This window comes from Megalops cyprinoides, chromosome 11 (assembly GCF_013368585.1).
Source record: "Megalops cyprinoides isolate fMegCyp1 chromosome 11, fMegCyp1.pri, whole genome shotgun sequence".
Classification (NCBI taxonomy): domain Eukaryota; kingdom Metazoa; phylum Chordata; class Actinopteri; order Elopiformes; family Megalopidae; genus Megalops; species Megalops cyprinoides.
In genome coordinates, this window is record NC_050593.1 from 11,133,584 (window position 1) to 11,271,446 (window position 137,863).

At 49.2% G+C, this 137,863-nt stretch overlaps 7 protein-coding genes and 26 non-coding genes across 39 annotated transcripts in view; 30 read left to right on the forward strand and 3 right to left on the reverse strand.

Moving 5' to 3' along the window:
• The first annotated feature begins 1,319 nt into the window (after positions 1–1,319).
• Positions 1,320–32,078, forward strand: LOC118785442 (disintegrin and metalloproteinase domain-containing protein 23-like). Of its 4 annotated transcripts, XR_005005292.1 has the most exons (27): positions 1,320–1,646; positions 2,639–2,856; positions 4,142–4,218; positions 9,883–9,946; positions 13,370–13,452; positions 14,837–14,900; positions 15,588–15,660; positions 16,172–16,236; positions 16,907–16,972; positions 17,786–17,854; positions 18,237–18,403; positions 18,799–18,883; positions 18,985–19,072; positions 19,369–19,420; positions 19,984–20,083; positions 20,157–20,228; positions 20,357–20,443; positions 20,543–20,623; positions 20,763–20,813; positions 20,916–20,979; positions 22,367–22,472; positions 23,227–23,346; positions 23,884–24,052; positions 24,194–24,305; positions 27,148–27,238; positions 28,912–29,089; positions 30,057–32,078. XR_005005292.1 is itself a non-coding variant. In XM_036540069.1 (26 exons), exons 1-26 carry the CDS (start codon positions 1,568–1,570, stop codon positions 30,100–30,102), a joined length of 2,349 nt encoding a protein of 782 aa, XP_036395962.1. In that variant the 5' UTR covers positions 1,320–1,567; the 3' UTR covers positions 30,103–32,078. The 4 variants fall into 4 exon arrangements, 3 of the variants coding, with proteins under 3 accessions (XP_036395962.1, XP_036395963.1, XP_036395964.1); XM_036540069.1 differs by lacking the exon at positions 28,912–29,089; XM_036540070.1 differs by lacking the exon at positions 30,057–32,078 and having other exon boundaries at positions 28,912–29,302.
• Positions 32,079–32,838: 760 nt separating this feature from the next.
• dytn (dystrotelin) lies at positions 32,839–55,062 on the reverse strand. Its single transcript, XM_036540782.1, has 14 exons — positions 54,997–55,062; positions 54,572–54,646; positions 53,984–54,185; positions 53,301–53,386; positions 38,653–38,753; positions 38,042–38,113; positions 37,760–37,923; positions 37,495–37,606; positions 36,122–36,255; positions 35,437–35,614; positions 35,213–35,286; positions 34,474–34,633; positions 33,803–34,298; positions 32,839–33,068 (listed from the first exon to the last, which is right to left on the reverse strand). The coding sequence occupies exons 1-14, from the start codon at positions 55,022–55,024 to the stop codon at positions 32,839–32,841; spliced, it is 2,112 nt and encodes a 703-aa protein (XP_036396675.1). The 5' UTR covers positions 55,025–55,062.
• On the forward strand, positions 39,476–39,549 carry trnat-agu. Its single transcript has one exon. It is a non-coding gene; the product is annotated as a tRNA-Thr (tRNA).
• On the forward strand, positions 40,164–40,236 carry trnak-cuu. The gene has a single exon. It is a non-coding gene; the product is annotated as a tRNA-Lys (tRNA).
• trnat-agu lies at positions 40,540–40,613 on the forward strand. Its single transcript has one exon. It is a non-coding gene; the product is annotated as a tRNA-Thr (tRNA).
• Positions 41,229–41,301, forward strand: trnak-cuu. The gene has a single exon. It is a non-coding gene; the product is annotated as a tRNA-Lys (tRNA).
• Positions 41,605–41,678, forward strand: trnat-agu. Its single transcript has one exon. It is a non-coding gene; the product is annotated as a tRNA-Thr (tRNA).
• trnak-cuu lies at positions 42,294–42,366 on the forward strand. The gene has a single exon. It is a non-coding gene; the product is annotated as a tRNA-Lys (tRNA).
• On the forward strand, positions 42,670–42,743 carry trnat-agu. Its single transcript has one exon. It is a non-coding gene; the product is annotated as a tRNA-Thr (tRNA).
• trnak-cuu lies at positions 43,360–43,432 on the forward strand. The gene has a single exon. It is a non-coding gene; the product is annotated as a tRNA-Lys (tRNA).
• On the forward strand, positions 43,736–43,809 carry trnat-agu. Its single transcript has one exon. It is a non-coding gene; the product is annotated as a tRNA-Thr (tRNA).
• On the forward strand, positions 44,430–44,502 carry trnak-cuu. The gene has a single exon. It is a non-coding gene; the product is annotated as a tRNA-Lys (tRNA).
• On the forward strand, positions 44,806–44,879 carry trnat-agu. Its single transcript has one exon. It is a non-coding gene; the product is annotated as a tRNA-Thr (tRNA).
• Positions 45,498–45,570, forward strand: trnak-cuu. The gene has a single exon. It is a non-coding gene; the product is annotated as a tRNA-Lys (tRNA).
• On the forward strand, positions 45,874–45,947 carry trnat-agu. The gene has a single exon. It is a non-coding gene; the product is annotated as a tRNA-Thr (tRNA).
• Positions 46,563–46,635, forward strand: trnak-cuu. Its single transcript has one exon. It is a non-coding gene; the product is annotated as a tRNA-Lys (tRNA).
• trnat-agu lies at positions 46,939–47,013 on the forward strand. The gene has a single exon. It is a non-coding gene; the product is annotated as a tRNA-Thr (tRNA).
• trnak-cuu lies at positions 47,634–47,706 on the forward strand. The gene has a single exon. It is a non-coding gene; the product is annotated as a tRNA-Lys (tRNA).
• trnat-agu lies at positions 48,010–48,083 on the forward strand. Its single transcript has one exon. It is a non-coding gene; the product is annotated as a tRNA-Thr (tRNA).
• Positions 48,701–48,773, forward strand: trnak-cuu. Its single transcript has one exon. It is a non-coding gene; the product is annotated as a tRNA-Lys (tRNA).
• trnat-agu lies at positions 49,077–49,150 on the forward strand. The gene has a single exon. It is a non-coding gene; the product is annotated as a tRNA-Thr (tRNA).
• On the forward strand, positions 49,767–49,839 carry trnak-cuu. Its single transcript has one exon. It is a non-coding gene; the product is annotated as a tRNA-Lys (tRNA).
• trnat-agu lies at positions 50,143–50,216 on the forward strand. Its single transcript has one exon. It is a non-coding gene; the product is annotated as a tRNA-Thr (tRNA).
• On the forward strand, positions 50,833–50,905 carry trnak-cuu. The gene has a single exon. It is a non-coding gene; the product is annotated as a tRNA-Lys (tRNA).
• On the forward strand, positions 51,209–51,283 carry trnat-agu. Its single transcript has one exon. It is a non-coding gene; the product is annotated as a tRNA-Thr (tRNA).
• On the forward strand, positions 51,899–51,971 carry trnak-cuu. The gene has a single exon. It is a non-coding gene; the product is annotated as a tRNA-Lys (tRNA).
• trnat-agu lies at positions 52,275–52,348 on the forward strand. The gene has a single exon. It is a non-coding gene; the product is annotated as a tRNA-Thr (tRNA).
• Positions 52,963–53,035, forward strand: trnak-cuu. Its single transcript has one exon. It is a non-coding gene; the product is annotated as a tRNA-Lys (tRNA).
• Positions 55,063–57,427: 2,365 nt separating the features above from the next.
• Positions 57,428–60,882, forward strand: casp20 (caspase 20, apoptosis-related cysteine peptidase). Its single transcript, XM_036540785.1, has 5 exons — positions 57,428–57,710; positions 58,297–58,331; positions 58,520–58,634; positions 59,172–59,640; positions 60,636–60,882. Exons 1-5 carry the CDS (start codon positions 57,428–57,430, stop codon positions 60,802–60,804), a joined length of 1,071 nt encoding a protein of 356 aa, XP_036396678.1. The 3' UTR covers positions 60,805–60,882.
• A 721-nt stretch (positions 60,883–61,603) lies between these two features.
• casp8 (caspase 8, apoptosis-related cysteine peptidase) lies at positions 61,604–69,581 on the reverse strand. 2 transcript variants are annotated; one of them, XM_036540961.1, is made up of 10 exons: positions 69,462–69,581; positions 68,143–68,465; positions 67,737–67,836; positions 65,175–65,313; positions 64,995–65,083; positions 64,764–64,815; positions 64,484–64,563; positions 64,079–64,202; positions 62,788–63,289; positions 61,604–62,240 (listed from the first exon to the last, which is right to left on the reverse strand). In XM_036540961.1, the coding sequence occupies exons 2-10, from the start codon at positions 68,445–68,447 to the stop codon at positions 62,111–62,113; spliced, it is 1,521 nt and encodes a 506-aa protein (XP_036396854.1). In that variant the 5' UTR covers positions 68,448–68,465; positions 69,462–69,581; the 3' UTR covers positions 61,604–62,110. The 2 variants fall into 2 exon arrangements, with proteins under 2 accessions (XP_036396854.1, XP_036396853.1); XM_036540960.1 differs by having other exon boundaries at positions 64,995–65,086.
• A 3,880-nt stretch (positions 69,582–73,461) lies between these two features.
• On the reverse strand, positions 73,462–85,765 carry LOC118786042 (trafficking kinesin-binding protein 2-like). Of its 2 annotated transcripts, XM_036541065.1 has the most exons (15): positions 85,604–85,765; positions 82,566–82,625; positions 81,951–82,027; positions 81,657–81,773; positions 81,106–81,315; positions 80,652–80,730; positions 80,048–80,178; positions 79,880–79,954; positions 79,123–79,260; positions 78,495–78,565; positions 77,467–77,652; positions 77,018–77,334; positions 75,582–76,031; positions 74,781–74,880; positions 73,462–74,332 (listed from the first exon to the last, which is right to left on the reverse strand). In XM_036541065.1, the coding sequence occupies exons 1-15, from the start codon at positions 85,632–85,634 to the stop codon at positions 73,570–73,572; spliced, it is 2,805 nt and encodes a 934-aa protein (XP_036396958.1). In that variant the 5' UTR covers positions 85,635–85,765; the 3' UTR covers positions 73,462–73,569. The 2 variants fall into 2 exon arrangements, with proteins under 2 accessions (XP_036396958.1, XP_036396959.1); XM_036541066.1 differs by lacking the exon at positions 82,566–82,625.
• Positions 85,766–92,371: 6,606 nt separating this feature from the next.
• stradb (STE20 related adaptor beta) lies at positions 92,372–104,403 on the forward strand. 2 transcript variants are annotated; one of them, XM_036541031.1, is made up of 13 exons: positions 92,372–92,558; positions 93,668–93,765; positions 93,966–94,038; positions 94,573–94,653; positions 95,332–95,434; positions 99,880–100,001; positions 100,188–100,296; positions 101,584–101,707; positions 101,796–101,967; positions 102,079–102,183; positions 102,532–102,779; positions 103,348–103,390; positions 103,541–104,403. In XM_036541031.1, the coding sequence occupies exons 3-13, from the start codon at positions 94,027–94,029 to the stop codon at positions 103,697–103,699; spliced, it is 1,278 nt and encodes a 425-aa protein (XP_036396924.1). In that variant the 5' UTR covers positions 92,372–92,558; positions 93,668–93,765; positions 93,966–94,026; the 3' UTR covers positions 103,700–104,403. The 2 variants fall into 2 exon arrangements, with proteins under 2 accessions (XP_036396924.1, XP_036396925.1); XM_036541032.1 differs by lacking the exon at positions 93,668–93,765.
• A 3,370-nt stretch (positions 104,404–107,773) lies between these two features.
• Positions 107,774–137,863, forward strand: part of nbeal1 (neurobeachin-like 1) — a 56,917-nt gene continuing 26,827 nt past the window's right edge. The window contains exons 1-23 of the mRNA XM_036541408.1: positions 107,774–108,114; positions 109,506–110,016; positions 119,249–119,340; positions 120,729–120,890; positions 121,068–121,149; positions 121,261–121,388; positions 121,729–121,811; positions 124,633–124,718; positions 125,501–125,828; positions 125,937–126,043; positions 126,695–126,778; positions 128,315–128,398; positions 128,616–128,714; positions 129,723–130,294; positions 130,915–131,047; positions 131,215–131,334; positions 133,304–133,610; positions 133,914–133,999; positions 134,182–134,271; positions 134,719–134,890; positions 135,776–135,909; positions 136,818–136,977; positions 137,523–137,625. Of these exons, the coding sequence (XP_036397301.1) occupies positions 109,966–110,016; positions 119,249–119,340; positions 120,729–120,890; positions 121,068–121,149; positions 121,261–121,388; positions 121,729–121,811; positions 124,633–124,718; positions 125,501–125,828; positions 125,937–126,043; positions 126,695–126,778; positions 128,315–128,398; positions 128,616–128,714; positions 129,723–130,294; positions 130,915–131,047; positions 131,215–131,334; positions 133,304–133,610; positions 133,914–133,999; positions 134,182–134,271; positions 134,719–134,890; positions 135,776–135,909; positions 136,818–136,977; positions 137,523–137,625 (3,263 nt within the window). The 5' untranslated portion in view covers positions 107,774–108,114; positions 109,506–109,965. The remainder of the gene's footprint in view (positions 108,115–109,505; positions 110,017–119,248; positions 119,341–120,728; positions 120,891–121,067; positions 121,150–121,260; positions 121,389–121,728; positions 121,812–124,632; positions 124,719–125,500; positions 125,829–125,936; positions 126,044–126,694; positions 126,779–128,314; positions 128,399–128,615; positions 128,715–129,722; positions 130,295–130,914; positions 131,048–131,214; positions 131,335–133,303; positions 133,611–133,913; positions 134,000–134,181; positions 134,272–134,718; positions 134,891–135,775; positions 135,910–136,817; positions 136,978–137,522; positions 137,626–137,863) is intronic.

The following is a 137,863-nucleotide window of genomic DNA, read 5'->3' on the forward strand; positions in this document are numbered from 1 at the left end:
TATGGTGAGTTATGGGTGACGGTTAGCAGATTTGGCCACAAACACAGGAAGATAAAAATCCAATGTCTTGGCATAGAGTGAGACCATCTTTACCCCAGTGCGATATTTTCATTCCATTGTTTAACTGGTAGGTGCCCTTATCCAGGTTAACCTTCTTAGCTCATATTAATACATGTCATCTAGATATAACTATATATATTTCCTAAAACAATGCAGATTAAGAACCATACTCAAAAGGTAAAATTGCAGTTTGCCACCTGAGATACTGTATTTACTTGTCACATTCACTACTTGTCACATTCACTACTAGGCCTGTCTCCCAACTGAAAACATTTTTTTCTCAAAAACCTTTTGCAGGGTTATATTCCCAAAGGTTATATTATTATTGTCATGTAGCAGATGCTAAATGTACTTGTGCAATAATTCTTGGTAGCAATAAATAAATTAATAAAATGCAATGACCTTGGTAGCAATAAGATTGTAGATTTCAACTGTTTACCCTTTTAATATGCTTAACCATAAAAATTTGAAAACAAAATTTGAATTACTTGGTAGCTGACATTTTTTAATAAAAATGTTTTTTTTTTTTTCCGATCACACAGTTCTTGCCCCTCAGGTCTATAATAACTATATCTTTAAATATTTTGGTCTATGAATAAACCCATATATATATGAACAGAACATGCATCCAGAGCGGTGCACATTAAAATAATTTGGAATTGATTTCTATGAACCGGCAGAATGAAACACTTCAACAAACTTAAGTTGTTCCTCCGGTTATTTACTCTGCGCTTATCAGTGTATAGTATCTTAAGAGCACAAGTGCAATTCTAGAAATTAAATTAAATTAAATACCCCCCGTACAGCTGAGACGTCAACTAATCAACATACAGGAGAGTTATTATCAGAGTTATTACGATTACTAAAGTTATTATGAGAGTTATTACTCTTTGTGTTCCACAAAGTTTTAGGGGAACTCTCTCTCCCCAGTGGTGTTGAGAAAGGGGGTCTTATGTAGTGGAAGCAACTGATAGTGTAACAACACCAGGTCACATACATAAAGACGGGTATTCCAGCGTTGCTGCGATACCGGGAGGATGGTGCAGACGGAGGGACCTGTGGTGTGTGCAGGGCGGGGACGTCCCTACGTGATCTCACGCTCAGCAGAGAGCGAGACTCCAGCGCTGCATGACCCGAGCCCGAGGGTGCGCGCCTGTGCGTACGAGTGTGTGTGAACGCGTGGGGAAAGGAGGGAGAGGGAGAGGGAGTGGGAGAGGGAGGGAAGGGTGGGTTGGGGGGGGGGGGGGGGGGGTAATGTAGCAAAGCGAGCAGCACAGCACTTGCGCGGTTGCAGCATCAGCAGGAGGAGCTGGCTCGTCGATCTCGACTGGCTGGCCACCGCCTTCCATCCATCCCCTACCTCCGCCCGCTGGTGCAGGAGTCCCCCTCGCCTCGCGCAGGATACATGCAGAATCCCACATCAACGGCGTCTCTCCAGCAATGGGCCTCTTCACCGCGCTGACGTGTTGATATTAACCTTTTTTTATATAACCTTTAAATATGAATCATGCATCTGATATTTCTTCCAAATCTGCTCGCGAGTATCCTTGTATCCTGGCTCCATCCATTCGGTTTAGCGTCAACGGGTACGTGTCACATTAAATTGGTTGTTCTTATTAACACGGGGAAAACCCCCCGTCTTGATTTATATTGCGGAATCGGGTTATTTGTTACTCAGAGAAATTCTTAGATGTCGCGCTCTTTTTTCGGATTGTGTGTCCCCCCTTGCACTATTTCTGGATAAAAATGCCCGTCTCCAACTGATAATGTACAATGCAGAGGTTCTGTAACAGCAGGTGACAAGGATAGAAACGAGCGCTCCAGCGTGTTTTGTTATTGCAGTGACTAATTCCACAAAGTTGGAGGCGCCAAGCGTTAAAACCTGAAAGCGTTTACCTTTTCTCAAAATGTCGGTGGATCAGGGGGGACATCAAAGCGCGTGTATTGACATGTAATTAGCCAGCAGCACGTTATGGAAGTGCATTGATGGAGCACAGAGCTTACCTAAAACGAGCCGATGAATACTGTATAGTCCTGCAGGTGCTGTCAAGCATCCAGGTCTGAGTCTAGTTGCTTAATGATTCACGATATAGATTTCTGGTGTGTATATATATAAAGTAGTGGGTTCAATGTATTTCACTGGGCTTTGTTTAGCTTCCCAGAGCTAAGTTGAGAGAAGATCAGCCTGCTGTCAATGTCATTTCTTTCCCGGTGTCCCCCCTGACTGACACAGTAGGCTGTCACTGATAGATTTGCTCAGTCATAGCCTGCAGTGTGTTGCTGTGTATTTCCTGCGGGTTCTTTTAAATATGTTTGTGCTGGAACCGGGCTGCCACGCCGTCCCCGATGTACGTCCTGTTCTCTACGCGATTCCCATGTGTGTCCCGCCGTTATTACAGGGACGCGCGGGGCAGTGCGTACGGCGGGTGCTGGCAGAGAAGGGCTGCAGTTTGCTGGCACGATGAGATTCATTTAGGCCCGGCCGCGATGGAGGGATGGTGTCTGAGAAGGAGAAGCGGGTTGTGAACTGATGGTGTGTGCTTGTGTGTGTGTGTGGCGGGGGGGGTGTTTGCTGTAGTTTCCTCGGCAGTAGAGAATGAGGCTGTGAGGGACGCTGTGTTGACGGCGCTGCGGTTGGAGGCAGCTGCAGCGCCGGGCGGAGAGAACGGGACTCAGCATGAAGCCGAGCAGGAGATCACCTACCCCTCCCGCCTCATCTACTACCTGAACGAGGATTCGGAGAGCACCTACCACGACCTGGACACCCGGACGTGGAACCAGGTCACTGAGAACCAGGTGAGTCAGCTTTCCTTACTCCTTGTGCTGGTGTTGGCTGTCGGTGATGGCTGAGCTTGTTGGGGAGGGGGAACCTGTGAGTTTGTGTGGGTGTGTGTGTGTGTGTGTGTGTATGTGTGTGTGTATTGGCAAAAGGATGTGGTGGGCAAGAGGGGTGCTCAGGGGGAAGCCGGGAGAGGGAGACTCAGCTGTGTGGTGGGAACCGCATCCTGCTCTCTCCCTCTCCCTCCCTCCCTCTCTCTCTCTCTCCCTCTCTCCTTTCCCTCCCTCTCGCTCCCTCTCTCCCCCCTCACTGTCCCTCTCCCCTCTCTCCTGCTTCTGAGAGTGGTGCATTATGCTTTGCTGAGGTGAGTATATGTGGCCCAACAGAAGCACCCCCCCCCCTCCCCCTCCACCTCCCCCTACACCCCGCCCCGCCCTCCCCTAATGGCATTTGCTGCTTTGCCTCTTTTGGTCCTCCACCAGACACCCACACCCCATCTCTTATGTTTCGAAGCCTAGACCCTTCTGCCTCTTTCCTAGAGAGTCTTTACTGAAACCAGGGTTCAGGTGTGGGAATGTGGAACTTCATCCTTTAGAAGAGGGAGCACGACGTGTTCACCCGACTGCTCCCTGAAACTTTATCGACCATAGATCCTCAATTTAAAAAAAGATGGAACAGCGGAGTAATTGGGGGCTGTGTGTGTGTGTGTGTGTGTGTGTGTGTGTGTGTGTGTGTGTGTGTGCGCGTGTGTGTTTGGAGTGAAAGTGGTCCGTTACGTACCTGCACTGGGCGAGGGACAGGCCGTGCCATACGTTGCTCTGAGCAGGAGGGGCAGGCTAATCACAGCGCACGCTGTTCAGATAGCAGGTGACCCCTAGAGTCACCCACATGTCACCATGTGCTCTCGTTTCCAAGCTCACAGTGAGACATCAGTCTGAAGAGGCAGGGAAGTCATTTCTGCTGTGATTGTGTACGGAAGATAAAATAGTAACTTTCAAATGCACTGATTCTGTGGAGAGGAAAGTTTGTGACAGTGTACCATTGTTGTATAAAACCAAAAAATAAAAACAAAAACAAAAAATACTCATTCCAATGCGTTATGGATGAAGGCTTCTTTAAAATATCTGCACATATACAAAAAACCTGTTTGATGTCTTATGGAATTCGTACATACTGTTTCAGCGTAATACCAGCACATAGTCTTCCCAAGATTGAGGCTGCTGTTGAAATCACAATTGTTTCCAATTTTTTTTTTTTTTTTTTCGCCTGCCCACCCTCTGAAGTCTCTTTTCTCCCATGCAGCTGGTCCACTTGGCCCAAGCCAGCTTCCAGCTCGAAGCCTTTGGCTCCAGATTCATTCTGGACCTGACGTTAAACAAGTAAGTACTGTTTGCGCTCTGTGTCACGGCCCTGCTGTCAAAGGCACATTGTAACAGACTGAAGTCCCGTTCGGGGATGCGTCAGAAGGGAGACAGACATGACAGGGATTATGTGAGTCCCAGTTATCTTTCCAAAGAAATGCAAATAGAAACAGATGCCAAATGGATGTGACACTGGTAACAATGTCGTCTTTGACAGAGGATGTCAAAGGGTTCTGTGTTAACGTCAAAACAAGCTCACTTGCATGAGCGCTGGCGTCTCCAACACAATATTGTGCTCTTTAAAGTTCCCAAGATCAAATACCATGTGGAACACAAGCTGCACAATTAAGAACAGATGACGGCACCCTGCTTGTGATAGATAACTGTTGAAATATTTAATATCCAACTGTGTAAGGCAGGGGTGTCCAAACCTCTCCTGGAGGGCCACTTGTCCTGCATGTTTTAGATCTCTCCCTGCTCCAACACAGCTGATTCAAATGATCAATTCGTTACGAACTCCTGAAGCTACTGAATAACAAACTGATCATTTGAATCAGCTGTGTTGGAGCAGGGAGAGATCTAAAACATGCAGGGCAGGGGGCCCTCCAGGAGAGGTTTGGACACCCCTGGTGTAAGGGCTCCCGAGTAACTGTGTTGGCCAGGTTCGAGTCTGAGATGTGTACTTCACCGACAGTTGCTGGGATTCAGTGGGACATAATTGGCGTCATTCTGCTGAGATAGGTTGGGTTTCCCTGGCCAGGGTCCTCTCATCCCTCCCCTGTTGGCACATCGTGTTGAGCACCTATGGGTCACTCAGATGACACCAGACATGTGTCTCCCCTCTGTTTGTCGCTCACTCTCCTGCTGCATTGTGGGACTTGTAGTATGAAACATTCATAGGTGCCGTGTCACTGTATCAGAGGAATGCATTCGCTGCTCCCCGGCGCCACTGCACCAGTGCAGGAGTTGTTGTGGTGTTATGAGCACAATATGCAGTTGGCCATCCCAAAAAAATGGGGAAAATCATAAAAATAATAATATCCAGCTCTATAAATGGACAACATGTGAGCTGTGTATGTCACTCTCTAATAGAGTGTCTGCTAAACAAATGTAATAATAATAACAATAATAAGTGTGGCTGTCATGGTGAAGTGGGTGTTCTGGGTGATGCCGTCTTGAGTAAATTAGGCCCTCTGGGTGTTGTTGAGTAGGTTGGTGTAGGTGTTCCCTCAGATAACAGACGGTAGTGACTGAGCAGGGCTGTGGTGAGTAGCCAGTCAATCTTGTGTTTTCACTACGGTCTTCCCAGAAGACCGACGGCTCTTCGCTGAAGTCCCCGCCACGGGCGCGTTTGCAGGGGCGGCCATTGTAGTCAGCAGCATGCTTCAGAAGTGATGAGAGGCTGACCGTTGCGCCCAAACACTGTGCGCATTGTGAAATCCATAAATGTGCAAACCGTGAATGTGAATGAACAGAGGGTGAAAAGAGAGAGGATTGAAAGGCCCCCGGACCCCTCGTTGCCCGACTCCCACGGTGGCCGCAGCACTGCTGTAAACGAGAGCATTGTGCATGTTTGCGACATGAGCGTGTGTGTGTGAGCGCTGGGGGACAGGCTGGGGAGAGGCACAGCTCGCAGGAGGGAGGGGGAGGTGGATGCTCCCTTTTTTTTGGGGGGGGGGGGGGGGGGGAATGTTGTTGTGGTTGTGTGTGAGGGCAAAAGAAGGGGAATGTAGCCGGGTTCCCCTTGTACGAAGAGAGAGGTTGAATGTCGATCTCCGTCCCCCCCCCCCCGTCAGCGTGCTCCGGCTGGTGACGACATTACACAGGGACACTTGAAGCTTTAATCACAGTCATTCTCACTAGAGCCCCAATTCTTCGTCTTAATCACACTGCAATCAAACGCTTCTGCAGCTGGAAGACAATGGGAGCAGCACCTGGACACCATGGGAGACACACTGGACATGCATTCACACACACACGTGTGGAGACAAAAAGACTCTCCGGTCTGATTAGGCGATAATACAGCAACGCCTCTTTATTGCAAGCAGCTTTGAGACAAGTACAGAGCTCACACAGCACTAGTTGTGTAAATGTAGTTGTCTAAATTAAACAAAAAACAGCAGTATATGTATATATACTTAGTAAACACCCTCAGGGTTAGACGTGAACAACGATTCACCTGCCAAAGGGTAACAGAGAGCGAGAATTCTTTAATGAGGGAAAGCAGACGACAAAATGTTTTTCCTCATTCTTTTACCGCTGCATCTTTGGGTCACATGGAGCGGAACCCACCCTTTCTTTCCTGTAACTTTTCACGGAGCTCGGTAATTTTCGCATTCTGCCCTTCCAGCAGTTTTACTGCTTAGCAAAACACAGAGGTTAAGTACAGTTCAACTATCTTCCGCTTCCACACCCGCACGCCACATACACCCGTGCGCACACGCACGCACGTACATTCAAGAGCACACACACGCGCGCGCAGGTGCAGGCTTGCATAAACACACACGCAGACGAGAATGTAGAATGTAAGTGCAGTAGGCCTGCCATTGCTTATAGGTGTATACATGTAGGATAAATACCATTTTTCTTGTCTGAAGGGTCTTCGGAGATCAGAGAGGAATCAAGACCTCTCCAGTGTCATGACCTCCCCTTCCTCAGAGCCTAGACCCTCTTGCCTCTCTCGTAGACCTTACTGAGCTGTGTTTTCCGAAGCCGGGGGGTGTTTGGCTGCGGAATGTGGAACTTCACCCTTTAAATGAGGAATCACCTAGTGTTTACCTCACTGCTCCCTGAAACTGTGTCTATCACAGATCCTCAACTCAGAGAAAAGAGGAACAGAGGAGTATTGGTGGTTTGTGTGTGTGGTGTGTGTGTGTGTGTGTGTGTGTTGCTTCTGCCCACTTCAATGTCATAGCTGTGACATTGACAGCGGTGCACTATGTATAGCTCCTCCTGCCCGCTGCACCTGTGGTAGTGGAGCCTGTTTAATCCTGGTACAGTGTCCCCTTCTCGGGTTCTCCACGGTGTGGCTCTGCATTTAGCACGAGTCTCAGTCCTGTGGTCCCGAGTCTTGGTGCATCTCCGGTGCCTCCCTGTGAGTATCAGGGGTCTCGGTGCTGCGTGGAGCGGTGCTTTTCATCTCCGCGTGTGCAGGTAGATGCCCTAAGCCTGTGCCAGCGGAGGGATTTTGTGTCGATTTGGGCTGGTTCCAGACCTGAGGCGCTCCTGCAGTCCCTGCTGACGCGGTGACTGCCCTTCATCACAGATCCACTGCACCACCCCACCTGCCCTCTGTACCGCCCGACACACACCACACTGCACCACCCGCCCAACACACACCACACTGCACCACCCCACCAGCACTCTGTACCGCCCAACACACACCACACTGCACCACCCCACCCACCAAACACACACCACACTGCACCACCCCACCTGCACTCTGTACCGCCCAACACACACCACACTGCACCAACCCGCCCACCCAACACACACCACACTGCACCACCCCACCTGCACTCTGTACCACCCAACACACACCACACTGCACCACCCGCCCAACACACACCACACTGCACCACCCGCCCAACACACACCACACTGCACCACCCGCCCTCAGTATCGCCTGACACACACCACACTGCACCACCTCACCCATCCAACACACACCACACTGCACCACCCCACCTGCCCTCAGTATCGCCCAACACACACCACACTGCACCACCTGCCCTCAGTATCGCCCAACACACACCACACTGCACCACCCGCCCTCAGTATCGCCCAACACACACCACACTGCACCACCCACCCAACACACACCACACTGCACCACCCGCCCGCCCAACACACACCACACTGCACCACCCGCCCACCCAACACACACCACACTGCACCACCCCACCCACCCAACACATACCACACTGCACCACCCGCCCAACACACACCACACTGCACCACCCGCCCAACACACACCACACTGCACCACCCGCCCACCAAACACACACCACACTGCACCACCCGCCCACCAAACACACACCACACTGCACCACCCGCCCAACACACACCACACTGCACCACCCGCCCAACACACACCACACTGCACCACCTGCCCTCTGTACCACCCTACACGCACTACACTGTGTGTCCCACTCTCTCCCCTCTTGGCCTCCTAACCCACACACACGCTGTACTTTCACACTGCTGGTGTGCTGCTCCACACTCACATACTTCCACCACATGCACCGCAGTACTGTCCAGCCTATGTACTGTCTTATTTTACTGTCTTACTGGCTGTTACCTTCACATGTACACACACACACGCACACACACGCACACATACACACAGACAAACACAAACACACACACATACGCACTCCAGTGCCCTACCTTCCTCCCCACCTCCACCCACCTCCCATCCCACACACACACACACACACACACACACACTGCACTGCCACACTCTCCCTCCTTGCCTCATCCATCAGCCTAAAAATAGCCCCTCACTCAGGAAGGTCTAAGACACACTGCACCACTGCTCCCCGTCCTGTTCGCTCTGAACACTCCCGGCTCAACGCCGTTCCCTGGCCTCTCGCACTAACGCGCAGCCTCACAGACGCGCGGGGCCTCTCCGCCTGTTAGCCGATTCAGTCGGTCGAGTCGGTCCTGGACGTGAAGTCCCGCACATAGGGAGGCTGCTGTGAATTACATGCGCAAGGTTACGCCGGAAAACTTTGCCGTAGAGGCAGAAAGAGGCATCTCCAGGACTCAGCTTTCAGCTTAGCAGGGAGAGCATGCTGAGTGGTGCGGGGAAGGGGGGGGGGGGGGGGCTGCTGAGTCAGACAGGGAGGACATTGGAGGGCAGCTTGGAGGACAGCATCACAGAAAGGGAAGCAGGTGTTCAGTGTGTGCTGGTCTGCGTTCTTATCATAAGAGCCACAACAACAAAAACACACCAACTGGAGACAGGCGCGAATCCAGCATGTGAAAACCAACAGGATTCTGGACACTTACAGCTCTCAGGGACCATGTGCTTAAAATTGATGGGTAACAGTCAACAACTGACTAATGAATGCATGTTACAGTAAGTTTAATTAAACTCTATTAATTAAACTGAATTTAATTAAGAAACATTCTGAAAGTCAGGATTACCTGCAGTGCTGGGTATTCATTGCTTGTCCCTCATGCTGTGACATGTGGCCACATACTGAGCTGTTACTGGGGCTGTGGGCCCCTTTCCTGGCATTGCTGAAATTTTTTCAGCGTCTGTCATCTTTCTTCCCTCTCTCTCTCTCTTTCTCTCTCTCTTTGTTTCCTTATTTCTAATTCCTTTTCTCTCTCCTGTTTTTGAGATCTTCTATTAACAACTACCCCCTCCCTGCAACACACACACACCTGAATCAGAGTTGCGGTGATAGGGTCACAGCATTGCAGGGTGTTCGTAGGGCTGTGCTTTTGTGGAGGTGTTGCCCAAACGATGAGGGAGGTTTTACACCACTATCTGAGTGTTCAGTAAGATTTGCTGGTCTCTACAACATACACACACACACACACACACACATACACGCACACACTCACGTACACACAAACACTCCCCTGTCAGATGAGAGATCAGGTCAGCTGCCAATCTGAATGGCAGAATACCTATATTACTGTTTGTTTCTTTGTCTGTCTGTGTTCCAGTGACTTGCTGTCCTCCGATTATGTGGAGATTCACTATGAGAAGGGCAAGCCTGTTCTGTCAAAGGTAAGACCTCCATCTGTTCTCCACGGGAAGGATGGGCCTTCACTCATAAGAAGAAACCCGGCCGTCTGTTTCTTTGGCTGGATTCAGTGAAAAAGGAGATGGAAGGTGGAGCCCAGAGGCAGGATATTTGTGTTGTGGTCGGTTGTTTAAGTGAGGAAGATATTGCATTGTGGTCCTAATGCCTGTGTATTTACACTATACCTACAGAGACACAGTGTTACTGCATATCTACATTGTGACTACTGTTTGCATACACATTGTGTTACAAAGTGGAATGAAACAAGCCACAAATAGATTTAACAACAGAGAAAGTGCTATGTAACTACGTGTATGCACACAGTAATTATAGTGTACCTAAGAGGATACCGCGTAAATGCACATGTGTTCACGCCACTTAATGTAAAGTGGAAGTGTACCCTTTGCTGAAGAGTACCTCAAGTCTCCTCAGGCCGATGTTATTTTGAGCTCATTTGAGCTCACGCATTGAGCTTATTTCCCGTTAGAGATATAATGAGTACATATGCCAAGATTGTTTTTGCATTGTGCTTGTTCCGCCTCATACTTTGATCATCATATTTTTGAGAAGAGGTCAAGGATACTCAGGGTGGGCTGATAGTTATGCCAGGGCTAATGGCCATAGGATGGTCACCTGACTGAGCAAAGAGCTGGCCTATTGGTTGGTTTTAATGGGCTGAACACAAGCTCAGTCTGTGACCATCACTCTCCAAATGTGACTCACCCGCATCGTTTCAAAATTTCCATATATTTGTCAGTCTCTATAGTTACATTCAAAACTTACTCTTACAGCACATTACAATAATAACACATTTGCACTATTGTTTAGCTGTCTATAAAACAAAGACTTTCAGGCTTGAATCGCAAAGCCCAAGAGACACAGGAAGGGGGGAGAGAGCAGAAGAGAGAGTGACAGCGAGGTAGAAGTGAACTGGTGCAGAGAGGAGAGAGGGATGGAGACAGAGAGGAAGAGAGAGAGAGGGAGAAGAGCCGGAGAAGAGAGAGGGGTCGGAGGAAGAGCCGAGCCTCTCACTGCAGTTTCTCAGTCAGGAAAGGGGGCGGGGAGCGGCGCGGAGCTGTTGACTCAGCAGACCTGCGCTCCTCTGGCAGCCACCTCCTGGGACGTAGTCACATAACAGGGGGAGAGCCGCTCCTCTGCCAGCCTCCTCCCGGGACGCGCGGTCACGTGACGGGGGAGAGCTTCTCCTCTGCAGCAGTGCAGTGTGGGAAGGTGCGAGTGACAGAGAGAGAGAGAGAGAGAGAGAGTGTCCTCCACTCATCCTGAGTGTGATACTCTCTGAGGGAGGGAGTGTAGAGAAAGCCTCAGTGTCTCGCGCATTCACACACACACACACAGACACGCACACACTCACACGTTCACACACCATATACACACACACAGACTCACATACAGCATAATAAATAGAATACAATGTGCTCCCAATTTCCCAAAGCTTGTACAGTGCGATTACAGTTTATGAAAGTTTATGACCACCATCCCTGCGTCCAAATGTCTACTCTTGATGCTGTGAATGCAGGCTGTCTAGAAACCCAAGTATGGTTCTAAAATTCCAGAAGATTTTTCCCTTTCCATATTGCAAGGGAAAATATTCAGTATGATGTTGATGAATACATGGCTTGAAAAACATCAAAGAATGGATGTTGAGTGAGCAGTTGTGATGAGCCGACGTGGTCTGGTATGAGAATCTTTGATCCGACTTTCTTGTGTGGACTTGAATTGTCTAGAATGTTTACAGCATGATTGCCGTATATCATTTCTTTGTATGATAAACGCTGTCGTAAATCAATAAAATGTTTTTTGCGGGTCGGTGAAGAATTCCTTCTGCTTTGGTGTTTTGTGGTCAGCTGAAACTTTTAGTCAAGTGAAGATGAATGCAGGTCTTTTTATGCTCTACTTAGAAGTTACAGCACTGTGGCATCATGCATCAGCATACAGAAAGCATAAAAACAGACTGTGCACTGAGGGCTGGCCATGTCTTGCTGATGCTTATTTTGGCTTTATTGTGCCTTTGTGAAATGATGGAGTTTTGAAGAACGTGTTACATATTGTTGCTGGTTTTTGATATTTTGAAGGCATTTGACCGTTTTGTAAATGTCAGTCAAATTTTGCAAAACGTGAGCCAATTCTGTTTTGAGAGAAAGTGAGTACTCTTTTAAGAAATGCTTGTAAGCAATTGAGAAAGACTCTCAAAAAAGGTAAACATACAACGGGCAGTAACCACAGGATACATGCAGAGGGCCTGCTTCCCACAGAACGCCTGGGCCACTGACAACAGAGGAATATACAGCGAGTGCAGTAATCACACCACACACAGAGTCCGATTAGCACAGTAAAAGGAGCTCAGCAGAAAACACCAAACAATCCAGCCATCGGCACAAGGCAACGTTGCATGTTGATGAACACAATAATGGCCATGCAGCAAATATAATATACACAGATGTAACTGCAAACGCAGTGGAATCATGCGCCACAGTGCGGAACACCTGTGTCCTGCAGGTGTCTGGTGCATCAGTTCAGGGCCTGTGAAATAGAGCTGGCTAAGCACTTGAATTGCAATACCAAAAAACATAATGTGAAACACTTGTCAATAAGGCAATGGTGGGTAGGTGCACTACATTTAGATGTTTAAAGATAAGTTGGAAACACTTTACATTATTGTTACATTAGGTAACATGACCTATTGGGTTTTCATTCACACCTACTAACCGACTAACAGTAACTAAGTTTATTAAGCATTGACTCATAGTACTTCATCATGAAGTCATTCTCTTTGTGCACCTAAAGTAGCAGCCATCCACTCTTTTAAGTGTAATTAATGTCTAATTCACACCAATGCATAATTAATGTACAATGAGAGCTTCTAATACATAATAATGGTGTAAAACATCGATGTAACTTTGGAGAATTTGGTACCAAGAGAACAATACTTGTGTGTATGCATGTGTTAACTGCTAAGTTTACAGAAGCCCTTTCTATGCCCTGTAAACATACCAATTAATCATTTATTTACTCTAATACGCTAGTTTGTGCTAACTGATGTAGCCTTCATGTAAAGTGTAACTAACGGGTTTTTAGCCTCTGGTCCTTCAAGCTCACGCGTTTCTCATAGTGACCGTTTTTGTTTGCTGTGCTTTAAACACGTGGGAATGATTGTGTTCTGAGCCATGAGAGTGCCATTACCATTAATCATCTGGGTTCGTTGGTCACAGGCTCTCATTTCTACTGTCCTGAGTTGGCACTTTTCCTGCTTCGAACTCTTACTTTCGTGAACACCCAGCGAGTGTGCTGGAGCAGTTTGTGGCTGTGGCGAGCTGATAGGGTGACATTTTTAAAGGTCAGGCTGCATGAAACGGTGAGGTTTAGTGTGTGTCTGTGTGTGTCTGCAGGGCGGGGAGCACTGTTATTACCATGGCCAAGTGAGGGGGAATGAGGACTCCCATGTCGCCCTGTCCACCTGCAACGGACTGCAGTAAGTGCTGCTTCCACATCTGTGTGTGTGTGTGTGTGTGTGTGCGTGTGTGTGTGTGTGTGTGTGTGTGTGTGTGTGTGTGCGCGTGTGTGCACATGTGTATATCTGTGTGTGACTGTGTGTGTGTGTGAGTGCATTTTCTTGTGTGTGCGTGTGCGTGTGCGTGTGCGTGTGTGTGTGTGTGTGTGTGTGTGTGTGTGTGTGTGTGTGTCTGTGGACACGTATGTCTGTGTGTGACTGAGTTTGTGCGCATGTATGTGCGTGTGTGTGTGTGCGTGTATGTGTGTGTGTGTGTGTGTGTATGCACATTTATGTGCGTGTTTGCATGTACTTGTGTGTGTGCGCGTGCGTGTGTGTGTGTGTGTATGCGCATTTATGTGCGTGTTTGCATGTACTTGTGTGTGTGCGCGTGTGTGTGTGTGTGTGTATGCGCATTTATGTGCGTGTTTGCATGTACTTGTGTGTGTTTGTGTGTGTGTGTGTGCGTGTGTGTGTGTGTGTGCAGGATTGTTAGGCCAGAGTGGCGGATCTGTACAAGGTCAAAGTCTTGTGCATGGGGCTGTCACTGGAGTTGTGCTGAGTTGCTGCGTTAGTGCGGCTCCCCTGGGTGTGTGGCTTTAACCTCATCGCTCCGGGTGACAGTTTGAAGCAGCGGTTCCAGGGTGGAGTGCATCCAGGAAAGCAGAGCCATTTCCTCACCACATCCCAGAAATCAGCACTGGGGGCAGGACAGTAATAGCACTATGTCTCATCTATAATATGTTCCACAGTAACCACAGTAACCACTGCATTAAAAGAAACATTGCAACACAGCGCTCACAGACAGGCTCAGTACACAAGCCACAATAAGATACATCATTAGTGTACTATATCTCTGAAAATCTATGACAGTTACCTGTGTGTTTGTGATCTGTGTGTTTGTCTTTTAGCTGTTTGTACCTTTTCAACTTTGTAATGTTAATTACACTATTCTGCATTCTACACCAGTGGACAGTGACCTAAGTGACATCATGATTGAAGTTTTACCTTTAGTGGGTGCAGGCCCACCCAGTTTTACTTGTATTGAGTTTTGATGAGTGTGTTCCTTTTGCTGTATGGTCATGTTCTGTCATTCACATTTGTGTTTTTACAGATTTATTTATTTATTCATAAATACTATTATGCCTAAGCAGTTCAGCTGCCAAGATTCTATGGACTCTGTCTTGTCCTAAAATGCACAATTATATGCTGTAACTACCGTAAGTTACCTGTTTGATCTGCTCCAGTCTGCTCTTAATCCCTGTGCCTGTGTCTCTCTTCCTTCTATCCATCCCCTCTCTCATTCTTTTCTTTTCTCTCTCCCTCTCCTGCTCTACGACTCTCCCTCTCCCCCTCTGCTGCACAGTGGGATGTTTGATGATGGGGTCTATGTGTACCTAATTGAGCCTCTGCAACAGACTCATTCTATAGTAAGTACTGCTTACTGTGGTGCGAGAGGCGTCAGTGCCGACACAGCCGCAAAGATCCGGGACGTGGAGAAACGCTGTCAAGGGTCTCCTTTTAGAGGAAGGTGTTTTACAAGCGAGAGAGTGGAGATGTGTCCCGTTCTGCGCGTATCTAATCTCACTCTGTCAGGCTGACGAGGACAGCGTAGGTCAAAATGTTATTTTTTTCACAGCAAATCTCTGGGGAGCGTTTAAATGGTGGGCAGGTACATTCTTGTTTCTTCTGCTTTATTGGCTTTTGCTAACCTGCACCTGTAACAACCCTAGGATGTGCATATGATGTCCTTCTTTCCTCTATGAGTATGTATTGTAGACCTTTTAATGAGGTAAAATGGGAGGAAAGGAAGAGAAGACACAACAAGACTATTCCCAGCAAGAAAGTGTTATATTTATCCTCAGAGATGTAGGCGTTTGCAAAACTCCCCTCTGTGTTCTCTTATGGGCTGCACGCTTCCAGCTAAATCTTTCTCCCTACAGTAAACATCCTCCCATTCCACAATTTTTGAAAAGGCCCTTTATGCTCTTTTTAAATTGCGGTCCTCTTAAAACGGTCAGACTGATTATTGTTCAAAAACAGTGTTCATCTTTGCTTCTTCTCTGTCACATCTGCTCTCCTGTTGTCTGTACTGACCTCTGACCTTCGACCCCCAGGATGCGGCAGCCCGGCCGCACACCCTGCGGAGGGTGCCCACTCTGCAGTGGATGGACAAGTCGAACAGCCTGGGTAAGCCTTCGCGCGTCTCCCGCCTGGAAGACCCTCCTCATGGCCCTGCTCATTGCCCTCATAGCCTCCTACCCACACACCCTTCTGTCTTCCTTCTCCACAGAGCCAAAGGACACCAGGTGCCTTTGTCTGTCTGCTTAGCAGGCTGCGCTAGCCAGGGCAACTTAGCTGACATGTCTCATCCTCTTGTATGCCTGGATTTTACTGACACAATTCTGACACAAAGTACTGCTGTGCTAGGGGGTTCAACAGCAGTGACCCATCCAAGATTTGAGCTTGCAACTACCTTGTCATGAGTCCTCTCCATGTTCCCTGATGACCAGGCCACATATCTGCAGGTGCTGAGCACTTTAAGGTCAGAGTAAGGTCAGCTGACCATTCCCGAGCAGCACCTGGTGCCTTTGCCTAAGCTCTAAACTAGCCAGACTGAAAAGCCTCACGCTGCCCCTCCGTAACCCGCCCCGCCCCGACCCGAGAGCCATGACCGCGTGTCTCCCTGTGTCTCTGGCAGACGAGGAGCAGACGTCCTCCGAGCTAGCAGACCTGTGGTGGCTAAGGCGCAGGAAAAAGAGAGCTGTGAGTACCGTCCCCTACAGATGTACCATAATGCACTGCGCTGAAAAGGACCCTGCTGGACCCGAGCACCAACGCCTCAGCGTTGCCCTCCACTACTCCCTCCCTCTTTCCCTCTATCGATCTCTCTCCTCAGTCTCCCTTTTCCTCTCTGTACTGTCTCTCTCCTCTCTCCTCACTCACTGCATTGTAGCACTTCTCATCACTTTATTAGATGCACGTTTATACTCTCACTGTGTAAATCAGTCGCTCTGGGCGAGAGCATGTGCAGAGTGACTGAATAAAAATGGCGATGGCTCTCCCTCTCAGCTCTGCTCTCACTTCTCTCTCTCTGCCTTTTTCCTCTTTGTTTTCATTCCCTCGCTTCTTCTTTGTTTCTTGCTCTGTCTTCTCTCTCTCCTTTTTCTCTCGTCACCCTCTCTCCCTTCTCTATCTGTCGTCCTGTCCCTCTCTCTCCCTCTCTTTCTTCCCATCCTTTTGTAGTTTGCGTGCAGTTTCCCTCGAGAGAGTTGAACCATTGAAGTGTTGATAGTCTGTTGTCTGTTGTTTAGTCTGTGTAGCTGTTAGGTCTGTGAGTGTTTGGTTCATTCCTGAGAGGGGAGTGCGGCCTTGCGGTGGCGGGTCGCTGGTTGTTTGTTCTGCTTGCCTGAAGCTGTGCTTGGTCTGACGCCAGATGCCGCGCAACGTGTTTGAGGAGATGAAGTATCTGGAGATCATGATTGTCAGTGACCACAACACGGTGGGTGACCCCGTCCCACATACACTTGCACAGATACATACGCATGCATGTACGCACACACACACACACACACACACACACACACACACACACACACACACACACACACACACACACACACACACACATACATATACACATACATAGATATGCATGCGTGGAAAGGAATTACTCTCACAGAGCTGTGAATAGAGGATTTGTAACTGTATCACTGAGATGTAACAGTCTAGAGGACCATGTGAATCTTAAAGCTTCCACTTTTATTATACAAGGAGGGAGCAGTGACACGGAAAAGGTGAAATTGGGAACTATGGATGGGGCACAGTATATAGGATACCACTCAGCCATAGCCTACAGTTACTGTGGTATGAAATGGAAATTGTAACACAGAAGATCAGCGATGCATGTAGAAAGGGCTTCTCCATCGCAAACAGGGCTCTTTATGGGTCTGAGGAATGTACACCACTGCTCTGTTCGACTGATAAATGAAGCAGCAACTCATATTAGTTCCTTCACGTCAAGTGTCGCAGAACGTCCTTCCGCGTTAATGCTAACTATTGATTGTTGTCATGTATTGCCCGCAGTAGGGTGAAGCAATGCCATGGATTACACAAAAACACCTGATTTTTTGCTCTGTTTTCCAGACATGGTGAAAGCACTGTGCTCTGTGTGTGTGTGTGTGTGTGTGTGTGTGTGTGTGTGTGTGAGATATTCTCCAGCCAAATGATGTGTCTAAGTGGGGCGTGCAGCCTAGCCCAAGCGTGTCTTAGTCGACCCCCATATTCCTCTGCTGTGATTTTCTACAACTTGCAGTACAAGAGACTCAAGTCCAAGCAGCACACCAAGAACCTCGCCAAGTCTGTGGTCAACTTGGTCGATGCCGTGAGTATCCTCCTCTTTCTGCGCTGCCTGTTCCCCTTTTAACCCCTTCAGGCCTGCTTCACCCCACCTTCCCAGCCTCCTTCACTGCAGTCTGTCTGACGGTCTGACTGTCTGTCTGTCTGTGCTGACTGAAGGTGTGCAGAATGCAAGACCAGGCAGTGATATTGAGAAAAAATTTAAAAAGACATCAAACATTTCCATGAGGAAAGAGTTTTTGAGTTTTTGTGTTGCCTGTTTCATTTAATTTGGGTGTTTTCATTACAGTTAACTAGTGAAATGTAGCTGTGTTAATATTTTATGAATATTTGACTTGATCCCATATTTATTTAGCATGATACAAGCCCCTGGTCTGGACACTCATTAGTGTCATCCCTCCAATCAGATATTTAAGGAGCAGCTGCACACACGTGTGGTCCTGGTTGCCATGGAGATATGGACAGAGAAGGATCAGATTCCTGTGAGCGTGAAACCCTTGGACATGCTCAGGGACCTTTCCAAGTACCGGCAACACAGCATCAAGCAGCACGCTGACGCTGTCCACCTCTTCTCGTAGGTACCCCCTCTGCCCCCTCCGCCCAACCACCGATCAGACTACAACCAGGAATAGCCAATCATCAGTCAGAGCCCAGTCATGTATAGTCAGTCACCAGTCAGACTCCAATCAGGTGCAGCCAATCACCAGTCAGACTCCAATCAGATGTAGCCAATCGCCAGTCAGACTCCAATCAGATGCAGCCAATCACCAGTCAGACTCCAATCCATGTAGCCAATGACCAGTCAGACCGCAGTCAGGTGGTCTGTGGTCTGTGACGTTCTCCTACTGCCACTTGTGTCCATCAGTAACCCCAATTTTTTTTAGAAGTAGTTTCTGTCTTCGTATTTTTTTCTGTTTTTCTGAGAAAGATGTGCGAAAGGACTCACGCCGGTGTGTCTCGCCCTTGCAGCAGCGTGATGTTCCACCATCGCAGGAGCAGCGCAGCGTATTTCGGGGGCGTGTGCTCGGTGAGCCGCGGGGTTGGGGTGAACGAGGTGAGCTTCTGTCCCGGCTGCGTGACAAACATTACCAGCGACGGCTCCATTCAGTCTGATCAATCAAACGCTCTGTGGTGGCTTCTCTCTGCCCGCTGCAGTACGGCTCCACCTGGACCATGGGAGCCTCTCTCTCTCAGAGCCTCGCCCAAAACCTGGGGATCCAGTGGGACCCGGCGTCCAAGAGAAGTACGCCTGAAAACGCCCGCATTCGCCTGCCCATGACAATATACTCGCTTGTGCGTGTGGATACACGCCTGTGTGCGCACATGCACACCTCTGCTCACCAGTGCTCCCATCTTTGCACGCTTGTATTCACAGAGGAGAAAAGAAGTGTCTTACTGTTTATTTTCATTATTCTCTTATTACTGGATGTCTCAGCGCAGAGTGTAGCCTTTTTAAAAAGAAGCTGTTGATGTGTAATAGTGAACTGTGAGGATGCTGAGAATGAAGGTGATCCCGGGTAAAACTGTTGTTTCTCACAGAGGAGTGCGGCTGCACCGAATCGTGGGTGGGGTGCATCATGGAGGATACTGGGTAATGTGTTCCCTCTGCTGCCGCACACACATGCAGAATACTCACACAGACACACGCATACACACACACACACACACACACACACACACAAAACCCACACAAAAACAAAAACAAAGTACGAGAGCCCTGCACCGAGGCGACCGACTGTGGTGCCATCTTGTTAATCTGTTAATTCTGAAATCTCTCTGATGTTGCCTGTACTTTCCAACACTAGAACTCCAGCACTGGAATCTAGATTTGGCCTAAACTTCATTACTACACCTAGAACACTTAACTCAAGCAGACCTGAATCACGCTTTCACAGGCCCTTGAGAGCTCAGTTCTTCCAGGAAATCATACTCATTGCAAGGTTCTGTGTCAATGCCCTGTGCTACAGTAATGCTTTGTGTCAGTGCCCTGTGTTACATTAATGCCCTGTGTCAATGCACTGTGCTAATGCTCTGTACTAGTCATCTGTGGCAGTTGCTTGTGCTCCTGTACCTACGCCATGTGTTAATGCCCTGAGTAAACAGGTCCTGCACCATTGCCCTGCATTGATGTCAGGTTGTACTCGACTCTCTCAGAGTGCAGCACCCGCGCAAGTTCTCCAAGTGCAGCATCACCGACTACAAGGAGTTCCTGCTGAAGGGCGGGGGGTCCTGCCTCTTCAACAGGCCGACCAAGGTGAGTCCCGCGCCCGCCACGCTCCCGCCGACCCGGCTGGCCGCGCTCTCACACGCGGGCTCCTGTGTTGCAGCTGTTCGAGGCGACCGAGTGCGGGAACGGCTACGTGGAGGTGGGGGAGGAGTGCGACTGCGGCACCAGAGTGGTGAGACGCCGTGTCACGCCGTCGTCACGGTTACCCCTGCACGAGCGCGTCAGAAACCTAAGAGCTGCGTGTACATGTGTGTGTGTGTGTGTGTGCGTGTGTGTGTGGGTATTGTGTGTGTGTTTCAGGAGTGCTACAAGAACTGCTGTAAGAAGTGCTCTCTGTCCAATGGTGCCCACTGTAGTGATGGGCCCTGTTGCAACAGCACCTGCCTGGTAAGACCTGTGTCATTACGAACACCTGGTTGCTTAAACTACAAACACAAATACAAATTCATCAGTGCAAGTAACCTTGTGGCTCTCGCTTTCTCTCAGTTCTACCCCCGCGGTTACAGTTGCCGCTACGCAGTGAACGACTGCGACATTTCAGAGACCTGCTCAGGTGACTCAGGACAGGTGGGTAATCCGGCAGGTGCACCCCCTCCCATCCCTGCCCCCCTACTTTTTCGAAGAATTGACATTGTCAGTGTCCCAGATATCTGCTGTTCTGTCCTGTAATAAGCTCATACATGTTTTCCAATGATTGTTTCTGCAGTGTCCTCCAAACCTGCACAAGCAGGATGGCTACCCCTGTCAGCTCAACCAGGTGGGCATTGCAGCTGCAGATATATCCCTTACCGGGAGGTCAAAGGTCACTGCACATCCCTCTGACACTCAGTCTTGTTGTTGTCTTTTTTTGCTGTTGCAGGGCCGCTGCTACAATGGGGAATGCAAGACCAGAGAAAACCAGTGTAAATACATCTGGGGCCCAAGTGAGTAGAGCACCATCAGAGCTGCGTAGCTGGAGATGCTAACACTGACCTGGAATGGCGCCCTTGGGACAGCTGACAGTGCTCCTGGGAGACTGTAATCAGCATTTACAGATTACTGTAAATTACTCTAGATTTCTATAGATCACCGTAGATCACTACAGATCATTCTCTATTACTGTAGATTAGATTAGGGCACTTTAGATTACTGTAGATTACTTTAGATTGCTCCAGGTCACTTTAGATTACTCTAGATTACTATAGATTACTTTATTGTGTTCACAAGATGACAGTACAGCTACAGAAAGAGGATATGCAGTTTGTAGCATATTACTGAGGACGTGTCTGATCAATAGTTGGAGTCTTGCTACAACGGCGCTCTGCCATTTTTCTGCCATGAGGAAAAAGTGCGGATGCAGTGAACATTCTCTGGTCTTTAAATCATCTGGATGCGTTATCCTGCTCACTGAGTCCTCTGTGTCAGCCAGTCCTCTTACTGTAAAGACAAGCGTTTCTGTTCCATAGGGCTAGTTTTCTTGTGGGGGGGGGGGGGGGGGGTGTCAATGCTACACAGATACAATGATCTGATCCTCATATGATCTGGATGACTCATCTTGTCCACTGAACCCACCATATCATTCGAGTTGCATTCTGATGAGTTCAGTTAATCTCTGCAGCTGCACAGCACCATATATCCAAAAAAAAAACCAGGCCCACGATAACTGTATGTCTGTTACTCAGACATAACTATACGGGGGTGTGAATATATGGATTTGTAAGACTATTGTATTTATACCTCCTCCACATCTCCTGTGGAGAAGATTGGGAGAGTGCAAGCAAGTGTGACACATATCAGACAAAAAAAAAACATTTTTTGCGCATTGTGCATGTTTCTGTGTTCATTTGTTTTGTTGATACATAAACTGACAAATCTTTGGCACTTGTGATGCCTATTAGTAGTTTGAAACAATGGGATGAAGCCCAGTAAGACAAATAGCTGAAAACTGTGTCAGCAAAATACATGAGTGTTTAAGAAGTTGAAAGGAAACAGTTTGGTTAAAGCAGAACAGTGTCTTGTGTTCGTTGCTTCTAGTTTTTACACTGGCTGCATCACACACTTCTTTAAACACGGACGAACTGTTGTGTAAAAATATAAAAAACTAACAAACTGCAGTCAACTATCATTTTCTGGATCCGATTTGAGATTGAATTATATACATTTGAGTGTCTTATTTCACTTGCAATGGAAAACAAGAAATGTCATGATTTTTTTTTTCAATATTTTTACAAAATACTGGAGTCCGTAGTGGTCAGGAAATATGTTAGCACAGGGACTCATGGGAAAAAAGAGTTAGTCTCAGTGTATCTCCTCTGTCCTGTCTGTGATCAGAGGCCGGAGGCTCTGAGAAGTTCTGCTACGAGAAGCTCAACACGGAGGGGACGGAGAAAGGCAACTGCGGGAGGGACGGAGACAAATGGGTCCAGTGTGGCAAGCAGTGAGTTTCAATTCACCCGTCGCTGCAACGTTAGGGCAACGTTCCCGTAAAGCTGCTGTCCTGCAGTCATTCTGCAGCGTTTATGGCATCTTGCTCCAACATCACTGTGTGTACACAAGCATGTGCACTTCTTTTTGGTTGTCGTCTTTGGAGCCGCCCATGCAAGTTTACACAGCACATACTTTTTTGTTTTTTTTGCTTGATCTCCTTTTTCTCCTAATTTTGGATTCACTAATTGTACACTAGGCTCATCGCTGGGCACCTTGCCACTGTTGTCACCAAGGGACTTTGCAGGCACCTCATAAGCCTATAGAGGGATACACACACATACCCTGAGGCTGGAGGCCTGTGGGCTGCTGGTCATTGTTAGCGGTTGAGACGGCTGGGCTTGAATTGGGGTTGTAGGGCTGGACCTGTGCTCAAAACAAGTGCCTCAGCTGCCTGTGCCACTTTGGAGCCTGGCATACATATTTTAAAAATACTCTAACCCACATATATGGGTTGAGTTCCTTGCTCAAGGCTACAATAGCATTGTCTGCTTGAATGTCAACTTACAACCTTCTGGTTTCAAGCACAGCTCCCAATCCACTGCCCAGCTGAGACACAACTAAGTCACAATGTTAATGTGTGCTAGAGGTAGCTTCTTCATCTGAGCAGCTGTGTCCACCACATAGCAATCTCCCCATGTGTTTCTGTCTCTCCCCCTCTTAATGTCTTTCTCTCTCTCTGTCTTGCTTGCCCTCTCTCTCTGCAGTGACGTGTTTTGTGGATATCTGCTCTGCACCAACATCGGGCGAACCCCTCGCATCGGCCTGATGAAGGGTGACATCACGCCCACCTCCTTCAACCACCAGGGAAAGCTGGTGGACTGCAGGTCAGAGCTACCCCATCGCCTGTCGCCACAACCTCCCTGATCAGGGCAACACACTGCCCTCCCCCAACCTCTCTGATCAGGGCAACACACTGCCCTCCCCCCACCTCCCTGATCAGGGCAACACACTGCCCTCCCCCCACCTCTCTGATCAGGACAATACTGTCCCACAGTGCACACTAGCACAACTGGTGATCAGGGCAGCACACTGCCCCACTAACCTCTCTGATCAGGGCAACAGACAGTAGCAACAGCCCTGGGATGTCACGCCTGTTTGCCTTCACCATCTCTGCTACATTATTTCCTATGTGCCCCCCTCCTCTCTATCCTCCTGTCCCCATCCCTCCCCCTCCCTCTACCCCTGCTATCACTCCTGTTCTCCGCTCCATCTCCCACACCCACTCTCCCCCTCCCTTGCCCTCCCTCTTTACCCTTCCCTCCTTTCCGTATCCCTCTTCCTCTCCCTCTCATCCCCACTATTGCCCTCCTCCTCTCCCCTCCTCTCTCGATCCCCCCCCCCTCCCCCGTCTCCGGCCGCAGTGGTGGGCACGTGCTCCTGGATGACGAGACTGACCTGGGCTACGTAGAGGACGGGACACCGTGTGGGCCGTCCATGATGTGCCTTGACCGCAAGTGTCTGCCCATCCAGTCCCTTAACATGAGTGCCTGCCCCAGTGGCTCCAATGGCCAGGTGTGCTCCGCCCACGGGGTGAGTCACTCCAAGCCTCCCGCCCACTGGGCGTGTCCAAATATGCCCCCACCGACCGGGTGAGTTCAGGTGTGCAGCCCTTCTGTTTACGCCCGGGCCTTACTTCCTTGTGCCTCACTTCCTGCCGTCTCTCCGGGGTAGGTGTGCAATAACGAGGCGACATGTACCTGCGACGCCACCTGGGCGGGGACGGACTGCAGCATGCCCGACCCCCCAAAGGAGCCGGCCCAGACTGAGGACGACGGCCCCAAGGGTTTGTCCGCTTCGTTCTCACCTAGTGCTCAGAGCCGCAGACACAGCTAGGCAGCATCACTGCAGAGGCACACTTCTCTGAGTTACATGCTCACCTTATGGCTTATGGGATTCAGTCATTATAACACTCTACATGTAAGTTTTTGCTCACAGATGAAGCAGCCATACCGCCCTGTTACTTTCCCCTGACTGACGGCATAAGCCAAGTGGAGCTGGACACGGTTGGTACTTGGATGGGAGACCTCCCAGGACATGCTGATGGCTGTCTGGAGGCACAGTCTCCCCTCTGGGCCAAGCAGAAGACCAATTCCCCAGTGCAGTGATAGGGACACTGTGCGGTGTGTCAGACGAGACTTTAAACTGAGATCGTAACTCAGCGCGGTCAGCAAAAACCCCCGTGCGGTTTTTGGGGATTTCATTAGGCTGTCTTGGGCAAATTCCAAATCAAGCTTGTTCAACTGGCTGGGGGTATGTATTTTACTCCATAATTCACTCCCTCTGCACCTCAGCGGATGTGTGGTTAGCACTCTGGCACAGCATAGCTGCCACGCATTAGCCAGGCTGGTGCTACACATTAGTGGAGGCTGAGGGGAGTCACTTTCCTCTTCACTGTAAAGCACTTTGAGTTTATTGAAAGGCCCTATACAAAAAGCAATCCATCGCGCGCAACCTGATCAAGCAAGAACAATCAATAATTGGACCGTGGTCCTGTCAGCTGTAGGCAGCTATAGACGGCAGGATGACCTCCTGGTGTTACCCAGTCTGTGCACTGATGTCTCCGTGAGGCAGCTCTCCATGCTCTAAGGTGTGAAGCTGCGTTTCAGTAACATGACCGCCCAGCCCTGCTTGGCCCCGCCCAAACCCCGCCCAGCCCCACCTAACACCGCCCTCACATCAGCAATTTACGGCATTCACACGTTTACACTGAGCACTAGCACAATTGCTGAATCAAAGATGAGTCCCATCATGTCCTATGCTCATTTGATTATTTGTTCATTTGCAGTGACGATGCAGTGGAGTTGGGTGGGGGGGTTGGGAGGGCATGCCGACAAGGAGTGTTTATTCCTGAGAAGGGCGCTTGTGTGGGCGGGGGTCAAAGGGTTTGGGAGGGACAGTGGGTGGGGGTTGCATGGGGGGGGAGGGAGGGGGGTCAGCAAGAGGAGAACGTGGTTGACAGTCGCTCCAAGGAGACAGACCACCCAACCCCTTGTCACACAGCAGCTGAGGAATTAGTGCTTCTTTTTGCTTGTCAGGTGGTGATAATGTTCTCTGTTGATTGCCCCTTTTCCTTCCTGTGCAGTGAGCATAGCCACTAACAGGCTGATAGGGGCAGTAGCAGGGACTATTCTGGCCCTGGGGGTGATATTTGGAGGCACGGGGTGGGGAATAGAGTAAGCATCTTTCTCCCTTTCACAGATCTTCCTCTCGTAGTGGTGCCTCCATGTCGGGGAGGGGTCACACGACCCAGCCTGAGCCCTGTGTATGTGTGGTTGTGCGTGCGCGTGCGTATGTGGCGTCGTTCCCTGTGGTGACCGTAATCAGTGTCGTTGTGATTGGACGTGTCGGTGTCATGTGATTTTCAATCAATGGCTTTCTTTGTGTTTCCTATTGTCATTATCACATTATTATTGTTATTATCGTTGTTGTTATTATTATTATGATTACTTGTGATGGAAGTATTTAACCCTCTCCTTACTGGGGCATGTGGGGCATGCACACTAAAAAAAAAAACAGAGGGAGTGAGATGGGACACAGGTGACCTCTCCAGGATTCGGAGGGGAGGGGTGGGCTGTGTGGATTGGTCTTCCTGAGAGAGCCTTCTGCTCAGGACCACATCTTCCTCATCCACAGACAGACTGTCTGCTGCTGTCACTGCCCCCTGCTGGAGCTCTATAAAACTGCACTGTAGGTAGTGTAGGGGCAGTAGGGACCACGATTCAGGGAGGTGACCACCAACTCATAAAGAGCCCAGAGTCTTTGTTAATTTTTTGTTTTTTACATTGGCACCCTTTTAACTGATTGCCAAACCCAAGCAAACAGATACGCAAACGGGTGAGGGGACGGTGTCGGGTGTGGGGGGAGCCGAATCTCTCCCTCGCTGATGTGGTTTCCACGGTTGCGCTTCGATGATGCGTGTCGAACGCAGCGACGTGGATGGCCTGCCCTTGTCCAAGGACACCCCAATAAATCAGTCAGCAGGGACAGTTTAAGTGAATCGGTTTACCCAAGGACGCCACCGCCCCCACCCCCAACCAAAGGTATGCAGCGTGGCAGGGCTTTGCCTGCACCCCGCCAATCCTCCTGCTGTTAGGGGATTTAGTTCTTTTTATGAGTGTTCGTTTTATTGTTTCATAACCCCCCACCACCCCACACACAAACCCCCACACTCACCGCATAGCTGCGGGGGGGGTCACAGACTTTTGCGATCTGTTGTAATGTATAAGAACTATATTATATATTCTGCCTACATTATCCCCAAGACTTCAGCGCAACAAGCAGTCTCAGTCACTGCGTGACAGCGGTGCCAATGACGAGTTGCCCTTGACTGCGCAGGACTGCAGTGCAGTGGATAAATTGCCCCATCACCGAGCAGGGCAGCAGTAGCTAGCAGTATCGATTCGGAGGTGGAAGCAAAGGCCATGGCCAGGAGAATAATTGATGGATAATATGGAGGTGTATGCTGCAGCATGCGAGAATACATGAGTCCACTTTCTCTTTAGAGTTGATGTGCTCCCTTGGTGTAGCCGTCTCTTGTTCTACCTTGTGCATAATCTTTCATTGTGAAGAGAACCTGGCTGCTCCAGGCTGGGTTTTCATGTCTCTCTCCCCGTAACCCTCCACAGGTCCTAGTGCCACCAATCTTATAATTGGCTCCATCGCGGGGGCCATCCTGGTGGCAGCCATTGTGCTTGGGGGGACAGGATGGGGCTTTAAGTAAGCAACACGCTGCATGCCTTCTCTCCCGTGATTCTGGCATCTATCCTGCTTATAGACACCAGGTTTTGAGCTTCTGCTACAGAGAACACACTCATATTCCATAATAGAGCCCGCCCGAGAAGGGCAGGAAGCCAGGTGAGGCCACACACCTGAGGGGTTTGGGTTCAGGAGCTGAGCAAGCTGAGAGTTAGGCCGGAGGGGACTGGGGGGAGTGGGGGGGAGTGGAGGAGGAGGAAGAGGTGATTTAGCGAAGTCAGCTTGAGGCGGCTGTAAAAAAAAAAATACAATAATAAACTACCCCTGTGAATCTGTAGCAGAACCTGAAACTCTCCAGGCTGGCCCAGCTCAAAGCTTGAAGTGCATGTGTCCTGAAACGGTTTCTCCATCAGAATGGAAGGCGTTTACGTCCGCGAGCTTAACAGACTAACCGCAAAAGCAGCAGAGAGAGAGCTGGCTGCCTTACGGTGTCAATTAGGCCAAAACTGCTCACGCTTCTGGAATGGGTTTCATGTAGTACGTTTTTAATGAAGTGTGTCAGATACTAAATCAATTGCGAGATTAGGTTTCCCTTAAAACCTAACTATAGACAAACACTCTCCAGATAGAAACCTGCTTCTAAATTGACCTACCAGAATAACTACATTTCACATAATATAATCATACCCATCAGCTGTTTGTTGACACTGTGAACAGTATGTTGTCTATAGAAAAGTATATCTTTGAATCGGTGAGCTAATCACAATAGGGGTGACACACCAATGGCTGGTTGCCTCTAGTTGTGGACTAGGTTTAGACTGGTAGCTTGTGCTGGTGTTAAGATGGAGAGGCAAGGCATTGAACAAGTGAACAAAATGCGAGGACATTGAAATACCTTTCCAAGGTGTTTCAGATGTGGCTGGTAGTTATGGCGTCTCTAGTTTTAGTTTTAGCATGGTTGTTTGTACTGGGATTAAGAATATTAGTAATTATTATTAGTAAGTATTATTAAGACAATTAAGACATTTAGCTCACTGCTAAGTCCAGTGTCATGTTCAAAGTCAGTGTCAGAGGCATGCATGTCACTTGTTTCACCTGGCACAGACACACACCTGAGACACTGCCTTCCATGGTCAGTTGGACGTAGTGCACCTCCATGGGCATTACATTAGCAGAATATGGCCATACATAGTGATAGCCTTGCGTAACTTCAGTTGTTAGGCCAGACAGGATGTGTAGTGACAATAGAGATAATATAGGCACAAATGGCAGAGTGAGCCAGTTACACACCCAGAGATTCTCCTGCAGTCAATCAAATTAGCGTTACTTTCTAGCATTGATCGCGCAGGGGAGATACAGACACGCGAGTCCCCGGCTCAAGTTCTGTCCATGAGAGGAGCTGCCTGAACTTCCTTTGCGTGCCTTTTTTGCTTTTTCCTTTGTGAATGGAAAACGTTTATAAACCTGTACGACCGAAGGGATTATGCGCTCATCGAAGCATGCGGGTCAGCATCAGCATCTTGGTTCTCGCCACCGGTAATCTCTGCATGTTGACTGGACCGAGCTGGGACTCAGTTAGTGATGGGTCAGGGCATCGCACAAAGGCTGGGCTCAACTCTGGAGACACCTGTTGGGTTTGACTGACTTGCCTCCACCGTTACCCTGATCTCTTGTCTCGATCCAACACTTGTTAGAGGGTGAGAGTTTATGCGGAGTGGCGCGAGAAGCCACGCCCAGTTTGTTGGCGTGCGAGCCTTTGTGCCATGGCTGGCCGCCACGCCCACCCGGATGGCCGGGCTCCGCCCCAGCGGGGCGGGGTAGGATCCTCGGAGCCGCCCGCCAGCCGCCATTGCTGCCTGCCTCACAGATCTGGTACAGACACAGTGCGCTGCACTGCATGCCCTCACACACAGCGATAGTGGCGTCTCATCCCCGCCCACTATTGGCACAGATGCATGCCAGACCGCAGAATGCCCCACATCAACCCACACTACGGGGAGGTTGTGCCACGCCCCTGTCGTCGTTGGTGTCGTTGTCGTTCCGTCGTTTGGTGTCGTTCGTGTTGTTGTGCGGTACCCTCTTACCCTGCCCCTTTATTTTTTACTTATTTTACATTAGCTGTATTTGTTTTGTTTTTTCTCCCTGGGGGTGGGGGGGGGGTAATATATTTTTAAGGAATATTTTTTTTGTTGAGGGATACACACGCATACGAATGAAAAAGACTCGCTGCTTGTTCCGCCTCGCGTCCCTGCGTTGGGAGAGCGAGGTTAACAGACTAGCGCTGCTCCTGTCCGAGACCGCCTAGCGCCAGCGAGGGGGCGGTGACAGCAGGGAAGTGGGCGGGGTTAACCTACTTTCAGATGGGCTTTGAAACCAAAGCATTGGTCACAGCGAGGGCTTGCGCTTCTTGGTATCAGCTCACATCCACTAGACTCACTCTATGGTAGATTCACAGGGACTAAAGCTCTCCCTTCTCCCCCTTCCCCTCATTAGTTAATGTCTTACAGTTGGCATTTGAAGCACAGTGAGAGGCAACAAAATAGACTCTGTGCCCTTTTCAAAGCAGCTAAAGTTTGCACTTGCCATACATCAGAAAGCATAGCTCCCATTGAAAAGCACTAACCTCTGACCATGCTTAGGTCCATTAAAGCCCAGGTGAATCTACCAGTAAGCAGAGTTACACTGCACTAACAACGAGAGGTTATCTCCGTGAGAGCCGCTAAGTGGTGCAAGGGGCAGGAGAGGTGTCTAATCTGTGCTCCGTGTGGTTCAGCAACTCGACCTGCACTAACTCCTGCCTCTTCTGTTTCCCTTGTTTCACCTCCCCCGCGATGACAAGAAATGTCAAGAAGCGGAGGTACGATCCCAACGCCAGCGCCATCTAGAGGAAAGGAGGCCGCGAGCATGGGGAGGATTCTCCTTGGGTTCATTAGTAATCCATTGCTGGACTGCACTTATTGCTGCCCTTTTATTGGCGTTAGTTTTACTTGAAGAAAATAAATTTAAAAAGACATAGAAGAAAAATAAACAACTTCCATCTTAGTCATATAGAAATGCAGCCCCTCTCAGTACACCAGCCCCCCCCCACCACCATCACACTCGTCTCCACTGCCCCCCTCCAGTTCAAGAACTCCCTTTTCAGACGTACCAGTACAGGGACTTTTGGGGGGGTGGGGGTCCACAAACCATCCTCTCAAAAAGAGGCATGACTTCCTGCACAGAGCTCAGACTCTGGCAAGGAGAAGCCAGAGGTAGATGGACCCTTTGCATGGCGGACGAAAGCCAAGAATACTAATACGCAAAATGAAAACAAAGCAAAAACAACGGATTGTCAAAACAGAGGAGAAAGCCACATCAAATAAAAAAATAAATAGAAGAATGGGAGGAAGAAGAAAGAACACCAGAGTGATGCCCAGCTAAGTCTCCACCTCTGTGCTTACACCCCTCTGCTGGGAGGTTATTTCAGCAGAGCCATGCCAGGTGCCTGTATCGTCTGGGTCTAGATAGACAGATGCTAAAGAAAAATAAGATCTTAGGATGGTATATAAAGGATGGAAAAGAGTTCTGTTATTGACTATTAAGGTGTCATTTTTACTCATTGACCGAAATTGCTTTTGTTTTACATTTTAGCATGTTGTATAGCGGGTGTTTTTGGCTATGTTAACGACAAAAAAAAGTTTGATCTTGGCCAAATAATCTCTACTAACACAACCATATAACGTGCAACCTGTCTGGGATTCAGCAGATTTACCAGGACTAGCCACCAAAATGTGCTGCGCTCTACGATGAACAGGTAACAGAGACAGGACTTGAGGGGTCAGAGGTCACACTGAGAGGGTGTATGTCATGTCTGGTTCAGAGGTCAGACAAAGGGGTCAAGTTACAGTCTCTGAATTACGTCACGTGGGGGTGTCTGAGCATATCTCAGCAGTGACGCAAAGCCAAAGAATTAAAGATGCAAATGTCTGGGTGTGGTCAAAAAAAACAGCACCCCTCTCCCTGGATTCAGTGCTTCCCTGACTTCAGATGCGCTGACATGGGTCAGGACTCAATAACAGTCTCCACTAACACCCTCTATACTGGCCTGGCCTTGTATAACTCATGAACTCTTACTAGAAAAACAAGCTCGGGCCTTGCTGGTTCACTGCATGAAAACACTATTCCGGGCTTAAAAAATCTGATAAGAGAGTCCCAAAAGCTGCAAAGAATATTTTACAAAAGATAGGTGCATGTCAACAATAAACCATATAACTTTTATTTACTATGCAAAGAAAGGTATTGCACAAGCTTATGGGTTAATAAATGTAACAATAACAATGATAATATTATTACCAATAAGGCAATCTTTTATATGCTTGGCCACTCCTACATCTGTCCTTTCATTTTATCTATTTAAACAGAAATTAAATGGATAACGGAGTTTATGTGTCCAAAGTTAAGAGACAGTGTCGTGTGCGTTACGAGACAAGTGTCGTGTACATCTGTGTGGAAGAGAGCAGGAAATGTGCTTTTTATTCGTGTCGACGAAGCCAGGGCAACTTTTCCCATCTGACATTTCCGACTGGTTAGAGAGACAGGTGGCTTTTTTTTTTCTTATCAGACTCCACTTCACAGAAAAGCTGACAGGTCTGTGTGTTCCATGTGCCGTTGTGTTGAGCCCCATCTCGTGTGCCTCTCCACACCGCTTCACCTTCAGATGGAAGACATTGAATAAAACGACTAAAGTATTTTACTCTGGGACCTCTGCCGTGTCTTTAATGAAGTGCCTTGCGGCTCTGTGTTTCCGGCTAACTTTCTGCTATGCGTTTTGCCGTCTTGACACGGTCACAACTGGTTAGCTGTAGAGCACATGCACCACTGAAACGGTGAGCCCTGCTCTGGTTCAAACTGCAGGGACAGTTCTGTGGTTCCGCTTTGCATCAAATGTCTGTAAAACCTTTCATGCCCCCTGCACCTAAATAGGTGTTACTCTGTATCTACATAGTAACTACTGCATATATAAACATCATGGACATTATATAAATGTAATCAAACAAACAACAAACGGTTCAACAACATAGAGAGTGCTCTGTAACTGTGTGAATGTATGCAGGACTTGCACTGTACCCATACAGTACTAGAGCTCTACTGTAAAGTGGGACCAGTTTTTTTGTCTCTCATCCTAGCTACCCTAGCTATTGTAGGCTATACTGCTCACAAGCTATATTTGTTATCTCAAAATAATTTCATGTGATTTCCTCAACAACATGTTTGGTTTAAGCTTAGATTTAAGCAAAGATTTAAGTTGTGCATGAAATAAGTAAACACTGACACTTTCCCTGGGGTTTCTGTATGCAATGGTTAAATGCATTATGATCACAGTATTGTAGAAGTAACAATCGAATCAGTGATGTTCAGCAAACATTAGCAAAATTGTTTGTTGAAATGATACTCATTTCAAGTCATTTGTGCAAATGTGTGTGTGTGTGTGTGTGTATGTGTGATGGATAGGGACCAAACTACTCCACTGTGTATGCACAGTGCTTCAGGTCCAGACATTTTGGCGTTGAGGGCCCAGCTGACTGCTGTCCATCTGTAGCTGACTGTGTGTGGTTATGTGCGTCAAGCACGGCACAGTGGTTTCAGCGATCAGTCCCCGAACGCCGCTCTACGCGGTCACCGCACGGCTGGCTGGGCAGCGCAGCATGATTGGCCGAGGGCCGCTGGGCACGGCCGTGCGGTTGGTCGGGCACGGCGGGGCGCGGCTGACAGAGGAGGCCGCGAGAGCTGACTGCGCAGACGAGCTGCGCGATGGAGCCTCCCACTGCGTCAGCGGCAGCCAGCAGCTCCTCCCTCGGCACACAGGCAGTCCCTGGGGGGGGGGGGAGAGAGAGATGATGTCACTGCTCACCTGCTGGGCTTCAACACTGTGAATACTCTCATCGGAGTCAGCTGAGTTCAGCCACACCACATGAACTCTTTGCCCTCTGCCCTTTATTCTCAGATCATACCACTCCTGAAATAACGCCAGACTCAACGAACCCCTCTTATCTGGATGTGTACCCCATAAACCCCCCTCTATTCCGACCACACACCTACAGTGCCTGTGCACTGCTGGAGCTAACCTTAGAGTCTCCTCCATCACTTACAATAACAGCGACCCCCACCACCTTTAACCAGTCCTCACCCATGTTATAAACCTAACCATCATCAATAATGGTGCCCTGGTCTGCGTACAATTTGTGAGCCCAGCTTTCAGAACCGAAAATAAAAAAAAAATAGAAAATTCTATTCTTTTTAAAGGTTCCTTTAAGTGATGTTTTAATGCTACACTCACAATATACACTCACAATATGCATATCAATGTAAAGGCTAATTTACAATTGATACAAATCTACAGTACAGAGGTATACAGTTGACAACACACTGGTCAGAACATACACAAAACAAGCAATCACCTATCTGGACAAGCGCAACATCGATATCTGCTTGCTTGTATAAATTCATGTCTATGTGATCCTTTGCTGTGTGAACACACAGACAGACAAACAGACAGACAGACACACACACACACACACACACACACGCACACACACACACACACACCTGTGTGTCTATAGACAGAAAGAGCATTCTTCAGCCGCTGCACCAAGTCAAACAGTTGCTCCTCCTCCTCCTCAAATATTTCCGATTGGTCCAGGTGGCCCTTCCCATGATGGTTCTCCTGTTTTAGCAACCCGCCTTGATGTGGCTCTGCCTCCTTCACCGCCTCATGGGGGCTGTGTTCATGCCCTGACCTGTGCTGGGGTTCAGTAGCCACCAGAGGGCGCTGTCCTGGTACTATGGCTCCACTGTTCGCATTCTCACAGTTCCTGGAGGTCTGTGTTCCCAGCTCCCGGTGCTTTGGTGTTGGTGATGTCACCTCCTCCTGACTCACCCCTCCGGGTGCTGACGCCCTCCGCTCCTCCAGAGGGGATTCCCCCTGCTGGCAGTCATCAACCACTTCCTTCCTCTGAGGCTCTGAGGTTTCGGTGTCACCGGCGTCCCCGTCATTCTCTTTCCCAATCAAAGCTTGCGAAGGTGGGACATCTGACAGAGCATTCTGAGAAAGCGGTGACAGATTAATAAGACAAAAAAAACCTGAATAAACATGCCAAATCATATTATATTACAAGGGCAATTTAAACATTGCCCTTGTAATATAATATAATATAATATAATATAATATAAGGCCTAAGAGCCCATGTGATGGTTGGGTACTGGGTTGATTTCCTTACCTGCACCAGCTCCCGCGCTCGGCCCAGCTCCTCCTGCAGGTTTTCGTTGTGCTGGCTCAGGACCTCAATGGTGGCCTCCAGCTGGCAGCACTTGTTTTCCAGTGACGAATGCTCTGATTGGGCAGCAGCTCTCCACACCTGGAACTGCTTCTCCAGCTGCCTGTGGGTCATGGCATTCACAGGTCAGTGCCACACGTGTCCTGTTTCCATATACGTAGGCGAGTTATTTCCCTACACCAGTCACACCTGGACCGTACATATTACACACATTTACATTTACATTTATTTATTTAGCAGACGCTTTTATCCAAAGCGACTTACAAAAGTGCATACAGTAAGTATAGCGACAGTACGGGGACAGGATGTGTACAGTTCCACAATGAGACAGTTCTCAGCTGAGAGCAAGGTCTGTTTGAGGACACAGTACTATTAGATTTGTACAATTACAGCCTATAGGGCAACTAATATGATACACTTTCAAACGGCGAACTTCAACAACTTCAAACGGCGCAATGAGCGTCAGGGTAAAGGCGGCAACAAGAAACAATTTAAAAAGCACAGCAATTTACGACAGCACTGACACACACAGACACACACGAACACATTCGAGTGCCCTCCTTTCCTGTCTCTGTCCCAAACACAATTAAGCACACACACAGTGACTCACAGTATTTGTCCTTCTTTATCAATCTCAGGAGACAGATCTTTCAGCAGACACACTGGTAGGACCCATACTCACCACTTGTCTCTCTGCAGATCCCTCATGAGCATTTGTGTCTGAGTCAGGTCCTTCTTGAGAAGTGACGTTTTCCTCTGAAGGACAAACAAAAGGAAGGTGAATTATCTCACACTGCGATTTTGATGTATTTAATAAGCACCATCATCTCAGTGCTGCGCAGCTGTGCTCTGTACTGGGCATCTGCTAAGAGAGGCAGCAGGTGTTAAGGCTTCAGTCAGACTAACCTGGGACTGCAGCGTTCTGCCCGTTTGCAAGGCCTTAGACTCCAGCCTCGGCGATGAGGGCGTGGCCTTGGATTCCGATGTGACCTGAGAAGGCGTGGCCTGTGTCTGATGGGGTGTGGTCTGTGTCTGAGGAGGCGTGGCCTGTGACAACAGCATCGGTGCTGGGTCGCCAGAAAGCCTAATAAAAAAAGACAATTTCTGAATGACACTTACAAGGCTTATTTAAAAAAGACTGGTATTGCTATAACCTTTTGTGAAAATGCATTTTTCTTCCGATTTCTCGTTCCAGTCCTAACAACCCACTATGATAACATAACAATTGTCCTGGAACACTAGACACGATCCTCCTTCTCCTCAACAATCTGCGCACTCGTGCAGTAGTACAGGGTGAGGCAAATGTAATCCTCCAATACACCTGCCCTCCAGTGCAGCTATTTTTCACACAAAATGTCCCCCCACTACACTACAGTGAATAGGCACAAGTCCATTGACGTCATCTAAGCAACTCACAGCTGCAGAGTGCTGAGAGCGGTGTGATGCAGAAGACAGCCGAGCTCAAGTTCTCAAGATGGGCTTTAGCTGAGTGTTAGGCCCCCGCCCACTTCTCTGGATGCTGTGCCACTGTGGTGTTACCAAGCCTAGTCACACACCCCAAACACACACACACACACACCCACACACACACCTGTGCAGGGTTCCAGCAGGTAGCTCTGTGCAGAGAGCGCTCCTCCTCTCCGCCTCCCTCCTGGCAAAGCGCCTCCTCAGCAGGTTGTGTCTTGCGCTGTGCGCCAACGATGCCAGCGACTCTCTGAACGATGGCTGGGGAACAGCAACACACGCTGATCTCATTCCTCCCACACAGCACACGGTCCTGTTACCCCCTCACATGCAATACACAAGCGTTAACCCCTCACACACAACACACAGCCCTGTTTCTTCCTCACACGCAATACACAAGCGTTAACCCCTCACACACAACACACAGCCCTGTTTCTTCCTCACACGCTCTACACAAGCGTTAACCCCTCTCACACAACACACAGCCCTGTTTCTTCCTCACATGCAATGCACAACCCTGTTAACCCCTCACACACAACACACAACCCTGTTTCTTCCTCACACGCAATACACAAGCGTTAACCCCTCACACACAACACACAGCCCTGTTTCTTCCTCACACGCTCTACACAAGTGTTAACCCCTCACACACAACACACAGCCCTGTTTCTTCCTCACACGCAGCACACAACCCTGTTACCCCCTCACACGCAATACACAAGCGTTAACCCCTCACACACAACACATAACCCTGTTTCTTCCTCACACAGAACACACAGCCATGTTACTCCCTCACATGCAACACACAACCCTGTTACTCCCTCACACGCAACACACAACCCTGTTACTCCCTCACACGCAATACACAACCCTGTTAACCCCTCACACACAACACACAACCCTGTTTCTTCCTCACACGCAGCACACAACCCTGTTACCCCCTCACACGCAATACACAAGCGTTAACCCCTCACACACAACACATAACCCTGTTACTCCCTCACACACAACACACAACCCTGTTACCCTCACAGACAACACACAACCCTGTTACTCCCTCACACACAACACACAACTCTGTTACCCCCTCATACGCAATACCCACTCCTGTTACCTCCTCACACACAACCCTGTTACCCCTTCACACATAACACCCGTATCAGTTCAGACTGGATTCATGGCCATAATTAGTGGCACCTTTACACTGCCTGATGCAATAACAGCCCTTCTATATTTATTTACAGGCAGCCAGGTATTAGGCTGCTAGTGCTATTGTTCTCCAAAGAGAACAAAGAGAGAATAGACTTTTTTAATGTTGCTTCCAGCAATTTTGGTGTCATGTTAAAATAGTGAGTCCAGTTTACCTAGCTTGGGCAGCCAGGGTCTGCCTGTGTCCATATGTTAGCCTGTGCATACTGACCATCAAAGTCTTCCTAGCATGCAACAGACTGCCTCCAACTCACACCTCTAGTGTGTGAGTACATGCATGTGTGCGCGTACCTGGGTGCAGTGCTCCATCACCGGGTGGGACGGCTTGTGCTTCCTGCTGCGCCTCTGGGTCAGGAAGCACGTCTGACACAGGTGCAGGTTCAGGCACTTGAGGCAGCGATACCTGGAGACAGGAAGGTGCTGTGTTGTTTACTGGAGAGCTTAAACACCACACACACTCACTCCTCAGTTCTTTTTTTTCTTTGTTCACTCACTCCTCATCTCATTGACTCACTCATTCACACACCCACACACACATGCGCACAGACACACTGACCTGAGACCAGTGATGGGGAAGGCCTTGCAGACGTGGCAGCGGACCCGGTGGACCACAGCTTCGCTGGCAGAGATCCTGTAGAGGGTGGACAGCCAGAGCAGCAGCCGTGGCTCCGACTGCAACCAGCTGATGAAGTGCTGCTCTGACACGCCTGCGCTTAGCACCTGGGAGAGCGACACACACCTGTTACCTTTCTCAAACCAGGACACAGGCACCTGTGGGGTGCAGAGAAGTGTGGGTACCCCTGCAGGGGTTTGGTGTGGGTTTAGGGGTGGGACCTACCCCCTGAAAGCAGGTTCTCGCAGCGCTCTCCACCTGGCCAAACACGTGACTCTCCTGGACCACCGCAGGTACCTGTAGAAACACAGGCAGCTGAGTCACACCGCACATCCGGCTATATGCAACCTGTCTACCCTCTAACACCTACCTACCACCTCTCTCTCCGTCATTTACCTGTCCTAGTTACTTGTCTGTGCTCTCTGAGGTAATGGAACACCTACAGTATCTGCTCCCTCTCTCTGTCATTTACCTATCCTATTTACTTGTGTGTGCGCTCATAATTAAAGGAACATCTACCTGCTACCGCAGTGTCTCTCTGTCATCTACCTCTCATGGCTACCTCTCCACTCCTTCAAATGATGGAACACCTACCTGCTACCTCACTCTCTGTCATTTACCTGTCCTAGCTACCAGCCTGTACTCAAGTAATTGAGGAGCGAGGCTTCATGAACCCCAACATGGGTGGAGTGATCAACACAGAATCAATGAATCACAGATTTGAACCAATCACAGTGTGCTGTGGAGAGCCAATGTTCATGCTTGACAGCACTTTGTAGCTCCGCCCATCAACGGGTATATAAAGCCTCTCTGTCCCATCACTAGCTCTCTCTTACCTGGCTCAGGTGATCCAGCAGTGTCCTCAGGCCACTCCGGGTCACAGTGCCGCTCTCCCTGCCCTGCCGTCCGCTGCAGCTTTCAGCCAGGCGGAACAGAGCTGCCACACAGAAAGCATGCATGCAACGGACAAGACAAGATAAGACAGTGTTTTTGTGTGTTCTATGCAGAAATGTGGTTTAAATCTAAAACCTTACTGATCCACAGCAGTAAGAGTCTTCAAAAAGCAGTTTTTAATTTAGAAGTCTCACTCATGCTGATACACTCATACTGTGGTAGCCATGTCACATCAGCCATCAAGGAAGTGTCATGCACCAGTCAGACAAGAAAAAAGGCTTCCATCCTTGGTTGGGCTCAAACGATTAATTTTTTGGTTAACAGCCAAGCACGCTGACGTGGCAAACACACCTTGCGATGGAGGGCTATATCCCAATGTGCTACAGGGTGCATTTGAAGATGAAAATAAGAAAATAAGTTGTTCCACAGACAGATAGGCCAGTGACCTCTGGCAACGACTGCCGTTTTTTCCGCACAAGCGACATTACCTTGCAAGAACACAAGGAACAGAGGCTTGTTTTCAGCTGCCAAAGCTGATTCCTCTCTCAAGCAACCAACTTTGCATTAAAAATGCAAGTTCTCCTCTCTAAGCAGTGTTTGTCAAGTTGGGAAAATCTTGTGAAATTGTCAACGTAGCGAGGAAACACTGACGTTTCCGCAGCGCCCTCTTCATGCTTTGTCAAAATTGCAGGTCCATGTCAAAGCTTTACGCTGCAGTTGCTCACCATCATTCGTGGCCCCAAATGTAAGAGCTCACCAAAACTGGGCGCCGTGGCTTAGTTGGTTAAAGTGCCTGTCTAGTAAACAGGAGATCCTGGGTTCGAATCCCAGCGGTGCCTTTGTGGTTCCTCTGCTTTTCTTTCATCAAAAATCAGCTAGCACCTCATGCTTTCTCCCCTGACTCAAAGGAGAACCATGAAGTCTGCTGAAGACAGCACCATGTGGTGGTAAGGCTTCGCCAGTCCCGAAATGGCCTGAGTTTCTGATACCAGGTGTTGTGTCATACATTCTTGTTTGCAGCAACAAGCGCTTTTTGCTCCGGAGAAGAAATTCTTTCCACCGGTTAAGGCAATGTGGTGATGAACCGGACGTAGTCGGCCAACCCAAAACGGGTTTCCTGAACCCTCACAACAGTTGAATGAGGTGTCCACAGCTTCATTATGTGGAGTCGAGCGTCAATTGTTATCCAGGGCTGTGCGTGACCGGTGGACTTCCCTGCCTTCTGCTAAGCGGAAAAGTCAAGGATACAGAGAAAAGGTTGCTGTTCCTGGGTGGGCTCCAACCACAGACCATTGGCTTAACAGCCAAATGTGCCACAGAGACCTCGCCAGAGAAGACTGCATCCGACTGCACAAAGCAATGTGTTTGCACTTGGCAGCTGACAGTAAGAGGTACCAGAGACAGAGGTCAGTGACCTCTGGCAACAACTGCCGTCTGCTACAGAAACCAAGCAGCCCGGCTAGCTCAGTCGGTAGAGCATGAGACTCTTAATCTCAGGGTCATGGGTTCGAGCCCCACGTTGGGCGCTGCTTTTCCGCACAAGCGACGTTACCTTGCAAGAACACAAGGAACAGAGGCTTGTTTTCAGCTGCCAAAGCTGATTCCTCTCTCAAGCAGCCAACTTTGCATTAAAAATGCAAGTTCTCCTCTCTAAGCAGTGTTTGTCAAGTTGGGAAAATCTTGTGAAATTGTCAACGTAGCGAGGAAACACTGACGTTTCCGCAGCGCCCTCTTCATGCTTTGTCAAAATTGCAGGTCCATGTCAAAGCTTTACGCTGCAGTTGCTCACCATCATTCGTGGCCCCAAATGTAAGAGCTAGCCAAAACAGGGCGCCGTGGCTTAGTTGGTTAAAGTGCCTGTCTAGTAAACAGGAGATCCTGGGTTCGAATCCCAGCGGTGCCTTTGTGGTTCCTCTGCTTTTCTCTCATCAACGATCAGCTAGCACCTCATGCTTTCTCCCCGGACTCAAAGGAGAACCATGAAGTCTGCTGAAGACAGCACCATGTGGTGGTAAGGCTTCGCCAGTCCCGAAATGGTCTGAGTTTCTAATACCAGGTGTTGTGTCAGACTTTCTTGTTTGCAGCAACAAGCGCTTTTTGCTGCGAAGAAGAAATTCTTTCCACCGGTTCAGGCAATGTGGTGATGAACCAGACGTAGTCGGCCAACCCAAAACAGGTTTCCTGAACCCTCACGACAGTTGAATGAGGTGTCCACAGCTTCATTATGTGGAGTCGAGCATCAATTGTTATCCAGGGCTGTGCGTGACCGGTGGACTTCCCTGCCTTCTGCTAAGCGGAAAAGTCAAGGATACAGAGAAAAGGTTGCTGTCCCTGGGTGGGTTCCAACCACAGACCATTAGCTTAACAGCCAATTGCACCACAGAGACCTCGCCAGAGAAGACTGCATCTGACTGCACAAAGCAATGTGTTTGCACTTGGCAGCTGACAGTAAGAGGTACCAGAGACAGAGGTCAGTGACCTCTGGCAACAACTGCCATTCTGCTACAGAAACCAAGCAGCCCGGCTAGCTCAGTCGGTAGAGCATGAGACTCTTAATCTCAGGGTCGTGGGTTCGAGCCCCACGTTGGGCGCTGCTTTTCCGCACAAGCGACATTACCTTGCAAGAACACAAGGAACAGAGGCTTGTTTTCAGCTGCCAAAGCTGATTCCTCTCTCAAGCAACCAACTTTGCATTAAAAATGCAAGTTCTCCTCTCTAAGCAGTGTTTGTCAAGTTGGGAAAATCTTGTGAAATTGTCAACGTAGCGAGGAAACACTGACGTTTCCGCAGCGCCCTCTTCATGCTTTGTCAAAATTGCAGGTCCATGTCAAAGCTTTACGCTGCAGTTGCTCACCATCATTCGTGGCCCCAAATGTAAGAGCTAGCCAAAACAGGGCGCCGTGGCTTAGTTGGTTAAAGTGCCTGTCTAGTAAACAGGAGATCCTGGGTTCGAATCCCAGCGGTGCCTTTGTGGTTCCTCTGCTTTTCTTTCATCAACAATCAGCTAGCACCTCATGCTTTCTCCCCTGACTCAAAGGAGAACCATGAAGTCTGCTGAAGACAGCACCATGTGGTGGTAAGGCTTCGCCAGTCCCGAAATGGCCTGAGTTTCTGATACCAGGTGTTGTGTCAGACATTCTTGTTTGCAGCAACAAGCGCTTTTTGCTGCGGAGAAGAAATTCTTTCCACCGGTTAAGGCAATGTGGTGATGAACCGGACGTAGTCGGCCAACCCAAAACGGGTTTCCTGAACCCTCACAACAGTTGAATGAGGTGTCCACAGCTTCATTATGTGGAGTCGAGCGTCAATTGTTATCCAGGGCTGTGCGTGACCGGTGGACTTCCCTGCCTTCTGCTAAGCGGAAAAGTCAAGGATACAGAGAAAAAGGTTGCTGTCCCTGGGTGGGCTCCAACCACAGACCATTGGCTTAACAGCCAATGTGCCACAGAGACCTCGCCAGAGAAGACTGCATCCTGACTGCACAAAGCAATGTGTTTGCACTTGGCAGCTGACAGTAAGAGGTACCAGAGACAGAGGTCAGTGACCTCTGGCAACAACTGCCGTCTGCTACAGAAACCAAGCAGCCCGGCTAGCTCAGTCGGTAGAGCATGAGACTCTTAATCTCAGGGTCGTGGGTTCGAGCCCCACGTTGGGCGCTGCTTTTCCGCACAAGCGACATTACCTTGCAAGAACACAAGGAACAGAGGCTTGTTTTCAGCTGCCAAAGCTGATTCCTCTCTCAAGCAACTAACTTTGCATTAAAAATGCAAGTTCTCCTCTCTAAGCAGTGTTTGTCAAGTTGGGAAAATCTTGTGAAATTGTCAACGTAGCGAGGAAACACTGACGTTTCCGCAGCGCCCTCTTCATGCTTTGTCAAAATTGCAGGTCCATGTCAAAGCTTTACGCTGCAGTTGCTCACCATCATTTGTGGCCCCAAATGTAAGAGCTAGCCAAAACAGGGCGCCATGGCTTAGTTGGTTAAAGTGCCTGTCTAGTAAACAGGAGATCCTGGGTTCGAATCCCAGCGGTGCCTTTGTGGTTCCTCTGCTTTTCTCTCATCAACGATCAGCTAGCACCTCATGCTTTCTCCCCGGACTCAAAGGAGAACCATGAAGTCTGCTGAAGACAGCACCATGTGGTGGTAAGGCTTCGCCAGTCCCGAAATGGCCCGAGTTTCTGATACCAGGTGTTGTGTCAGACTTTCTTGTTTGCAGCAACAAGCGCTTTTTGCTGCGAAGAAGAAATTCTTTCCACCGGTTCAGGCAATGTGGTGATGAACCAGACGTAGTCGGCCAACCCAAAACAGGTTTCCTGAACCCTCACGACAGTTGAATGAGGTGTCCACAGCTTCATTATGTGGAGTCGAGCGTCAATTGTTATCCAGGGCTGTGCGTGACCGGTGGACTTCCCTGCCTTCTGCTAAGCGGAAAAGTCAAGGATACAGAGAAAAAGGTTGCTGTTCCTGGGTGGGCTCCAACCACAGACCATTGGCTTAACAGCCAAATGTGCCACAGAGACCTCGCCAGAGAAGACTGCATCCGACTGCACAAAGCAATGTGTTTGCACTTGGCAGCTGACAGTAAGAGGTACCAGAGACAGAGGTACAGTGACCTCTGGCAACAACTGCCGTCTGCTACAGAAACCAAGCAGCCCGGCTAGCTCAGTCGGTAGAGCATGAGACTCTTAATCTCAGGGTCGTGGGTTCGAGCCCCACGTTGGGCGCTGCTTTTCCGCACAAGCGACATTACCTTGCAAGAACACAAGGAACAGAGGCTTGTTTTCAGCTGCCAAAGCTGATTCCTCTCTCAAGCAACCAACTTTGCATTAAAAATGCAAGTTCTCCTCTCTAAGCAGTGTTTGTCAAGTTGGGAAAATCTTGTGAAATTGTCAACGTAGCGAGGAAACACTGACGTTTCCGCAGCGCCCTCTTCATGCTTTGTCAAAATTGCAGGTCCATGTCAAAGCTTTACGCTGCAGTTGCTCACCATCATTCGTGGCCCCAAATGTAAGAGCTAGCCAAAACAGGGCGCCGTGGCTTAGTTGGTTAAAGTGCCTGTCTAGTAAACAGGAGATCCTGGGTTCGAATCCCAGCGGTGCCTTTGTGGTTCCTCTGCTTTTCTTTCATCAACAATCAGCTAGCACCTCATGCTTTCTCCCCTGACTCAAAGGAGAACCATGAAGTCTGCTGAAGACAGCACCATGTGGTGGTAAGGCTTCGCCTAGTCCCGAAATGGTCCTGAGTTTCTGATACCAGGTGTTGTGTCAGACATTCTTGTTTGCAGCAACAAGCGCTTTTTGCTGCGGAGAAGAAATTCTTTCCACCGGTTCAGGCAATGTGGTGATGAACCGGACGTAGTCGGCCAACCCAAAACGGGTTTCCTGAACCCTCACGACAGTTGAATGAGGTGTCCACAGCTTCATTATGTGGAGTCGAGCGTCAATTGTTATCCAGGGCTGTGCGTGACCGGTGGACTTCCCTGCCTTCTGCTAAGCGGAAAAGTCAAGGATACAGAGAAAAAGGTTGCTGTTCCCTGGGTGGGCTCCAACCACAGACCATTGGCTTAACAGCCAATGTGCCACAGAGACCTCGCCAGAGAAGACTGCATCCTGACTGCACAAAGCAATGTGTTTGCACTTGGCAGCTGACAGTAAGAGGTACCAGAGACAGAGGTACAGTGACCTCTGGCAACAACTGCCGTCTGCTACGAGAAACCAAGCAGCCCGGCTAGCTCAGTCGGTAGAGCATGAGACTCTTAATCTCAGGGTCGTGGGTTCGAGCCCCACGTTGGGCGCTGCTTTTCCGCACAAGCGACATTACCTTGCAAGAACACAAGGAACAGAGGCTTGTTTTCAGCTGCCAAAGCTGATTCCTCTCTCAAGCAACCAACTTTGCATTAAAAATGCAAGTTCTCCTCTCTAAGCAGTGTTTGTCAAGTTGGGAAAATCTTGTGAAATTGTCAACGTAGCGAGGAAACACTGACGTTTCCGCAGCGCCCTCTTCATGCTTTGTCAAAATTGCAGGTCCATGTCAAAGCTTTACGCTGCAGTTGCTCACCATCATTAGTGGCCCCAAATGTAAGAGCTAGCCAAAACAGGGCGCTGTGGCTTAGTTGGTTAAAGTGCCTGTCTAGTAAACAGGAGATCCTGGGTTCGAATCCCAGCGGTGCCTTTGTGGTTCCTCTGCTTTTCTTTCATCAACAATCAGCTAGCACCTCATGCTTTCTCCCCTGACTCAAAGGAGAACCATGAAGTCTGCTGAAGACAGCACCATGTGGTGGTAAGGCTTCGCTAGTCCCTGAAATGGTCTGAGTTTCTGATACCAGGTGTTGTGTCAGACATTCTTGTTTGCAGCAACAAGCGCTTTTTGCTGCGAAGAAGAAATTCTTTCCACCGGTTCAGGCAATGTGGTGATGAACCGGACGTAGTCGGCCAACCCAAAACGGGTTTCCTGAACCCTCACGACAGTTGAATGAGGTGTCCACAGCTTCATTATGTGGAGTCGAGCATCAATTGTTATCCAGGGCTGTGCGTGACCGGTGGACTTCCCTGCCTTCTGCTAAGCGGAAAAGTCAAGGATACAGAGAAAAAGGTTGCTGTCCCCTGGGTGGGCTCCAACCACAGACCATTAGCTTAACAGCCAATTGCAGCCACAGAGACCTCGCCAGAGAAGACTGCATCTGACTGCACAAAGCAATGTGTTTGCACTTGGCAGCTGACAGTAAGAGGTACCAGAGACAGAGGACAGTGACCTCTGGCAACAACTGCCGTCTGCTAGAGAAACCAAGCAGCCCGGCTAGCTCAGTCGGTAGAGCATGAGACTCTTAATCTCAGGGTCGTGGGTTCGAGCCCCACGTTGGGCGCTGCTTTTCCGCACAAGCGACATTACCTTGCAAGAACACAAGGAACAGAGGCTTGTTTTCAGCTGCCAAAGCTGATTCCTCTCTCAAGCAACCAACTTTGCATTAAAAATGCAAGTTCTCCTCTCTAAGCAGTGTTTGTCAAGTTGGGAAAATCTTGTGAAATTGTCAACGTAGCGAGGAAACACTGACGTTTCCGCAGCGCCCTCTTCATGCTTTGTCAAAATTGCAGGTCCATGTCAAAGCTTTACGCTGCAGTTGCTCACCATCATTCGTGGCCCCAAATGTAAGAGCTAGCCAAAACAGGGCGCCGTGGCTTAGTTGGTTAAAGTGCCTGTCTAGTAAACAGGAGATCCTGGGTTCGAATCCCAGCGGTGCCTTTGTGGTTCCTCTGCTTTTCTTTCATCAACAATCAGCTAGCACCTCATGCTTTCTCCCCTGACTCAAAGGAGAACCATGAAGTCTGCTGAAGACAGCACCATGTGGTGGTAAGGCTTCGCCAGTCCCGAAATGGCCTGAGTTTCTGAAACCAGGTGTTGTGTCAGACATTCTTGTTTGCAGCAACAAGCACTTTTTGCTGCGGAGAAGAAATTCTTTCCACCGGTTAAGGCAATGTGGTGATGAACCGGACGTAGTCGGCCAACCCAAAACGGGTTTCCTGAAACCTGGCAACAGTTGAATGAGGTGTCCACAGCTTCATTATGTGGAGTCGAGCGTCAATTGTTATCCAGGGCTGTGCGTGACCGGTGGACTTCCCTGCCTTCTGCTAAGCGGAAAAGTCAAGGATACAGAGAAAAAGGTTGCTGCCCCTGGGTGGGCTCCAACCACAGACCATTGGCTTAACAGCCAATTGCGCCACAGAGACCTCGCCAGAGAAGACTGCATCTGACTGCACAAAGCAATGTGTTTGCACTTGGCAGCTGACAGTAAGAGGTACCAGAGACAGAGGACAGTGACCTCTGGCAACAACTGCCGTCTGCTAGAGAAACCAAGCAGCCCGGCTAGCTCAGTCGGTAGAGCATGAGACTCTTAATCTCAGGGTCGTGGGTTCGAGCCCCACGTTGGGCGCTGCTTTTCCGCACAAGCGACATTACCTTGCAAGAACACAAGGAACAGAGGCTTGTTTTCAGCTGCCAAAGCTGATTCCTCTCTCAAGCAACCAACTTTGCATTAAAAATGCAAGTTCTCCTCTCTAAGCAGTGTTTGTCAAGTTGGGAAAATCTTGTGAAATTGTCAACGTAGCGAGGAAACACTGACGTTTCCGCAGCGCCCTCTTCATGCTTTGTCAAAATTGCAGGTCCATGTCAAAGCTTTACGCTGCAGTTGCTCACCATCATTCGTGGCCCCAAATGTAAGAGCTAGCCAAAACAGGGCGCCTGTGGCTTAGTTGGTTAAAGTGCCTGTCTAGTAAACAGGAGATCCTGGGTTCGAATCCCAGCGGTGCCTTTGTGGTTCCTCTGCTTTTCTTTCATCAACAATCAGCTAGCACCTCATGCTTTCTCCCCTGACTCAAAGGAGAACCATGAAGTCTGCTGAAGACAGCACCATGTGGTGGTAAGGCTTCGCTAGTCCCTGAAATGGTCTGAGTTTCTAATACCAGGTGTTGTGTCAGACATTTCTTGTTTGCAGCAACAAGCGCTTTTTGCTGCGGAAGAAGAAATTCTTTCCACCGGTTCAGGCAATGTGGTGATGAACCGGACGTAGTCGGCCAACCCAAAACAGGGTTTCCTGAACCCTCACGACAGTTGAATGAGGTGTCCACAGCTTCATTATGTGGAGTCGAGCGTCAATTGTTATCCAGGGCTGTGCGTGACCGGTGGACTTCCCTGCCTTCTGCTAAGCGGAAAAGTCAAGGATACAGAGAAAAAGGTTGCTGCCCCTGGGTGGGCTCCAACCACAGACCATTGGCTTAACAGCCAATTGCGCCACAGAGACCTCGCCAGAGAAGACTGCATCTGACTGCACAAAGCAATGTGTTTGCACTTGGCAGCTGACAGTAAGAGGTACCAGAGACAGAGGTACAGTGACCTCTGGCAACAACTGCCGTCTGCTACAGAAACCAAGCAGCCCGGCTAGCTCAGTCGGTAGAGCATGAGACTCTTAATCTCAGGGTCGTGGGTTCGAGCCCCACGTTGGGCGCTGCTTTTCCGCACAAGCGACATTACCTTGCAAGAACACAAGGAACAGAGGCTTGTTTTCAGCTGCCAAAGCTGATTCCTCTCTCAAGCAACCAACTTTGCATTAAAAATGCAAGTTCTCCTCTCTAAGCAGTGTTTGTCAAGTTGGGAAAATCTTGTGAAATTGTCAACGTAGCGAGGAAACACTGACGTTTCCGCAGCGCCCTCTTCATGCTTTGTCAAAATTGCAGGTCCATGTCAAAGCTTTACGCTGCAGTTGCTCACCATCATTCGTGGCCCCAAATGTAAGAGCTAGCCAAAACAGGGCGCCGTGGCTTAGTTGGTTAAAGTGCCTGTCTAGTAAACAGGAGATCCTGGGTTCGAATCCCAGCGGTGCCTTTGTGGTTCCTCTGCTTTCTCTTCATCAACGAATCAGCTAGCACCTCATGCTTTCTCCCCTGACTCAAAGGAGAACCATGAAGTCTGCTGAAGACAGCACCATGTGGTGGTAAGGCTTCGCTAGTCCCGAAATGGCCTGAGTTTCTGAATACCAGGTGTTGTGTCAGACATTCTTGTTTGCAGCAACAAGCGCTTTTTGCTGCGGAAGAAGAAATTCTTTCCACCGGTTCAGGCAATGTGGTGATGAACCGGACGTAGTCGGCCAACCCAAAACAGGTTTCCTGAACCCTCACGACAGTTGAATGAGGTGTCCACAGCTTCATTATGTGGAGTCGAGCATCAATTGTTATCCAGGGCTGTGCGTGACCGGTGGACTTCCCTGCCTTCTGCTAAGCGGAAAAGTCAAGGATACAGAGAAAAGGTTGCTGTCCCTGGGTGGGTTCCAACCACAGACCATTAGCTTAACAGCCAATTGCACCACAGAGACCTCGCCAGAGAAGACTGCATCTGACTGCACAAAGCAATGTGTTTGCACTTGGCAGCTGACAGTAAGAGGTACCAGAGACAGAGGTCAGTGACCTCTGGCAACAACTGCCGTCTGCTACAGAAACCAAGCAGCCCGGCTAGCTCAGTCGGTAGAGCATGAGACTCTTAATCTCAGGGTCGTGGGTTCGAGCCCCACGTTGGGCGCTGCTTTTCCGCACAAGCGACATTACCTTGCAAGAACACAAGGAACAGAGGCTTGTTTTCAGCTGCCAAAGCTGATTCCTCTCTCAAGCAACCAACTTTGCATTAAAAATGCAAGTTCTCCTCTCTAAGCAGTGTTTGTCAAGTTGGGAAAATCTTGTGAAATTGTCAACGTAGCGAGGAAACACTGACGTTTCCGCAGCGCCCTCTTCATGCTTTGTCAAAATTGCAGGTCCATGTCAAAGCTTTACGCTGCAGTTGCTCACCATCATTCGTGGCCCCAAATGTAAGAGCTAGCCAAAACAGGGCGCCGTGGCTTAGTTGGTTAAAGTGCCTGTCTAGTAAACAGGAGATCCTGGGTTCGAATCCCAGCGGTGCCTTTGTGGTTCCTCTGCTTTTCTTTCATCAAAAATCAGCTAGCACCTCATGCTTTCTCCCCTGACTCAAAGGAGAACCATGAAGTCTGCTGAAGACAGCACCATGTGGTGGTAAGGCTTCGCCAGTCCCGAAATGGTCTGAGTTTCTGATACCAGGTGTTGTGTCAGACATTCTTGTTTGCAGCAACAAGCGCTTTTTGCTGCGGAGAAGAAATTCTTTCCACCGGTTCAGGCAATGTGGTGATGAACCGGACGTAGTCGGCCAACCCAAAACGGGTTTCCTGAACCCTCACGACAGTTGAATGAGGTGTCCACAGCTTCATTATGTGGAGTCGAGCGTCAATTGTTATCCAGGGCTGTGCGTGACCGGTGGACTTCCCTGCCTTCTGCTAAGCGGAAAAGTCAAGGATACAGAGAAAAAGGTTGCTGCCCCTGGGTGGGCTCCAACCACAGACCATTGGCTTAACAGCCAATTGCGCCACAGAGACCTCGCCAGAGAAGACTGCATCTGACTGCACAAAGCAATGTGTTTGCACTTGGCAGCTGACAGTAAGAGGTACCAGAGACAGAGGTACAGTGACCTCTGGCAACAACTGCCGTCTGCTAGAGAAACCAAGCAGCCCGGCTAGCTCAGTCGGTAGAGCATGAGACTCTTAATCTCAGGGTCGTGGGTTCGAGCCCCACGTTGGGCGCTGCTTTTCCGCACAAGCGACATTACCTTGCAAGAACACAAGGAACAGAGGCTTGTTTTCAGCTGCCAAAGCTGATTCCTCTCTCAAGCAACCAACTTTGCATTAAAAATGCAAGTTCTCCTCTCTAAGCAGTGTTTGTCAAGTTGGGAAAATCTTGTGAAATTGTCAACGTAGCGAGGAAACACTGACGTTTCCGCAGCGCCCTCTTCATGCTTTGTCAAAATTGCAGGTCCATGTCAAAGCTTTACGCTGCAGTTGCTCACCATCATTCGTGGCCCCAAATGTAAGAGCTAGCCAAAACAGGGCGCCGTGGCTTAGTTGGTTAAAGTGCCTGTCTAGTAAACAGGAGATCCTGGGTTCGAATCCCAGCGGTGCCTTTGTGGTTCCTCTGCTTTTCTTTCATCAAAAATCAGCTAGCACCTCATGCTTTCTCCCCTGACTCAAAGGAGAACCATGAAGTCTGCTGAAGACAGCACCATGTGGTGGTAAGGCTTCGCCTAGTCCCGAAATGGCCTGAGTTTCTGATACCAGGTGTTGTGTCATACATTCTTGTTTGCAGCAACAAGCGCTTTTTGCTGCGGAGAAGAAATTCTTTCCACCGGTTAAGGCAATGTGGTGATGAACCGGACGTAGTCGGCCAACCCAAAACGGGTTTCCTGAACCCTCACAACAGTTGAATGAGGTGTCCACAGCTTCATTATGTGGAGTCGAGCGTCAATTGTTATCCAGGGCTGTGCGTGACCGGTGGACTTCCCTGCCTTCTGCTAAGCGGAAAAGTCAAGGATACAGAGAAAAAGGTTGCTGTCCCTGGGTGGGCTCCAACCACAGACCATTAGGCTTAACAGCCAATGTGCCACAGAGACCTCGCCAGAGAAGACTGCATCCGACTGCACAAAGCAATGTGTTTGCACTTGGCAGCTGACAGTAAGAGGTACCAGAGACAGAGGTCAGTGACCTCTGGCAACAACTGCCGTCTGCTACAGAAACCAAGCAGCCCGGCTAGCTCAGTCGGTAGAGCATGAGACTCTTAATCTCAGGGTCGTGGGTTCGAGCCCCACGTTGGGCGCTGCTTTTCCGCACAAGCGACATTACCTTGCAAGAACACAAGGAACAGAGGCTTGTTTTCAGCTGCCAAAGCTGATTCCTCTCTCAAGCAACCAACTTTGCATTAAAAATGCAAGTTCTCCTCTCTAAGCAGTGTTTGTCAAGTTGGGAAAATCTTGTGAAATTGTCAACGTAGCGAGGAAACACTGACGTTTCCGCAGCGCCCTCTTCATGCTTTGTCAAAATTGCAGGTCCATGTCAAAGCTTTACGCTGCAGTTGCTCACCATCATTCGTGGCCCCAAATGTAAGAGCTAGCCAAAACAGGGCGCCTGTGGCTTAGTTGGTTAAAGTGCCTGTCTAGTAAACAGGAGATCCTGGGTTCGAATCCCAGCGGTGCCTTTGTGGTTCCTCTGCTTTTCTTTCATCAACAATCAGCTAGCACCTCATGCTTTCTCCCCTGACTCAAAGGAGAACCATGAAGTCTGCTGAAGACAGCACCATGTGGTGGTAAGGCTTCGCCTAGTCCCGAAATGGTCCTGAGTTTCTGATACCAGGTGTTGTGTCAGACATTCTTGTTTGCAGCAACAAGCACTTTTTGCTGCGGAGAAGAAATTCTTTCCACCGGTTAAGGCAATGTGGTGATGAACCGGACGTAGTCGGCCAACCCAAAACGGGTTTCCTGAAACCTGGCAACAGTTGAATGAGGTGTCCACAGCTTCATTATGTGGAGTCGAGCGTCAATTGTTATCCAGGGCTGTGCGTGACCGGTGGACTTCCCTGCCTTCTGCTAAGCGGAAAAGTCAAGGATACAGAGAAAAGGTTGCTTTCCCTGGGTGGGCTCCAACCACAGACCACTGGCTTAACAGCCAATTGCATCACAGAGACCTCCCAGAGAAGACTGCATCTGACTGCACAAAGCAATGTGTTTGCACTTGGCAGCTGACAGTAAGAGGTACCAGAGACAGAGGTCAGTGACCTCTGGCAACAACTGCCGTCTGCTACAGAAACCAAGCAGCCCGGCTAGCTCAGTCGGTAGAGCATGAGACTCTTAATCTCAGGGTCGTGGGTTCGAGCCCCACGTTGGGCGCTGCTTTTCCGCACAAGCGACATTACCTTGCAAGAACACAAGGAACAGAGGCTTGTTTTCAGCTGCCAAAGCTGATTCCTCTCTCAAGCAACCAACTTTGCATTAAAAATGCAAGTTCTCCTCTCTAAGCAGTGTTTGTCAAGTTGGGAAAATCTTGTGAAATTGTCAACGTAGCGAGGAAACACTGACGTTTCCGCAGCGCCCTCTTCATGCTTTGTCAAAATTGCAGGTCCATGTCAAAGCTTTACGCTGCAGTTGCTCACCATCATTCGTGGCCCCAAATGTAAGAGCTAGCCAAAACAGGGCGCTGTGGCTTAGTTGGTTAAAGTGCCTGTCTAGTAAACAGGAGATCCTGGGTTCGAATCCCAGCGGTGCCTTTGTGGTTCCTCTGCTTTTCTTTCATCAACAATCAGCTAGCACCTCATGCTTTCTCCCCTGACTCAAAGGAGAACCATGAAGTCTGCTGAAGACAGCACCATGTGGTGGTAAGGCTTCGCCAGTCCCGAAATGGCCTGAGTTTCTGAAACCAGGTGTTGTGTCATACATTCTTGTTTGCAGCAACAAGCGCTTTTTGCTGCGGAGAAGAAATTCTTTCCACCGGTTAAGGCAATGTGGTGATGAACCGGACGTAGTCGGCCAACCCAAAACGGGTTTCCTGAACCCTCACAACAGTTGAATGAGGTGTCCACAGCTTCATTATGTGGAGTCGAGCGTCAATTGTTATCCAGGGCTGTGCGTGACCGGTGGACTTCCCTGCCTTCTGCTAAGCGGAAAAGTCAAGGATACAGAGAAAAGGTTGCTGTCCCTGGGTGGGCTCCAACCACAGACCATTGGCTTAACAGCCAAATGTGCCACAGAGACCTCGCCAGAGAAGACTGCATCCGACTGCACAAAGCAATGTGTTTGCACTTGGCAGCTGACAGTAAGAGGTACCAGAGACAGAGGTCAGTGACCTCTGGCAACAACTGCCGTCTGCTACAGAAACCAAGCAGCCCGGCTAGCTCAGTCGGTAGAGCATGAGACTCTTAATCTCAGGGTCGTGGGTTCGAGCCCCACGTTGGGCGCTGCTTTTCCACAAAGATTATGACCAACATAAGAGTGTGTGGATTATTAAACTGTTTCATTAAAATGTGTTTAAAATTGAATTTCTTCTCATTACATAGTATTTGTAAAAAGTTAAAGTTTTCAGTAGGCTGGGAGGATATCTGCATTCCTACAGTGCTACAAGCTTCTGTCAGTCTAAGCAAAACTCAATTTCAGTGGCACAATGTCTCTGTGGTCTGAAGATCAATGTACCTGTGTGTTCAGAAGCGACAGCGCTCAACCCACCTGTGTGTTTAGCATAAAGAGTGTCTCCTGACAGGGCAATCAGCGCTGCTTCCACTGACTGTAGTGAGACAAAGCCCGTCTGCTCCCTTGAAGAAGTCGGAAAAGAAGAAACTCAAACATCCAGTTATTAACACGGCAAACTGTGGTTAGTGAGTGCATCTATGGGACGACACCTGGAGCGTGCATTGTGCACAGAAAAGTGCATTTCACACAGAGTCTGAAAAAAAGTTTTGTAAATACGCTTTCTCTATTTAAGCCTGTTTTATAAGAATGTAAGAAGTTCAATGATCACAACAGGCTATTCTGTCCAAAAAGGCTGACCATTCTATCTATAGTTTAGAGTGTATCTACCTGTGCCATGCCTGGTCTTGAGGACTCCAAAGATCTCTGTCTCCACTACAAATCTTAGTAAACTATTCCAGACATTAAAAAGTCCCGAGATGAAAAATATTTCCTAAAGTCATTGCAATATTTACCTCACTGTACCTTACTAATTTCCACCTGTGTCCTCTTGTTCTGTTGCCAGAACTAATCTTGAATGTGTTTTACAAATCCCTTTTCAAAGCGTAACAACCTCAGTCAAATCCCCCTTAGTCTCACTTAGCCTTCATTAACTTCATTGCTTTGTTATGTTCGATACCTGGAGCCAGTCTGCGCAGTCAGTCTGCGCAGAGCCCCCTCACCTGTCGAACAGCTTGAAGAGAAGTCTGGTGGTCTGTTCCGCTGCTCCAGGCAGCAGCTGCCCCGGAAGCTCTCTGGAAACACGCTCGAAAATCTGCTGCAGGCTCCGCCCCACATCTGCCTCGGTAACCCTGCCTCCACGGTCTGCGGTGGCTCCCAGGGACCGCAGGGCGGGGCCAAACGCACACACTGTGACTGTGTGCACTGGAGGAGACAAAGCATGCTACATTAAACTACATATGTTTTAGGGCCCACCCTTACACCAGGGGCTTATACATCTTACGTTTTTATATAATATCCATTTATAGAGTTTGATATTAGCTTAGGCAATTCAGGGTAAGCCTTTTGCTCAAGGGTGCAACAGCTGTGCCCCATCTGGGAATTGAACCTGCAACCTTGGTGCTACAAGCCTAACTTCTTAACAATACAAATGACTGAAACTCAGAAAGACACAAAAACTCAGACCATAGTCACTGAAGTGAGAAACACTGTTGGCCCCATGTGACTGTTGCTGCTGCTCACGGTTTGTGTTACAGTGACAGTTCACATCCCATGAGTACTCTCTCCGGTCCAGAATGCAGTGCACTCACTCTGGCAGAGTTTCTGCAGGGATCGGAGCTTGAAGGCGGCACGGTACACAGCAGGCCTCACCTCATTCAGGCCTTCTGCATGCATGATACAGAACACGTTACTGACATACTTACGGGAGCTGTCTTAGTCATCACGAAAATATCTTAAAACATACCGGACCACCTATTTCATTTAAAAATACAGTTCTTCCAAAATGCTCTTTAAGCAGCTATAAATCGAATTTAAGACATTTTGTTTGCATTTACATATAAAAGACATATTACATCATATAATGAAATCAACATTTATATGAAATGTAAAAACAGGCAGTCCGAAGTTTATAGCCTACATCCAACGTGTTTGTGTGTGGCACTGAAGTCACTGCCATCGTCACTGCCAACATTAAACAAATAAAATTAGGTGAATTAATAACAAGTTTCCTTACCTATTTCGTCAAGATCCATGAATTGCATTATCCGAAGAGGGCACAGTTATTTACAATTAATAATCCTCATCTGTGACTCACGTTCTCAGTATGTGGGACTTCATGAAGGCGGGTCCTGCAGAAAATTCCGCACATTTAGAAAACAGCAACATCATTGTTATGCAATACTGACGTACAATAAACTGTCTAAATGTATGCATATTATTTGTAGTTCGCTGGCTATATGCTACATTGATACTGCCAAAATATTGATAAAATAGAGACTAAGCGACACGCATTTGCTCCTGCCGTTAGTGCAATTGGTAGTGTAGAAAGGATGGCAGCATGCATATTTAATGATAAAATACGTGTAATCTAAAATATGTTTACACTGTTTAATTGATTTTTATGACTGTATCCCGTCGGGTATTCTAGGAGTTTACGCCTCTGAACTGTATCAACACCGACGTCGTGTCGTTTCCAAGACAACGACACGCATTATGTGTTTTGATTGGACAAAGGACAGGAACTGGAAATCCCGTTCGAAACGCTCTGCGAGGGAAATGCAGACCCTGCGCTGGATATTTTGGAAGCTGGCCTTATAGCTATAGTAACTAGCTGTCTATTCACTGTCATTATCAGAGCCCACCCTTGTGTAGTGTAGTAGGGGTATGTTTAAATGTGTAGAAATGTAAAAAAAAAAAAAAAAAAAAAAGACAAATTAGCTCGCAGGCTACTTGATTAGCAAGTGACCAGAGAAGTATCCCGCGAACTGTGCGGAAGAGGTGAGTTCCATCTTGTCTGCAATACAGTCGCCTGCTGGCGCCGTCGATCTCACTCGTGTCAGGTGTCTCTGCACCATCAGGCTAGTTGGCAAACAAGCTAATTTAGATAGCTAGCCTTCTTGTGATAATACAAAATGCATACTTGTAGGAACTGGCGACGAGTCAAAGTGGTACGTAATGGTACCAAATGCGTTCTGTAATTCGTAATCGATTTTAAGATTTAATAGCATAGATACAGATACGCAGAAGAGTGATATGTGCAGTAAGTAAATAGAACCAGATATACAGTAGCTATTTTCGCGCATCCCACAGTCACTCAACATGTACACGAGCTATAAACTCGCCAGCTACTTTATATATATATTTTTAGGCGTTGCTTCGAGTGCGCCTAACTATATAGCAAGATTAGATCAATAACCCGTATCTTCATGGAGATCTTTAATTGTTGTCTTTTTCAAACTATGTAATTTCTGTGAATAATATGCAAACTCCATCTCGAGTATTATGGACAGTCTTGTGCCATACCCCGTTGGTTATAAACTTGCAATCAGAACAGCATAACATAATATGCCTCTTGCGTCCTGGTAAGAGCGACAGCCTGTTTACAGTTGAATCCCTCGCCGGTGCTCGGCAGGTGTGCAGCCGGAGTGTAAATAGATCTGAAACCCAATAGCACGCAGGGTGCGCGCTCCGCCTAGCCTCTGTAACCATCATTTCTCATTTAAAACCACAGCATTACAAAGTTCATCTGTAGTTTGGGCATAGTTTGTTGACAGGAAATGTGTGAAGTCATTTAAGATCTCAACACTCACCCTCTCGGTTTCACGCCGTCCACGCGTGGTTTTCCTTGTGCCACCCCCGCGGAGGACCTCTCTCGCGTGCGGTGTCAGTCGCCTTGACCTCACGCATCCTGGCTGCCCCATTCTTAAGTTACCGTGCGTTAATTATTAATCTTCACAAAATTAATTTAGTCTAACAAGTGCAAATGACGAGCTATGGTTAAATATAGTAACGATGACTCGAAGTTAGCCAGGGCAGTTAGGTGATTCTCAATTCAACATATATACAATACAACGATACAACTCTGTTGTTTTTTTCCATTTGTGCAGAGGTTTTCGTCGCGGGCCATGTAGCCTATGGGTTAAACAGAAATCAACACGTAACAAAGAGACACGCCTTCCATCCCTATCTTCTCTCTCTTTCACTTTCATTTAGGATATGGTGTTGTCCAGTAGGCTACTGTTTAACGGCTGTACTGTACAGTACTGTACAACGTGTGGACGGTGAAGTCGTGATCTTAATATTTTGCTTGCAAACAGCGCGAATAGGAGGCACACCCAGTCTGGATACACCCGCCCATTGTGGTGAGACCGTCTTAGTAAGGACCTCGAAGTCATTGCTGTGTTCGAGGTTTTACGTGCACGCGGCATTGACTCAAAGAAATCTGTGCAATAATTTAAACCAGACCGATCCGAAGACTTAAAGTCAATATTAGTTTGATAATGTGATGTCGATCAGGAGACAAAACGCTAGCAGAATTTATTGGAGTTTCAACGATTATTCTCAGGTTATTTAGATTATTCATGTTTTGACCGACACTCTCCATTACCACGTGTGAATTTGTTTGTTTTATTTTTTCATGGCGGTGACAGGGAGCGAGGGGCACCATGCAGGAGATCCGAAAGAGGAAAATGGACTTGATTGAGGCGCTCACGGCGGACTCGGATTACATCTTGCAGCGTGTCCAGCAGATGGCGCTCATCACCAATCGGGAGTACAACAACATCCGCAGCGTGCAGCAGTCCAGCGAGAAGAAAGTCATCGACCTGGTGGACAAAGTTATGTGTAAGGGAGATCACACCTGCGAGGGTTTCCTGACCCTGCTACAGCAACCTGACATCCAGGACACCTACCCCACCCTGAAACAGCTTTTCTCTTCTGCTGTCGCAGGTATAACCTCCCCCTCCACAGGCACCACAACACTGTCAGAGATACCCAAGCTTACAAATAGGGCATGTGCTATGTTATATCTGCATAGATCTAAAACATGGATGAACCGTGATGGTTAAATGTGGTAGCAACAGCTGGGACAGCAGCTTGTCTTTACAATCCAGAGCCAGTTGAGCAGCTGGTGGCAGGAGGTTCTGGACAGTGTGCAGTCTTGCAAATTTGCATGTAGCTTATGTCCTTCTCTGGATAGCCTCTGATTTTGAGTTATGCACAAGGCCACTTAAACCTTGGTTCTTATGAACCCCCTTCCACCTCAACTGCCCTAGCCCCAGCCCCCTCCAAATACCTGGTCTCAGCTACTGGCCCCCTTTTGAGCTCTCTCCCATTTCCAGTGCACCTAGCATTAGTGTAGGAGCCTCATATACAAACATGCAGGTTTTCTGTTTGAACTATTAAAACAGGAAGAATGAATTAATTCATGAAAAGATTTGAATCATGAAATAGTAACTGATGACAAAATCGACACCAATAGCTACAGCGTAAATTTAACACTTTTAATTAAAAATGTCATTTCTTTGATTCTCAGACAACCCCATCCAGGAAACACAGGGAACCAACCAAGTAAGCTTCTTCGTGCAGCTCAGTACTTTCCCTGTGACTGTAATTGTATTACCTGTGACTATAAATGTATCTATGACTATAAGTGCTATCTATTACTATAAGCGTGTTTTCTATGTAAGTGTGCTGTCTTTGACTGTAATTGTATTTTCTCTGGCGGCTGACTCAGTGCCTCTTGCCACCGCCCACAGCTCAGTGAATACAAGATGACTAGTCTGCCCCGCGGCTTCTGTCTGATCTTCAACAACGAGCACTTTGAACCCAGCACTTCACTGAAGGAGAGGAGGGGTTCTAGCCAAGATGCTGGTCAGTATTTTAAATCATGGTGACTCATATAAAAACCGGTGACTCACTAACACTGAAATTCCAACTGGTGATTCATTAACTGTATAATGCTGTAGTACTTGAAACCAAAGGCAAATTTATTATTAAATCTATCTCTAAAGAAGCTAGAAAAGTGTGCCACAGTGGTGAACACTGCTTGCTAAGTTCTCCTCTCTGTCCCTCTCTGTCTCTCTCTCTCGGTCTCTTTCAAGTTCAAGTTTTAAAACTACAGCAGTAATGCTATGAACAGCAACGTTGTCAGTATAGAGATTGATCAGCTCCTCTGTCTCTCCGGTCACGGCATGCTGGCACAAATTGTGCAAGTGTTGCTGTCTGTACTGGTCTTAGAATGATGGTCACCTCTCTCTCTCTGTCTCTTTCTCTCCCTCTTTCCCTCTCGCTTTTTCTCTGTCTCTCTCCGTCTCTTTCCCTGTCTCTCTTTCTCTCTATGTGTCTGCCTCTCTTTTTCTCTCTTAATCTTTCTCTCCCTCTTCCTTTCTGTCCCCGTCTCTCTCCCAGTTGCTCTGAGTCAGGTGTTCAGCTGGCTGGGCTTCACCGTGGAGACGCTGACGGATCAGACGGCGCAGGACATGCGGGCCGCGCTGCGGCAGCGCAGCGGGGCGGCGCACGGCGACGCCTTCGTCTGCTGCGTGCTCAGCCACGGGACGCAGCAGGGCGTCTACAGCTGCGACGGCCAGCTCGTGCCCGTCCCCGAGATCCTGTCCTCCTTCAACGGCGCCGGCTGCCCCGCGCTGGCCGGCAAGCCCAAGGTCTTCTTCATCCAGGCCTGCCAGGGGGAGCAGCTGCAGGGCTCGGTGGCGGTGGTGGAGACGGACGCCGGCGCGTTCAACCCCCGCAACATACCGGTGGATTGCGATTTCCTGGTGGGAATGGCGACCGTTCCGGAATTCCTCTCCATGAGGGAAAGCGCCGCCGGCAGCTGGTACATCCAGTCCCTCTGCCGACAGCTGAAGGAGGGCTGCCCAAAGTGAGTGCCGTGTCCCCCCGGCAGAGCCGCACGGAGTAACCACGCCGCCTGCTCACTGCAGCCCCGACCACTCATCACATTAATGCTAACGCTAATATATTAATGTTAAAGCTACCTAGGGGCTGTGTTTTGTGCTGTGACTGAAAAAGATGGTCTTCGTGAGCAAGTGCATTGCATCACTTTTGTGTCACAGTCTTTTTGAGTGGCCATCACACAGATCAAGCGACCGTCAGTAATGGATGGGTCGTCGGTCACCTCGACCGCAGATCATTTTGTGGCTCAACTACCTCAGTCAAATTATAGACATACAAACACCTGAGCTGCATTATTCTGATGTCCAGCTCATGCCCAGCACAACAGTGCATTTCAAATAATGGGCCTGCTCTGTAGTTTTAACACAAATACATTCTGACTGATATAGACAGCTTATTGATATAGGCAGCTAAATGTACTTCTCACGGTGACTGAAATGAAATATTCCACACTTTGCCGAACCCCTTTCGCTCTTCTGCCTCATCAGATATACAGTTACAATTGATTAATTTTCTTATCAAAGTCATTTCACGTTGACCACTTACGATTACAGCCATTGAGTGATTGGTGCACAACACAGAGCCCAAATATGCATGACTATTTTGTGGTTGTTCTTCCCCATTGATTCCATCTGTAGTTTAAGAGCGCAGGTACAATTATGAAAGGGTCTCAGATCAGACAGCAGGGTCGCATCACTGTTCTTGATCCAAGCCTGTGCTCGGAAGGTTGCAGGTTCATATTCCAGGCAGGGCCACTGCCACTGAGCAAGGAACTCCACCGTCACTTTCAACGCAAGGCACATTAATGCATGAATTAAGATCAAGATGAACAGCTGCAGCTCCTCAATAGCCATTTGTATAAACGGATAATATTTGAACTACATAAGATGCATCTAAGCCTCTTGGTGGTGTGTAATGCACGGCTCTCTCTGGTCCTGAGTGACTGTGTCTCTCCTGTGGCAGGGGTGAGGACATCCTGACCATCCTCACCAAGGTGAACGAGGAGGTGAGCCTGAAAGAGGGCAGGCTGTGGACAGCAAACGGGCTCCAGCTGGCCAAACAGATCCCCAGCCCCGGATTCACCCTGAGGAAGAGGCTGGTCTTCCCTGTGCCCAGCGGTTACGCCCCCTGACCAAGGCATAGAGCCTCTCTCCTCCCCCTCTCCCCCGCAAAGGGCCTCTCCCAATAAGGGCATTCCACGGCACCTTTACGTCCCTCTAAACGTTTGAGCAATAATGATTTTGATAATCATTTTCCTACTTTCATTTCTTTTACTGTTTTTTTTAAATGTTCATTGGTAGTCAACTTTTGAATACAATTCCAGTCACTTTAAAACATAATGACCTTTGTATTTTGATGATTTCATACTTTTTTATAGAACTGTACTTTTAGGCATTAAAAGGATTTCATTTTACCTTTACACTTCATTTGTGTCATTGTTTTGTTTCAAACAATTTGCTTAGTGGGTGCTTTGCTACCAACAGCTTCAAGGTCAGGCTGTACTCACTGCAGACTGTCACTCTGCTGCTGCTGATAATATTCTTCCAGCCAGCCAGAATAGGGGGGTAAAATGTTTAACTGGGGGAGGTGGAGTGGCACAGACATGTGATTTTAGGGGGACTGTCCTGTCAGTCCTATTTGCCTCCACTCATGTGAGACTATACCCATTTTCAGCCCTCAGGTACAGTGTGCTGAGTTCACCTCATGAATGTGATACAGTCAAGTGGTAATAATTGCATATGGCCAGGACTGCTGTGACATTACCCTCGTAACCAGAGTATGCACATTACAGGAGCAAGTGTGGCGACTGGCATTAAAAATATGGGAATACAGAAAATAATAATATATAAAATCTGTATTTATGCATTTCATCCATTCAAAAGAAACAGTTTGAGCAGTGCTCATACATTTTCAGTATTCTAGTAAATGTGGTGCACATCACATGTAAACAGCCAATACAGTGCAACTGTAGTATCTCTCCATCCACCATTAGCATTACCATTATGCTATATTTCAGTAGAGTTTACGTAAAACATAGTTCATCACCCAGCAGGGCAGCTGAACTCTTTCCCACAATCCCTTGTTTTTCATGAAGGCTTACAAAAGGAATTGTAATTTCATTTTCACAAAAATGCATGTTCTTTAGGTGAGTGAGTTCATTTCAGACAGTGAAGTACAAAACAGCCATGGAGGTGCAATTGAGTGCTATCCCATAATCCTTTTCTTCTGCATCGGCAGTAACGGAATCTGAGTTTCACCCATACTAAAAGTAAGTGCACTGCGGTGTGGATTCTGCTTCGCTTCAAAGGAGGAAGTGCAAAACCTGAGTCCCTAACCGGGCACTGAGATGACACCGCTGGTAATGTGATCAAAGCACCCCTGCTGGTATCCAATAGGAAGGCATCTTGTCTGTGTAGGCAGAAATGGCAGATGGCTTGTCAGTCTAAAGGCAGGACCAGCTTCTTGGTCAGAGTGTACCGCGGCTCTGGCATCTGCTTGTGATCCAGGTAGGTTCCCCTGCTCACTTTATGGTTCACTCTGGTCAGGATCGTTAGGATGTCTTCTCTCCTGCCAAAGAGAGCATGCTGTTAAGACATAGGGACACAAAAGTGGGGTTGGGTGGACGTACGCCGTGCTGTCAATCACTAGCCCTCATGTACCAATTAAAGCTGAGTGCACACTGAGTGCAGTGAGTTGCCGGTAGCGCATGATGGCTCCACCCACTCTGGGTTTCACAAGGCCTCACTTTCCCATCTAGTTAGAACACTAACACGGATTCTCTGTTACCTCACACTGTGGAAAAGGCAGGCAGAAGGACACTGCCTTCATCGTCATCTTTGATTAACATTTGATTAACCCAACATTATCCAGTACAGTGACAGTCTAGCCTCAACTGTCATATGAATAACCCCACATCATCCAGTATAGCAACATGCTAGCCCTAATTTTTGTATAAATAACTTTTCATTAGCCAGTACAGTAACATGCTAGCTCTAACTTTCTCATAAATAACCCTGCATTAGACCGTACAAGTAACACTCATACGAATAACAATTAGACTGTTCAGCAATGTTCATATGAATAACCCTGCTTTATCTGCCCTATCTTCACATACCTGGGGCAGCAGTCCTCCAGCTGGCGGCAGAGCTCCTGGATGAAGATGGAGCCCTCCGTGACGCTGCGGAAGGACTTGTAGTCCTCCACCGTGGCCATCCCCAGCAGGAAGTCGGCGTCGTCGGGGATGGCGTCGGGCACGATGCGGCCGGCGTCCTCCTCGTACACGCCCCCCCGCCCGCCGCCGCCGGCCGGGGCGTAGCCGCGCTGCATGTCCTGGCCCTGGCACGCCTGGATGAAGAAGAGCTTGGGCTTGCGGGCCAGCGACGGGCAGCGGCTGCTGGTGAAGGGCAGCGTGATGTCGCGGATGCGCACCTCCCTGCCGTCCGTGCCCAGCACCGTGCCCTTCTCGCCGTGGGACAGCACGCAGCACACGAAGGCGTCCAGCGCGCCGTGGTCCCTGCCGCCGAACTCATCCACCACCCGCAGCAGCGCCTCCCCCCTCAGGTCCTTCCACTCCTCCACTTTGAAATGCAGTCTGGTGAACACCTTCGTCAGGCTCTCTGCAGGGGGGGGGGGACAGAGAGAGAGAGAGAGAGAGAGAGAGAGACAGAGAGAGAGAGAGATGGCAGGGGGAGAGAGAGAGATGGCAGGGGGAGAGAGAGAGAGAGAGACAGAGAGAGAGAGAGAGAGAGAGATGGCAGGGGGAGAGAGAGAGACAGAGAGAGGTGGCGGGGGGAGAGAGACAGAGAGAGAGAGATGGCAGGGGGAGAGAGAGAGACAGAGAGAGACAGACAGACAGACAGGCAGAAGGGGGAAAGAGGGGAGAGGAAGACAGAGACAGAGAGAGAGGCATAGAGACAGGGGCACAGTGAGAGACATGGAAAGAGAGAGACAGAGAGGGGGGAAACAGACGGGGGAGAGACCCAGAGATAGAGGTACAGAGACACAGAGATAGGGGGAGGGGGAGAGAAAGAGAAAGAGAGAGTGAGAGGGAGAGAGAGAGAGATAGAGCAGAGTTCAACATTAGCAGCTGCCTGCTTGCCTGGGGCAGATAAAAGCGTCTCAGGCTAGTAAAGCCAGCAAGTGTTTTGCCAAAATAATTCAAACAGAATTATTAAAAACAAACTGGAAAAAATACTGACCTTCATCAGCACTCTAACAGCAGAAGCTGTCATTATTTAATATGAACTAATACTTATTTCCCAGAGATACTTGAGCAGATAACAGTCAAAACGTTACTGTCCAGATCCATATTCAAAGAACTGGCCCGATCGAAGGCCAGTTCTGAGCTGTGAGTGGGTCTGAACGAAAGCCGGCCTCCCCGGTGGTCAGAGAGCTCTAGCGCTCACCCGCGTCCTTGTCGGTGCCTTTGCGGTTCTTCAGGGGCATCTTCGTCGCCTCCCTGAAGTTGAAGTTATTGATGATGAGGCAGTACCCGCGCGGCCGGCTTGTCATGCTGTACGTATCATCTGGCTGCAAGACATACACCAGCGAGACTCACGGACCTGATGCACCCAGAAATACTTCACTACAACATCATTTACACATCCACACACTTGTAATTCTACAGAATTTTTACATAATAAACACAATAAACTTTATATCTATTATCTACTATCTACACTTGGAGTTGCATTATCCTTCTGCAGCAGTGCAAGTGTGAAATATTGATAATATGCAGCTTTGGACATGAAAGGTGCTCGCTGTACATATAAAATCTATCGGAGTTATTTTAAATTTGACGGTCTGATCACCTCCTCGGGTGCAGGTGTAGTGTCTGGAGCAGCATCTATGGACAGGCTCTGAGTTTCCTCTGAAATGGGGACAGACAGCACTGCCGACAGAGATAAGAGAATTAATATACCTGGGGGAAAGGTGAGAAAAGGAGGGGGTCTGAGGGGTAGGTGAGAGGGGGAGTATCTGGGAGACAGGTAGCAGAGGAAAATGTGGGGGAAGTGTCTTAGGGAGTCTATCATTTTTTGGAATGCACGTTAAGCGCGCTGCTATGTTTGTGTGAAGGGTGGACAAACTTACTGGGAGTGGGCTCAGGAGGAGACAGCCTCCGGGGCTGCTGTGGCGGGCTGGGCTGATGGGAGACGGACAAACATGAGAATGAATCAATATGAGGCTGAGTCTCAGGGATGAAGATGCGTAAAGCCGTGGGTGATTACGTCCAACAGAACGGCTTCATACTAAACTGTGAGTGCAATCTAACAAAAGAATAGAGAATCAGCTGACAGTGAACACAACTGTCGGTGGCCTTACAGAGCCCGTCTCTGGGTATGTGGAGCTTCTGTCTGTATATCCGTGCACAAATGACTCCTGGTACGGGAGAGGTGTCCTACGATCGCCCCCTGCTGGAGACAGGAGAGGCAGCGTCACCGGTGATAGACCGGGAGAAGGCAGTGGGCCGGGGGCCGCTGTTAGCGTGTCCCTTTCTCTCACCTGCCCGCTGAGCTGCGTACTCCCGCAGTCTGGTGGCCAGCTGCTTGTTGAACTGCTCACACACCGCGGCCAGCGGCTCCACGTTATCCTCCCCCAGCTCCTCCCGCTTCTCCATCTCCACCAGCACGTCCAGGGCGCTCTGCCGGAGAGGACACACAGCACACTGCGTAACACTGCATAATACTGCGCCGACAGGAATGACACAGAACACACTACTCACACTACATAACACAGCACCAACACACTATTCCCACTGGGTCATTCCATGCCAGCCCGTCTAAGACCTCCCAGTTAATGTCATGGATTTTCTCAAAAAAAATTCATGTAAAACTTCTATTAAATTCATGGGACCTTGCAAAATCTTATAGCTCTACTCCAAATACGTTTTTAGTTATGAATTTGGCCCTCGGAGCTAAATTTCATCATTTTTGTGATTCTTTGTATGAGTATTATAAGCCTCACCAGTTGCTTTTTTTTTACTGCATTGGGCTGAAATTTCAAATTTCAAGTCAGAACATCCACTTCTCAACTTCAATGGTTCCTTGTCTGTTCCCAACTCAGCCAAACTTGAAAGAGCAACTTTTCCATTAGTGTAGGCTGTCTTGTGACAGCTGGCTTCTTCTAGGCTTTCTCCCAATAGAGCAGGGCTCCATGATCTCACTATCACATCAAACTGCTTAATGATGAAATGAATTATGATTGCACTCTTTTATATACTTCTGGGTATGTTGCAATCCATTTTGCAATAATCCGTCCAAACCTGTTTCAGGTGGGATTAGCCCAGACTTGCTTTATTGTTTTCCAGGGTTATTAGCGTATACTAAAACTAAAACTAAGACGAAAAGTAATGGTTTTTTGACATGCGATCGGGCGACGCACCACCAAAGGAGGAAAGGGAGGGAATTTTTCACATCACACATCCTACCACAGTGCTACACTAGCTGTGACTGTTCTAGACAGTTTGTCCTTGCTGACTGTGAATATCATAGTCGTGGCATTAGATCGTGGCAATAAAAATACCGTTCAGTCGTCGCAGGATAAATTGGCAACTAAAGAATAAGGACCACCCAGACCAAATTTAAACATCAAGCAAGTATCTACAAAGGGGGTGGGGGGAGGGGGGGGCATAATCATATAACTGGGGATTTTCGCGGAGCTGGTATCAGCGGAAAACGTGGCTAGCAGGCTGCGAAGTAGGTAACGTTTTGTTCTGCTACTCCTGCTCAATTCAATGTGACAATGTCAAGTTAGCTAGCTGTTAATTTACCAATTGAACAATTGCCCCCCCCCCCCCCCCCCGAGAGATTTGGCAGAAGCCACCACTGGTCACACTCCCAAAATTCTCTGTAGTCTGAAATAAATGTATCGCATATGTTAGTTAAGTTTAGTCCTGAAATGTTGATATCTTCAATGATAACCAGATTATTTTTCACGATGCGCTAATCTTAGACAATTTTTTTCTCCTTAACTAAAATGACTAAAACTGAAACTATAATAAACTAAAACGAAATAGAAATGAGTCCATGATATAAAAACAAAACTGAAACTAATGAAAACACTGGTGAAACTAAGTAAAACTAAACGGAAATTCAGACTGAATACAAACATATTATCAAGATAAAAACGAATTTGAAAATGTAAAACTATTACAACCTTGTTGTTTTCTAATGCTACTAGTTGATGATGTCAGAAATTAGATCAGAAAAGTCTGAAACTGTTAAATAATATATGTGTATTGAGCTAAGGAAGTAAGATTCATATTTTGTCCAGACACACAGAACAAGATGACAAGTATGCAACAGACAAAGCCATTACAAGCTGTAACTTGCACATTTCCTGAACCCAATGAAAAACAGGCTCAATAGGTATCACACAGAGATAGAAACCGTTGAAGTCAACATAGTACAAATATCTAACTATGAAATAAAACTGCTGAGTGTAATATTACAGCCAATGAAAAGTACGAAAAATTAGCTATTTTCAAAAAATTATTAAATTATGAAGGAGTATTATAACATCTTTAAATTTTTTATATATCTGCAATGACTATTAACACTTTCCCATAAAAAAAAAGTTTCAAGGAAATTAAAATAATCCTTCTTGTGAAAATCTACAGTCAAAATATCTTAAAAAGAGGGTTTTTCAGCTCCGAAGCTATATTTAGCAAGGTCTGTGGCATTCAACTTTTTATGCAGGACCAAATAACTTCTAAATGTGATAGAACTATATTAATACTACACAGAATCAAAATTTGGTTGAAAGAAAGTGCAAACTAGTAATATAATACACATACAAAGAACCGCAAAAATGATGAAATTTAGCTCCGAGGGCCAAACTTCAAAAATTCAATAACCAAAAATTCATAACTAAAAGAGCTATAGGATTTTAGTTTTAGAAAACCCATGACATGAACTGGAAAAAGTTCAGAATTCTGGGCAGGGAATGGCCCCACTGCATAACACTGCACCCCACAGAAATCTAAGCTACACAATTATCCCAAACATGGGGACAGTGTCGACCCTCTGTGCAGCAAAAACCCACTGCAGCTGTTTAAACACTCACTGTGCAGGACTCCTGCTTGGCCCGTGGGAGTTTCGACAGGAACTTGAGAGAGCTGAGATTATCATCCGTCACATCTTCAGACAGCTCATACAGCATCTTCCTGAAAATGAAAAGCGGTCCGACTTAGCAAAATGTATCACAGTAAAATAGTACACTACATTACTGACATTTATCAAACACTCTTATCCAAAGTGACTCACATAGGTTACAACACATATTATCCAGATGGAAATTTACTGAGGAAATTCTGGGTTAAGTACCTTGCCCAAGGGTATGACGGAGGTGCTTCAGCGGGAAATCGAACCGGCAACCTTTCAGTTACAGACCCTGCGCTTTACCACCACGCTACACTGCTGCCCCTAGTATCACAGTAAAAATGGCTCCTCAGACAGAGCGCGGGACTCACCGGTACGGAGAGATGCCAGTGTACGAGACCCCCCGTCTCTGTATGGTCAACTCCACCGCCTCGCCGTTGGTGTTCAGGTGGTTCGTCAGAAGGTCCAGCCGTTTGATAGCGAGCAGCAGCTCCTCCACGAAGAGGGTGTCGTCTCCCAGTAGGCCCTGCTCCTCCAGCTTCTGGAAGAGCTCGCGGCCGTCCTGCACCCGCTCCAGCTGCTTCCAGGGCACATGGTCCCTGCACAGGAACTTGAGGCTCGCCACCTCGGAGGATTCCAGCTCCCCGTCGATCTCGAACATCAGGGTGACGTCCATGCCTCTCGCGCGCCACAGCTTGGGGGGGACAGCGGGAAGGAGGGGCGGGGAGGGAGGGGGTGTTAATGGGAGGAGACTTAGCGGCCACACATTCGCGGGTCACAATCGGCTAGACCGCGCCACTGTGGGGTCTGTTCACACACACTGATCTTTCGGCCGCTGATAGGGCTATTTGCATTCTCGGGGTGCTACGTAGGTGCCTACCAGTCAATCTGCGTGCTATGGGGATCAGTGGATCTGCGCAAATGCGACAAGGATCCTACCTAGCAGGAAGTGATGACAACCTCCAGCAATCAAGTTACACATATTCACTGATCTTCATTCTACATGGACCAGCTAATAGCCTATAAAAGTGACTTTGATTACCAGATACCAGAGAACAGTGGATCTGCACTCGAAATCCCGAACTTAACACTTCTTCAGTTTTTACTGTCATTTGACAAATCATAATCTATGACCTATTGACCTCTGACCGTAACTTGTGAGCCTGAATCGGTATTCATCTGGTAGAGTGTTCATATTATGATTCAGCAGTTATCAATGAAATAATACCTAATTAGGTATGGTATATGTTAACATCAGTTAGTGTTCAAAATGTTTTCTGTGTTCCATTGGTTGAATATATTCATATTTCAAATGTTCTGAACACAGATATTAAAAAAAAAAAACTACTGCGTCACTAGTCTAATGTCAAAATGTGTTAAAGATTGTAAGCAAGATACAAACGTGGGACAAACATTCCCGCTCTGAAAAAGCAGAAAAAAAAATTGTTTGAACAATGAAGACAGTTAACGTCATTTATGACACACAGCTGGGAGAAAAGTATAATTCGTAGATGACACTTAAACAACTACACGTACAACTACTGTAAAAATCTACTACAGTTAAATGTGGACACTTGAGTTCACGCTATCACGGATTGGCGTCTAGTGTTTCCAATGCCTCATTTTGCAAGTGTGGACAACAGAAATTTAAAGTACCTCCAGCAAAACCCGAAGAATAAAGCTTACTTACTCGTATTCACAAAATACTGGCAGCCTGGTGAATCAACTCAAACACAAGAACGAATCACAAAAAAGTACAAAAATGACATTATCACAGAGACTGAAGCCCACCGCCGCTCAGCTTCCTCCTTCTCTTTAGTTTCGGTTTTGAGACTCGTTTACCAGGAAGCGTTGGTGACACAGCGCGGTGCGATTGGCTCCCAGATGTCATTCTTTCAGCGTGTTGGTGAGGAATTTGAGTTTAAGGTTTTTTCCCAATCTTTACTTTCCTGTTCTCCATCCGTGTTGACTGACTGGACTACTTTTAATCTTTTAAAGAATACTTTTGTTATGCAGGAAAAAAATGACCTTGGGATCCGTCGATAGAATTCGGGCTACTTTTGCCAACATTGGTGCGGGAGTTTGAAGAGATAAGGAAACCAATGATCCAGTAATTCAGCCATGTTTTAACATTAAAACACTACGATCTAATAATAAATGAACTGTGTCCACTCCTAAGACAGGGCTGTCAATCATTAACATAACGTCTGACATTACAAACGGTCATTTCGTTTCGAGAAACGTTTGATGTGCGTTCTATTCAATCAGAAGTTGGGAGGGAGGGATTAGCTAAACACTTTCATCGCACTGTAGGATTTTCAGCGCCAAAACTAACCGCAAAAATGGCGAAGTGGGCAGAAAACTGCCGAAAAGAATGAGAGTCCGACCATGAGTAAAAACCTTGAAGGATCACTTCTGTCCCAGGAGATTAATCAAAATAGCGAAGTACAGTGCCAAGCGTTAACACATTCACTCGCTGTGCATTTATGTTAAGTATCGGTGAAAGAAACACAAGAAGTTAGTCAGCGCTCGACTTGAGCTTGCAGAGCTTCTTCGAGACGATGCTAATATACAGCGGATGTCATATTTATTTATGGGGGGGGGGGGGGGGGGGGGGCAAGTGTCACGGCTGGAAAACACCACTCGGTCTACTCAAACAAAAGCAACCCCAACATTCAGCTTATTCATTGAGTTTGCTGTTCAGTCGACATAGCTGCAAATAGGAGAATGAAACTTATACCTAGCGAAGTTGAATATATGATCAGAGAGACTTACAATTGGTTTTCCGCTAGATGCCACTTAGTGTCACAATTTAAACATTGCTACGTTTAACAATCTCGGGCGATTTACGTGTCGAGGAGAGTTGTTAAGCTCAGCCTAGCCTTTTACGCAGCTCCTTCTTTCTCACACGCCCATACTGCTCGTTAATATAAAGTAAGACACACCCTCAAGCGCAGCACATTAGTTACTGAGGCAGAACTCCATGTACCCGTGTATACTGCTGAACCGTGGTGTAAAGGATAAGGAGCCGGGCCTGTTACCCGAACGTTGCACGTTGGATTCTAATGTGGAGCATTTCTGTTGTGACCTTGAGCAAACTAGGCAACTCATCCTGGATTTCTTCAATGTTAAGTTATAGACTAAATGTATAATACGTAAAATACTGGATACTAGGCATCAAAACAAATGTGGTGTGTCACCTAGGCAGAAAGTCTACATGAAAATGACACAGGACACCTGTTTGTATGTCAGCTTTGTCCTATTATCAGATTAAAGTACCAAAGACCAATTTTTTTTTTTTAACTTATTTATTTATAAAATTACAACAGCATGACCTTCATTGGTATTTTTGAGGGGAGGGGGGAAAGGCACAGAGGGGTTTGTAAGAGTACATTTTTACACATTAATCCGCAGGAAGAGTTACAAACTCTCCACTCCGTCTCTTAATAGCCCTCATAAACCTTTCCTGTAAGGAATCACAAAACCACACATCTTCTGCATGCAGGTTCTGCACCACATAGAAGTAAGGTACAAAAAAGTAGATACTCTTTGCTGATGCCACAATTAAAGTGTTTCCCTATATTTAACCGAGTTCTGTTCGAGCACCTTGGATACGGTAAGTGCAGGAGATCTTTGCTGTGCCGTGTGGGGTAGCCCACCAGCCATAGCTGCCCTTTCAGTCACGTCACCTGAGCTAAAACCCACAGGTGCAGTTGAACCACTATTATTCTGGTCTTTGAAAATTAAAAGTAAATCTGGGTCAAATGAACTCTGACCCTTCTGAGTACCCTCAGGTTCACCTGCAACGGACGTCGCAGAGACAGGGTGCTGCTTTGCCCCTGATCGTACACAGTCATTAAAACATAACCTGGTTGGCTTTTATTATCTGGACACAAAAACTGGCTTTAAATTATTAGTAGTTTTAAAATATTTCAGTTTGGCATCCCTTATCCATCAACCAATGCAAAAAAGACAAAACAAAAACAATGCCTACATCAAGCTCTGACTCAAAACCTGCATAATTATACTTTTCATAACATTTGCTAACAAAGCCTTGTTAATGCTGGTCTACCATATTATTATTAACATACATTAAATAATCTGTCCTAATAGTGATTATGTAAGCAAAAACTAAGAGTGCTGCATATGAGCAAAACTTTAGAGCAGACACCAAGGGGAGGTCAATCCGGGGTCAAAGATCACACAGGAAACTAGCTGTCATTGTGGCCACATGTCTGTTGAATCTACCCATCCACCCCTACTGTGACCACAGTTTTTCCCCTTACTGTGCAGCCAGCTAGCTTTGCCATTGCTATCCCCACCGGGACATGAATACATTCAGCAGACTCACACACCAGCCCACAGGCCCACCTTAACTTGCTGTGAGCTGTGGCGTACGAGCATGAGGCTACAATCACGGCAATCATGAACAAACTGCAGCAGGCAAACTTTGGGCAGTCTCCCAGCGCCCCCTAGCTGCAATATGGCTACATAACCACCACCAACAGCAGAAAGTCACACCTGGGTATTCGAGACATTCCAGTAGATCTTTTGCTACCATTTCAGCCTGGCCTGGCCTTCTCCTCTTCACATCCCTGTAGTGTTCTGGCCCATCACACTAATACCAGACTGTGACACTCTCAAGGGCTGGGGTCAGAAATACAGCTGGTGAGTGCAGACACCCTTTGGTTCAGGACCACAGCTCCAGGTAATTCACACAATGGCATATGATGCAAGGAGCTTCACCCTCTCACATTCTCTGCTTTACCCTTTATCTCTCTCTCTGAACACCAGGAGTCTAAAATCAAACTTCATTTAAAAACAGCATATATGCAAATACATGCTCAAGAGAATTCACTGCACTTGTAATTCCATTTAGTAATAAATTCCATTCTTGTCGGATACTTCTGGAAGTATACCCGTTCCTTGGTAGCCACTGGCTTACTGGGTATCATATATTACTTATCATCCAACCTCAGTCTACAACAATCCCACTTCCATCTAATAGTGTATGCTGGGAGTTTCCCATTGGCAGGGTCTGGTATTGCATGAACAAATTGGAGTCACAAGGCAATAGTAAAAATGAGTCACTTACAAAGTGGTGTGTGTGTGTGTGTGTGTGTGTTATGGCTGGATAGTGTATTAAGTAAGCAAGTAGGGAGACAGCAGACAAAACAAAGACACAGTGTATATGTACATGTACGTCTCTGTGTGCTTTAAACACTGTCTTTCATTTTCTTTCCACTTCTCCCCCACTTTCTCATTATACTTTCCATACTCCACCTCTTGACTTACCAACCAAAAACCCTGACCTCCATCTCTCTCTCCTCTACTCTCTACTCTACAAATGTCTCATCTCTCACCACACTGTCTGTACTATAGCCACCCTCTGACAAACGCTGTCATCACCAACAACTTTCTCTTTCAACCCTTCACTTGCCTAAACCTCCCACAGAGCCTCGAACAGTGCAAACGCAGAACAGAGCTACAATCCCATAGAGGCTGAATAAGGAACAAGCATTAGCCAACCTTTCCTTCAACAGGCCCCAAGCATCCAACAGATAAACATCACCTTGACAAAAACAATAGCTTTCACAAACAGGCAAAAACAAGATCAGCTTGACAATTGTGCTTAAAAAAAGTAAAAGAGAGGAACACACTTTTTCTTAAACAATCAGTTTTTAGGGGGGAGTTTGGGGGGAGATTGGGGTCAGTCTTCAAGGTGCTGTCAGTGCTGGATATTCCCACTGATCCCAGCCCCACCCCTCACCCTCCTGAATCAGTCTGTATCCTGCCGCTCAGGCTTTGTGAGGGGGTGGGACCTGCGAAGAGGAAGAGGAGGAGGAGGAGGAAGAAGAGGAGCTAACAACGGGCCCCTTCAGGCTGCCCCAGGGGGGTGTGGGAATCGCCAGCGAAGTGGGGTGGGGGGGCAGGGCTGGCCGAGAGGGGCTGGACCCGGCCTGACCCCGCCCGCCCGCCATGGCGGGAAGGCTCTGGTTCCGGCGCAGTCCGTCCAATAGGCTCGCCCCGCCCGTCGGCAGTAGGGTGGCCGAGTCGGGGCGCCGCGCCCCTCCTGCCTCCGCCCCCCGCGGCACTCCGGCGAACCCCAGCCGCCGCAGCTGCTCCGCCAACCCGACGGCGCCGCGCTCCGGCGCTCCGGCGAGCGAGGGGGGCGGGGCGGGGCTGGGGAACTCCGGGCGCCCCCGGCTCAGCTTCAGACCGTACACGTCCTGCAGGAAGAGCTCGGCCGGCCGCGAGGCCAGGAAGTTGTCGGAGGAGGGGGGGCGCGTCTCGAAGGGTACCGGCGAGGGCGAGGGCGAGTGGGAGGGCGAGTTGGGCGGGGTGCTGGGGGGCTGGGACGGGGTGCGTTTCGGGGGGTCGCCCTCGGCGGAGACCTGGGCGGAGATCCCCTTCTCCAGCAACAGCTGGGCCAGGCCGCGGGGGGCTGTGACACGGCGGGGGGGGAAGGAGTCGCCCAGGCTGAGCCGACAGGGCGTGACGGGCGTACTGGGGCCTGTGCGCAGGGAGCTGGGTGTGTTCTCCGACACCGACGACAGAGAGCTGAGAGAGAGAGAAAGAGAGAGAGAGAGAGAGAGAGAGAGAGAGAGAGAGAATTAAATTTAAATGCAGCTTCATGGGTTAGATATGAATAATACTTATAACCTGACAACAGCGAAGCTTCACCACAGTTCACCGCAGCTGTGACCGACATCTTCCAGTAACGTCACATATATTATGCAATTCCAAATTACATAATGTAACAATTTTAATTATGTAAAAAAAAAAAAAATCAGGACACGACTTCCCACTAAATTCTATGGTCCCTGCGAGTTTCCTGCAACCAGATTTTTTATTAATAGTAGTTATATAAATCCATTTTACTTTGAGACAATTAATAATATATTGTGAAAAAGCTAATGCTAGCACATACTAATGATTATGAAAGTGGAGAAAAAAAAGAGAAAGAACCAGGCTCAGTGAAGGGTCAGAGGTCAGCTGAGGGTCGTACCTTGGCGTGACCTGAGTGACGTCACATGGGTGCAGGATGCGGCAGGTGGTGAAGGTGTAGGTGGAGAAGGTGGAGCTCAGACACTTCCCTGGATTATGAGCTATGGATAGAGAGAGAGATTAAGCACAGAGACACACAAACACACACACACACATTATTTCATGACACACTACAGCATCTGTCTCATCATTCTGCAGGATTTACTGACGAAGTTAATCAGAGGAAATACACACAGCCACTTCCATGTGCTTGGCAAAAGGCTGACACCGTGATAAAGGACGAGTATGTCCACACTGTTGCAGCTTCCAAAAACGTGTTGCACTCCACCTGCCTTTAAGAACCTTTACCTCCGCCAGCTACAGCAGTGTGTGGGTAGCATTCATTTATCAGCATATCTGATGCTTCTGCCAGTCCTACCTGCCATTCTTTCTCTACTGAACACAGCTATTTTTGATGTTTCTTTCCATATACTGCAAATATCTGATTACAAACAGCGTGTTTACTTTTATGTAAGTAAACATTTAAACATTTAGCTGGGCTTCCATTGAATTTTTATGCCAGAAAGTGTACATTTTTACACCAATTGCATCACCTGCCCAGAGAATCTCATTCTCTGTTACAGTAGATGACTGGATTCACTATAACACATCAGTTTACATTCGGTATATTTAAAGTTAAGGCCTACATCTAAAACAGCCCTCAAAATCCACCAAGCCTAATCATTATAAACTACAGCACCTACGTGTTCATGTGTTAATGCCTCTGCACCAGTGTATACAACAGCGCAGGTCATAGGCTTACCAGGAGAGGGAGCTGTTGTGCTGAGAATCTGACTCTTGGTCCGCTGGGGGGCGGAGGGGATGCAGGGGGCAGCAGGGCCTGAAGGCAGGGTTGGAGAGGCCCGGGGAGGTGGAGACGGTGGCGGTACATTCGCGAGGGAGCAGACAGGTACCCTCTCATTCTTCCTCTCCCTCTTATCCTCTGGTGTGGAGGCGCAGCGCACCTGGAAGGTGATGCCTCCCTCCTCCTCCTCTTCCTCCTCCTCCTCCTCTTTCCCCTCCCTCCGTTTTTGGCACGCCCCCGTCCCCCTCCGCTCGTCCTCGTCCTCGTCCTCCTCGGGGTCGGCCAGGCTGTACACGGCGTCCTGGGGCAGGGGGCGGAACCCTTTGGTGACCACGCCCGGGTGAGGGTCCAGGATGGTGGCCAGGTGCGGCTGGGCCAGCTGCTGCCAGTGGTGCAGCGTGAGGGAGCCTGCGGGTCACAGACAAAGGTCAGAGGTCAGAGGTCATGTCTCACACCATTGGAAAACCATGGATAACAGTAGCACAAAGTGTTCTCCTGCCACAAACTACAATGTACCTCTGTACATTTAGTTTCTGTACAGTTAGTCAACTCTGTTACATTTTCCTATAAAAGATTTCAATCAGCTATTAGAACTACTGGATTGGCTACTTTTCTACTGTTCTCCAGCCTCATAACTAAAATTCTTACACAATTCTGGCATGAATATTTGTATAATACATTTATGTTACATAATGACTCCTACTGTTCAGTTGTGACGCTCATGATTTAATATTGTCTCTGCTGTTAGCCTGAACTTCCTATATGCACTTTTGTAAGTTACTCTGGAAAAGAGCGTCTGATAAATGACTACATGTGATGTAAATGAACATTTATAGCTATTTCAGCCATGCTTTGCAGAAGCCTCATTCCAAAATTCTGGACATCCATCCACCATCCATTACACTGAAGGTCAGTTCCACTTAGCCCGGATTCTGCTCCTCTTCTCAGCTGCGCTAGACCACACTGCACTATGCAGTGACATACACTATCCAACCAAAAGTCATGGAACAATTGGACACGGGTAGTTATGAATAAAACATGTCTTTATCTCAAGAAATTAACAGCGTGTTGGCCCGCCTTTAGCCTTAGTGACTCCCTCTGTTTGTTACGGAGGACTGTCTGTTAACTTCTGATAAAAATCTAGTGGTATTGTACTCCTCTCCTCCTTTAAAGCATCAGTAAGCTCCACTGCTGAAGGGGGACTCTTGTCCTAATTCTGCATTCCAATTCATCCCAAAGATGTTCTATTGAGCTTTGTCGGGGCTCTGCGCTTCCCACTGAAATATTACAGTGCTATTCTCTTCAAACCCCCCTCAGTCACACTCCCTTTCCTGCCGTCAGATGGGGTGTCCTATGACTTTTGGTAGGATAGTGTGCCATGCCATACACCTAACCTTCCATGGGCTTGACGATCTGCAGCTTCTCCGGCAGGAAGTTCTTGAAGCTGGAGGCTGCGGAGAGGTCCGACATGCTGGTGATGCAGGAGACGATGCTGCCGTCGGGGGAGGCGCGGCCGCTCCCCTCGCCGGCCTCCGGCCCCTCCCCCTCCCCCTGCCCCGCCCGCGCCAGCGCCTGCAGCTTCCTGTCCCGCTCCGCCTGGAAGAACTGCCGCTCGGACAGGAAGTTCTGCCGCCGCAGCGTGAGGCGGCGAAGCGCAGAGACGAGGTCACTTCCTCCTGGTGAGCCGGGCTGTCCCAGGCGTGGCCCCTCCCTGACACACACACACACACACACACACACACACACACACACAGAGTTTTGTAAATGTGTTCAGCAGATACAACCTGAGTGCAATTATGAACCAGTTTTGCTGTAGGTGTGAAACGGTAATTAAAAGCCTCACTTGCTGTTGTTGTTGGGAGCGGGATCCTCCCCGCTGCACATCTGCGCAGGCGGCAGGCAGGACCGGAAGGGCTGCGCAGTCATTACCACGCTGCTGTGGGCGGAGCCAGGAATGGGGCGGGTGGTGTGGGCCCGCACCAAATCGTTGACGGAACGCACAGTTTGGAACACGCGTTTCTGCGAATTCCTGGGGGGGGGGGTTGGGGGGGGGGGGCAGTGAGCAGAGGGAGAGGGGGGGGTCAGAGGTCAGAAACACACTGCTCTGCTTGGAGGGGACAGGAGCTGGTGCTCCCTTTGCAGACTGTGGGTGTGCTGTAGAGGGTGTTGGGATGGAGTAGAAGGTGTTGGGTGCTGTACAGAGTGTGGGGGTGCTGTAGATGGTGTTGGGTGCTGTACAGAGTGTGGGAGTGCTGTAGATGGTGTTGGTATGGAGTAGAAGGTGTTGGGGTGCTGTACAGAGTGTGGGTGTGCTGTAGATGGTGTTGGGATGGAGTAGAAGGTGTTGGGTGCTGTACAGAGTGTGGGTGTGCTGTAGAGGGTGTTGGGATGGAGTAGAAGGTGTTGGGTGCTGTACAGAGTGTGGGTGTGCTGTAGAGGGTGTTGGGATGGAGTAGAAGGTGTTGGGTGCTGTACAGAGTGTGGGTGTGCTATAGAGGGTGTTGGGATGGAGTAGAAGGTGTTGGGTGCTGTACAGAGTGTGGGTGTGCTGTAGAGGGTGTTGGGATGGAATAGAAGGTGTTGGGTGCTGTACAGAGTGTGGGAGTGCTACAGAGGGTATTGGTATGGAGTAGAAGGTGTTGGGTGCTGTACAGAGTGTGGGAGTGCTGTAAAGGGTGTTGGGATGGAGCAGAAGGTGTTGGGGTGCTGTACAGAGTGTGGGAGTGCTACAGAGGGTATTGGTATGGAGTAGAAGGTGTTGGGTGCTGTACAGAGTGTGGGAGTGCTGTAGATGGTGTTGGGATAGAACAGAAGGTGTTGGGTGCTGTAGAAGGTGTTGGCATGGAGTAGGTGTTAGGGTGCTCTGCTCACTTTTGGTCCTGCTCCTCTTCCAAGCTCAGCTCTCTCCTCATGGTGCCCTCAATCTCAGCTGCCAGGGAATCCTGAAGCCCGCACACACACACACACACACACACACACGCACACACACACACACGCACACACACACGCACACGCACACGCACACGCGCACACGCACACGCGCACACGCACACGCACACACACACACACACACACACGCACACGCGCTCACGCACACACGCACACACGCACACACGCACACACGCACACGCGCACACACGCACGCACACACACATACACACATACACACACGCACACACACACACACACACACGCACACACGCACACACACGCACACACATGTGGTTGTGCAAACACATGAGGACACACAGATATACATGCAAACAAATGCACACACAGACACATGCATATTAATAAAGTTAGCCCAAAAAGGCAATAAAAGTTAAACACTGCATATGAAAAAGACTGTGGGCAAAGGTAACCAACTCTAAAGCTGGAATAATCCTGATTTTACAGCCCTGTTACATAACAGGCAAAGCTATAACCCTACTGCTATACCTGGCCACACCTGTCAGCCGCAGGCCTGTGAGAGTGGGGGGGGGGGGGCACGGACACTCACCATGGGAAACAGCCCATAGGACATGTGTCTGCGCATGCCTGCGCAGGGGGTGCTCCTGCTGCGCAGCTCCCTCACTTCCTCCTGCGACTCGTGCAGCATCCCCACGCACTCCACGTTCCTGTCCCGCAGCTCGTTCAGCTGCAGCGCATCACAGACGCAGACGCCGTTTACGTCACACTCTGAGGGTAGCTTCAAACTGCACTCTTCCAGTTTACAACACGGAGACGGCACCGTTCACCCCGCAAGACCTAGGGCTACAGCCGTCTCTCTGAACGTAAACCCACCCAGCACCCCGCCCCGGATGGACGCACCCCGGGTGGCACTGTGGTGTGGTGGGAAGGAGCGGGGCTTTTAACTGCAAGGTTGCAGGTTCGATTCCTGCTTGGGCCCTACTGCTGTACCCTTGGGCAATTCACTTAACCCAGAATTGCCTCAGTAAATATTCCGCTGTATAAATGGGTAACGTGTAAAGCTGTAAACTACATAAGTTTCTCTAGATAAGAGCATCTGATAACTGACAATAATGTAATGTACTGCAACAGGATCTGTACTACAACCGCTCTTTGACCATAAACAGACCGAATCAGGGGTATCCCAGGCCACACGGCACCACTGACCCATTACCTACTGTGGTTAGACTGCTGCCCCTGTTTATACATGATCCTGCTGTATAATGTTCAACTGTGTATCAGGCTGGGGGTCTGTGGACTGTGAGTCACATGGGTTTGAAATGGGAGGGTGGGGGGAGGGGAATCACCTCTGCAGTGAGCTGCCTCTGAGCATCTTTAGAAGCCTGTAGGTGAATCCTCAGCTCCTCCTTCTCCAAGGCCAGCTGTGGAGACACACACACACACAGATCAATAGCGCAGTGTAATTCGCGCAGCCTGCACGTGATGGCTTCATTGCTGTGCTCGCCCGGCCTCACCTGCTTGACCCGGTGCTGCAGCTCCACCATCTGGGTGAGCAGCTGGGCCATCTCCTCCTGGTGCCGCAGCAAGTCCTCGTTCTTCTTCGACAGCTCGTCCGTCAGCACCGCCATCTGGCTGTTAGATTCGCCTGCGACGGGGACCAGTGTTCACACACAAGCACACACACACACACGCGCATGTCAGTAAGACACATCAAACTCCATCCAGACACGTGTCCCAGCCCCTTGCCTGAAAATAGCAGCCCAATACCCTCAAATGGTAGAGCGCGGTTTCCATATCATATACAGATAATACATGATGAAGGCCAATAAAACACAGCATATTTAAACTGACACACGGAGCTTTGTGCTCATTGATCTAGACTCCTCTGAGAGTCATTGACCTCATTCACCTGCTCAACAAAAGATTATCCAGGAGTGGCTTACACAGTTTGCATTTTCATCGGACATTATTCACACTGAAGCAGTGTCTTGCTTAAGAGTAGAGCACCCAAGCTCATTTGCATTGTGAGCTTACAACTGTTTTGTTGCAAATCTATTTCCTCATTAACAAGGTCATAATCAGGCAGGTCTCAGGGGACAGCGAGCGTGCTGGACTCACGGAGCTCTTTCACGCAGTCGTTGACCAGCTGCTGCTCCTTCTCCTCGTACGAGATGGTCTCCGATTTCAGGTGGCACGCCTGTCGCCGTGGCAACGAGAGGGGGCGCGTTAGTGACATTGTGGAGGAAGGACCTCAGTTTGAAGGAACCGCAGCGACAGAGAGGATTGAACACCACTCTGAAAGTGCAGTCAGAGACAACATGGATTCATGTTTGAAAGAACGGTGACAGTGTCAAGGGAGGACCCCGGTCTGAGGGGACAGACAGTTACAGTGTGTGGGGAGACCTGGGTCTCAGGGGAGCAGTCAGAGACGGTGTGGGGAGAGACCCAGGTCTGAGGGGACAGACAGTTACAGTGTGGGGGGAGACCCAGGTCTGAGGGGAGCAGTCAGGGGCGGTGTGGGGGGGGGGGGGGACCCAGGTTTCAGGAGACAGTGGCCGTGCAGGAGGCGTACCTCAGACCGCAGCGCGAGGTTCTCCTCCTCCAGCTCCTGCAGCTTGCTCTGCAGCGCCTCCAGCTGGCTGAGGGGGAGCGCGGCGCCCGGGGGCTGGCTGTGGCGCAGCGGCGTGGAGCAGCTGGAGTCGGTCTCGCTCTCCTCCGAGGCGCTGGCCACCATGCGGAGGAGCTCCTCCTTCTTCCCCAGCTCATGCTGCAGCTGGTGCACCTGGGCCAGAGAGAGAGAGTGTGTATATGCGTGTGTGTGTGGGCATGCGAGTATGCAAGTGAGAGTGTGCGTTTCTGTGTGCGCATATATGGGCGTGTACATGAGTATGCAAAGTGAGAGCGTGTGTTTGCATAGATCTCTGGGTGTATTGCTGGAGGAATGAGGGTGTGTGTGTGTGTGTGTGTGAGTGTGTGAGTGTATGTTTGCATAGGTTTCTGGGTGTATTGCTGGAGGATTGTGTGCCTGTGCGTATGTATGAGAGTGTGCATGTGAGAGTGTGTGAGACAGTGTAATGAGGATGTGAGTGTGTGAGTGTGTTGTGGCCGCTCTCCTGGCCTCACCTGGTCCAGGGCCTGTGTTAGCTGTTCCTCAATGGCCTCATTGCGCTCCTGCAGCACGTGATTTCTCTGCAGCAGAGACTGACCAATCCGCGCAGCTAGCTCGAGGTCCCGGTCCCTCTACCAATCAGAGTCACACATCACAATCATTCCACCAATCACAGTGAGACATTGCGGCCAATCCACCAGTCACAGTGACATGTCAGACCAATAAAGACACATAATCGTCTGGAGTAAACACAATGAAACTAGGGTCACATGTCACATTTACAACTGGGAGGAGATCCTGAGGCCCACCTCAGCTAGCAGGTGTGTCACCACGTCAATGTCATTGTAGGTCTTCGTCATCTGCTCCACCCTGTCAGCGCTGAGAACTGTAGGAGAGGGAGAGAGAGGGAGACACTCAGCACAACAACACACACACACACAGACACATACACACAGACAGACAGACACACACACACACACACAGACAGACAGACAGACAGACAGACACATACACACACACACACACAGAGACAGACAGACAGACACATACACACACACACACAGACACACAGACAGACAGACACATACATACACACACACACACACACACACACACACACACACACACACACACACACACACTTCTTCCTGGACTACAGGTGATCAGCTCAGCGCTATATGGTGTCACTACAAGCCCTCTACAATGGAAGCAGGACCTGCTGTCCCCACGGTGTCTACCGCTCTACACAAGTCAGGACAGCTCCAGCACTAACACAGGCAGCTGACCACTCACAGACCGCCTGCTGGAGCTCTAGAGTTTCCCAGCATGCACTGGAGAGAGACAGCCAGAGACACTGAGAGAGAGAGAGAGAGAGAGAGAGAGAGAGAGAGAGAGAGACAGGAGAGGAGACAGGGTCACTTTACCTTGGGAGAGGCTGCGAGAGCCAGGATGGGATAAGGAGGAGGGTTCCAGTGCGAGGAATGCTGGAGAGACAGAAAAAGAGAGAGAGACAAAGAACAGAGAAAAAAGGGAGAGACAGAGAGACAGACAGAGAGAGAAAATGGGAAGGTTAGAGGGCAAGAGGGAGGAAGGAGATGGCCAGTGGCAGAGTGATAGAGAGGGAGAGAGAGAGAGAGAGAGAGAGCAAGAGACAAAAGGCAGGAAAGACCTTAAAGAAATCTTTGAGCTTGCTTTTTTGGATCGATTTCACCCAGGTACAGCACAGATTCGCTGATCTTTATTTAACATGGATGGGTCTTCCCTTTCACACACCACACCACTGAACATCAGCCCATCCCCATCCCATAAAGACTGCTGCATCTGCTCAGCATATGCACTGCGCTGATCCAAAAAAACAAGTCGATTTTATTTTGGAATGAATGGCAGCTTGCTCTGGGAAGCGTTACCACCTGACATGGCCCCGCCCCTGCAGCTGTGGCCCCCCCTCTCTCACTGAGGGAACCTGGATGAAGGAGAGGAATGGTCCCTTCATTAGTGCCGGCCATGTCCTGACACCCTCCATAACACCCACACACTGCCCCTCTCCCAACATCCTGAACACTCTACACTCCCACATTCCTTTCTCCTGACATGCACACAACAACACACCCTAATCACATGATTAGGGTCAATAGATTATCATAACTGCTATCATTATTATTAAAAAAAATGTGTGTTCATGTCATCCAGTAATCTGTGTCTAGTTTTGCTCCATGCCCCCTTCCCCAAAAAACCCCCCCAAACCACACGCATAACTCATGCACATGTATATACACACACAACCAAAAACACACACACACACACATACATACATCCACACACACACACACACACTAGGAATGGCACTTAAAGCGCTACATGTGTCCCATCTCCCAGTTCTTGTAAAGTCATGTATTGTCCTCGCCCAGGGCCATGATGCATGTTCATGTCAGGATTCTGTAATGATGATACCTGGCCAGGTCCTACCTGGACAGGGGCACGAGGGGTCGAGGGAGTCATCGCATGGCGGTAACATGCTGAAGGATGCGCTGTGGTTGGCCTGCCTACACTGTCCCGCACTGTCCAATACTGTCCCACGTTGTCTAACACTGTCCAACTGGGTCCAATACTGTTCTATGCAGCCAAGCACTATCCCGCACTGTTCAACACAGTCCCACACAGCCCAACAAAGTTGTGCACAGTCCTGCACTTTCCAACACTGTCCAACAGGCTCCAACAGGGTCCAGCACTGTTCTGCACTGTTCAACACAGTCCCACACAGTCCTGCACGCCAAAGCACTCTCCCACACTGTCCAACAGGGTCCAAGACAGTTCAACACCGTCAAACACGGTCCCACACTTTTCAACACAGTCCAATACAGTCCCACACAGTCCCACACAGTGCCAACCTCTTGTCTCCATCCAGTCTGTACTCATTAGACCGCCTGGCACAAATGTTTGCAGGGTAATACAGGGACAGTCACCCATATCAAAGTGTTATTCCAGCACAGAGCCACCAATCAGTCACTCATTAAGCTCTCCCTCATCCGCTTCCTGATTGGCTACTCAGTAACTTATTAAAGAATGCCTCGCCGTGCCCTTTGTCTGGGTTATTACACTTGGCACCCTCCCAGTACAAGGCAGATGGCTCATTGCCCCCCATGCTGACTTCCTCTCTGGCATCAGCTAGATGCACGAGGCCTGTGTGTTAAAAGCTGGGACTGTCCAACCAGTCAGAAACTAGAGGAGACCTCAAGGTTCTTAGTGCTCCGCGTTATAAAAAACATCTCAAGGTCCTTAATATCATGTTGGTACCACGGGGCATGGCTGCTGTAATTTTATGGCATTTTGGCTGTCTACATAGAATGAGTTTAATTTAGGTAAATAACACTGACTGGCCAATGAAACATGGCCACTGCCCCGCTGAGTCAGCAGGCAGGAGAGAGCAGAGATGCGAGTCTGACAGGAGAGGGCACCTGCGTTCAGGCTAAAGGGCAGGGTTTGACACGCAGAAGGCATAACATCGCAGTAAACTGCAACCTCAGCACTGGGACAGGCATAACCAGCTATCCAAGAGGATTAAGGAACACAGTCCAATCTCCACACACACACACACACACACACACACACACACACAGGCACACATACAAAGAAGCACACACACACATACACAGAGAGACACACACACGCACACACATTCACATGCAAACACACAGAAAGACACACAGAGAGCCAAACACAGCCGCACACACACATAAACAGCCACACACACACATACACACATACACACACACATACACATACACACACACACATACACATACACACACACACACACACACACACACACACACACACACACACACAGCCACACATGACTGCCCATCTGCTGTCCTGCGCACACACCGGCCTCAACCCAGCCTGCTGTTCAACTAATCATGTGCATGAGAGGGGAGGGGGGGAGACTGACATTCGAAGGGGCTTCCAGGACAGCAGCGTGAACAAATAGGAGTGGATATGCTGTCAAAATAAGAGCGCCATTAATGCAAACCGTAAAGGACAGGGACGACTGCCTTTCTGTTCTGGTTTGACAACAGCGTCCACGGTGCGGCAAAAACAGGCTACAGAGCCTGCTCTGGAAGCCTTCCAGACTCCCTGTCTGCCTCTCTCCCTGTCTCCTTCCCTCCCTCTCCCATGTCCTGGATAAACAGAACAGGAATATCACAGACCCAAGCCCCCTGCAACAATCGTACCTGCTTCTCAGCACCTGAAAGTGTTTATTTCCTAGTCAACACGTAAATGAGTATGTCTGTGAAACACACCATGTAGCTACCAGCACAGAAGCCTGAGCAATAGGCTGAAGTGAGGAATTTAATACACACCCCCCAGCACCCTCTCATACAGCCACACCCACAGTCTCTGCCCCCTGGAGGCGTGTCACGCAGTCTCCGCCCCTTGGGGGGTGTGTCCCCCCGTGACTCACTCATGTAGCGGAAGGTCTCCTCAGCCAGCATGGGCGAGATGGCGCTGGCCTCCTCCGGCGAGCAGCGAGGCAACACCACCCAGTCCTGGCTGTCGTACAGGTAGAGGGGCTCGCAGCCGGGTTTGGGTGGCTCCAGCCGGGCCAGCTCTCCCACGCCCTCTTTACTGCCTTCATCTGCGCGGGGAGGTGGGGGTGAGGGTGGGGTAAAGGTGGAAAAACATATTTCAGCGTCTGTCACTATTCTCTTGCAGTACCGCAAGGCTACATTATAAAGTCATGCAAATAACACATCATTTGAATTTGAGGTCGAATCTGAATTTGGTAACTGAGAGCGAGAGAGACACGCAGAGGAACAGGTGAGAGTAAAGAGACGGACACACACACAGCTACACACACCCACACGTACACACACAGGGAGAGAGAGAGTGCAACAGTTCGGCTGCTGCCAAAAACCCAGTGTGGATCCACCAGAGGGCACCACAATATTACACACTGGTTGACCAAGCCCAATGCCTTTTCCTCAATGCGGTGAGCGTGTGTGTGCTATCAGTTGAACAGAGAACACAGCCTTCTCCCTTACATAAGACCACAACACTTCCACACAAATCAGAGGATCCCAGCTCTGAACAAATCTGAACATATCCCGCAGGACAGCAGAGACACGGTATGTCTACGTGTGGACCTGTGTGTGTGTGTGTGTGTGTGTGTGTGTGTGTGTGTCTGACAGAGTGCTCCCTCGGCTCCAGACCTCCATGATGTTCATCATTCCAGTCGGCTGGTTATGTGGTTCACTGGGGCAGACGCTAACTATAGCAGGAGCCTCCGGCCATCCATGACACAGGCTCCATATGAGCCCAACAGGAGGAGGATGGGGGCAGTCCTCTCTCTCTCTCCCTGACCCGACACACAGTCAGTGCAAAACAGGTGGGACTTATCCGCAGAGCTTGGCAACTCCAGAGGCCGCGAGGGAGAGGCCAGGGATTTGGTTCAGAGGGGCAGACGGAAATGCATGTTGGGAGGGGTGAAGCTGGGTCTCCGGGGTGGCTTCCTTGTTATGGGATCCCGGAGGCCTCAACCCCCCCCTCCGCCCGCCCACCATCTCGAACCCCTCGCTGGGAGAGCGGAGCCACTCACCGGGGCCGGAGCTCGAGTCCTTCCGTTCCAGACTCATGGGTTTCTACAGCGAGCATTTCCCATCCCTCGCGTGGAACATGGAGGCCCCCGTTCGCACCCGGACCAGGGAGAGAGGAGAGGAGGGGACGCTGAAACGAGCCCACATCCTGCCCTGCCAGGAGGGGACGTCTGGAGCCGGCGGGGCGGGGCCAGCGGACTCAGAGGCTTCCTGAAAACGCCCAGGCTCTGGATGTGGAGTCAAACACAGCTCTGTAGAAACAAAGGAAACAGAAAAGGAGAGAAAACAGGGGAAGAGAAGATTAGATGGAATGGGAGCAAGAACAGAGGGAACAGGAGAGATAACAGGAGAGGAGAGAGAATAAAGGAAAGGAAAGGAAAGGAAAGGAAAGAAAAGAGGGTCAGCAGTGTGGCATAGTGGTGAGAGGCATGGCTTGTAACCAAAAGGTTGCTGGTTCAATTCCCGACTAGGACACCACTGTTGTACCCATGGGTAGGAACTTAACTTACAACTGAATCAGAAAATACCTAGCTGTATAGATGGATGTAACCTACTGTATGTAAATTGCTCTGGCTAAGAGCGTGTGCTAAATGACAACAATGCAATCTTATGTAATGTAATGAAAAGAAGATTGGGGGAACTGGCAGAGAAAGAAATGGAAAGAGGGAAGACCGGAGAGCATTAAGGAGGAACTACAGATAGCAAAAGAAAATAAAAGAGAAAAGGCAGCAGGAACGAACTAACGTGGTGCACATTTTAGACTGTCCCATGGCTGCGGTGACAAGAACAGACCAAACGGAGCCGCTGGCGGATTATGTTCTCACTGCCAGAAATCATGTTCCCACCGCTGCTGATCCCTAAAAAAACCTAAGGACCAGCTAAAGTGGTGACTGAACCACATGTCCACGCGTGAGGTCCCTTACTGCCTGACCTTTCAGAGAGCAAAGAGCCATCGGCCTGACCGCGGCCTGGAAACGTCAGGGCCAATCAGATTCACTCCTTCCTCTCCACCTCTGTCTCTCTGTACCGCTCCATTTCGAAGAGCTGGTTTTTAAAAACGCCTCGCTCCAGAAGGAGAACTGCAAAGTGATGTTCGATTTCCCTTTACCTCCACTTCAGTCTGATGGCGCTGAAGGAGTTAATAACGAAATAACTGTTAATAACTTAATGCGTGTGTCAGAGTGATTGCGAATGTGTGGGAGTGACTGAATGTGTATGTGAGTGAGTGAGTAAATGTAAGTATGTATCTGACTGTATGAGTGATTCTGTGCTTGTGTATTTGTGAGTTACTGTGTGTCCGTGTGTTTATGTGTGTGTCTCACTGTAGCTGATCTCCCCGCAGTCACGCAGCACAGCAGGCTGTATCTGTACCTATGCCTCACTGGACACATTCCCTCAGTCTTTCTGCCTCTCTCCCTGTCTCTCTCACTCCTTTCTGCCTCTCTCGCTTTCTCCCTCCTTCCTTTCTCCCTCTCTCTGTTCTCTCCCCCTCTGTCTCTCTCACTTCTTTCTGCCTCTCTCGCTTTCTCCCTCCTTCCTTTCTGCCTCTCTTCCTGATACTTGGCACTGAAGTGAAAAAAATGTCCTCCAGCTGTGGAAGCCCCCGCCCCCCTTTCACATTAAAGGAGCAATGGAATTCTCTTCCGAGGAACCGTTACAGCTAACCACACTCAGTCACACACACCCACATTCACTCGCTCGCTCACACACACACACACACACACACACACACACAATGCTGCAGACAGGAAATTGTGATTTATGTCCCCGTTTAAGGCTGTGCCTGGCTGGAGGAGGAGCGGTGACCGGGACACTGAAGAGGACCCGCGGGGGCGGGGTCTTGCGGCAGGAGAGGGAAGCTGGGCCTGAGTCACCATGCTGGTGCTCACAGCAGGGCAGGGACGCATAAAGTGCTCCCTCACACGCTCAATAGCAGCAAGAACAACCAGAGGGCGATTTAACACACACTCAAGCTTCACTAACCAGATTCAGCGCTGACCCTCGGCAGCAGGGGCATGTGTGGAAGCATTATTCCTTATGTGGTCTCAAATCCAGGGCTTCTAACTGCTGTAATTCCAATAAAGCATAGGGGTCTCGAGTGTTCCTCAATGGCCAGCGAGGATGTGTCTAGCTTTAGGACCTCAGGCCAGAGAAAGAGTGTACTTACACTTGTGGCATTATTCAACCAATCACAGCAGGCACACAGACAAAGCCTAGAGACCAGCACATGGGTCAATCAGTCAAAGTAAGCATCAGACTTTAACAGAAGTCAAGGTGCTTTTCTTAAGGTTGGGCTCCCCCAGCAAAGTCACACGATGACCCGGACATTTCCTCTTTCTCCTGTGTCCTTGAATGACACACAACCCATCTCAGTCTAAAAGAGAGCAAACCCCAAAAGCCTGACCCCTGAACCAAGCGTGTGCATCGCTGTGGCGCCCTCACAGATCAGCGTCAGCCAATCAAAGGACACTGCCTAACTCCACTTACATAACAAGACTGGGCTCGGATTGGTAGTTGACCTCATAACAGGCATCAGAAATTATGACAAGGGAAATCAGACTTGGACATTTTCATCACACTGAGCACCGTTATTTATTTATTTCTCTTCAGCACAATCGGGGATTCGGGGCTGCTCAATCCCAAACACCTGTCATCTGAAGCACCATAACTGATCTGATATTACCACTCACTGTGAGGTATGATCGCTCTGTCACTATCACAACAGTGCTAAACTTACAGCTGCTCCAGAGCCAGAAGTCACACTTTTATAGTTATTGCTTACAGTTGCTATAGTTATTGCTTTATGCTTATAGTTATTTTCCTCAGCTTTGAAGTAAGGTCCCGCTCTCCTTTCTACACATTTCCGTGTAACTGTTCCTGTTTTATCAGATTACAGGAACCACGCATTATTATTTGCTTTCTTGCCAAGCCATCATTCTGTTTATATGAATGTCCACAAAAGCAAAATGTTAAGGTTGCGTTTGATGTGGTTATGGCTGTGCTTTTATTTGGCTTTGTGTCTGGCAAATTTTTTCAACATTTTTAACCTTTTTATGTGTGTGTGTGTGTGCATGTCATATATGTTATAGGTCATATGTCAGCACTGTCTTTGTAATATTTATTTTTGTGTATATTGTATGTTTTAAATTCCATGTTACATGTGTCATGTGTTTTTTTTTTTTTCTTTTTTTTTTGTAGCTTACATGTTAAGGACACCCATCTCTCTCTTGAACTGCAAAACCAGTTTACCCACGGGTACCAATAAAGTAAACTGAACTGAACTGAACTGAACTGAACTGAAAGGTATTGCACCTGGCCATGGGCCAAGGTCACTGACCTCCTTTGTGGACATCCTAAACAGAAGAAAGGGGAGAGACGGAGTGGAGGAGGTATTCTCTGAACAGCTGATGCGGAAAGGAAATGTGAGTAGGATTTTAACAGTCATGGACAAGACCGGTTTGTCTAAATTTAGTTAACTGCACAGGGATTGTCTGAAAATTCTCTTCCTGAATCTTTGACTGGAATTTTAATTAGCACCTTGCTTAAGGGTACAATGGCCCACCTGGTGACTGCACTTGCACCAGCTCCTTATACAGTACATATAAAACATACTACCATGTTCACTGAGGTATTTCACCTCAGAAAACAGGCCCTTCTGCGGGGCCTTGGTAGCGCAATGCCGATTCCCTGCAGACCACAATTGTAGTGATAGAGGACTGAGGTGTCACTAATCCCAAAATGGGTGGAGCCATCACGTGTTACCAGTGGCTGGCTGATTTGGTATGGAGAGGAAACTCTTGATTGGTTCTTGATTGGCATACCATAATAGGGTCCATGAAGCCTCATTTTGTCGTTACTACATATTAGTGGTTTTGTTCGAAATAATATTATTCTGTGCACGAGGAAGAGGTTGGGTATTTCCAAGTCCTTTTATGATCTTTAGCGGTGAGCTAAACTGACCGTTTAACAACAAAAACTGACTCAGTAATGATGCCACACCACATTACTGCAGCAGGTGGGTTAACTTATTGTGCTCGATCAACTAACGTCGATTTTAACACGTGTTTACCTATGGCAGAAATAGTTTCAGTGCATATTTCAGAACTGAACGAGAATTCAAATGCTGGTTAACTCTAACTGACACGAAAGTCTAAATTAACTCAAACATAACATTAGACTTTATAAACATCTTTCGTATTTTATTTTACCTAGTCCTAAATGATCGTTTTAGTATAACAAACTACCTAAATTACCTAGCGAGATAACACAACAACCTGACACATAGTCCTTAATGTCCCAGCCATTAGTTAATTAGCCATTAGTGAAACGCACAGATTCGACAAACTGCGAGCTGAATCGGGTAAAAAAAAAAAAATCATAAATACGTATCACAAACACTTGATCATCACTTATTTATGCTAAATCGTTTGTAGGTAAATGACACAACTATTATTTCAATGAAAAAAAGAACTTAAGATCCATTTTTCCCACAAGACAGAGAGCTAGTACTAACATACCACACAAGACAGCTGGCTAGCTCGATCTGGCTAAACTGTGATCCGCTGCATACATACATATGTAACAGGCTACATGTCAACATAATCAGAGCTCTGCTCTCGGTGGATGAAATGATTTCAGTAATCGTAGAAACATGAATTACTTTTTCTAACGTAAACTAACAGACACAACGTTTACCCATCAGAGTGTTGGTAATCCTAGAACAATATCTCAGGAATGTCAATCAGATGCGAAACTGTTACCCAACTCGCTGGTAGCTGTCATCTGTTGTCAGATGTTCAAACACAGTGCTAGCTAGACAGCAAGCTACTGCATGGCATTCACTATTTCAACAACTAAATTCTGTAATTCTAGCTAGTTAATTGGCCAGCTATTATTCGGTGACAATAAAAATGCTCAAAGTTGACTGAATTTGATTGCCCTTTCTTCTTCGCAAACTGAAATTATGGTGCGATATGAATAACCTGCCGACAGAGCTAGGTTAGCTAGCAACAGAAAGATTTCTGCTTCATTTCGTGTCTTTGGCAGCATTAGTTTACCCCTACTACACTCTCCATAAGCAGAAAGCTGCCCGTCTTGCGAAATACACACTGATGCAGTGAAACATAACACATACCTTTCAGAAATCATTTCCAACCAATTTACAGCATTTCCAGTCAGCGAACTAGCTAGCTACGGTAACAACACGCCACCCCATCAGTTAAGAGCCAGAAACAAAAGATTGCAGGCGAGCTAGCCGTGGCTTCCCGCAAGCCCATCTCTGGGAGGGAAGTTTGGGGCAGACTGTGGGAAGCTGACAACTACATTACATCATCAACATTGGACAAAAAAGCGCACATTTCCGACGTATTTAGTAAGGGCCGCAATTATTGTTCCATGATGAGAGATTTTCTAATTTCATTCTTTGCAGTTTTATGCAGCTTGTGCTGTTAAAATTCGTGACGTAAACGTTTTGAATATTTTCATTTGTATTTAAATGCTGTACGATGGACGGCGAGTGATTTAAAGCAATTTTAGTACGGTGCACAACATACTCTCATGTCGTCATCACATAGGGACTTTTATTTTCAATACGTTGCGCCCTCTTACAGCTTTCGTCACTGTCAAATCAGCTGGGAACGGAGTAATAGCCACAGATTGCTAGCTCGCTAGCTAGCTAACGTTACTGCTGTTCACTTTGAAGTTCAATATGTTTTATCGTAAATGTTACGGTATGTAGGATTTCATGGATGGACTTGATCATTTCATCTTTCAGAGTTAAAGGTTGGTCGCTTGTCAGATATCGAAACAAACCGTGATATGATCGTAAGTATCACTTGAGTTAAAGTTTAACCCACTTTGTTACTTTGGCATATTTTTGTGGTTAGCTTGTTAGCTACTGAGCTTTAGTAAACTGTTTAATGTGTTGCAGTTTTTTGAAAGTTCACTTTGAGTTAGTCATGTTTCTTAGAGTGAAACGTCACTGTTTAACCTTTAGCTCTTTTACTTACTATGCTGCTTTAACTTGCTGGCTAGCTCAAAGGAAAATGGGAATTTGATAAGCGAGATGTGTTCGAACGTTGCGGTACCGAAACTATACAGCCTGTCGTTGTTCTTCCACTTGAGGCAATTGTCCTGCAGCGTAGTTCTCTCATTTTAATATTCATGACACATTCTTTATTTCATTTTCAAATTAATGGACTGCCGTTGGTTATGTGTTCATATGGACTCGCCGACATGCGGTCTCGCAGATCGCTAAACATGTATTCTACACAGACATAGATGACACACATAACAGCTACAGGTAGACACACACGTAAATATTCGTGTGACGTATACAAAGAAGGGACACTGACAAAATAAGAGTTTCCTATGTAATGCTGGTCACTCACAGGTTGCAGACGAAAAGAAGCACACACACACACATACAAGCGCGGCTTTTTTCTTAGCATAGCTGAGTGGACGATAGCGACATCCCATCAACACTAATAACAGTAATGCTGATGCGGTTAAGCGCTAAAGGCAAGTGACAGACACTTCGCGGTCCCCGTCCTCAATCCCCCAGCTCACTGAACAGGACAGGCGCAGAGAGAGAGAGAGATTCATTCAAGCTCGTTATCCAGTGTAATGGGTTGTAATGCTGATGATTACTTGTAAAATAATTTTTGTAATCGTGTTAATTGTAATATGAATTATAATATCGTATTTGCCGTGGCATAGGTTTGTACTTCATAGCTAGTCTACATTTGCTCAGAAAGGAACGTGCACTCGTCGAATTCTATTTGCAGTTAATCTAAATTCATTTTGACGGAGCCAGCGATTTGACAGCTTGTCGAAAATTGGTGGTCGCATTCTCTCAATCTTTGTGGTCATTAATGCATTCATTGCGCCAGAAGTAAGGGACGTTTCCAGCTTTTATACTTTATCTGTGTTAGCCCGAAAGGACGTATAGAGAGCGCCGCGATTGCCGAAAGCCGATGAAGTCTGCTCAAAGATCATGCTGCGAAATCCGAACCGTTTCAGACCCACTCAGGTAAGAACCGAGCCGAAGGACTGCAACAAGCAAAGACGCCGGCCGTGTATTGGCAGCGTATCTTCACATTCCATTCGTCAAAATCCACGGGGGAATTTGCAGCCGGAACTGGGGGGACAGAGATGAAATTAGAGACCCTTTTGCCATTGATTTCTTGTTTCTCTCACCGGATGACTTTCACGCTTGCTCTCCTCTCGCAGCGCCTCGTGCTAAAGGATAAATGCCCTTGCGTGAAGTGATTCGAACGACGAAGAGGATTCCATGTCTTTCTTGGTGAGATTTCGATGTTTTATGACCTATGTTCCTGTGTCTGAGCTGTTTCCATAACGTGCGGTGTGGTATGCATTAATATTAATGAGGGTAGTTACTCGCTGCATCTTGACAGAGAGTGGTCATCCGAATTCAGAACTAGTTAGAGCTATTGTCTCCGTGTTGCTTATACGTACAGTATGTGTCAATCTCTGTATCTTATTTCTGTCTCTCTTTAGTTACATTGTGCATGTCCTGAGCCGATCCTGTGTGGTAGTCTGGTAGTGGTGACTCGTTGGAGTCAGCGCCTGCAGCGTGCACGCAGTAGTTTTAATAATGAATGTCTTCGTTAATCTGTTGTCTGCCTGGGATGTGGGTGGAGCAGTAGATCGGTTACTGCCCCTCTCTTCAGCTCTCGTACAGCTCTGTTTTGTGTTGGTTATTGTCTCCCAGAGGACCCCCCCCCCCCCCCATCACTTTTCCCTCAAAACTGCCTCCCTCGACCCTGCTCCCTTTCTCATCCCTCTGGGCATCTCACCCCTCCTCCCTTTCTCCCAGGACTGCTCCTGTATCTCCCAAACCCAAGTCCAGCCCATCAGCATAGAGGATCAATATGAGGACGTCAGCCACCAGTACTTGGTCAGTGCCCCCCCCCCCCCCCCCCTCAAAAAAAGCTAAATTGCCCTATCCCATAGTGCCCCCACCAGGCAGCACTATATAGCTCCACAAGCTCTTCTCTCCCCCTTTTCAGTTATTGATATAGCCACATAGTGCCTGCATCTCTCAGGTGCTGGTACAGCCTCACAGAGCCCCCCACCCATGTCAGCAACTGGCACAGTCCAACAGCACCCAGCTCTGTCAGGCAGTAGCATAGCACAACAGTGCCCCCCTCTGTCATATGTTGGTACAGCCCTAACCCCTTACTCCAGCTGCCAGAGCGACCCCACAGCAACAGTCAGCTGCCAGTACCAGTTACCAGTCCCACACACAGACCCAGCTAACCGTAAGATATAAATAAGTGGTTCAGACCAACAGCGCACCCCTATCTGAGTTAACAGCATTGCTCACAGGCATTGTATTCATGTCAGCACTGCCCTTCTTCCTCGTCCTGTGCTCCTGCCAAAATGTTCTATGTGAAAAGCCGAACTGTACAAGCCTCCCAATGCTGACATGGCAGTAAGAAATGAAGGGATGCATTGATCTCTATGCTGGGAGTACAGAGCAGTAATCCTGCTGTCACAGACGTGAGTGACCAGCACGGCAACATCAAGGATAGGTGTTAGCTTTATCACAGCTACGTGTGGTGACACTTCACAGAGCAGTGATGTTCCAGCGAGCGCTCTACCCAAGGCTGCGGCCAGAGATGACATCACAGACCTCTCAACGGATCCCTCTCACTACCGGCTGCTGTCTGAGCTGGGTGAGTTTCACCACTCTCCTCTTGTCCCTGACTCCAGGCCGCTTTATTAGCATGACAGTTCCAGTGATGAATATCTCTGTGTTTCTCTCTCCATAAAGGGTGATTGATTGATCTGGACTAGGTTTGTGTTCATTCTATGTTTTCTTCGTTGTATTTCTTTCATTCTTTCATGCATTTGGCATATGAGCTGCCAGCTGGTGTAGATTCTTATTAGGGTTCTTGTTGTTATTACCTGCACTCAGGGGTGCTTTGTGTTGAGCATGTTATTTGGTGGCGAGAGGGTTAGTTCAGTGAGCCTCAGGATGAGGTGGCAGATGGGTTTGCACATGAACTACCTTTTCCATGAGAGAGTGGCAACCAGGCTGACTTATCATATCCCTCTCCCACTGTAGAACTGGAACCAGGCTAGGTCATTGTACCCCTCTCCCATTGTAGAACTGGAACCAGGCTAGGTCATTGTACCCCTCTCCCACTGTAGAACTGGAACCAGGCTAGGTCATTGTACCCCTCTCCCACTGTAGAACTGGAACCAGGCTAGGTCATTGTACCCCTTTCCCACTGTAGAGCTGGGACCAGGCTAGGTCATTGTACCCCTTTCCCACTGTAGAGCTGGGACCCGGCTAGGTCATTGTACCCCTTTCCCACTGTAGAGCTGGGACCAGGCTAGGTCATTACTCTGCTTTCCCACTGAAGAGTTGGAACCAGGATGGCTCATTATGCCCCTTGTCTATTGTAGACCCGGAACAAGATTCAGGTGGGCTTCCATGCTCTTGTTTGTGTTGCTGATCTACTGCCCGTTCATTCAGACCTTTAACATTAATAGTGCTTTCCTTCTTGCAGGGCTCAGCTCTAGGCATTGTAGGGTTTTGGGGAATATATGAGTCATTTTTTTTTTTTCATTTTGATCCAGATTAAAATTGCCCTTAGATATTTATCTATGATAGGTAAGGGTAAAATGGAGGGATGACTCCCAAATGTAATAAAATTATGTTACAAAATGTGCCTGGTATTTTGCCATCAATCTTTCTGAAGGTATCACAGAAAGCACAAGCCGTCCTTTAAGTTGGATTGTATGCTGTAGCTGGATCGTTCCTAACACCCAATTAGAGATGATGTGTTGGGCCAGGTGTGGACTGGTTTTGCTGGCGTTTGAGTAACTCTTGTGTTTGCCTGTGTGTACGTGCCTTTCGAAAGGTAGTAGGAAAAGAGGATGACCTTGTGGTGCAGTGAGGTAAGGTGTAGGGCACAAGACAGCTACAGGGTGGAATGACTGCAGACTGACTTAATTAAGTTAATGCTGGTAGCGGATGTTGCCATAGAGACTGCGGGGTCCTAAGGATGACGTGATGCACCAGGTGTGCACACCATGCCATAGGGAGAGCCTTATATTTGTCCTCCGTATGGGGGGGGGGGGACGCTCCAGAACAAGAAGTGTGAGGTGGGCTGTGTTCTTAAAGACGTAGCGATTGTGCATTGTGAGCGCGCGTGGGGCTGGAATGCTGTGCTTGCCTTCCTGCCTCTGCCAGCTTTTGACAGTATTCTTAAGTCTGATTTAGGGGAGCTGAGAGAGCCCACTTTACTCTGATTATGGAATATATTTGTTCCCAGCTTCTTGATTTCATAGTTTGTTCTTTCCTTCACGGCTGAAGCTTTTTTTGTTTGTTTGTTTGATTGGTTTAATGTATTTAAAAGGAGGTGTCCCAGCTTTTAGTGTGCTCTGTGTGGAAGAGCAGGACTGTGGTGCTGCTTTTGGTCCACACTATGATTGGTTGCCCTCTGCAAGTGCCTTTGTGGAAGTCTCTATGGCTGTTTCCGTTCAAACTGCTTCCTGGCCTTTCCAGTGTTCTCCTCCTCTGGGGACCCGGTTTGAACAGGATGGGGGGAGGGTTGAGCTCTTCCAACCATTCGCCTAAGGAGGAAAAATTTTCTTATTATTCAAAAACCGCAGCCTCTCTGTGAAGTTTCTGAAAAGACTTGAAATTCGTGGAAGTCACCATCAACTTCTCTGCGACTGTAAATACTGACACCGTCCTGTTTGAGTATTTTCTGGCTTATAAACATAGGTTAGCAGGGCTCTGTGTGTCACTGTGACCAGAACAAGAGGCACTGGAACCACCCCTGTTGCTGTTTGCATGCCAAGGCAATTAAGGTGATTCAGAAAACTAAGACAACTATAAAAATACCACCTACTCCTCTGCGGTATAAGGCAGGTGGGAATATTTCCTGGGTCAATGTCAAAGAGTGTATTTTTGTACAGTTCAGCTGAACGTGTGGTTAACAGATCTTGCCGAGCGCTTTCCAATTGTAAATCATATGGCTCTGTACACCTGCTCATAGGTGTGTGTTTTGTATTTTTGCGAGTGAGAATAACATTGCATACTCAGATTGCAATACTGCAATGACATTGTCATGGAATGATTTCATGAAGTTACAATTCAGATCACAATCAGTGCTACATTGTGCACTCTTACAGTGGCCAGAATTACAAACACAGCTTGTGTGGTGCACCAGAAGGGGGGGGGGGGCATCTGCTGGAGGAATAGACAGTTCCTGTTCAGGATTAAAGAATTAAAGTCTCCTTCTCAACGCAACCACGCAGTGCCTCTCTTGATCAAAGTAACGCATGCTTTGAAATTTTATGCGACTGGTTCTTGTCAACAGTCTGTGGGGGACTATGCAAAGGAGTGAGTCATTTATCGGTATCAAAATATTATATATACATATTTTCACTATTCGCAACTGCTCTCATAAAGCTCACATCAATATTTTACATTTCCCAGATCAGAAGAGGAGCACAACCAAGTTGGCACACATGGTATATCACAGATTTGTATTAGATTTACAAATCAAATATTTTTTGAGGGCTTAACATGAATATAGCACCCCTACAAAGTCAAAATAACACGAAGCATGTCTCCTTATCACATTTGTGACTCCCATTTTTCCTCTTTCTTTCCCTGGTGTAATATTTTTTTCCAAGTAATTTTAATCAGTGTCCTACTTCTGTCATGGAGACCTTCCTTTGTCTCCTCCTATATGATTTTAGTTAATCTGAATCCATTGTATCAGCAGGTCAGTGGGAGATATTATCTTATCATACTTGCAAACAGGCAGCTTACACACGGCGTTTCATTGGTTGCTGTTGAGACTGAAGCACTGAAATCTTTGTTGCAGCTGTTGAAGTGGGACGTTCATGGCTCAGTACTACTGTTGCGCAGATCCACAGTTTTTGCAAAACGCATAGCTTCCACTGCCAGTTTATAAATCGTCCAGGATATGTTTTTAAACGGTTGAGGTCAGCTTAAGCTTCAGTCACTGCTACAGAAACCATAGCCATGTTTCCACCTCCCCGCTCACCGCAGAAGGTGAGCTATGCACAAGGAGAGCCGGAGACGTTTCCATAGCAAAGTGACCTAGGCTGACAGTGTGCTAGACAGCCCTAGATATGGGAGTAGGTTTGCCCCAAGCCAAGGGGAGTGAAGGGGAAGTGGGCAGTTTAGTCCTGTGTAAAATATTACAGCCAGATCAGGTTTTTAATAGTGCCTAGTCCTAGCAAAGCAGCACAGTCTGATTCATATATCAGAAATTATTCACACTAGCAAATAACCTGCAACAGACATACAGTGACGTACACCACATCTGCATGTTCTCGCCGTCATTCTCCATGGCCCTTTTGTTGCGGCACAAACATGCTTGTGTTTTGCTCCATCAGAGGCTGTTTAGCAAATGCACAAATCCAGTGAGCGACCTCGCTCGTTTATCTGCTTATTAACACGGCACGGGTGGGTGTGGAGGAACCCAAAAAGCTCAGCTCCGCAGCACCCGTGGCGGGGGAGGTTGGATCAGCTGAAATGCAAACTGACACGCCGGGGTGCATCGGAACAGCGCGTACGCAAAGCTAAGGCGGGCCGGTGGAAATACAGCTCGCACTGTACGCTCACGGCTCTAAAATCAGTTTGGGAAATGTACTTTGTGTCTGTCAGTTTGTCTTTTGGAGTTTTTTTTCCCTCCTCCCTTCAGTTCTTCTGTACTTCTTCCTTCCTTAGCTGTATATCTGTCTATTTTCTTTCCCATTTCTTCCACATTCTTCTCTGCTCCCTTCTTTTTGGCTTTTTCCAGCTTCCAGCCTGCTAGTATGATTTTCCATCTTTTCCTGCCCTTCCCCCCAGATTTTCTTTTGATAAAATATCCTCTGCTGAGCTTTTTTCCCCCTAGATTGACAGGCTCTTTAATCTTTTCAATAGATTCCCACAGACTACTTCATGAGAAAAGCATCACATGTTGTCCTGTGACCTCCCTGCCGTGTAGATATAGGAAGAGAAGAGCCACGTGATGCTTTTCGTGAGTCTCTTCCCAGAGATGTGAGAATGCATCGGATTTGTAACCTGTTCCTGTTTCTGTTTCCGCTTCTGCTCCTCCGCTGTGCCTGTGTGCCGTGCGAACAGGGCGGGGCTTCAATAACCTGAGCCAGGTGTGCATGGCGCGGCACGCGCCCTCCGGCCGGCTGGTGGCGGTCAAGAGCACCAACCTGGACCAGTGCACCGAGGACGAGCTGCTGCAGCTGCTGGTGAGGCTCCACACTCCCGGGAGAGCACCTGCACCGAGCCCGTTGTCCAGGCACAGCTGTGTCTGCACCGACACCCATGTTATACCTGTAGGGGTGTGCTTGTGATGTTGGCCCCTTCTTTTGGGCTGTGTGCGCTGACCCTGTCATTCTTTCCCATTCTCCCCCCCCCCCCCCCCCCCCCCCCAGAATGAGGTGCTGCTGTCTAGACTATTCCGCCACTCAAACCTGCTGACGTCCCGCCTGGTCTTCAGCTCCTGCTGCCAGCTCTGGGTCCTCACGCCCCTCATGAGCTACGGTGAGTTCCCCTGAACCCCAACTCTGCGGGAGCAACATCAATCAAAGAGCTTTCTGTTCTTACTCATTCATTTCTGTTATTCTTCAGTTGGTAGAGATTAGTGTGGTGTAGAGGGGGAGAATAGTGATCGTAAGGCGGGAGCTTCAGATCAGAGGTGATTCTTTGGAAAAAAAAATGAAATCATACACATGTCCAAATGTCCAATCGGTGCAGCTGTAGCATAACTGTTGTGTCAACTGTAGGATAAGGCAGCGAGCAAAATAAATGAGGAAAAAACGAAGAAAATATGATAGTTTCAATAATGAAATGTCATTCACCATATGAAACATTTTCCAGTTATTTTACGGTGCTTGTGTTACAGTAAGTGATTTTTTTTACTTCTGTTCAATTCCTTTTTGTGCCCTAAAGGAAATTAGATGTGTCCTCAGACAATTAGAAATGCTCATTAATGATGTATTTTAAGCAGTTATGGTGACACCAGGACATAGGTTTGTCCAGATAACGTGGAGCTGTGAAACCTATCACTGAAGGTCTGCATTGCTGAAAGATTCATTATTGAAATGGGATCGTGGATAATTGGAAGTATACACAGGGGTGCACCAAGAATAGGTTTGAAAAGCCCAGAGCCAGGCTGTGAAGGCCCAATCCTCTCTCCCCCCTCCCTGACCTCTCTTCCCTGACTGTTTCTTTTCCTCTCTCTTTTACCCATTTATCTCTCTCCCTTTCCTACCTCTCCTCTCTCTCTCTGATCTGCCTACTGCTCTTCGCCTGCACTCTCTCTCCCCACACTGTGATCTGCTTTTGTATTCTACATACACAGAACAGCAATATAAAGACAAACATCCCTCCACCTACCTACCCGCAAACCCAAAGTTGCTAAACCAGCTCAGAGCAATGTTTTTAAGATACGATAGACCTTACACTCCGTCCCTCTGGTCTCCCCTGTCTCACGGCGGTCTCTCTCTGACCTCCCCTGTCTCACAGCTTTCTCTCTCTGACCTCCCCTGTCTCACAGCAGTCTCTCTCTGACCTCCCCTGTCTCACGGCTTTCTCTGTCTGGTCTCCCCTGTCTCACGGCAGTCTCTCTCTGACCTCCCCTGTCTCCCGGCTTTCTCTCTCTGGTCTCCCCTGTCTCACGGCGGTCTCTCTCTGATCTCCCCTGTCTCACGGCTTTCTCTGTCTGGTCTCCCCTGTCTCACGGCAGTCTCTGTCTGGTCTCCCCTGTCTCACGGTAGTCTCTCTCTGGTCTCCCCTGTCTCACGGCAGTCTCTCTCTGCTCTCCCCCAGGCTCAGCGGATTCTCTGCTCAGGACGTACTTCCCGGACGGGATGAGTGAGTCCCTGGTTGCTTACCTGCTGCACGGCGTCCTGAAGGCTCTGGAGTACCTGCATCAGATGGGTTACGTGCACAGGTGAAAGAGAGGGGGAAGGAGGTGTGGAAGGGACCTGGAATATGCTGTTTCGATTGCATTGAAGCAGTGACCTCTGTTCTTCTCTCAGGGGCGTGAAAGCCAGCCACATCCTCCTGTCTGGGGAGGGTCAGGTGTACCTCTCCGGGCTCCACAGTGTCTACAGCATGGTGCGGGACGGCAAGAGGGTGCGGGCCGTGTTCGATATGCCCCAACACAGCCCAACGCTGCTGCCCTGGCTCAGCCCGGAGCTGCTCCGACAGGTGAGGCCATCGCACACCTGAATGGAACGGTTTCCATGCTTACGCCCTTGCTTCCCCTGTGTGTAAGGTGAGCCCTGTGGTGACACGGTGCTTTGCCGCCTGTCTCCTTAGGACCTGCACGGATACGGGGTGAAGTCAGACATTTACAGCCTGGGGATCGTCGCCTGTGAGCTGGTCAGTGGCAGGGTGCCCTTCCAGAACATGCATCCCACTCAGGTACCGTGTGTCTATGTCTCTGCCACTTGTTCTCTCTGTGTGTCCTCACACCGAACTTTGTGTGTGTGTGTTTGTGTGGTCACACTGTACACCTGTATGTGCCCTCACACTGTAGTTATGGCTGTGTGTGTGCACATTCCTCACACTGTACGTATGTCTGCATGTGTGTGCATCTTCAGATTACTTCTGTATATATGAGCTCTTACAATCTCCCCTGTCTGTGTGTGTATCCTCACACTCTCTCCTCTGTGTCTGTGTGTGTATCCTCACACTCTCTCCTCTGTGTCTGTGTGTGTGTGTGTGTATGTATGTCTGTTCACCCCTCTCTCTCTCTCTGTGTCCCCTCAGATGCTGCTACAGAAGCTGCGGGGCTCTCACTGCTGCCTGCTCGACGTGGCGCCCTTCCCCCTGGGGGAGCTGGGGGGGCTGAAGGTGTCCCGCTCCGGCGTGGACTCGGGCATCGGCGAGAGCGTGGCCACGGGCAGCCTGACGCGCACCGCCACCACAGAGCGCCCGCAGAGCCCCGCCCCAAAGAACCACTCCGCCACCCTGCATAACCTGGTGCAGCTGTGTCTGCAGCAGCAGCCCGAGCGCAGGTCAGCCGATCCGGATATGAATGCTGCATCTGTAATGCGGTACATGTGATGTTGTACGTTACGTTACATTACTGTCATTTACCGGATGCTCTTATCCAGAGTGACTTACACACTAGGTTACAATTTTATCCAATTATACAGCTGGATATTTAATGAGGCAATTGTGGCTTAAGTACCTTGCTCAGGGGTACAGCAGCAGTGCCCTAGTGGGGAATCGAACCAGGAACCTTTTGGTTACAAGCCCTGCTCCATACCACTGTGCCACACTGCTGCCCGTCTGGATGTGAATGTATTACTATATATGTAATTGTGGTAAGCATGCTCTAATTTTGAATGTGGTTGTGTTGTGGATGTGGTAAGAAGGATGTGATGTGTGTCTGCTTGAGGCTGTTGTAAGCGGATGTGTGATTTCATTATCTGGTTGGGATTGTTGCTGTGATGAGCGGTGTGATTTGTCTGGCTGTGACTTATGTGAGGGGAAAAGGTTGCAATATCTCTGTCTGTGAGCCCTGTTGGAGGAATGTATGACGTGACCTGAAGTCTCTGCCTCTGTTCTTGTGCCATACAGGCCTTCTGCCTCAGTGCTGTTGACTCATGCCTTCTTCAGACAGGTGGGCATCCTTTCCTGTTACTTCATAAATATTCGAATGTGTTTTTTTTAATGGTCATAAGGCTACATCGAGTCGAATGTGTCTGTTTCTCCCTGCCGTACCGCGCTTTCATGTTGCTGCTGTGTTTGTGTGACGTCTGTGCCGCCGCAGGTAAAGAGACACACCAGGGACTCCTTCCTCAGCCTCATGTATCCCGCCGTGCCCTTCTCCAGCCCCACGGACACGCCCATTTCCTGCCCACCCGCACCGTCTTGCCATAATCCCGCCTCCACTGTGGACTCTCAGGATAGCATGTGGGACTTCTCCTAGCAACCCAACCTCCACCTCACGCCACCACCTCAGCGAACCAGTTCTACTTCAAGACAATCGCACAGGAAGTCCAAACCTTATGTGATATATCGTGGGTTTTTTTTTTTTTCCACTTTTATGGTTTGAGGTTTTGAATCCTTACGGTTAAGCGTAGATCTGCCCACAGCGGTTGAGTGAATCGGGAGCGGAGGACTTAAGTCTTGGAAGGTACTTAAGCCTGCGTACAGCTCCTTTTGTCAGCGATGAGCCCTCAATAATCCACTGCCTGCATATGCCAATCAAGGGCCTCACCAGCCAATCACATAATTCATGCCCTTGACAGTGGGCAGAGGGCGGCTACAGGACACTATATGTGAAAAATATGTGAAGCCATTCGATCATGCTGAGAGATGCATGGCGGCCAAGCCTGTGAGCTCACACTTAAGGTCTTGGCTCTTTCTGCTCTGTCTCCCAACGTCCAAATGAACATTTTTTGTGTGCGTGTGTGTGTTTTTTTTTTTTTTTTTTTTGTCTGCATTTCATTTAGCATGTCTCAGAACAAAACCAAAACAACAGTACTGACCTTTGTGACCAACCCACCCTGCAAATCCCTCTGAAAATGTGCATTTGATCAACGGGGAAGACTAAGAATACTACACTTTACTGAAACCTTTGTACTGTCAAAGAAGTTGCAGCTTTTTCTGTGAAACCAACACCTTGTGTATGATAGACCTTTTATGTGGTGTTTTTGAATATAAAATGTATTAAATGTATAAGAGCTTTTTCAAAATATATTCTTATTCTGTTTCTAACATGTCTTGTCCTTATTTGTAAAAATTAGCACTTACCTAACAAGCAGAAGCATGTCTGCCTTCTCCTTTTAGTCCCTAGATATTTTTATTCTGTTTTTATCTGAGAGACACCCTTATTCAGGGTGACTTACAAATAATGTAGCACATAAGCAGGTGCAACACATCCAGTGGCATGGTGCACAACGACCTAAATATAAGGCAAAAACAGTTGGTAATTCAATGCTGAATGGAAACAAGTGCAGAAAATCCAATATGAATCATAACTGCACTACCTGCAGAAACCAAAAAGTTAGTAATGTATGAAAAATTCTGAGCATTCCTGCTGTAGGTTTGAAGGAACACTGCATTCAGTATTCTGGAGAAGATCCAGGTTAGATGATGCCTGGTACAGCCTTAACAGCTGAGATCTCAGAAGGTGACAGAAAGTAGTGAAACAGCCACTGTGTCAGTTGCCTCAATGTGAGGTGACTCAGAGTGTAGGAGGGAGGGGGCGTTCTAGGGGAATACACATCATTCTAGCTGATATGTTGCTAACCTTTCAGTCTGGCACTGCCTGACTCGATGGGAGGATGATGCTGCACTTTTTGTTGCTTTTACACTGGTATGAATAACCAGCAGTAACTCCAAAGGTTCCTTTGGAGAGGCCAGCAGGAGACAGAAGAGGTGACCTGCTTCAGCTGTCCGGCGAGAGCCAGCCAGTGGCCTGCAGGATCCATGTGATAATTCACCCCACTCACCTTATTGCATAGCCTGTAGTACACAGTTAGGGGGGTGTGAAAGGAGTCAGTGACTGCTCTTCTGACTGGGGGAAGAGGTGCATTCCATTGCTGAAAGACCAAAACAACCCTTTTGCCCTCACTGTACTGTAGGTGACTAATTCTGAAGGAGCACAGGGAGATGATGATGATGATCATCATCATCATCATCATTATTATCATCATCATTTTGTTTTTTGCATCTTGTAATACATCTATAGAACCGGGTCCAAACAATTGTTCTTGGGTGTAATGGACAGCATTCTCTGTAAAATGTGCTCTGTTCCTAGGAGGGTTATCTTCTGTACTTCTTGGATGTTGATGTTGCTCGGAATCCTATTGATAATTTTTTCCAAGCCTTTTTTTACAAGTCCTACAGCTCCTATAACCGCTGATATAATCTCTGTGGACATTCCCCACATCCTTTTGATCTCAATCTGAACATCCTTGTAGTTACAAGGTTTCTCAGCTTGACTGATGTGTCTTGTTCTGTTGGTACGGCTACATCAATCAATATACACTTTCTTTCACTGTTCATTTTGATAACAATGTCTGGTCTATTCACAGTTATGTTTCAGTCAGTATGAATTGGCATATCCAATAATATTGTAACTCCGTTAGATTCAGTCACAGTATTGGACTGGTGTTGGTACCACTTGCTTATTGTTTCAATACTGTATTCCTTGCAGATCTTCCAGTGCAGATACATTGCTATTTTGTTGTGTCTGGAAATATATATATAGATATATAAATATATAGTTTTTGCCCATTCTGGACAGCCTGAGATAATGTGATTGGTGGTTTCCTCAAATTTACCACATATCCTGCAGAACAGATCTGTTCTGTCGGATTATTCGATGGTGGTAGGATCTGGTGGCAAGGCTCTGGTCTTAGGCAGCCATGATCAGTCCTTCTATTTCTGCTATCAGACCATGACTTTTGATCCAGTAATTGGTCTTTTGCTTGTCCACGTCTGCTTCTTTTTTTTTTTTTTGGGGGGGGGGGGGGGGGGGGGGGGGGGGGGGGTATTTCCCATGCATTGCTATCTCCTCCCAGTTTCAGCCAGCTGGGGCATTTTTTCTGGATTCTTAACAATGGTGTTATATGCATATGTAATATGGTCTTTCTTTATGCTGGGCAAGATTTTAATCCAGATATTGGCTATCCCATCTATTCCTGGAGCCTTCTAGTTACTGGTCTTCTTGATGGCATCAACAGTTTCTGCAATAGTTACATCAACATTAATAATAACATTATTATTATTATTATCATTATTATTATATACAACTAATAACAGTATTTACAAATACATGAGTTTCAAATACATAAATCTGTGCTTCTCCCTCATACTCCTACAAATGCATCCCCACAAGGTATGAGTCCCCAGCACTGTACCCTTGTCTGTGTGTCTGTCCCCCATGCTGTACTACATTCTTTCCCCTCAGTTTTTGGAATTTGTGGTGTCGATCTAGGACCAGACTCCCAAACCACAATTCCAACCTGAGGCACTATAAGCAAAACAGGTCATAGATCAGCATTTATGGGCAACCTCTGCCTGAATCTGTTTTTGGGTGTCTGCCAACCCCCCCCCCCCTCACCCCCCGGCATTCCATGGGGTAGTTTAGCTATGGCCTGCTACACCTATGACAACCAGATCCTTTCAGTCTCACCCAGCTAAGGCCTGGCAAGTACGTGTCTGCATATATGCAGAATTACAACAGACTTCAACAGGCAGGGCCATTTTAACACTGTGGGCAAATGTGTAGGATTTTCTTGGTTTTACTGCAAGAACAAAAGTTCAATTCAGCTGACACACTGGACTTCAGAACTGAAAAACGGTTTCACTGTTGCATTTTTATTTTCTTTGCTTCAGTAAAACAAAACAGGAATGCAAACTAATGTTGCAAATGCTTAACATCCTGTCAGTAGTTTTTCCCCCTGAGACTCAAACTAAACATGACATGTAATCTCTTTTTCTCTGTGGAGAATTGGCTCGTAATGGTCCCACCGTTTTGAAGTCCATTGGTTTCAGCATCCCCTTTAAATCAAGATGACCTTCCAGTATCGCCATTTGAAGAATTCGCTTTGTTTTACTGTCATCACGAGGGCAGTAGAAGTATGGCAACCACGAAGGCGCTGGCTTAGCATAGCTCACGAAGCGTGTCGAACGCAGCACTGCCATAAAATACAGGTAGGTGGCAGTGTGTCCAAAGATACCGCACCAACACTGGACTATTTCGGCAGGAATACTGTATTAGCGTTGAGCAATTATTTATATATTATCGATCAGTTGGATCGACTAAAGAACGTTTGGGATTGGTCATCTTTGGTTTATGTTTCGCTTTTAAGAGTCTTTGACTGAAGTGGCAGCCAGTAGGGGACGGACAATCCCTGTCAAACAGACTATTTGCTCCACAGCAACCGAGACCCACCCTTAGCGACCCATGAGCTCCACATCGTCAACGTAAAGCAAGGTGAAACTGTCGTAAAGGTATTTGCATTTCTGAAACACAAAAAAAAAAAAAAAAAAAACACACACCACCGCCTCGCCTCCGCGCTGTGGCTCTCCCCGGGTGAAATTTGCTCCCCACATTACTTTTACGGCACCAACACGATCATCACCTGGCTGGAAGTTGAAGTCCAGAGTTGCCGAGCGCTCACAGGAATAAGGGAAGCGCCCTGGATTGGCATGGGTTATTTCGACGAATCGTCTCGTCATCGAAGAGCGGAGTTAAAAACAGCGATTGCGTGTTGCTGAAGTTTTCCCCCTGCATTATTTTGCCGTCTGCGGTCGGATTGGCTTGCTAAAGGAAGACTGAAAAGAAGCTGCCTGGATGACACAGGTTGCTAACCAGCTAACGTCCACTAGGTAACCACGCAGCTATAGCTAGCTAACACCATCATTTCCATTTTGACAGCGTAGCCACAGCTGTCATGCATAACGTTAGCTAGCAGTCCAGCCAGCGGCGTCTTCAAATATGTCTCCTGCTTGGTTGATGTGCTAGTAACGTTAACTAGTAAGATGTTGGACGTTTTTAAACTGCTAGCTAGTGAATTATCAGAGTTAGGTAATTTAAATGATCAAATGTTGCTTGTTAGTAGGTTGTCAACTCATGTCCGTGCATTGTTATAGCTGATTTGGTAGGTTAGCTGACAAGCTTTCACTTTTTATAAAATTTTAAAAAATGTGTTGGTGAAATGAGCACTATATTTTCTACCTGGCTTGCAAGGGTATATTAACATAAATGCTACCATGACTAGGTGCATTCATTTACTGGCCGCTTTGTCCCCAACAAGTTAACGACGTCGTTTTTGCTATTAGTTAGCGTTGTGACGTTCAAATGTAGCTGGCACTAGCAAAGTTGGCAATTACTAAGTAGCTCAGTGTCTAGTCAATAAACCAGCTAACATGGTAGCGTTGCTTATCTTTAGAGCCCAATAAGCCTAAGCCTGTTGAAGTATTACTTCTGTTGTGGTTATTTAAGGTTAGTAAGTTTCGTTATTAAGGACTAATGCAACGTGCAATGGAAAAAGTTACTAGCTAACGTCAGATTAGAGTTGGTTAACGTTAGCTAAGTACCTACAAATTCTAGAATTCTATTCATTAAAAATGAATACCTAGGCATAATACTAAGACATCAAGCATGTGAAGTCAAAGTTTAAATCTACCTAGTAAGGTAACGTTAATGTGCAATGAAAATTACACAGTTTGCGAGCTATGTATCTGTCTAGTTCAGATTAAATATAACGCTAAATATAGCCCGGTTGACAATTTCTGAGGGGAAATGACTCTAAAAGGTTATTGGTTAGATAGCTAGATCTAGGCATATTAATATACAGGTAGCTGTCTGGCTCGGTGTACACACAAATTGTACATTTAAAAAGTAAATCATTCTAGCAACGTCCTTTAAACCTTCGACATTACTATCTGCATAGCTTGTTAGGTAAGGTAATTAAATAAATTCCCAATAGCGCATGCATTTATAGCTAACTATCTATTATCCTGGCAGGTAAATATCTAAAAGTAATCCTATGTATCTCGACTAGTAGCAATATCTGGTTTTAATTCTAATCCAGCATTATGAGTTGAAACGTATGGGAACTAAAATTAATGGACCTAAAACAATTGCATTTCAATGACCAAAGCGTTTTAACGCTCTTCGGTGTAATTTATGTGAAGTTAACTTTGCGTCGGTATATTGACAGCGTTTAAATAACCACGAATAACTGGCTACTCTCTTTCTCTCTCGTTGGATGCAGGGCGATTCCTTAAATGTGCTTCGTCACGAAACAGAAAGGAGAACGAGCGAAACTGATAATTCAAATCAAGAGGGACAAAGTGAAGACTTCGACCGCGATCATACACCAGGAAATATGAGCCCAGCGAACAAGTCATTTGGGAATGCATAATTCATAATGGAAGTTCACACCATCAACCGACGGCTGGTATTATCGCGACTGGAATTAATCCTTTCCTACGGAAAACCCACCATGGCATAAGATATTTTGTTGTTGACACCTTTAAACCAGAATCGGTGACCGCGGTGTATTTTCTGGGATTTAGATATTCACTGCTAATGTGGCACTGTTAATAAAATCCTTAAACAAGCAGGCGATGCCGAATGCCTGGCAGCGGAGATCTGACTTTACGATGTGGAGTTGTGGACTCTGAAAGTAGCCAACGTTGGGTATATGTTGCGTGTTACACGAGCTGTGGAGAATGGCATCAAACGAAAGACTGTACGAGGTGTGGATGCTCTACTGCAACAAGGTAAATATCACATCTTCTGAGCAGGTTCGCTTGTGGTAGTTTTACCTGTGGGACTACCCTTAATGTTTTGTTTTCTGATTCTGTTCTTAGTGGGAGGTTGTGGTTTATTATGGAACAATAAATACGACAATCGTATCGACGGATCCATTTTATTTAAATACGCTGAAACGGCAAGTGTCAGCGCTTGCGAACTCATTTCGGTCAAATCTGTTCCTATATATGAAGAAACGGATGACAGTTGTTAAGCGAGAATATTTGTTTTAGAGAGTGCTGTTTCAGCTAAGGAAGCGTCCCTAGTTTGCTGTGACATTTACTGGACTACACGTACACGTATACCCGCAGTGTGCCTGCCGTTTCTGCCTCGCTCCCTGCGCAGCGTTCCTTTGCAGGAATTCCGGCGAATCCCTGCCTTTTGACGTTATTAGTTAAGTTCGTGTACTACACGGTCACCCTACGCGCATAATGATGCGTCTGTCACACGCACACGCACACGCATACGAGCTCGCTGGGAAATACACGGTTGGAAACACGGGGGTTCACACGGCCACACGGTGTTATGATGTAATGGAGGACGGGCGCACTGTAACCAGGCTGGATTGCAGGGATGCATCAGCGGCTGTTTTGTTAACGGTAATGTCGACAGCAACCGTGCCCTTAAAGCAGGAGTATTACGGCGATCGGGGTTCCTTCGCGCTACGCTTGGGGCTCTGCGACAGCTAAGAAATGGTGACACGTTCATTAATTCCATTCCAGCGCTGTGGTATTCAGAGCAAGCCGCAGCTGTAATCCTCCTCGCTGCATGACGGAGTGGGAGTTAATGCTGCTCCAGGATACCATTGTCCCGCGTGTAGCGTCATCCGGATTTATTACCGTTTCCTCTGGCCCCCGTAATGCATTAAAAAAATTAGCTGCGGGCTAAAAAAATATAGCCACATATCCAGAGTGTTGTGAAATGTATGTGCTGAGCTGTGTATTGTTGCATTTGCTGCAGTGTGGCTGGCTGTCATCAAACTGGCATTATTATTTTTTAACACAACGGGGGAACTGTTGTACAGCTGTAGGGTGGAATAATTTGTAGGGGGGGTGGATCAATCCGTTACAAAGTGACACCCTGTCATAATGTTGGAGTTTCAGAGGACAGCAGCTCTCACTTTCTTGATAGGAATTTAGCTGTAGTTAATTAGAGGATTTTGTTAGCCATGCACACACAGAGTTTTCACAATGTCATGTTGAATGCCGGGCGGTACAGAAAGTACACATTTCTCCTTAGTCTGCTGGTAGCTGCTGGGGAGGCGTGTTTGTGTTCAGGGAGAGTTCCCGGCCTGGGAACCTCACAGGCCTTTAATTCATGCTGGGAGTTGGTGGCTATCCTAAGAAAAAAAAAAAAGCCACAGAAGTACTGGAATAATCGCAGCAGACTACCTCCCCTCCCCCTCCGCCAAACACCAGCTGAAAACTTGTTGGGAAGCATAGGGGGTCTTTTCAGGGTTTGCTGTTGGGAGGTGCCCAGGGGAACACTGCTCTTTTCACATAAGTTAAATCGGCTGCAGAAACTGAGGCGCACCGCACCCTCGGGCCGGCCCTCATGACTGCCAGCGCTGTTGCATTCTGGGACATCCCTCGCGCAGAGCCTTGTGTGCCACTGCATTGTGAAGTTGCGGGCCAACACACGGGTCACCCAGTTTCCTGCTGGTTGCTGGCCTGTTAACTCATCCCATTGCCTGTGTGAAAAACTAGCGGGTTATCAACCTGCCGGTCACTAGACTGTGGAGCTCTTCCTCGAGGTCATTCAGAGACTCGGACTCTGCAGGTGTCATTAAGTCCCTGCCTTTTTTGGGCTGGGATTTGACCCCTGCGTGTGAAGTGCTATGTGGTAAAATAGCAACTGGAGAACAACTCAAAAACGACAGATGAAAATACGATAGAAAGAGAGGAGCGGGGTGTTTGTGTCATAAGTGAGGTGTTTTTGTAGTGTTGGCTGTCCCTCGGGCTTTGCCCAGCGGTACAGAACACACTGCACCTCAATCAATGAACTCTCGCTCAGTGCTGTAATCATTAATCCCTCCACAGTACTGTCAGTGCCGCGGAGTCAGGGGCCAGGGCTCTGAGCTCTGCAGAGCCGAGCGAAACCAGATAAACCTGTAGTGACCTGTGGTTTCCCTGCGCTCGCGTCCGTTCCAGGTGACATTGTGTGCCGCTTCCAGGTTGCGGCCTCCAAACCTGTTTGGCCGCAAGGTTCTGTTTTTGATAGAGAGCTCATGGGCGGAGCCGGGGGCTGGTTGAAGGGCGAAATGGCAGCGGGGGTGGCCGGCCATCGACACCTGCTTTTGCAGCAGAGCTGCGTTCTGCCGACGGCGGAGGTGCCCGTTCAACCGCGTCGTCCCAGCTCCAGTTTGTATCTCCGTGTCCACCTGAAACTAGCAAGTCCGCCTTAGCTGGGCTAGTCTGAAGAAGCTACGCTACCTTAGAAAACCCCCTGCCCTGTTGTTTTGCCCTTTCAGCAAGACAAAACCAGCCTCTCTGGCTGGGCCCCGCAGTCACTCCTTACATTTCAAACGCTCGCGGCCGGGGAGGTAGACCTGTCGCGGGAAGACTCCGGATCAAAACAAATCAAAAGTGAAGTTTTTACACGGAGGGATAGCAGGCGCGGGAGAGAAAGAGAGAGAGGAAAAGCGCTTCGGTTTCACATATTTACCCAAGTAGATTACCCCGTTTCTTTCCTGGCTTTGTTGTTTGTTTCTAGGTTACAGTTTAATCTGCCTCCACTCCACCAAGAAAGAGAGAGGGAGGGGCCACAGGGGAGAGGCAACAGGAACACATTAAATGCTTTTGTAACAACAACCACAACAAAGGTGTCAGAGGACGCACCCGTTTCGGAATTGATTCTCGTCACGGTCTTAAGGATTTCAGTTCCCTCTGCATAGATTTCGTTTCCTGTCCTCCCGTGGCTGTTTTCAGACGTCCACGACAGCGCCGTATATGATGCGCTCTAGCAGCCTTTTACTGTTTGACTCCTTGAAGTATAGCCAAGCCGCACAGCACAGCACAGCAAGACCGCAGGCGTCTCCGTGCTATAAATACTATCAGCGGCGCAGTGACGTGACATCAGGGGACCTGTGTATGAATCAGTCTCACCACTGTACAATATCACTGTCAAACATGACTTGCGCTCACCCCCGCTATTAGTCTCTTCTCTGCGTGACAATACCTCACTGAGGAACCCTATATTAAGTAGGATTGATTGATTGGTTTATTGATTGGGATGGTGTAGCTCGTTGGCCCTGAAATGTTTCTCCAGGACCTCTGCTTCCGCTGCTCTGTGTCAGCGTTCACAGCAAAGGCAAACTACGTCAGTTGTGGTCTGAAGTTCATCGGCTCACGGTAATCTTGCCGCTTCACTTTCACCTTTGACTTTGTTTTCCTAGTCTCCCTTAGCAGTCTGGCTGCTGTTGCCTCGCGCGTCTGGTGTGGAGACCGGTGTAATTATAGTAGCGGCACGGCGTGGATTAACCTGGGCCGTAAATAGGCCAAACTTGGGGACAGGAAGTGGGGGTTGCAGGGGCTGGTTGATGGGATGGAGAAACGAACCCACAGCCGAGGTTTCCTCCCCCTCTCTCTCTTTCCACTTGTGGTGTCAGACTGGGTCACGCCTATCTGCCAGTGCCACGGGGTGCGTCTGCTCCGCAGAGTTGGGCTATTTGCTGTACTGTCCTCGCTATTTGCTGTTTTCCGCAGAGACATAATTTATAGAGCTGTAAGCAATCGGCAGCAGGGTCCAGCAGGATGCTGGCGGAGTTGCGAATCTGATCAGATGAAAAGAGGGGTCCCCGGGCCCTGCTGTGGGCCTGCTCTCACGTCTGTGCCCCGAGCACCGGTCTGCTGCCCCGCGGAGCCGCGAGGTGCTGCCGATTTTGGCAGTTGAGCTACGGTCCCCCGACACGCAAGCGCGGCGCTCGGCCCGGCGTTATTCCCACGTGACACGGCTTCACCCCGACCGGGAAGGTCTGTTCGCGGAGGACAGATGGCTTGTGGAAAGCGTGAGACCGCCTCAGAAATAGGTGAGGTGCAGTCCTACCTGCGGGATTTCCATGTGTCTGGACACGCGCAGTTCCGCTAGGCTGCATTACATCCCGCGGCTGACAGCTTCCTGGCCCGCGCCTGCGCTTCCTACAGAACGCGTTCGCCGCCCCGCCCCGCCTCGGAGCTAAAGCAAGCAGGCCGGACGCCTCTGATCTGCGGAGGTGTCACGCTGGCCCCCAGCACTGGGTGGAGGCGGTTACCGCTGGTTATGAAAGAACCCCGAAAGGGACGTGAGATGGGCTCGCCTGCCACCTGGCCCTCTGGCAGGAGCACTGGAGTTGAGGGTTACCCTCTCGTTGTGTGGGGACGCAGGGTCCCTCACTGGATCCGCTCTCGGAGTGCTCGAGCGCACTCTCGTCGTTCTTGAGCTCTCGTCCTTGAGCGTTATCTGAACTGCCTCTCCCCGAGCGCTACGGAGGCACTCTGGGCACTCCAACTCAAAGGCGCACATCACCAGAGAATGCCAGTTTCAAAAAGGCAGTTGAAACACCAGCTTGATGCGGTTTGGTGGACAGTTTGGTTGAGACTGTAGCTCAGAATGCAGTCACTTATAATAGATTCCCAAATTCTTTTTGCTTCCCTGATGAAAATTTAACGAGTGTACCTTACTGAAACCTGTTCTCTGCATAACAAGCGTTGCCGTTCTACCTCCTGCCGTCTATCCTGATTGGAGTCAAGCTTGGGTGATAATACCAAACTCTTCCACGCTGTGCTGACAGTTGTCCGATTCCAGAGAAGGGGGAATTTAGTGATGCTTTTTTTCATGCAGCAAAAGCACACTTCCCAGTAGGACAGCATTCTGAAGGGCGTCTGGTGAGGAAAACATTTAGCGCGAAACCCGTTTCGCCCTGCCCTGTTTGCCCCTCATATCTCTGCCTCTGCGATTTACACTAAATACCAAGGTGTTGAGTGATGCAGATAAGCAGTATTGACAGGGGAAGTGCTCAGGTGCTCGCGTTGGTCTGCCCTGCTAGAGGAATGTAGGGGGAGAGAGACAGTCGGGTTCGGGAGGAGCTCGACAGCAAAACGGAGCTCCCTGCACCTGCGACCGAACACCGGTGACGCTGCCGCTCTCTGCTCACGTGACGACCGGAGGACGAACTCCGGGAAGCCGGCGAGCTCAGGGCCGGGTCATGTGATGGAGGCTGGTGGGCGGCAGTGGGCGGCGGTAGCCTTGGTCACGTGACGCGGGTCAGTGGACTGTAGGGAGAGCAGTGGTGTGATAAGGGCAGTGGGCCGCGGTAAACCAGGGTCATGTGACGAGGGTCAGCAGGCTGCAGGGAGAGCGGTGTGTTGGAGAGAGGGGGGGATCACATGCAGTGCATTAAGCAGCCCTTTGAACGGAGCGGCCACTGAAAGACAGACCTCTCCTCTGGACCCTCGCTGCTCTGCCTTCCGAATGAAACGGCAGTTGTAATGTAAGATAGACCTCTCCGAGATGAGCCAGGAGCCCGATCTTCAAAAGTTAGTAAGTCCCAGGCTTGTGCAACAGCATGCTTTCGGTCCAAGGTCCATTTGCTTTGTGTGTCTGTGAGTTTGCCGTCTTTGTGCTCAGAAACAGAGCTGCCTGCTCGCTGAGGTTCAGCATTGTCTCTGTATAGAGATCCTGCCTGCTTGCTGAGGGCCGTCTCTGTGTTGAGATCCTGCCTGCTCGCTGAGGGTCGTCTCTGTGTAGAGATCCTGCCTGCTCGCTGAGGGTCGTCTCTGTGTAGAGATCCTGCCTGCTCGCTGAGGGTCGTCTCTGTGTAGAGATCCTGCCTGCTTGCTGAGGGCCGTCTCTGTGTAGAGATCCTGCCTGCTTGCTGAGGGCCGTCTCTGTGTGGAGATCCTGCCTGCTCGCTGAGGGTGGTCTCTGTGTAGAGATCCTGCCTGCTCGTTGAGGGTCGTCTCTGTGTAGAGATCCTGCCTGCTTGCTCATGGTTGAGGGTTGACTCTATACAGAGATCCTGTGGCTGGTTTGTGCTGTGGGGCACGATGACATCATGCGCTGGTGGATGGTGGCGGTGGTGCTGTGGGTCAGGGCTGGCCCAAAATAAACACTGACCCGGGAGAGGGAGAGGGTGTGTCCCCCTCACAGCGGCCAGCCGACTTCTGAATGGGCATTTGTCAGACTCGGGGGCTAGACTGAGAGGAGCTGTTCTCAGACACGCACACGCACACAGACACGTAGTCAGAGGCCTGCAAACACACACACACACATAAAGAGTCCCTCTCTCTCGCTCTCTCTTTCCTGGTGATGTCACTGGGAATGGCTTGGAAAGTACTTCCTGTTCTGTGTTCTGGGTGATTCAGGCTGAGACACGCAGACAGAAGAGTCTCCTTTCCGTCCGCGAGCGCGGGCCAGCTCTGACGCGCCGCCTGCCCCTCTCTCTCTCTCTCTCTCTCTCTCTCTCTCTCTCTCTCTCTCTCCCTCTCTCTCTCTCTCTCTCTCTCTCTCTCTCTCTCTCTCTCTCCCTCACTCTCTGGGCTCTCCCCGAGCTCAGTATCAAACGACGCAGGGTGCGCGGCCTGCTGAAAGATTAATGTTGAAAAACACCCTGCATTATTCACGCTCACTGACTGGCGGACGCTTTTGGCTCCGCTATGTGTACAGAAGCCAGGAGAGCACAGGGACACTCTCCTTACAGTTGCTCCCCCCCCCCCCCCCCCATCCTCTCTCCTTCCCTCTTTTTCTGCCTCTCTCTCACTCCCTCTCTTTCTCACTGTATTCAGTGCAACACGGGTTTAGCTTTCCCCCTCTGTTGCTACACTGCTACACTGATACGGTGTTCCCTCTCTCTCACTCTCTGTTGCTACACTGGCATAGTGTTACTCCTCTACTGCTTTGCTGGTGTGGTGTTCCCTCTCTGCACTGCTAGGTTAGTGTAGTGCTTCCTCTCTCTCTTTCTGTGCACTGCTACCCTGGTATAGTGTTCCCTCTCTTTCTGTACTCCTACACTGGTGTGGTGTTCCATCTCTGTACTCCTACACTGGTGTACCGTTCACTGCCTCTCTCTCTCACACACTGCTTCACTGGTGTAGTGTTCACTGGCTCCTTCTCTAGTGAGCCAGTGTTTCCTCTCTCTCTGTACTACTACACTGGTGTGATGTTCCTTCTCTCTGTCCTGCTTGACGGGAGTAGTGTTCCCTGTCTCCTCCTCTGTGGCTTCACTGGCGTAGTGTTCCGTCTCTGTACTGCCACACTGGTGTAGTGTTCCGTCTCTGTTTGTACTCCTACACTGGTGTAGTGTTCCCTCTCTGTACTGCCACACCGGTGTAGTGTTCCCTCTCTGTACTGCCACACTGGTGTAGTGTTCCCTCTCTGTACTCCTACACTGGTGTAGTGTTCCCTCTCTGTTTGTACTCCTACACTGGTGTAGTGTTCCGTCTCTGTTTGTACTCCTACACTGGTGTAGTGTTCCGTCTCTGTTTGTACTCCTACACTGGTGTAGTGTTCCCTCTCTGTACTCCTACATTGGTGTAGTGTTCCGTCTCTGTACTGCCACACCGGTGTAGTGTTCCGTCTCTGTTTGTACTCCTACACTGGTGTAGTGTTCCGTCTCTGTTTGTACTCCTACACTGGTGTAGTGTTCCCTCTCTGTTTGTACTCCTACACTGGTGTAGTGTTCCCTCTCTGTACTGCCACACTGGTGTAGTGTTCCCTCTCTGTACTGCCACACCGGTGTAGTGTTCCGTCTCTGTTTGTACTCCTACACTGGTGTAGTGTTCCCTCTCTGTACTGCCACACCGGTGTAGTGTTCCCTCTCTGTACTGCCACACTGGTGTAGTGTTCCCTCTCTGTACTCCTACACTGGTGTAGTGTTCCCTCTCTGTTTGTACTCCTACACTGGTGTAGTGTTCCGTCTCTGTTTGTACTCCTACACTGGTGTAGTGTTCCCTCTCTGTACTCCTACATTGGTGTAGTGTTCCGTCTCTGTACTGCCACACCGGTGTAGTGTTCCGTCTCTGTTTGTACTCCTACACTGGTGTAGTGTTCCGTCTCTGTTTGTACTCCTACACTGGTGTAGTGTTCCCTCTCTGTTTGTACTCCTACACTGGTGTAGTGTTCCCTCTCTGTACTGCCACACTGGTGTAGTGTTCCCTCTCTGTACTGCCACACCGGTGTAGTGTTCCGTCTCTGTTTGTACTCCTACACTGGTGTAGTGTTCCCTCTCTGTACTGCCACACTGGTGTAGTGTTCCGTCTCTGTTTGTACTCCTACACTGGTGTAGTGTTCCCTCTCTGTACTCCTACACCGGTGTAGTGTTCCCTCTCTGTTTGTACTCCTACACTGGTGTAGTGTTCCCTCTCTGTTTGTACTCCTACACTGGTGTAGTGTTCCCTCTCTGTTTGTACTCCTACACTGGTGTAGTGTTCCCTCTCTGTTTGTACTTCTACACCGGTGTAGTGTTCCCTCTCTGTTTGTACTCCTACACTGGTGTAGTGTTCCCTCTCTGTTTGTACTCCTACACTGGTGTAGTGTTCCCTCTCTGTACTCCTACATTGGTGTAGTGTTCCGTCTCTGTACTGCCACACCGGTGTAGTGTTCCGTCTCTGTTTGTACTCCTACACTGGTGTAGTGTTCCGTCTCTGTTTGTACTCCTACACTGGTGTAGTGTTCCCTCTCTGTTTGTACTCCTACACTGGTGTAGTGTTCCCTCTCTGTTTGTACTTCTACACCGGTGTAGTGTTCCCTCTCTGTTTGTACTCCTACACTGGTGTAGTGTTCCCTCTCTGTTTGTACTTCTACACCGGTGTAGTGTTCCCTCTCTGTTTGTACTCCTACACCGGTGTAGTGTTCCCTGTGTCTGTCCTGCTGCCTCTGTCTCCCGCGGAGTGCGCCGCTGTCCTGCTGCAGTGGGATGATAGCCCTGCAGGGACGGATAGGCTGGGCATTGTTCCCAGAATGCCGGGAATGTCTGCGAGGCGGATACTCGCTATTCTTCCCAGGAGCAGGGAATGTGACGGAGCCTGTTTGAGCTGGGGCAGGTATGCGCACACCTGGATCAACCTGCTCCCCGCGCTTCACGACCAGATTGCTATCTCGCCTGCCGTTGCCGAGGCCGCCGTCGCCAGCGGCGACCGCCTGCCTCTGCGAGCCCATCCCGAGGTGCTCAGGACCGCTGTCCCCGATTCGCTGCCTCTCTCACCGTACCCCCTCTGCCCTCCGCAGAAGGACCCAGACTACCTGAAGCTGTGGCTGGAGATCTTCCTCAGCTCGTATGAGAGATGTCTGGATGTGGACTTCGAGAAACCGCCCACGAGGTGAGGATGCTGCCTCTGTTGGCTCCCTGTGCCTGTCAGTCACTCTGTCAACCAATCGTGTGTGTGTGTGTGTGTGTGTGTGTGTGTGTGTTTGGTCATTGCAGTTGTTGTGTTTCGTAATCAGTTTAATTGTTATTTCACTTAAGCAACACTAACGTGTCATGCCAAGAAAGCCACTTGAATTGAACTGAAGGAAAAAGAAGAAAAGGAAGAGAGAGAGCAAGCGAGCGAGTGTGAGAGTGAAAGTGAGAGAGAGAGAGACGCACTCAGAGAGAATGCACTTTCCCCAGCTGTGGTCACATGACTGCTGAAGTGCCCAGTCAGATTAGGTTATGTAATGCTCTGTGTAAGGCTGTGAGTGGTGGGCTGGTGGGATTGGGGGGGGGGTGCGCGGAGCGAGAGAAGCAGATTAAATCCCATTAGATCCGCCATGCCGCTCCCTCCCCCCACTCCAGCCCGCTGCAGCTGTCCTGTTTTTCCCAAGGATTCATCGGAGCTCTTCTCGCTGTCGGAAAAACACACACACACACACACACATGGAGTCTTCCTCGAACATGGCCTGTGGAACAGAGCTTTGTCTTATGCTGTAGTGGAGATGCATCAGAAGGAACCCATAGACTAGCCCTGATTAAGATGACCCTCTAGACCCGGTTATGTGCTGAGGGTGATAAAGGCATTTTTGAGTTGTCCAATCATAAGTGGGCCCCTGCTGTGTGAAGATGTGTGTATGAACGTATGTTTTGTGCCTATGTGAGCATTTGCGTGAAGGCACATTTTGTGCGTGTGTGTATGTATGTGTGTGTGTGTGTATGTATGTGTATGTGTGTGTGTGTGTGTGTGTGTGTGTATGTGTGTGTGTTGTACTGTATTGAATGTGTGTGAGTATGGGGGTGCCTGTGTGGCTGTGAGTGTGATGTGGATGATGGATAAGATTATGCGGAGTTAGATATTTTGCATTCCTCAGTGGATGAGAGCGTGAGTCCCGCGTACGGGCCAAGGCTGGCTTCCGCCTCTCTGGTTGTTTATTTCCTTCTGTCCCTGTGTGCCCCCATCTTTCCTTCTGTCTCATCTTTCCTTCTGTGTCTGTGTGTCCCTGTGGCTCTGTGTATGTGTGTGTCTGTGTGGCTCTGTGTATGTGTGTGTCTGTGTGGCTCTGTGTATGTGTGTTTCTGTGGCTCTGTGTGTATGTGCCTGTGACTGTGTGTTTGTCCCTGTGACTCTGTATGTGTGTGTGTGTGTGCGTCTGTGTGTCCCTGTGGCTGTGTGTGTATATTTGGCCCTGTGACTCTGTATCTCTGTGACTCTGTGTGTGACTCTGTGACTGCCTGTGCGTCTCTGTGACACTGTGCGTCCCCCCCTCTTGGGGTGGCTTCCCCCGCGCGTCGCAGGCTGGAGGAGGTGCCCCCGGTGATGTCGCTGCTGCCGGACAACATCCTGCAGGTGCTGCGGCACCAGCTGCTGCAGTGCGTCCAGAAGGTGTCGGACGGGCTGGAGCCGGAGCAGCAGAACCTGGCCCTGCTGCTCGTCAAGTTCCTCATCGTGGTGTGCAGGTGAGCCCCCCCCCCCCGTGCCCCGAGCTCCACACACAGAGAGACAGCAGAGACGCACCTCAGCCTCTCCGACCGCACCTCCTGTGCAGTTAAAAACCGGTCACCACGCCGGCCGCGGGACCGTGTCAGCACCCTGCGGCGTCAGCATTGTAACCAGGCGGCGCGATCTTTCTGCAGGAACCTCGCCAACGTAGAGGAGATCGGCACCTGCTCCTACATCAACCACGTCATCACCATAACGACGCTGTACATCCAGCAGGTGAGATTCGGCGTACGCGCGCGCGTTCACGGGAGGGTCTCTCCGCCCTGCCGTCTGTCCGTCTGTCTGTCTGCGTGCTCTCCGCTGACGTCCCCCTTCCCCCCCCGGCAGCTGAAGAGTAAGACGAAGGAGAAGGAGCTGGCGGACCAGACTCCCGCCGAGGAGTTTGTGCGTCACGCCCTGGCCTTCTGCGAGAGCCTGTACGATCCCTACCACAACTGGAGACACAGCGTCTGCGGGTATGCCAAACATGTTGCGTGTGTATATATACGAGAAAAAGGACAGCGGCCGGAACGCTCTGTAGTCTCACGCTGCCAAACAGCTTAGGCTGAGTGGGGCTGGGGGGTTGGGTATCTGGACGGGGACCTCCTGGCCAAACCGGGGCTGTTCCTGGAAGTGGCGCTGGTGATCGTTCCGGGGGAAGGATCATCCTCTCTTTAATTTGCCGGATAAACCCCAGGCTGGCTACTGCAGCCGGCCCTTATAGGGCATCACGAGCGGCTTTAAGATGGACGCCGGGTGCTTGTGGTTGGTCTTTGTGAGGTGTGCATGACGTGCTGTCCGTGTGTCCGTCCTCAGGGATCAGCTGAGCGCGGCGGAGAGGAGCAGACAGAAGTACAAAGCCGCTCCGCTCACCGTGGAGTTCGTCCCCTTCTTCTACCGTAAGTCTGACCCCTCTGCCCTTACCTCACCTTAACTACCACATCACCATCCGGTCTGTTCCAACCTAACGTGAAACTAAACAAACATGAATTAGCACACCATTGTCTGGCCTGACTCTGTTCTGACTTAAACTAACCTGCATGACCATACGTAACCATACATAACCAACCGAATGTGCACAAGTTAACTTGGAGTAGGGCTTGAATAGCGTTAAGCTCACACTCACTGGTCTGGGGGTGTTGTTAGCCTCGTCTGACACTTGCTCATTCAAGTTGAAGGGATGCACTTCAGTTTTTGTGCAGGAAGTCACTCTGGATAAGACCGTCTGTTAAATGAATGTAATGTTACATAATGTAATGTAACCGCGTGAGTGTCCAGCCTGTGTCTGTTCTAAACGAACCTAACCTGAAATACCACACAAGCGTCTGGCCTGTGCCGGTCCCAACCTAACCTGAATTACCGCACGAATGTCAGGTATGTGTGTGGCCTAACCTAACCTGTTCAGCCAGGCTTAGGCATGCTGTGTGTGTAAGTGAGATGAGTAGGCGCAGATCGGCTCTGAATGGTGGGAGGCCTGTTGCCTGCTAACCGCTTGTTGTGTGTGTAATGACAGTGGTGGGTGCCGGTTAGGAGAGTGAATTGCATGCTGCTTTTGATTGCCCCGTCATTTCATAACACAGGCTCAACACGCTGCTGGCAAGCAGAGTTATGGGATGCTTGTCTGCCTGTCTGCCTGTCTGTCTGGCAAATGTAAAACTCGTTTGAACCACAGCTCATCTGAGACGATCCACGGAGGTCAGATTCCCCAAGTCATTATGCTTCAAAGTCCCCAAACCCTGCGTTCGTTGATAGTTTTGCCTTAGCTCTCAACACCTCCCTGTCATTCTCTCCTCACCTACACGGCTGCTTGTTCCTTTGATCGTCCCTCTGAACGAGGCTTAGATGTCTGCGGGACCGTGGGAGCCATCATGTGATGATGTCGTCTGGGGGGGTGAGGTCACATTTATAGCCTCCCCTGCGTGGATGTCCCGAGCAGGCCAAGGGGTGCGGTGTCCTTCTGTGCGGATACAGGCGGGACCGTCAAAACCGGCCCACGGTGGAGATGCTGGAGTCAGTCCAGCTGTGCTGTAACATAAGCACTAGGAAAGCCTTACTCATAACTTTTTTTATATATGAGGTTACGAAGTTTTTTTTTTTTTTATTTCCAAAAACAATATGAGATTCTGATGAAAGATCGGAAATCAGATCTCCAGGCGTTGGGCTTGTAGTGCAAGAGAACAAAAAGCCCACTGCTTTCTCAGCCTAAGTGCAGGCCTGTGGAGTGCCCCCTCCCCCCCCTTCCCCCCCTCTGCCCAGCAGCCTCTGCTGGTCTGAGAAGAACCCTCCCTTTGTCTGCGGCGGCTGTTTGCGGGACAGTCAGATGGACCGATAGTGAAGTGGTTGGCTGGTCTCTGGCCACGGAAGACATTGCACACAGACAGGCTCTGTGTGGCTCCACTTCCTTATCGCCGCCGTGGAGATAACCGCCACCGCACCCCCGGGCCCCCTTCCCCAACCTGTTCGGCTCCGCGTGGAGGGGGGGAGGAGCCCCCCTGATCCCCCCGCCCATGCCGGTCAGATCGGTCTGCTTTGGACGGATCTTGCCGATCGGGCTTCGTCTCGTCGGGTCTGGCTCGATCTGATCGGCTGCTCTCCCCTGTCGCGGACGCCGCGCTGTGCGCTGGGACGGCAGTGTCCGGCCGGCTCCTCCGTCTGTTTACGTGCGAGCTCTGTGAGGAATGCATCTCCGTCATGCCAAGGGAGCGGATTAAACTGGCTCCGCCGCGCCGCATTGGCTGTGGCGGGGGGCAGCAGCGCTCCAAACACTGCCCCTCACTCGCTCGCTCACAGGCCGGCTGCACGAGCGGGCGACTCCCTCAAAGTAACAGCAGCACCTTCTTTTACCACTAGGCGGCAGAAAGGCCAGGCCAGTAGTCGCAGCCTCTGAACAGCACCTCTCCGGTTCTTATTTGAATTAGATGGGAGGGTGTTGCATTGTGTATGTATGTTTATATTTACAGTCATATGCTACTAATGCTTTGGCAATATGCGACAGCTCCTGTTCTGTTCGTGAGGCCCGTCTGAATTTCACATGGGTTTGAGAACGAGGGCGGAGAGCCCCCTCATGCTGGCGGCACTGTGTTGACAGAGCTGTTAATGTGTAACCGGGTGAATCGTGGCCTCCGAATAGTTGGCGACAGCATCAGGGTGTTGGCGGGGGCGGGGGTGTGTGTGTGTGTGTGTGTGTGTGTGTGTGTGTGTGTGTGTGTGTGTGTGTGTGGGCGAGGGTCTCTATGCTGGACGTGACTCGTGCCATAGCTGTGCTTGTCTGAAACAAGAATAAAAATGGAGTGAGCTCCCGAGCTGCTGATGAGCAGATCAGAGCAACAGAGCTGGATCCCTGTGAGCAGTCCTAATGATGCGTGCCTGGTGTGAGTGTGTGTGTGCGTGTGTGTGTGCGTGTGTGTGTGCGTGTGTGTGCGTGTGTGTGCGTGTGTGTGCGTGTGTGTGCGTGTGTGCGTGTGTGCGTGTGTGTGTGCGTGTGTGTGCGCATGTGTGTGTGTGTGTGTGCGTGTGCGCGTGTGTGTGTGTGCGCGCGCGCGTGTGTGTGTGTGTGTGCGCGCGCGCGTGTGTGTGTGTGTGTGCGCGCGCGCGTGTGTGTGTGTGTGTGTGTGTGTGTGCGCGCGCGTGTGTATGTGTGTGCGCGCGCGTGTGTGTGTGTGTGTGTGCGTGTGTGTGTGCGCGCTGATGTATAACGTGGTCTTGTCCCTCCTCTCTCAGAGTGCTTCCAGGAGAGTGAGCACCTGAAGGACAGTCTGAAGTGCTGCCTGCTGCACCTGTTTGGAGCCATCGTGGCGGGGGGACAGGTGAGCGCAGAGCCAGGGTGCTCTCCACACTGATCATTATTATCATGTAATTATTATGAAGTTCATCCAGAGTTGCTTCCTCGCTGTTATCCGTTTATTCTTATTGTTACTTACTGGACTGAGGCTGAGTACCAGGATTGTGGGGATAAACTTAGTGTCCCGGCTGGGGATCAAACCAGTAACCTTCTGGTTGGCAGGTCCTTAGCAGCTGTGCCAATGTGTAAGCACATAACCGAATGGTTGCTGGTTGGATTGTCTGCTGGGGCACTACTGCTGTACCCGTGGGCAAGGGACTTAATCCAGAATGGCCTCAGTATCCCGATGTATAAATGGATAGCATGAAAAAAGTGTAACCTATGTAAGTCGCTCTGGATAGGAGCATCTGCTAAATGTCAATGATGCAATGTAGGGGGCTCCCGAGTGGTACAGTCGGTAAAAGCACTCGTTCCGAGTGTAGACTGAACGCTACGGCCTGGGTTCGATTCCGACCGTGTCACTAGCCGGCAGTGACCGGGAGCTCACAGGCGGAACACATTGGCTTCGTTCCGCTCGGGGATAGGGGTGGGTACGTCTCGGAGGAGGGCACGCGCTTGTCCACATTCTCCCGGATTGACAGTGGGGGCTGTGCATTGGGACCAAACATCGATGACAAATTGGGCATTCCAAAAATTTGGGGAATTGGCCATTTCAAATTGGGGAGAAAACGGAAAAAAGAAAAAAGAAAAAAATGATGTAGTGTAATAATAATACTGAGCTGTGACGTTATAACCCCCCCCCCGCAGCGCAACGCGCTCCTGGCCATCTCCCCGGCCACCATGGAGGTGCTGCTGCGGGTGCTGGCGGACTGCGAGGGCGGCGACGGGGACGAGTGGGACTCGGAGGCGCCGGACCGCAAGGCGCTGCTGACGCTGGGCTGCCTCCGCGAGGTGGTGCACCGGCTGCTGGCCAGCAGCTCCGACCAGCGGCAGGTGGAGATCAGCGCCGTGCTGGAGAGCTACTTCAAGCTGCTCAACTCGGACCCGGCCGCGCTGCGGGCGCGAGGCCGCGCCCCCCAGCAGCGGTCCCGCCACTGGGAGAGCCGCTTCGTGGCGCTGCAGGTGCACATGCTGGGTGAGTGCGTTTTGGTTGGGACTTAAGGCGCTACCGGGGTGCCGATGTAGGAGGAGGGTGGTTTCGGTGCCTGCGACCCTTGACCCTTGACCTTTGACCCCCCCTCAGACACCATCCGGGAGATGTTCCGGTGTTCGGACCGACCCGTCCTTCAGGCCATCTTCCTCAACAGCAACTGCTTCGAGCACCTGACACGGCTGCTGCAGAACAGCAAGGTAAAGCCACGCCCACCTGCAGCCAGACCCACAGCTGCTGCCTACGATTGGCTGGGGAGGGAGGGAGGGAGGGAGGGAGGAACCTTGCTGTGTGTGCAGGGGGGGGCTGGGGGGAAGTGTGTGTGTGTGTGTGTGCGTGTGTGCGTGTGCGTGTGCGCGTGCGCGTGCGTGTGCGTGTGCGTGTGCGCGTGTGTGTATGCGTGTGTGCGTGTGTGTGTGTGCGTGTATGTGTGTGTGTGCGTGCGCGTGCGTGCGCGTGCGTGCGTGTGCGTGTGTGTGTATGCGTCTGTGCGTGTGTGTGTGTGTGTGTGTGTGTGTGTGTGCGTGTGTGTGTGTGTGTTTGCGTGTGTGTATGTGTGTATGTGTGTGTGTGTGTGTGCGTGTGTGTTTGGGGAGGGTGTGTGGAGATGCTCTTGTGCAGCGTGGTGGGCCTATAACCCCTAACCTGACACACTGTTTGCTCACTGTGCATGTCCACTCCTCACCTCTGTGTTTACCTCCCCAGTGTCTCAGCGCCCAGCGGCCATCTCCCCTGGATCACTGCTTCAGAAACCCCTCCTCCTCTCTTCTCCTCTCCTCTCCTCCCCTCTCCTCCTCCTCCTGTTTCACCTTGCCCCTAACGCCTGACACTGCTTGTCGTTCATCCTACAGCTGGTTAATGCTATATGTAAGGGAGCAGAGAAGAGCCAGAAAGATTTAACCAACAGATTACTGACAGAACTGAGTGAGACGCAGGTACTGCCCTGTCACCGGTCTGTCACCTCCACCACGCAGCCACTGAGACGGCCACTCCAGCACGAGGTCACAGCTGCGACACCTGTTTCCCGTACTCTGCTCTATCCACGTATACTTACCTGAAATCACACCCGTACACCTGTAATGAGCTATAGCCGCCTCTATACCACTGTTCATCTCAGGTACATATCTGTAGTAATCTGAACCTTCATCCGTAGCGTTTTGCATACATCTGTTGTCAGATGTAGTGCCTTGCTTAGGCGGGTGCGGTTACCCCCCCTGACCCCCTGACCCCCTGTCCGCTGTGCAGTACCGAGGTGTGTCCTGTGATGGAGTGGTTTCTCAAGTCGCCCCTTCCACGCTCTTGATGATCATCTCTGTTTGGGTTTCCTCGTCTTGTCCCCCCCTTCCCCGTCCTTATTTTCCCCTCCAGTGTGGGTTGTGCGGTACGTGGCTGTGGGTATGCTCTGACGTCACCTTGCTTGCGTGTGCACCGGGTCGCGCCGCGTGGCCGGCAGTGTCTGGAGGCTGCTATATGTTGTGCGTTGTTTTTTTTTTGTTTTTTATTTTCCACGCTTCTTTTTCTCGGTATTCGCGAACCGCAGCGCCTCTCCAGCTGGTCTGAGCTGCACTGTCTGCCGAGAGCCGGGGTGGGCTTCACTGTGGAGGGGAGGGGCGAGGGGGGAGGGGGGAGGGTCGGTCATGTGACAGCATGTCAGAATGGGCTCTCGTGGTGGAGGCAGCGAGGGGGGCTGGGCTGGACAGAGCTGTGCGCGCGTGGGTTTCCTGAATTAGACTGCGCAGAGCAGGCGCAGTCCGTGTGGGTGGACAGGAAACTGCGCAGATCTTCGGTGGGTGTTGTCAGAATGTGTTTTTTTTTTTTGTTTGTTTTGTTTTGTTTTGTTTTGTCTGGACGGGTGAAGAAAACTCGGGGTGGTTGCGGAAAGCTTTTTGCTCCAGAGTGATACGCATCTCTCATCAATTCCCACGGAATCTAAAAGCCAAAATAAGCCGGCCTTTATGTGAAATCCTTCGCTGCACTGGAGCAGAACGTTTTCTAAAACCCTTTTCGTTTCCTTGTCAGATCTGACGATTGAGCAAACTGCCTGAGCGCTGAAATCCACTCAGTTACACGTCCGCAATTACCTGCAACCTGGGAATTAAGCACGGCACTCAGTAACTGGCCTTCCCCTGCTGTGATAATCAGGTCAAACGCACAGAGGGGGCGAGGTGATTCTAAACAGCCCCGTTCTATTCCTGCCGGTATATGGAAGCTGCTGCATGCTTTTGAGGGTCGCGTCGTCGCTGTGGCGGTGACGCGGTTTCGGCCCGTCCCTCACCCCCCTCCGAGGGGGCCTCAGTGTTGCATCCTCACCCCACCTGTGTTGCATGCCAACCTCGTTGTGTCTGTGGGCAGGAATAAAAAGGGGCGTGTTTACTTTCACTGGCCGGGAGGGAGTGGGCGGGGTCCGAGATTAAGGGCCGGGCCGCGATTGGGCCACCGCTGGCTGAGCGAGAACTGTGATGTCCCCGCAGGTGTTCCAGGGACGGCTGGATTCTCTGGCCGTGTCCACCATCAAGGCCCTGACCACCGTGATGCACAAGTCTCCGGCTGCTAAGGTGAGACTCTTCACCTGGGCGAGAGGAACCAGGTTTAATGTCTGTGACCAGACTGTCAGTCACGTCGCTTGTCCAGAGCGTGTCCGCCACCTCATCCTAACACTGGCAGTGTCAGTGATTGTGTAATGCGGTGGGGTGGGAAATCGCCGCAGTGCAGATGACGGTGAACCCAGAGTGACGCGGCAGGGATGATTCCAATAACAGCCCTCCCTTGCAGGAAGTGTTCAAGGAGCGCATCGGCTACACTCACCTGTACGAGGTGCTCGTCTCCCTGGGCCAGCCCTCCAAGCACCTGCTGAAGGAGCTCATGAACATGGTGAGGCTCCCTTCTCATAGCCCCTTGTGTGTATATGCGAGGGTGTGTAGGAGTGTGTGTTTGCCAATACTGAGGCATTCCTAAGTCCTCCTAAGACTTCCTAAATCAGAGGGAATCACTGTAAAAAATGTGAGAGGAGAGCCTGCCAATTTATTTCACTCCCTCTCTCTGCTGTTATTCCTTCCCCCCATCTTTCTCCCACCGCCCCCTATCCTCTCTCTCCTCCTTTTTCTCACTCTCCCGATCTCTCTCTCCTCATCCTCCTGTCTCTCCACTCCTCTCTCTCTGTCTCTGTCCCAACTTTAACCTTTTTATCCCAATCTCTATCTGTTTTGCCTCTGTCTTTCTGCCAAACCCCTCTTTTTTGCATCCTCGGCCCTCACTTCTTCGTCTCTCCTTTTCACCATCTCTCTGCCATCTCCCCATTCCTTCATCTCACACTCTTTCTTCCTGTCTCCTCTTCTTGCCCTGTCTCTCCTCTCTCCCTCACGCACTCCCCCGTCTCTCCATCTCTATCATCCGTCTCCCCATCCCGTCCTTCTCTGTCACTCTTTTTCCCCTCCCTCCTCTCCCCCTCCTCTTCCTGCCCTGCCCCTCCTCTCTCCTTCCCTCCTCTCCCCCTCTTCTTCCTGCCCTGCCCCTCCTCTCTCCATCCCTCCTCTCCCCCTCCTCTTCCTGCCCTGCCCCTCCTCTCTCCATCCCTCCTCTCCCCCTCCTCTTCCTGCCCTGCCCCTCCTCTCCCCCTCCTCTTCCTGCCCCTCCTCTCTCCTTCCCTCCTCTCCCCCTCCTCTTCCTGCCCCTCCTCTCTCCATCCCTCCTCTTCCTGCCCTCTCTCCGTCGCTGTCTCCCCCTCCTCTTCCTGCCCTGCCCCTCCTCTCTCCATCCCTCCTCTTCCTGCCCTGCCCCTCCTCTCTCCATCCCTCCTCTTCCTGCCCTGCCCCTCCTCTCCCCCTCCTCTTCCTGCCCTCCCTCCGTTGCTGTCCCCCCCCCCGTCTCTCCGTCCCGCAGGCGGTGGAAGGGGAGCACACGTCGGTGGGGATCCTGGGCATCAGCAACGTGCAGCCGCTGCTGCTGCTGATCCAGTGGCTGCCGGACCTGGAGTCGCCGGAGCTGCAGATCTTCACGGCCGACTGGCTGCGCCGGCTCTGCTGCATCAACCGGCAGACGCGGGCCACCTGCGTCAACGCCGCCATGGCCGTGCGCCTCCTCGGCGCGCTGGAGCGCCACGCCCGGCTGCACCGCACCTGCGCCGAGAGCCTGCTGGCCCTGCTGGGGGCGCTGGGGAGCCAGTCGCTGGGCGGGGCCGAGCTGCTGCAGCTGCTCCGGCTGCTGCGCACCGACGACCCCCGCCGGGCGCACCCCTACGTGGGGCCCGTGCTCAGGGCCGTGCTGGGCATGGTGCGCAAGCAGGGCCTGGAGAGCGCCATGCAGTACTTCGACCTGTCGCCCAGCATGGCCGGCATCGCCGTGCCCACCATCCAGCGCTGGCCCGGCTCCGCCTTCAGCTTCCTGGCCTGGCTGTCGCTGGACCAGGACCAGCAGGGGCCCAGCAAGGGGGAGAAGAGGAAGCAGCTGTACAGGTGAGAGAGGGAGGCGGGGGGCTGTACAGGGGAGGAAGGGGGAGGAGTTGTGCACGTTAGAAAGGGGAGGAGTTATGCAGATGAGACGCGGGAGTGGTGCACAGACGAGAAAGGGGGAGGAGTTGTACAGGTAAGGAAGGGGGAGGAGTTGTACAGTTGAGAAAGGGGGAGGAGTTATACAGACAAGCTGAGGGGAGTAGTGTACAGGCAAGGAAGGGGGTGGAGTCTAAAGGTGGCAAAGGGGGAGGGGTGTACAGGTGACCAATAAGGAGGAGTTACATAGACAAGACAGGGATAAGAGTGTACAAGCAAGAAAGAGGAGTTGTACAGGTGAGAAAGGGGGAGGTGCTGTACAGGGGAGAAAGGGGGAGTAGTGTATAGGTGAGGAAAAAGGAGGAGTTATATAGGCAAGAAAGGGGGGGGAGTTTTACAGTTGAGAAAGGGGAAGGAGCTGCACAGGCTAGAGAAGTGTGCCAGTGAGAAGGAGAAAAATGAAAGTAGCTAGAGGTTAAAGGAAAGGTTCATTTTGACGGTACTTCCCAGCTTGTTAAAGGCGGTTGTGAGGATTTGTAAGAGCTCCCATACAGAACGTCAGTCTGAGAGCGTTTCTGTGTCCCCAGCTTTTTCACCCCGGGAGGGACAGGGTTCGAGGCCTTCATCAGCTCGGCGGGGGTGCTGGTGGTGGCGGTGTGCACCAAGAAGGAGTACGTCACGGTCATGCTGCCGGATTACTGCTTCTGTGACTCACTCTGGGTGAGCGAGTGACATCATCCCCTGTCTCTGTCACCGGCGGGCCGCTCGGGGTTTGCCTTCCGCCCCGCCGGGGCTCAGCCTCTCAGCCGCGATTCCCGTGATGACTCTTTGTGGGGGGAATTATGCGCGGTTATGTAATGCCGCTTTCTCTTCGCTTTCGCCCACAGCACAGCATCGGCGTGGTACATGTGCCGGGAAAGAGGCCCTTTGGGCAAAGCCTGGTGTACATCTACGTGGACGGGCAGCAGAAGCTGTCAGCCCCCCTCAAGTACCCAGCCATGACAGAGGTCAGAATGCCGGTGCAGTGAATCGGGGTCCTCGTTTTAGGGGGGTGTGCTTCATGTCCTAACGTCAGTGTAAACGTCAGTCATAGCAATAGCTTTTTGACACTCATCTGCTTGGTTTAGCTCTATGTTCCTCAGCATGGTGCTCTATTATAGTGCTTTATAATGCTCATACCAGGGTTATAGGGCTTTATAATATTCAGGGTTTATAGTTCTTTATAATGCTCATACCAGGGTTATAGAGCTTTATAATATTCAGGGTTTATAGCTCTTTATAATGCTCAGCATTGTGCTAGGTTATAATACTTTGTAATGCTGTTTCCAAGGTAGTTGTGTTTATAGTGGCACATGTGGGTTAAATGTCTTTATAATGTTTAGAGAAGGGTTTATATGTCTTTAGAAAGCTCAGTTCAGTCTAGGTGTTCAGTCTAATGCTCAGTGTGGGTTATAAAGCCTAATAATGATCAGTCTAGATTATAGTGCTTTATAATGCTCAGCCTGGTTTATAGCGCTTTGTGGTTGCTTATAGCTGAGTCATGGTGGTTTATAATTACTCAGCCTGTGCTTATAGTGCTCATTGTGGATAATAGTGCTTTGTAATGGTCTTTCAAGCTTTGGAGTATAGCTCTTTGTAACTTTCACCCCGTGTTATAGCTCTTTGTAACTCTCACCCGGTGTTATAGCTCTTTGTAACTTTCACCCCGTGTTGTAGCGCTTTGTAACTTTCACCCAGTGTTATAGCTGTTTGTAACTTTCACCCGGTGTTATAGCTCTTTGTAACTTTCATCCAGCGTTATAGCGCTTTGTAACTCTCACCGGTGTTATAGCTCTTTGTAACTCTCACCGGTGTTATAGCTCTTTGTAACTCTCACCCGGTGTTATAGCTTTGTAACTCTCACCCGGTGTTGTAACTCTTTGTAACTCTCACCGGTGTTATAGCTCTTTGTAACTCTCACCCGGTGTTATAGCTCTTTGTAACTCTCACCGGTGTTATAGCTCTTTGTAACTCTCACCGGTGTTATAGCGCTTTGTAACTCTCACCCGGTGTTATAGCTCTTTGTAACTCTCACCGGTGTTATAGTGCTTTGTAACTCTCACTGGTGTTATAGTGCTTTGTAACTCTCACCCGGTGTTATAGCTCTTTGTAACTCTCACCGGTGTTATAGCTCTTTGTAACTCTCACCGGTGTTATAGCTCTTTGTAACTCTCACCGGTGTTATAGCTCTTTGTAACTCTCACCGGTGTTATAGCGCTTTGTAACTCTCACTGGTGTTATAGTGCTTTGTAACTCTCACCCGGTGTTATAGCTCTTTGTAACTCTCACCCGGTGTTATAGCTCTTTGTAACTCTCACCGGTGTTATAGCTCTTTGTAACTCTCACCGGTGTTATAGCTCTTTGTAACTCTCACCGGTGTTATAGCTCTTTGTAACTCTCACCCGGTGTTATAGCTCTTTGTAACTCTCACCGGTGTTATAGCGCTTTGTAACTCTCACCGGTGTTATAGCGCTTTGTAACTCTCACCGGTGTTATAGCTCTTTGTAACTCTCACCCGGTGTTATAGCTCTTTGTAACTCTCACCGGTGTTATAGCTCTTTGTAACTCTCACCCGGTGTTATAGCTCTTTGTAACTCTCACCCGGTGTTGTAACTCTTTGTAACTCTCACCGGTGTTATAGCGCTTTGTAACTCTCACCGGTGTTATAGCTCTTTGTAACTCTCACCCGGTGTTATAGCTCTTTGTAACTCTCACCCGGTGTTATAGTGCTTTGTAACTCTCACCGGTGTTATAGCGCTTTGTAACTCTCACCGGTGTTATAGCTCTTTGTAACTCTCACCCGGTGTTATAGTGCTTTGTAACTCTCACCCGGTGTTATAGCTCTTTGTAACTCTCACCGGTGTTATAGCTCTTTGTAACTCTCACCCGGTGTTATAGCGCTTCGTAATGCTCAGTGTGGTTCATTTGTCCCCTCAGCCCTTCACCTCCTGCTGCATTGGGTCGGCGGGACACAGAACCACCACCCCGCCCCCGTCTCAGATCCCCGACCCGCCCTTCTCCATGGCGCCCGCCCCGGGCCGCTCCTCGCTGGGAGGCATCCTGTCCGCCCCGGGCTGGGGGGGCCTGCTGGGGGGCAAGCCCGAGTCCGTGACCAAGCTGATCTCGGCGGGGACGCAGGACAGCGAGTGGGGCAGCCCCACCTCGCTGCAGGGCCAGCTGGGCAGCGTCCTGGTGTTCCACGAGCCGCTGCAGCCCGCCCAGATCAAAGCCCTCTGCAGCGCAGGTACGGGGCGGGGGAGGGGGGGTGTAGGGGAGGAGTCAGGTTTAGGTAAGGGTGGGGGGCTGTGAGGAGAGGGGTCGAAGGGAGGTAAAGTCTGGGAGCGCTGAGGTTTAGGTAGAGGTAAGAGTAGGGGGCAGATGGGAGATATCAGGTTCAGGTAAGGGTCGGGGGCAGTGAGGAGAGAGATCGGGTCTAGGCAAGCGTGGCGGTACTAAGGAGAGAGATCAGGTGGAGGGAAGGGTGAAGACCTGTGATGCTGTGTGACGTGCTGTGAACCCTTTCATTTTAAAAATCTCCTCATTTCAGGTCCGAACTGCATCTCGCCTTTCAAGAACCAGGAGTCGGAGCTGGGGGACCTGCCCTCCAAACTCCTAGTGCACTACTCCCCCAAGGTGAGTCAGTCAGTCATTCACCCCATCCAAATTCACAGCGGGTGCACTGCGTACAGAGATATTCCTGTCTTCATTTTACATGTATTTCACTCATACGGAAGTATATGGTGTGTGTGAGTCAGCAGAGTGTCTCCTTATCTGCGCTGTCAGCTGTTGATCAGAGAGTTCGCTGTGTCCCGCAGGCGTGTCGGAACCCCATCTGTCTGGACCTGTCCCCAAACCTGCTGCACGGCCGCCTCACCGGGAACAAAGTGGTCAACTGGGACATCAAGGTACGCCGTCAGGAGGGACAAATGGAGAACGCTTCGCTAGTGTTTTTACATTACAGTACATTACATTACATTCGTTTAGCGGACGCTCTTATCCAGAGCGACTTCCAGCACTAAAGAACGTAAGCGTGTCCATTCAGGTTGAATGAGCAGCAGTGTCAGACCAGGCTAACAACACTCCCAGACCGGTGTGTGTGAGCATAACACCATTGAAGCACTGCCACAAGTTAACTTGTGCAACCTGAAAAAACAAGAAGTACCTAAGTATACATGTTTAATTAGTGTGGTTGCCTGAAGGTGGGACAAGAAGGTGCATGGCAACTCCAATAGTGATATTAACCCTTTTCTGCATACTGTCAATAATATAAACATGAAACCGCACATTGAATTTTCTTCAGGAAATGCACACAAATCTATTATTTCACGTCCTGCCGCACTGTCCCTGTTCAGGACATGATTAACTGCGTGGGAGGGCTCCCAGTGCTCTTCCCCATCCTGGAGCAGCTGGCCCTGCTGACCCCAGATCAGCCCGCTGAACCCGCGGGGTCAGAGTTCATCACCCCTGACCTCGCCACTCCCGCCGAGGGGGACTGGGTCATACTGCCCTCCAACAGGGCCTCAGGTAAGTCGCTTTTAGCCCAAACACCTGTCGCGCCTCTCTGACCCTTATCACAGGGAATGGACTTTTATGAGGCTTCTACGCTCAGTGGCAGCACTGGAAATCACTGAAGCCTTCTTTGCAAATGCACATACATTTCGGCAAAACCTTTCCAGGTGCTTGTGTTGCAACAGTGTACTTGCCTTGCCATTCTGTGATTCAGTTTCTTAATGTTAAGGTATGCATTTGCGTTTTAAAAATCATCTGTTATCCAGTCCACTCTTCCCTGCATTGTGCCACATTTCAGTTTTGCCGGTGTTGACTTGTTTGTGTGGGCTGAGAGGAAGCGTTATGAATGCAGCTGATGGAGAAATGAACAAAAAAAGTTTTGCATATCTGGTGCATAAACACCTAACTGCCCTATTGCACCACCTGCTATGAAGCCACAAACGGTGCGTCAACAGTTTGCTCACTAGTAACTGAACAAACAGGTAGGCGGTGGAGCTGTGTGAGTGTTATCATTTTGTAGAAGAAGCTGCTGAAAGGCAGGTAGCGTGTGAACTGTTCTGTGTAACATAGGACCCAAAAGATGGGTTGGCCAGGCAGGGAAAGGCCAGTGGAAACTCTGGCAATGCAGCCAGGGTACAGTGGCCAAAGACTAATTGAATCATCTAGTCAGGTTGCAGACAAACTGCTTATGGTTCATTTTTTAATTAATATAAATTATTTATAAACTTTAGGTTTTTTTTTAGCTGTTTCAAGGTGTGATTGCATTTGTGGTAATCGCAACACAATTTTCAATTTGTTCTTTTAGTTAGGTTTTTTTTGTTCAGTTGAATAAATGTGTAAATACATTAATAATGTGTGTGTGTGTATCTGTGTGTGTATGTGTGTGTGCCTGTTACTCAGAGGCGCGTCTGGAAAAGAACTTGGTGGCCACCTTCCTGCTGGTGATAAAGCACTTCATCCAGAGGCATCCAATTAACCAGGAGAGCCTGCTCCACTCCCATGGAGTGGCCACGCTGGGAGCCTTGCTGCAGAAGGTCAGAGCGCTGACCTGTCCTGCCCCCTCCCTCTCCGCTCCCGCATGCCTGGCCTGTCTCTCACGCCCCCTCCCTGCGCCCTCTCCTTCTGTCCTGCCGCTAACCTTTGCTCCATTGTCACACCCCTCGCCTTCCCCGCCCCCTCCTTCTCTCACACTCTCTGTCCTCCCTCCCGTCTGTCTCCAGTTCTCATGGTCCTCGAAAGCCCTCAGATATTTTCATTATAGAAAATAATAGTGGTCAAGTACCCCACTGGTAATGGCAGCTCTTTCCTCTGCAGCAAGCAGAATATGCCCATCTTTGTTACTCGCTAAATTGCTAGCTTAATATCACTTACTATCAACAAATGTCTTTTAATATCACGCCTAGAGATGTGTTGGCATTGCAAACAAATTGGCTAGCTTGCTTGGTTGTACATTAAGCTTCGTATCAAAGGTCACCGGTGACAGTTATTTCCTGCCAAGTGTATATCTGCACAGACATGAAATACTTCCAAAATAATGTACTCCTCTGTCTTCAAAGAAGCCCAGTTTCACAGTTTCCCAATTTCACAATTTCTTGAAACCCATAAAATGCCATTGACAGGTCGTGGAAGAAGTAAATATGATACAATCATATTTATAAGATCATATTGAACCCTGTTCATCTGTCTCTCAGCTCTCTGAATTTCCTCTCCTCTCTGTGTCACCCTATAACATGTCCCCTCCCTCTTCATTTCCTCTCCTCTCTGTGTCACCCTATAACATGTCCCCTCTCTCTTCACTTCCTCTCCTCTCTGTGTCACCCTATAACATGTCCCCTCTCTCTTCACTTCCTCTCCTCTCTGTGTCACCCCATAACATGTCCCCTCTCTCTGAATTTCCTCTCTGCTCTGTGTCACGCTGTAATGTTTCCCCCTATGTCTCCAGCTGCCCCCTAACCTGGTGGATGTGAGTGTTCTGGTGGCTGTGCAGCTGCTGGTGGAGCAGGTCACCTTTGAGAAGAACCCCCAGCTGCTGCAGCAGCTACACACGCACCTGCTCTTCAACTTCAGCATCTGGAACCAGGGAGACTTCCCCCTGCGCATCGGTGAGCCTCGTGTGTGTGTGTGTGTGTGTGTGTGTGTGTGTGCCTCTCTGTGTTTGCGTATGAGCTTGTGTGTTGTGTGGACTTGTGTGTGTGTTTATAAGCGCTTTGTGTGTGTATGTGTGTGTGTGTGTGTGTGTGTGTGTGTGTGTATGTGTGTGCCTCTGTGTGTTTGCGTGTGGACTTGTGTGTGTGTTTATAAGCGCTTTGTGTGTGAATTTGCTTGTGTTTGTGGTTTATGTGTGTGTATGTGGGGCTATGTGTATATTTATTTTGTTGTGCATTTGTGAATGCATGTATGTGTGTGGGTGTAAAGTTTTGTGTATGCTTTGTGTGCTTTTTAGTGTTCATTTGCACACTTGTGTCCAGTGAGAGTGTGTGAGTGTGTGAGTGTGTGTGTGTATGTCTGTGTAAGTGTGTGTGTGTGTGTGTGTAAGTGCGCATGTGCATTAGATGTCACTGTCATTAACAGACAGCTGTGTCTCCACCCTGGTGGCAGTTGTGACAGTGTGACGTGATGGCAATGTGTGTTTGTGTTTGTGGTGAAGGTCACATCCAGTACATGTCCACCGTCATTAAGGACAGCAGGAAACAGTTCAGGAAGAAGTACGGCGTGCAGTTCCTGCTGGACACCATCCGCCTCTACTATGGGTGAGCGTCCATTTCCCAGCATGCCGAGTGCTCTGTGACCTCCACTGCATTTCCCAGCATGCCGAGTGCTCTGTGACCTCCACTGCATTTCCCAGCATGCTCTGCGCTCCGTGAGCCCCACCCCTCGAGCCTGTGTTGATGGTGTGGCTCTGTTCCCTCTTCCCCTGCTAACGCAGGTTTGATTGACAGGTTTGTCTTGCTCCATAATGGCAGGTTTGTTTATTATTATGGGTTGTCT

Coding starts and splice junctions, on each gene's coding strand:
- dytn (XM_036540782.1), bottom strand. CDS start 55,024: ATGCAATTCATGGATCTTGACGAAATAG. Junction 54,186..54,571: donor CCTGCAGAAACTCTGCCAGA/GTGAGTGCACTG, acceptor TGTCTCCTCCAG/TGCACACAGTCACAGTGTGT. Junction 35,287..35,436: donor GCAGAACGCTGCAGTCCCAG/GTTAGTCTGACT, acceptor TTTGTCCTTCAG/AGGAAAACGTCACTTCTCAA.
- stradb (XM_036541031.1), top strand. Junction 102,780..103,347: donor CAGCAGCAGCCCGAGCGCAG/GTCAGCCGATCC, acceptor TGTGCCATACAG/GCCTTCTGCCTCAGTGCTGT. Junction 103,391..103,540: donor CTCATGCCTTCTTCAGACAG/GTGGGCATCCTT, acceptor GTGCCGCCGCAG/GTAAAGAGACACACCAGGGA.
- LOC118785442 (XM_036540069.1), top strand. CDS start 1,568: ATGCATCTGATATTTCTTCCAAATCTGCTCGCGAGTATCCTTGTATCC. Junction 4,219..9,882: donor CTGGACCTGACGTTAAACAA/GTAAGTACTGTT, acceptor TCTGTGTTCCAG/TGACTTGCTGTCCTCCGATT. Junction 27,239..30,056: donor GGGACAGGATGGGGCTTTAA/GTAAGCAACACG, acceptor CGCGATGACAAG/AAATGTCAAGAAGCGGAGGT.
- LOC118786042 (XM_036541065.1), bottom strand. CDS start 85,634: ATGCTGGCTGAGGAGACCTTCCGCTACATGA. Junction 78,566..79,122: donor CCTATGGGCTGTTTCCCATG/GTGAGTGTCCGT, acceptor TGCGGGCTTCAG/GATTCCCTGGCAGCTGAGAT. Junction 74,333..74,780: donor GTCACTCAGGTCACGCCAAG/GTACGACCCTCA, acceptor TCTCTCTCTCAG/CTCTCTGTCGTCGGTGTCGG.
- casp20 (XM_036540785.1), top strand. CDS start 57,428: ATGCAGGAGATCCGAAAGAGGAAAATGGACTTGATTGAGGCGCTCACG. Junction 57,711..58,296: donor TTTCTCTTCTGCTGTCGCAG/GTATAACCTCCC, acceptor TTTGATTCTCAG/ACAACCCCATCCAGGAAACA. Junction 58,635..59,171: donor GGGTTCTAGCCAAGATGCTG/GTCAGTATTTTA, acceptor TCTCTCTCCCAG/TTGCTCTGAGTCAGGTGTTC.
- casp8 (XM_036540960.1), bottom strand. CDS start 68,447: ATGGACGTCACCCTGATGTTCGAGATCGACGGGGAGCTGGAATCCTCC. Junction 65,087..65,174: donor GTACGCAGCTCAGCGGGCAG/GTGAGAGAAAGG, acceptor TCCTGTCTCCAG/CAGGGGGCGATCGTAGGACA. Junction 62,241..62,787: donor CTGGAGGACTGCTGCCCCAG/GTATGTGAAGAT, acceptor TCTCTTTGGCAG/GAGAGAAGACATCCTAACGA.